Below are 144,179 nucleotides of genomic sequence, written 5' to 3' on the forward strand. Positions count from 1 at the left end.
ACAGGTGAACAAGCGGAAGACAAAGCTGCTATCGCGGTCTGCTTCCCATGTGAATTTCTTCATTGGACTTCCTGTTTTATTTTGAAAACAAATGTTCCCACATGTTTCCTTCCTGTCCAACTTCCTGTTTTTGAGAGTTTTCCCTCCTTTTTTCTCTTGCACCTGTGTCTCATTAGTGTCAATTAGTCCTCAGTGTATTAAAACCCTTGAGCTTCCTCCTTTCAGTGTAATGTTTGATTGTGTGCAGCAGCGTGTTGGCGTCTTGTGTTTTGCCCTTTGGACCTTTGGACCTTTGGACCTGCTTTTTTTTTTTTTTTTTTACCTTGGTTTGGATTTTTTTTACTCATACTTTTTGGACTCTGAACTTCTGCCTGCCCTGGTTTGCACTACCCTTCCTGGTTTTGGACTTGGGCCTCGCCTGTCCCACCTACCTGTAAGCCTACTCCTTTGTTATTTGAAGAAGCTACTAAACTGTACTCTGGTCTTCTGCTATTGGTTTCTTCCCTTGTGTCTGTTAGCACACGGGTTGTGTTACATGTGCATCATTTACAAGAATACTATTTGATGATAAAGGAATCTTTGTGAAATGTTTCTCAAGTCAGTGGGTGGTGGTTAGTCACTTGCTGATAGAGCCCCACCGATTCATTGTTTGACCGATAGTATAGGCCAATCTGAGCCTTTCACAGACATATTAGTATATGTGTTTATGTTTTCAGATATTTACTTTTATTTTACAGAATAAACAATGCAGAAAAGATGCATTTTATGTAAAGTATTTTCAAGTTCTGTATATTTGGTTGTGTTTAGATTTCTTCTTTTTTATAGTTTTATAATAAAGTTTATGGTTAAACTCTAAAATACCAATTACATTTCTAAGTCATATAGGTTTAATAAAGACATCTTAGGAATCATTGTCATTTAAAAAAAAATTGTATACCAGTATTTGACATATTCTTTACTCCATAATATTGGTAACATTGGCCCCCAAAAATCCATAGCGATCGGGCTCTACTTGCTAATATGCTAACATGTTGCGCATCTGTTAAACAAGTGTTCATGTAGTATATTGACACATTAAAAAAAAAAAAAAAAAACCCGGCTGACATTAAAACATTTTTCAGATGTTTAAATGTGTTTCATATGCTTGAGTAGTTTTGATTTGTTACAGCAGGTTGCAGCCTTTCAGGAATGAACCTTTTAGGATGCCATGTTGTTTCATAAATATTCATACACATAAAAACTGCCCTTGAGTTTCACTGGCTCCATTTTATTCTTTCACAGTCCCATTAGATCAGCTGCAGCATCTTATTACAAAACCTATTTCCGCCCATCACAAGCCAACTGATACCTTTTGAACTGGAGAGTAAAGCTTTGATGCCGCAGTGTTACACTGTACTGGGTAGATATACAGGTTTAACTATTTAGTTCAAAATAGAGAACTTATAGCAACAAATAAACTCTGTGGAGTTATCCCCTAAAAGTTCAAAATAGTGCAGCATTTCAGGCTAACAGAGGCCTCTTCAAACTTGAGGTTGACAGGGATGGAGGGAGATGGTTTAAAAACGAAATTTGGAAACTAGACTTCAAGTGACTCACCGCATCACAGCTGAGCCCACTGATAGGGTTTATCATCACAGGCCACATGTGAGTGTTGGACAGGTGTCTAAGACGGGTCAAGCTTCATAATTATCTCAAGGACCACTATGATCCACTGAGGCCCACTGTGTGAATAACGTTGGCCCATCGTCCTCTCAAGTGAAATCGACTTTCTCCCACACAGTCTGAGGCCCAGCTGTATCCGTGATCATGGGCCCATCAGCAACAATTTGGTTCGATGGAAAATGTGCAAATGCAAATGTGTTTGCAATATGATTTCATAGTATCACCTGAATTCCAATGGAGAAAAAAAAGCCAAAAAGTAAATATCAATTTTGTCTGTCAAATGAATAGGAAACTAGTTGATGTTTGTTGTTTATGCAGTCATCATAAACACAATAATTTTAAACATATCACAGTTTAAACTCAAACAGTAAATAGTGACTGAAAAGGCTAAGGCTGAAGCATGAGCTTATATATCGCTATTCTATTTTCTTATCGATTAAATCCACCCACCTCAAAGAAAAAAATTTTTTTTCGGATATCCCTGAGGGAAATTGGGATGCCATATTTAAAAGTGGTTGAACCAGATTTTTGTTCTGTTTTTTTTAGCATGCAAAACTTACTGGGAAGAGAACCTTAGAGGGTGGATGCAAATCACCACACTACACATTATACAATGGACTACTTTTATGTAAGATGGCCACCAGGCTGAACCTTTGCCAGCTTTTGCTCTCAGCAACCACAGCTGTGACAGCAGTCATTGATAATGCCCCCCACTTACTGTATAGACTGAATGCAGAGAGGGGTGGGGCTAATCTTTAATTCAAATCTTTTCCAGAAGTATCATTGTTGACCAAGAAAAATTGTGCATTGAAAAAAGAGCTCCAGAGTCACGTTGAATATAGTGGACATTAAGAAAATCAGGGCTATATTTCAGCTTTCAGCAATTTAGCTTTCATCTAACAATGTTAGAATAAGCCTTTCTTCAATTTTATGCTCAACCCTTGAACTCTAAATCACATTTGTCGTGGGCCAACACATGAAAAGGTTGTCTCGGCCACAATTTTACTTTAGTTCATTATAGAGAGTCACAACAACAATGTGCATTAGGTCAATACATCTTCACATGGAAGTCCCATTTATTAACTAGTGTTTCATTAGTCTTTCATGAAGACTGTGGATACAGATGAATCACACTATTAGCTATTTGCAAGACTTCATGAATATTTATTTCCATGGCAACAAATCAAACGATGGATTTTTCCATGTTGTATAATAACTGTCTCACTAAGACTGTGCATTAGTTTATCATTAATATGTCACAACATTAGACAACACATTCCGGTGTTCCTTTCTTCCTATCATAAAAACGGGGAGGCCAAAGGCTTTTATCTTTACTATGCATGTGGTTATTCAACACATCACCTCTGTGTGGTGCCTCATCTATTCATGGTGTACGTGCTTCTAGGTTGTTGTTGTTTTGTTTTTTTCGTTGAGTGTGTGTGTATTCTGAACTCTGTATTCACCGTTGGACAGTAATGCCTTGCAAATGTGATTAGATCCGAGTAGAACTCGCTCATCAATCTGTGAAGATAAGACAGTTGCCCTGGAGTGGTAGATTAAAGCCAAATGAGTCAGTCTGTGGTGGAGAACAGGACCAAGTTACTCTACCCACTACCCCACTACCACTTTGTTCATGGCTCCACTGCCAGCTGACAGTGAGTCGTCTAGTATTGATGCTGGTGTGCCCCCAGCTGCGGCTCTGGACGGCCACTGGACTGAGATCCCCACACGAGTCAGTCACAGTTGTAAGCATCTATATTTGAAACAGCGTCGCCATCATCTATATTTGTTTGTTGGTAAACCAGCTCAGTTTCCCAAGGATTTATGTCGAAATAGGCCCTTTTTTTTCCACAGCAGACAAGTCAAAGTTGGAAGAGCACAGGTGTTACTCATAATGGTAACAATGACTGTTCATTTCAAGTGTCTCAGTATGACATGACCATGTCACAGTGAGCCAGCATGCAAAGCACCAGGATCTTGAAGCTAAATCAGCTAAATGGAATTCAGGCATAACTTATTTTATTTACTCGTGTTTTTCCGACCTTTGACTTGTCAAAATGTCTGTCATGAAAAAGACCCATTGACCTTTAATGGGCAGTAAGCAAAAAATAAATCGTTGAATATTTCCTCACCGTCCGTTAGCTGTCAGTTCTGTGTGCGCCCCAAAATAATCCGAGTTTTCGGATCAACCCTGACTCTATGAATCGAAAACTAAAAAATGGTGCGGGCAGCACCACACTACACTGCGAGCGCATTTTGTAAACATCACTTGTCAAAACGTTAAAATACATGCTGGCGGATGGCACCGAAACTCTGCAGTTTTGGCCTAGTGGTTTGCGCGTTGGTCTTCCATACCGAAGTCCTGAGTTCGCGGCCCGGCCAGAGCAGGAAAATCCCAACAACAACAACAAGACAAGACACGAGACAAGCTTTCTCCCAAATCGCTTACTGCCCCTTTAAGACACGTTTTGCAATCGTTCCCTGTTTTGTTCGATCTCTTACAGAAGCGTGAGCACACTGGTGAGGCAATATGCTTTCCTGCTAATGGTTTCGCACATTCCCACTTCATGAGGAGGTCAATGCATTCAGAGCATTTGTGACTCCTCAAAGAAACACAGAATGTGATTTGGTCAGTCACACTGAGCATAAAGAAAACGCCTTATTTGTTTACAAGGAAACTCCACAGGGCACCTTTAATTAGTTGCCATTTAGATATTGTACAAAACATGCTTGGCAATGGATATAATCCAGGATTTTGCAGAACCATGCAAAACTGATGGTCTTTTCTGCTGATTGGGTTGTGTAAACAGCACAGTCAGATTTAATAGGCACTGTTACCTGGATAATTACCTCCGCCAGGGAGATTATATTTTCACCCCTGTCCGTTTGTTTGTTTGTCAGCAGGATTATGCAAAAACCATTAAACACAATCCCACAAAACTTGCAAGGATGCGGGACCTGGACCAAGACAGAATGTTTAGGGGACGGATATCTATGAGTGTGTGCAATTTGGTGCAGCTCGATTGAAGTTAAGGGGACAGTTGCGACCTGGAAGAGGTGTATGCATGAGGAGGTGACATCCGCATTGTATAAGTCTCCAATATCTGCTTTTGTTTTGGTTGTTTCATGTGTTGTTGGGTTTTTTTTACCCCCCAACATGCCATGTAGCAGGAAGCACAAAACTATAAATGTGATTGTTACTCTCCCACCTGGAATTGAACAATTGAGCGAGGAGTAACATGTAATTTTAATCATGATTTCTTGACCAGACCAGGTCTTTATGTTTTAGGCACATTGTGGGCTATAGCAATTTCTTGCATCAAATGATGCTGGCTTTAGTTTAGATTCAGCACCATACCTTTGGAAGAAAACAGAGCACTGCAGGGAACCCTAGGGATCTACAGAGCGTGGATTGATTGCTTTTAACATAGTCTTGCTTTACCCTATCCACAGTGTCGGGGAAAGTCGAGGGCTTTCCGCATGTCCAGTATTATCGGCTATAGAGTTGAAATTTACAGACGGAATTTTGTGCTGGAATGTTTTTCACACTTTCTCTGGATGGTTTAACTTCTTTGGAAATGGTGAATTGTAAGTTTGTTGTTACATCGCTTTATCAGAGTTAGTTAATTTCAGCGATATAATGAAATATATGTTATTCTTTTCCTACTTCTGTAATCTACTAATTTAAGTATTTCAAAAGAAAACATTAATGCAGCTTGTTTGTAAAAGAGAAAGTAACTAAATTGGAAAATATTTTACTTACTTTACTCAGGGTACGATTTGCCGGGGGGATGCGTTGGATTCCCCCCTTCATACTACTTTTTAATCTTGTTTCAGAACTAAGTATATTTGACAGCTGCACTTGCGATCTATATTTTACAAAAATGTGTGTGTGTATATATGTGTGTGTATGTATATATATATATATACATACACACATACACATTTAGCTAGAAATGCTTTTTACAAATTAATGCATCAATAACTAGAATGTATACATCTGTCAAGGCCCAATAGTCAATAGATCCTATCAAGCTGCACCAAATTGCGCACACACAGATATCAGTCCCTTATAAATCCCAATTTCAAAGGAAGTGGTAAAAAAAGGATTTGATGGGTTCTTTTTAGACCCGTGCAGCACCCTTCCAAGTTTTGCGGAAATCGGTTCTGTAGTTTTTGCGTAATCCTGCTGACATCATACAAAGAAATACTATTTTAACTATTTTGATTGCCCTGCTCGTCATTGTTGGTCAAATAAGCCCGTCTGACTCCCTCAGCCCCTGCATTTATATAAAACTTTCCAGCCAGTAGTTAAACCTGCCTGTTCCACCATCAAGCTGTGGACTTGTGTGCTGCCTGCCTTTTTTACTTAAAAAAATCACTGAACCATTCTTTCTTGCCCGATCTGTCTCTGCATTAGGTTCCTCCTCCCTGCGCACCAATTGTGACACCTTCACTGAAAGGTAATCATTTCATTCCCTTACAGTCCTTCCTCCACCGGGTGTGGGGGTCTTGGACTATGGCTCAATCACAATGCATCAGCTGTATATCTCCCATTGTTCATCATCTGTTCTCATCCATCCATCCTGATTACACCTCTAATGGTTCCTCTTCACAGCAGCCACCAACTGTAATGGAATTATGCTTGAATGAACAGCCGTGCCTCTGCACGTCTCCCCTTTTCTCTCCTGTCTTTTTTTCTCATTACTCCCCATTTCCATGTACAGAAAAATGGCCGCGCATCAAACACACCAAAGCGTTCAACACTATTGGGGTAAACGTAGTTGGAAATAAAAATAAGAAAGCAGCATCACTGTCAAAGGATAGGATTTTGTCAGAGGATAGAAGAGAACAAACACTGCAGAGGCTCCTCGCATTTATCCAGTGTGCGCAACTCTCCATTTAAAAGGAAAGGTATTTCATCCTCTCTTCCTTTCTCCACAGTTTCCGCAAGAAAATGCTTTTATAATCGCTCAATATTTAGCTTTATTCCACAATTTCACCCCCCACGGCCCTTGCGTCTGTCTCTGCCTCTCCAAGTCTGTGTTGTGACACTGTGGTGTAGTCCCTCGCTCTCCTCAGGGAAAATCATCCTTCCATCGTCCAGCCCCGCCGGCCTTATCAGTGACAGGGGAGAGATGAATAAGGGATCAAAAGAGTCTTTTCTCTCCCCTTTTTTTTCACACTGTCAGGTTATATTTACTCCAGGTCCCAGTGGCCCAGCACAATGCCGCACACACCAATTACACATGACAGGCGTTTTGATTTCTGGGACCTGGGGTGGTGCAGTTGTGTCGCCATTGAAACCTTTTTACCGAACATGTACAAGGACAAACCGGTGGAGGTAAGGGTAAATATCCTCCTCCTGAAGTCTAAAAGTTGTTCCTTTTTTCTTCTTCAATAACTTGATTACATTGGACTTTGAAGTTGAGCCTTAGTTTCTGGGCAGCTATGTATGATCTGTTTCTCTGTCTCTCAGAGTATATTTTATGGCACACTGAGGCCAAAATGTGTCAGCATGACACAATATAATTGACAGAAAAGTATCACTAAATTACTGTCGCCCCATATGAGACCAATTATCATCTTAACCACAAACAGACAGCTTGTGTGGTAGTGTGATTCATCCATGGATTCTCTGCTGCTTCAAACAAAACCGGCTGCAGAGAAAGGGGGGGAAAAAATCCCCAAATCCCACAAATCATTTAAAAGGAAACAATAGCTAACAGCAACAGGGAACCCAGTGTAATGACCCATGTCTCGTTCTTTTCAACGGATGCCTCTTTTCATTCTTGTGTAAAAATCCATACCTTCACCGCAGCATCAGCACATAGCACAGCACATCTGATGAAGTACCCTCTGCTGTTAGAACAGGATCAGAGTGAAAAAACTAATCCCTGATAAAACGGGGAATTTAGTTTTGCAAAACTAAACCGAGCCAAGATTCCCAGTGTGTGTGAGTGTTTACCCAGCCCCCATTACATTGTACTAAAACCTTGGCTCTGGTGTTGAGGACTGGCAATAACCCACCACTTAATGAGTAAGGCCTACCGCTGCTCCTGCCAGGCGATAATCTTCTCTTGGCATAACCAAATCAAGCATAGAAATGTTCTTATCAGGAAGGAACAGCAGACATCCCCCCCCAAACACCCAGCGGACCCCTGGCTTAATTGATTTTCACCATCCCAAAGGCAGCTCATTCCGTGCGTCAGACGATTTTATTTACTGGACTGCTTGTTTGGGTGCTAGATTGTTTCTGCCTTTTCTTCCCCATTTGATTTGATGATGCGATAGAGGCCTTTTTTTTTGGTTGCCGTCGTTTCAAACACATCCTCTAAGTTTTCTTCAAATATTTTTTGGTGCAACTAAGCTGGTGGGTAGTCTGCTCACAAAGTCAACCCTCCCGCCTCAAATTGCTGTATAATGAAACTATAATGAAGTTGTTCATATAGACCGAGTTTGTTTTGTCCCTGTAGAAGAGTTAGATTCTACACTGTATGATACATTTTGCAATAATGCAAGTGTACGTAAGTTACACACTACTTTGTGTACATATATTTTAACAAGACTTCTTGAGGATTAATTTGTGGGACACTAATACATCCGGACAATTACAATCACTAAGTCCGTCGTGTTTACTGGCTAATGTGTGTCAATCTATGCTAAGCCTTTCAGAAGAGGGTTATCTTCTAAAACTCTTTGTGTGCTCTTATGGTTCATGCTGCAAGGATCACATTAGAAAAGCTTCCTTCAAGTGTGTTTGGACTTTATACTCCATCAAACGTTTAATTTCAATGCAGCAGCCACGGCAATTCAAAGTCATTAGATCCAGCAGAACAAAGCTCGTCAGATTTGTCCTTCCGATCCTTTTTCCTTTTCTTCCCTAATTACCAGTTCCACTTTTGCCCATCCCTGGGGCGAGCATTAGTCTCATCGTGTTTCGCCATCGCCTTGTCGTCTTCGTAAAGTGTTGCATATTTTCAGTTGGAGGAGGCAGCTGGGAAATGGGTCTGTCCTTTTTGAAACTAATGAAAATGATATTTAGTTGTGTAATAGGTTTCTAATTGTGTACTGACAGAAACACTTACACTGATCGCCCCTTATGCTTCTGCTGTGCAATCAAAAACCCCAACAGAGTGAAAGGATATGGACTATTGGTACAATTCATCACTGATGCTGACTAGTTTGGGAAAAAATGAGGCAGCCATGTCACTATCCTGCGTGGTATCAGTACCAAAAGTACCGCACCCGAAGGACCTCAACAGCTACAGGCCAGTGGCACTGACATCGCACCTGATGAAGACGTTAGAGCGCCTGGTGCTCGTCCATCTCCGCCCCCTGGTGAGACCATCGATGGACCCGCTGCAGTTCGCCTACAAGCCCGGCATTGGGGTAGATGATGCCGTCATCTTCCTCCTCCACAGAGCTCTTTCTCACCTGGAAAAAACCTGGAAGCACTGTGAGAATCATGTTTTTTTGATTTCTCCAGTGCCTTCAACACCATCCAGCCAGTGCTCCTGGGGGACAAGCTGGAGTACTCAGGAGTGGATCACCACCTCACATCCTGGATTATAGACTACCTCACCAACCGCCCACAGTATGTGAGGACAAAAGACTTTGTCTCTGATACAGTGGTGTGCAGCACAGGAGCTCCACAGGGAACAGTCTTGGCTCCTTTCCTGTTCACCCTATACACTGCAGACTTCATGTACAGCACAGCCACCTGCCATCGTCGGCCTCATCACAGATGAGATCAACTCCATTTTCTAGGGAGTGGTCTGCTGGAACAGCAGCATCTCAACAGCTGAGGAGGAGACTAGACAGACTGATCAGGAAGGCCAGCTCTGTCCTAGGATGCCCCTTGGACACAGTGCAGGTGGTGGGAGAGAGGTGGATGATAGCAAAGCTATCATCAGTGATGGACAACGACTCCCACCCCATGCAAGACACTGTCTCTGCAATGAACAGATCCTTCAGCGACTGGCTCCTTCACCCTAAGTGTGTGAAGAGCGGTATCACAGGTCATTCCTTCCTGCTGCTGTGGGACTGTACAACCAGCACTGCTCCCATTAGCGCGCGCGCACACACACACACACACACGCGCACACACGCACACACACATCATTAGTATTTGTGTTGGTATTTGTAGTTGTAGGAATGACTTGTGTTGACTTTTCAGCTGTTATGTAAATGGTACAGTATAGGAAGATTATTTTATGAAAAAGAAAATGCTATGTTTTTGCTTTGAAGTGCTGCTACAAAACCTAGTTTGTCAAAATTTTGTAAAAACAGAGCCCTCTTTCCCACAAGACAAACTCCCTGATCAACTTTTTTTGTAATCTCCCAGCATTCTCTCTCAAATTGTAATGTCTAGTTCCAGTATACTGCACTGCTTGTCGCTGCGAACTCCCGCTCTTGGCAGGGGGACAGTCTCTTCCCCTGAAATAGAGGCCGAAGCGGTTCCTAGAGCCAGTAAAGCTTTCTTGTGTTACAGGAATCTTGAGCTCTCTTCAGGATCACAACAGTGGTAAAAGTTTAAGCGGTACACTATGGCAAGAGATGACTTTGTGTGGTCGGAAAGAAAAAGCTAACAACATCCAAATGACACATTAATGGACTTTGGGGTTTACCACGGTATAAATGCAGCCCTACATCTCACAAAGTGTATTCTTTCTGGTATAAACTGACTCGTGGTTTATTGTGGCTGATGGTATGAATGAATACAGAACGTTAGGTTTTTATGCTTAGACTCTGTTGTGGTGGGGGATTACATTGTTACAGAGCATAACCAGTGTAGAAAGTGCTGACCACCTTTTCAAAATGTGTCTTCCGCAGTTCATTTAGCTGATTAAACTGTAAACGGGAGAGTGTAGGAGTTGTATCTTTAATCCATAGTCAAAGTTTTCTGCCCAGAAGGATTTGGTTCCTGAGAGTTGTTTGTTTATTTACGTTATGTTACATTCTTTAATTCCACTTCCCGGTTTGTCAGCTTGACAGTCCATTATGGTGTTTTGGCTGTGTGAGAGCCTGGTCAGCGGTAGACCATCAGCTCCTGTATTTATTTTATTTTTACTCCTTTACCACTGTGGAATGAGGTGCATACAAAGTGAGAGAGGAGCAGGTTACAGTTTGCACTCTGTCGCTTACTTTGAGTAAATTTGCATACACAGGGATTAACATTTTCAGTCTCCACCATTGATTTTAGGGCAAGGCAGTGTTCGTCATGAGAAGCATCATAAACAAGAGGGTTAGGGCTGTGGTTGTATTTTAATGCCCCAAAATACAGAAAAATGAAAGCTTGATTGAATACATAGTATCATGCTGTATTCTAAATATTGGTGGCAACCAGTATTTTTAACAAAATCATTTTTGATGTGTAATGTGAAAAGTGTTCATAGAGGCAAACCCATAGCGAATCAACTAAATGTAAAGCTCCGTCAAGCATAGAGAAACTGAACAGTGTCACTTCACTGTGTTTTTACATTTTCTGACCAGAAACTTGTTTTGTTCAACAGGGGGTGGATTCAGAAAGTACGTCCAATCACCTTTTCCTTACTACTTTTCCTTAACCTCAATGGAAATCGCCATGAGGTCAAGGAAAGGTGTAAATGAGGATTAATAGGACTGATAAAAAACCAACAGTGGTGCTCAGAGCGTCCGACTCCACTTACACCATGCTACTGCCGTGGTGAAAATACATATTACCAAAGATGAAATACAAAAAGCGCGCCACTTCGCCCCATGCATTCTATTAGCGGGTTGATTCATGCAGGCTTAACATGACAACACGGTGAAAAATATTTATTCGTTACGAAGGTTGGAATTATAATAAAAACAATAATATAGATTACGAAACTGAAAGGAAAAGGTTGTCACATTGAGAATGTTTGCTCCCACTCCTGTCCACTCATATTCATCCACGTGACACCGTATGGCATCAGATGGAAATGCTTCATCGGCAACTTGCATGATGACTTGCATCCCTTCTGTCATATTCATACTCTTCTTCTTCTTCTTCTTCTACTACTACTTCTACTTTGGATTTAATTGTTTAAGTTCGTGCATGGCGCGTTACGTTAAATATCGCTGCCGCAATGAATTGTAGGGCGTCAATTTCTCCTTTCCTTTCACACAGGAAGGTCCAGAACCCTATGCTAAAGGAGATATGAAAGGAAGGATTGAAGCACCTTTCCTAAGCATTTATAGAATTCGAACAGCTCTTATCATGGCTGCTGATATTTAACCTTGACTTGCTGCTCTCTAGCAATGTTACAATGACAGTGCGCTTCTCTGGTACACAGTAGGGAAGGAATGATGAATCAAGCAAAAGCAATTGCTGTGTGGATATATATATATATATATATATATATATGTGTGTGTGTGTGTGTGTGTGTGTGTGTGTGTGTGTGTGTATATGTATGTATATATGTTTTTTATTTTATATAATTGTCATCTGATCTTTTTGGCCTTTGCGAAAAGAGGGATCCCATTTTGTTTTAATTTGCTGTCAAAAAAATATCACAGTATTTACAAGAGAGCAAAATGTAGTTGAGAGAAGACGTCGTGTGCTCATTCTGTCCCTCTAAGGAAGCATTTAACAAGAGGACAGAGCTCGGATAAAACTTTACCTGTGATAAAAAGAGTGCTGCATTGTGACAGTTTATGAGAGTCCCCCCTCCCCTGAAATGCATGTCTTATCTTTCCCGAGCATCTTAATCACCTCTATATTTAGAATACAGAGGCGTTTTTTTTCTTCTACTTTTCTGTTTTCATCAGTCATTTCTCGTCACTGTGCCACTGCTCAAATTTTACCAGTTGACAACATGTTTTCACTCTTGAATTAATTTCTGTATAATCTTTAATTTGCATCAACGTATATAGTTAGTCCCATCAATGATAGATCTCTCTCTATTTGAGAGTTATAGTTTAAGCACTTTGTCGCTCTACAAAGGAAAAATTACAGACTGTATTAGGTGAAACTGTTGTTAAAAGCTGTATCTGACATTCTTACACCTTTAGCAACTTTATAAATATTTCACGTGTATATGGATCAATCATTAATTATGGTAATTGTATTCATTTCAATATACTGTAAATATCAAAATGATCAGCCTATAAAGACATAAAATTAAAGCACAGCCTTTCTTTTGGGTTTACAGTTTGTCGTCCAGTGTGAAAACTTCTGTAGTCACTAACAAACTGCTTCTGTGGGCCCTTTGAATGTGCAATTCATTGAAGTCCAGTAACACAATAATAATACCTGACTGCCTCACAAATCCTGAAACGTGGTGCTGTGTTCCCGAGCAGCTGGCGTGTAGCTCCGGAGCCCCGCAGGGAACAGTGCCGTCTCCTTTCATGTGCGCACTGTACACCGCACACTTCAAATGCAACCAGGAGTCATCGTGTCTTCCGCAGAAAGTCTCAAATGATTCCGCAGCAAAGTCAGAGCTGAGCATGAGTCTTGAGTACAGAGACCTGGTCGACATCTTGGTTGAATGATGCAGTGCGAGCCATATGCAGTTCAGTCTGAGAAAGACATAGTGCGTGTAGTGGAAACGTTTCTTCAAAATAAGTATTTGTATTTATCTCCGCAAGCCATGCCTCTTATTTGGTACAGTTTATTTCCCCAAGAAGTGGGTGTTGCAACGCTGCTAATAAGCTTTGCTTCATCCATTTTGCGCCCACTGTTCCACTCAAAGGTCAAGCCCTGTCCAGCGGGGTTGCAATTCATCAACTCTGCAAATTTGCGGGTCAAAGTTCACCAAAGTTGAAGTCCACAGGAACAATTTGCATGGATTTCCATTGGCCCACAGCAATTAATTGATTTTGCCATTAAATGCTGTGATTGAATGTGTGTTGCGTTGGCCTGCCGTCACAGTCGCCATGGACACTGTGGGACTTAAATATAGCCTATGCGAGGGCCAGTAGTGTATATTTGCAGAAGGTAGTAGGCATGATGTCAATTTCCCCAACCATCCACTCAGTTTGTTTTTCTAATAATGGTATGCCTTCACACTTCAAAACACGGTGAAGTGCGAACGGATATCATTAAAAGGGGTTCACTAAATTAACGTCATTACATCCACGTGGCGTAAAATGAAATCATCTCCAGATAGAGAGCGACACTCTTGTTGTATTGTATGAAGTGATGTTGTGTTTATTGGTTTAGTCACCGCAACAAGAATCCTCAATTGCAGGGCATCAAAGGGGCATGACAAGACATTAACCCAAACTAAGGCGTTAATTGGCGGACTGCCAAGAGCTGGCGCACAGCCAGTATTGAATTCCCGTATCTTCATTGTGCCTTAGCATGAAATTTCTTAGGGAGCAACTGGATGTTTGTTTTTTTCATTCATCATCATTTAATTACATTGCTGCTTTTTGCAAAATGTCTATTGTTATTAATTATAATTCCATTGATTGTTTGTATTTATTTAATGATGCTGTACAGATATCTTGAGAAAGACCGAATGTGATCAGAACAGTATGATAACGTAATTCAGTTGAGCTGTGTATGATCCTACAGAGATGGATCTGAATAGTCCTTTGATTATAAGCATATGGCTAACGCAACTCACTTTTCTTATATGCATTTTTTTTTTGTAGAGATGCACTTGGATTTTCCTGTTGTTTGTATCCATTCTATTTTCATGGATGGGCTGAGACCTTCAGTTTTTATTGGTCAGCCTTACTCATGCCCCTCCCAGTAAAGAGTAGTACATAAATCTGGCATTGATGCAGCAAATAATGTAGATTGATGTTGCAGGACAAGAGATATATCGTCTTTTCTCTTCCACCCATTCTTCTTTCTTTCGAAACCCAGTGCCTACATTACCCACAATGCACCTTAACTGCCGACATGAATTTGGCTAGTAAAGGCTAATGCCTCATACAGAGGTCTGGTGGAACGCCACACCCGCAGATCATTTTCTTATTCTTTTCTTTTCAAATTTAATTCAAATGTAGTGACATCACTTGAGGCATTTTTTTTATCAGACTTTGTGCAGATCCCTCTGGAGCTACAAAAGGCTTTATTCAAGATAAATGGACCATGATGTGTTAAATTGGTGTATTTCCCCTTTAAGTTAGGATGCTTTCTTGCTTCCGTGCGTTTGCAATCATGTGGAAGTCCTTTTTCAATCAACCAGAATGATTCTCGGCTTCAGTTTTAATGCTTGGTCTATGTTGTTTGTCACAAACTTGATGAATGCCCACAGCTGAAACATCGTGTTTTGATGAAAACTTATATTTTCCAATACGCCAAGGTAGAGCACCTGCTTCATTATATTTTCCTAACCAAGTGGTTGGATCCTTGACGTATCAATGCTTCATGCTTCAGTTTTCAGTGGATACTGAGGGAAAATACGCTGAAAGTGGAAATCTTGCAATTGAACCTGTAATATATCTACGATATGTTTAGTAAGACCATATGAACAGACATGTAGATGTGTTTAATATGACCATGTTGAATTGTTGATTTAAAAAAAAATCATATGATACTGTTCTCATGCAAGTGGTCACACCCGACCTTAAATTGAAATTTCATCACTGACTTGCTGATGTCAGGGTTCATTATAAATAAATACCTGATATTCAGTCTGACATTCTTTATCAATTATTCAGACCGTTATTATACATAATATTCTTTGTTGGAATGTGCTGTACATGCATGATAGCAGGCCAAATGTAATGAGAAGACCAGATATGTTTTGGAGAGCAGACCATTTCACCTTTGGCCTGCTCCCCGTCTCAGTAATTTACAGTATTTTTACACGGATTGATCTTTTTATGTTCTCTTTTTTTCCAGACACAAAGATGAAAGAGTTGGAGGCGCTTTCATCCACAGCCACTCAACCCAGATATTCGTCTTCCATCACGGTACCTTGTTGCCTCACACTCTAGCCAGGGATGGATTTTTGTGGGTTGACATCTGTCCTGGCCCATCAGCTGTCAATTCAAATAGCTGCAATATTTCAAGCTGTGAGACTGTGGTATTATGATTATTACATATCATTTTCATTTTTCTCTTTGGTTTCACCTGAAAGTGCACTGACGGGCTGAATAATGTAGTAGAAATTTCATCTCCTGTTTTTGGTATTTTCACACACATTACTGCCGAGCGCCACAGAAGAGAGGCTCCCTCTGTCGCACACTGGGACTGATCCTTTTCCAGAGCGCCGGGGTCTGAAGAATGATCACAAACGTTCAAATGCTGAAATACATGCTCAAGTATCAAATTATGCACACATTACATTCCTCCTCTATGATTCGAAAGCTGATTATGAAAGAGCGGAAGGCGGGAGACATAGTATCAAAAGTGATTTTTCCTGGACAGAAAATGGACAGATCCACAGGCACTTAGAATGTGAAGACAGTATCGCCAGTGGCTGCTGCTGGTTCATACTAGTGGTAAACACCACTGAAGTGCCGGTGACAACATTTGTATGGTACCCATATATAAGATTTGCCAACAAGCCAAAGCACAGAAGTCAATAGTTGAAACAGCAACGCTTTTTTATTAAAAAAAGAAGAAAAATAAGGGTGACAACACATACTTGAACAGTATGTCCGCACAAAAAAACAGGAAGAGAAATACACATCAGAATACAAACGGCGAAACTAATGCACCAAATAGCCACATTGAGCTTTTTGTAAAACAATTTGACAGACCCTTCATCTTTGAAACAAAAATCTGTGTTCTTAAGTATGTTGCACTTTTTGTTTATTTACTATATCTTTCACTTGGTTTCCATCTGAACTCAGTATAGCCCAGATGAAAAGATAGTTAGGTGTTTTCAGAATATTGAGGTGGTGTTGAGGTGTGCAGAAACAGGACCCAGATGCAGAGTGCAGTCTGATACATTTTTTAATGAGTTGAAAAGAAAACAAACTAGCGAAATCCAAACTAAAAACCACATTCCGTGTAGAAACGGAACGGGACAAGATACAAACAGGAGCCAAAAAAACGGGTAACAAACACAGGTTGCGGACAGGTAACAAACAGGTTGGGGGGGAAATCACAGGACGATCTAACGAAGATAAACGGGAAGCTCAGAGAGTAAATAGACACAAGGTGGGCGGGGCCAATTGAACACAGGTGAGACATTGGGAACAGGTGCAGACAATCACAGGGGCAGGAGACAGGCAAAGTAAAGACACCATACACACAGGGGAACAGGAAGTGCAGAGAGACACGAGGAACACGACTTCACTTAAACCATCAGGGAATACAAAGGTAACTTAACTAAAACCAAGACACAAGGACAGCCACAGAACACAATCACAAAAGCAAATAAAGCAAAAATACTCCACAACCAAAATACTTTCATACAAGGGGTGTGGTCGTATTTGTCAAATTGGCATAGGAAGTTTCCTAAATCTTGCAGTCACCCGGAAAGTATCTGATCAGCAGCCATGATAAGAGATGTTCGGATTCTCTGAATGCATAGGAAAGGAGCTTCAACGTTTCCTTTCCTATCTCCTTTAGCATAGGGTACACTGGACCTTCCTATGTTAAAGGAAAGGAGATATAGACGCCCCACAATTCATTGTGGCAGCAATATTTAACTTGATGGCCATGCACGAACATAAACGATTCAATCCGAAGTAGAAGTAGTAGAGGAGTATGAATATGACCCAGAAGTAAGGCACATCATCATGTAAGTTACTGTTGCATATTAATAATTTTTCATCTGAGGTCACACGGTGGTAAAACACACTGAAACATGCTGATGGAGCCTCTGCGTTTTTTGTAGTCCATCTTCAGAAATTTGTAGTTTCACCACGGCAGACGCACGTCAATAACATCTGCTGTCGGCTTTTCCTAAGTCCTATGAGTTCTCCTTTACACCTTGCCTTGCCCTCATGACGTTTTCCACTGAAGTCAAGGAATAGTAGATGGGAATAGTAGATAGGAAGGACATTTCAACCGCACCACTGACTTGTTGGCGGTGTTAGATGAAACATCTTTCCACCTTTTTGTGTGGCGTAAATAAGAGCTGTGATTGCATTTATATGATGTGACACCTTCATCTTGAGATATGATAATAGCAGGACGAATGAGCCACATTTAAAGGGGGAATGAATGAGACTTTCAATGTAAAAAAAAGTCCATGTTGGTTTATAATCCCGTCTAAAGAGGGAAACAGACAATACAATAGGTCATGTGGTTTGGAGCTTCAGAGAGATTTAAAGGAAATCAAGTATGTCACACAAGGGCCAGGCTGCACCACAGGTACAAGGCTGTCCCAGTGGGGGGTAAAGAGTCTTTATGGAATTATAGACATTACAAGAACACGTATTTTTGAGATTACCTTCTGCCTGCTTAATTCCAAATCCCCTAAAGAGGTACAGATTGGATTTAAACCACTGTGGTAGTACAGCCCTACATTGAAAGACCTTAGACTCCTTGAGATCACATGATCTCACATACCTGTGTTATTTGTATGTAAGCCTAAGTACAATGAGCCTGCATGTCGTAAAAGACACTTTTTGTGTCTTCCTTAGCTTTCCGCCGGCTTTTGGAGCTCCGGCAGAAAGGGTTCATGGATGGGTGGAGCAGCGCGCGCTTGCAGAGGTGCCCGGGAGCCTTGCCCAAGGGAGGCCTATGGATAATTACAAACCGTTCAACAAACGGTGACTCACCCAGACATCCTGACTGCGAGCCAATGGGCAGCATGGCTCTAACGTGAGTCATACAACATCAGGTGCATGATTGTTATGGACACGGATGTGGTGATGGTAGCCATTCTATAAAAACTACCAGAGATGAGGGGTACAATCATACTTCATAGCTTTGAGACGTTAATAAAGACACTAAAGAGGAGGGCATGTAAGTCATAAAGTGTCGAAACCCGGCATATTTTCAAGCTCATAATCATTACAATCACTTTTGTAATCATCGTCAGCACCACTGCCACTTATGTAATTCCATCACCTAGATTTAAGTCTAATTACCCTCATTATTAAGTGTCACCTCTGTCTGCAGCCAGACCCGATGTACTCACTGGACCCTCTGTCTGTCTGTCTGTCTGTCTGTCTGTCTGTCTGTCTGTCTGTCTGTCTGTCTGTCTGTCTGTCTGTCTGTCTGTCTGTCTGTCTGTGTGTGTGTGTGTGTGTGTGTGTGTGTGTGTGTGTGTGTGTGTGGCCCGTGGAGTGTTTGATGGAGTAGCTTTGCCCCACAGGGTTGATATTCTAACTGACAAAGGGAGGGGGCTGAGCGAAGAGCTCTGCAAAGAATCTGATGTATCAGTAATCTGAATCATGTCCCACACCTATGGCTAACCCCGGGCTAAGTTGGGGAATTAACAGTGCGGCCGTTGAGAGATGCAACACTGCCTTTGACTTTGCACTTCAGAGGTGTGAGCGCTCTGCCCCTCCTCTGGAGAATCTGGAGAAGGACCATCATTATACATTATTAAAACCAGAGACTGCTCCCTCAGCCTGCACAGCCCGTGTTTGTGTCCCCTATTGATTTTTCACTGGATTCGTTTGATGAAGGTATAGGGACTGACACTTTGATTACGTTAACCGTTACTCGGTGTGCTTCTGCTTGTGTGCACGCGGGCCAATGAAGGCGTAGGCTTACTTGCGCAGTGTGTCTCCTGTGTATTTGCGTGTTTTCCCATACCCATGTCCAAGTCAATGCCATTGTACCGTTTTATATTCAGCCACAATGGAACTCATATTTTTTAAAGCATCCTTCCTTCTTTCACCCACATTATATTCTTTTCTTCTCTCTTCCCCTTTTGCCTTTCCGTCTTTTTTTGTTACACTGTTGTTTTGCAAATTATAAGCTTGGCATTTTAGGAAGGGCAATCCACTCTGTTGGTTCTTCACAGTTCTGTGCATTTGTCCTGCTGCCACTCCATGCGTGAACATTAAAAAATGAGGGAAAAAAAGCCAAGGGGGGGAAAAAAAGAAATATTCTCAGACAGCAACAATGAACCGAGTTCAGAGCTTGACCAAAACAGGACACAAACACAAAAGCTTGTTTGGATATCAGGGCGCATGAAACAGCAGAGCCAATACCGGGCTGCATTGTTTGGGCTAATTGTGCAGATAAACAGCACTTCCTGGGAGACTTCTCCTCTTTCTCTGAACGTCTCTGGCTGATCAGGTTTCAGGGACATTCAAACATAGGGCCAGAACACACACACACACACACACACACACCTGCAAGCAAACACATTAGCAGACAAAGACATGAACCATCAGATGGCGTGACCAACCCTTCTACCTATACAATGGTTTGCAGTGGTGTACATTTGGGAGTCCTCCTTTACACCCTCTACCTTGATATTAAAGTCACGGCTCATTCTTCGCATTATTACAATATTATGTCAAAAGGCTGGAAGGATATGGGCCAAATTGAATATCCCTACAGTTTGTCAGCAAATGTGCAATGTATGCACATTTAGCTTCCCCCCCCATCAAATGGGAACCATGGCCACAGGGTGTACTGTAAGAAGACATTTTGCGCTAACTTGCGTTTGTTCCAGTAAGCACAAGTGAATATGTCTTGTTTTTTACATATGATATATGGTCCATTCAGTGTTTAGAAATTCCCACAACAGAAATCATCACCCATCTTTTGTTCTATTCAAGTTCAACTCGATAAAATTCAGATAAACATGAAAGTAAAATATGTGCATTAAAGTGACTATTAAAATGAGAACATGTAAGAATACACACGTACACCATATACACACACAAAATACTACTGTACAAGCCTCATTTATGTATATGTTTACTAACCTACCTGTGTGGACTCACTCATTCACAAATAGTATGAGTGCACCGAACCATACACATTATAAATGATGTCATTATAAACATGTGCACAAACATCTATGTTACAAGAAACTGAAGCACGAAATAAAACAACTTGCGCCATTTGTTTGCTCTCCAACTTTCTATTATTCAATCCATTTTTGGGGGGGTCTTGGTTCAGGTAAATGATTGTTTACCTCATGATACTTCAGACTATCTTTCTAGTTATTCTGAAGTTCTGTTAACTAAATGTGAAAAAAAAAAACTCGCCTCAGACCAGAGTCTCCTGCTAATGCCAACATGTCCGCCAACTCATACCACAAACTGTCATATGTGTAAAATAAGATCAAATAGAATAGAATAGAATACAGTCTTTATTGTCATTGTACATGTACAACTAAATTGGAGACAGTCCTATCAGTGCAACATCAGAAAAAAAGTGCAAAACAGTTCCTCTAAAATTCATTAGAAAATATATAAATAGAGACATGAAGATTCCAAAAAAACAAAGTAAAAACACGACATACCACACATACAAGACAGTTTCCTAAATTAGTTACTTAACTAGTGACAGGAGTTACTGTACACCACAATTACTGTTCGCCTCAAAGCTTTGTGGGGTTTTATTTGATTAACCAACGCATGGTTGATGAACATGTTAGGGTTACATGGCAGAGAATCAGCACTAGTACTTTACAGAATATGAGAAAATATATTGGAATACACAAACTTGACGGATTACCAGGTGTACGGTTGTCTTCCACTGACTTCTAGCTGCCGTGTACATAACTACCGCTAGAGGTCTGCGGTCTTTAAAATGACCACATAAGCTGGTAATAATAATAAAAATAATAATAATAATAAGCTGCTTGAACAAACGACCTATGTGGTTGTTTTTTGTAGAGGACAGTCTCGTTAACGCACATCTGATCTGAAATCCTATTTGTTCCATCACAATTCCTACAAGAAAACCAGATTATTATATTTTATTTTTATTTTTTTTAAGTTAGAACTCTTAAGGTCATCATTTTGTGCTGATCCCGATGGTTTATAGTGGGCAGAACGTCAATCAGGATTGAACAACATTTGAATCTAAATTTTTCATATCCCTTAGTTCACCAGGCCACTGTTGAATCTGATCAAAACACATCAACACATTCATGACAAGACAGAAAAATTCTGTATTAATGATAATGATGTTTTTAAGAACTTGTAATAAGCTTTCAGTCCTACGAAGCTAGTTCACTTCTTACTGGTGTAAATCACGTTGTAACTTATGCCGTGCCGCTTCACTGCTCCGGAGCAGGTTAAGTTTGAGATAAGAGATCATAACCAATGACCGATCTAAACTACTGACCATTTATAGATGAGTGGGATCATATTGTTCCAGACTTTTCATGTGTTTGCTCTGGTTTTAAAACAGAGCTTCTCATAAACGTAGGGAGAGTTTATCACGCTACAGAAATACACAGGCTAATAAATATTATAGCTTCATTTGAATTCAACAAAGATTATTTGACTCCTGCCAGAATCCCTCACGGGGTTTATTGTTTTATTCAATCAAATCACTTCAGCTCAGAATGACATGAGGAGGCTTTGTGAAATGCCAACTAAATACTCTTTTATTAGAAAAATTATCCACACACTGTTTTCTATTTCCCATTATTATGAAAGAACAATTCAGTCTGATTGACCTTATCAAACATCAACGTTTTCTCTCCTGCTCTAGCAGCAGAAACAGACTGACTTCCCTTCATAATATTAGTATAGATCATATTATTAGATAATGACAACATATCCTGGGTATGTTTACCTTGCTTCATAGTACAGGTCTTTGATCACATAAAGCAGTTGAGGTGGAGGCTGGTTATGGTTATGGTGGTGTTTTCAAAAGTCAACATTTGTCATAAAAGTTAAGCAACATGTATAAAGTCATTAAGAAATACTTAAGACCTGAAACCAAGTTTTGGGGCGTTGAAGCATACTTGCGCTGTATTATTATCAACACTCAGCTCATGCTGCACAATTAAAATCTGGATTGAAATTGTTGTCTGCTGATAATTGATACTTTAACTAAGATTGTTTTGTTCAATAACTTATTTGAATAGAAAGAGAGGGAAACTCTCAACAACTCGATATTCACTTTTAAAACTACACGCTGTGACCTTTAATTTGCTTTTGTCCCAATGGGCTGTCATCCCTGACAAAGTATTCCACCTTAACAATTACTCTTACCTCAATCCTCTGGTGGATGTCAGACAATGCTGACATCACACATTGTGAAGAAGTGACCATATTTTGCATCATCCCCCCCCCCCCCCCCCCCCCCATTGCTGTACTCTCACTCCTCCACATTGTGAGTGCAGATTTGTCACAGCGATGAGTAATCACACACATGCTTTGGTCCGCGCACCAACGATTGCTCCACTGATCACCCGTCTTTAAAACTATCTTAACTGAGCAGAAACATGCGGTCACTCTGGTGGACCACACTATTGACAGTAATGACTATGTTTCCAAAGGGGAAGGAGGGGTCTTCGTTTGCTGCTATGTGCCACCTGTCATTTTGAACTGAGTGCATTGATAACTGTGGAGGTGGCAATTGATTTCTGTTGGAACCCGTTGGTTAATTTATATCTGGAGATCAATAATAGAGGATCATTTGATAGCTGAGCTGAGTCCCTGTGATAATCTCTTTCAATAATCAATAGCTTAATAAATAGAGGGACCATCACATTTTTTTGTTTTGTAAGGAAGAGCCCAACTAAATACTGCATCTGAGACATCAATAATACAAAAATAAACTAAAAAAAAATAAACACATTCTAGTTCCATATTTGTATTATTCCCTTGGTATTATATTCAGTGTTATGTTTTTGCAAAGTGTAGTCATGTGCTGCTTTGCTTAGACTCAGCTGCACATGTTCAGTTATGTATATATATCTTAAATTGTCAGTTTAAAGTCTCCACGTTGTTGATGTTGTTGTTTTTGTTTTCACCTGTCCAGTGATCTCTGAGCACACCTCAGGTAAACTTGAGCAAATCAATTGAATGTTCCCTTACATCTTTTTTTCTTTTTCTTCTGAGGTTCCTCTGTCTGTCACTCCTATTAGAAGTGCAAGGTGATGTCACACCCATTAACAAAATCCGCTCCGGTTTAATATTGTTCATGCTGCGACGTGACAATGTGTATGATGCGCTGCAGCCTTTAGAGGATTCTGCAGGAGGCTTGTACCAAGCGATCCGATCCCGGTGCGTTTGCCACAATCTGCTGCTGTTCGGGTTGCGGTGGAACAGGAGGGTCCGCGGTACCGTGGTGGGGGTGGGGGTGAAGAAGCGGGCGGGGTAGCGGTGGCACAGCAGTCGAGGGCAGGACGGCACAGGGAAGGATCGCTCGCTCGGAGCGCGCCGCGCGTACGGGAGGGACGCACTGATTGACCATCCGGGGCATGGGGCGCCCCGTGCTGCACACCAGCGGAGCACGCTAGTCGCATCCAACCCGTCCTGCCGAAGGCATCTCTGTGAAACACCAGCGAGATCATCCCGGGGCAAATAAGGAAGTCTCTGTCAATCCACCGGGCGCCCGTGTCGGAGTCTTTTCACCGGCGAGGAAAGCGACCCTATCCCCGTCCCGCCTTTACCGGTTTTAAGTGGCAGTGACAGTCTGGGCTGAGCTGCAGGTTTCGAACTCTCTCCTGGACGCGGGATGGACTGAACGGTCGGGTTGCACTTTGCGACCTGAGCCAAGGAAGATTCTGTCCATTTCTTTGCGTGGAATAAAAGGACTGCGCCCGCCCGGTGCTTTCGGGATCATTATTAGGTTGTGTTTGGTCCGTCAAGTTCAGACTCATTTTTGATTCATTTGTGAGTACAGTCACAAACCCTGGAGCATAGAAGCTATACACTCATAGCTTTGATTGTTTTCTTGGAATAATGGCCAGGTAATAAGAAGGAGACTTTCGGGAGGAATTTAAGTTCCATTTTGGTGCGTAATTCGGGCGGTGTGTGTGTGCGGTTGCTGAGCTGCAGAAGAAGTTGTGCCTCCCTTTTTTTTCCCTGCGTTAAATTCCCCCATTTTTTTCCAATGGAGTAGGTAGCCGGTGATCACTGTGAACGACTTTAAACACGCGGGGTTTATTCTTGCTGGCCTGGAACAACCGGGCGGATCGGATGCGCAGATTCTCCGAAGGACGGTAAATGACTGATGGGGAATCATGAACAGCTCTTCTGAACTCGAAGATGGCACTCGGCACAAAAACCAGGTATGTGCACGCAGCGTGCTGTTGCTGTGTGTGTGTGTGTGTGTCAGAGTGTGTGTGTGTGTGTGTGAGAGAGTGGAGTGGTGCATCTGGTGGTGCAGTGTCACCACGCAGAGTTTGGTGATGTGGCTCTCGGGGGTGAATCTCTGCACTGTAGACACAGTATAGCTGCAAATGAGCCCCCCCCCCCGTACTCCCCGGGCTCTGGCACTTCTGCTCCTGTCACAACGTCTAAACCCACCCGCGCATCACCAAATCCCCTCGGATGCGTCCAGCGTCACACAACGCTCGGATGTGTTAGTCAGAATTACTTGGGATGTAAACGGGGGGAAAGTGAACGTTGTGAAGCATAAATCACGGCAGGGGGATTAGTGCGAAGTGTGAATAGGCCGATACATGTTTGCGCATCTTGGCTGCACCCCCCCCCCCCCAAACAGAACCCGTCCCCAGATTCCATCCCCATGTGAAAGCCGCATTGTGCGTTAATTGAATGTGATTTCATGGTAATTGCGTCGTGTCGCTGCGTGTTGAAACATGGCACACACCAGACACCATCCGTGGTGTCGTCCGCTCGGATGGATGGAGACGGGAGCGGACGTGCGCGTTAATGCAGCCTGGCAGGCAGGCAGGCTCACTTTGGGGAATAGTAGAATGTGTTTTCACAAGGTCAGCAGAGGGTTTCTGGGAAGCCCACGGGTCTGGAGGAAAGGGGGCCGCACTGGAACACGAAATCGGATATCGGGGCACCGTCGATGCTCCGCGCTTTCGGGAACGCACACGGCGCGATTTACCTCCGCCCCACGAGACCGAGGATGGAGTCAGTCACTTGTGCGTCGTCACAGGGCAGCGATGTTGGCCGAAGGTGCTGATGTGAACTTCCTCACAGCCTTGGCAGCAACAACAACAACAAACAAGAATCGAATCGAAGTTGAGGATATCAGAGATAGTCATTGTTACAAATGTGGTACTTTTCAATAATTGGTTCTGCCTCAGTTTGCTTTGGCATCCGAACAAAATGAGAAAAGTCACCACAGGGAACATAAATGGGTTATAATGATGACTTCAGTTTCCCAGTTGTCCATCTCTATCACCTCCAAATGTTTCACAACTCGCTTATAAAATGTGTTATCTCTCTGCTGTGCTCTGACTGAGTTCACGTATGTGCATGGTGCCGCTCAGCAGACATTCGTTCCAAGGAAATGCATTTTCAAATGTAATTCACAGAGCTCGGCAGGTGTCAGATGATAGGTGGCTCCCTGTCTTCCGGCCTCGTGCTTTTGTTGATCACTCGGAGTCATTTCCACGGTGGCACTTTGCACCGAGGCCGTGATTCAGTCCCTTTGTATGGTATAATTACATTAGTCATTAGTAACGATTAACACATGGCTGCAGTTAATCTTCCATATGTTACAGTCGGCTGGTGTTCATGTAACCTTTACACGACGGAGGAGGAAAGTGACTCGGAGGATACGACCAACATTTTGCCTACCGCCCCCACAAGCTGCATGGGCTCCTTTATAACTACTTAAAGGTCACATGAACAGCCAATACATCTGCCTTGGGTTTTAATGTGATGTATTTTAATGTCTGTGTGCTGTTACAAGCAAATCTCTATGACCGATCACTGAACAGTTCAGAAAAAAATCTGTGCAAGGAAAATGTTATCCGATGAGATTAATTCAGATGGTTGTTGCTTTTTAAGTCACTGTTCTTGAGGGGAAATATGAGAATGACTAGATAAAGCTCTCGTAAGCTGAGTGGTGAGCAAAGCCGGAAAATGTGTCCCAGAACCCTGTGGATCAAACGGAATCAGGTGATGCTGGATGAGATGAGAGGTTGTGGGAAATGTCTCGTGCTACTATCTGTCCCTCCGCTCCCCCACATCAACCTGTCTCCTTCTTCTGCACTTGGTATTTTGCTGTCACACACACAGACTCACGGAAAATGTTCTCTTGGTTTTTTGTGTGTGTGTCTCTCTCTCTCTCTCTGTAATCTTGAGAGCAGTAACACAGAACGTTTATCTCCAGCCTTGTGCTATTGACACAGACATTTCAGACTCAGTGGGGAGGGATCGGGTAATAGAGATCTCTTGTGGTCTCTGTTTTGTTTTGACATTACAAAACATTCCCAGCTATTCTGTCTGGCAACACTACATGTTTGATTTGTTGCTGTAGGTGTGCCGTCACCCGTGCCATTTTCCAACAGATGGAGACTGGTTGGAGATGAAACGGAGATTCATCTGCAACTTGATTTGGATGTATTAAAATGGGACACTTGAAAGAAACAAAATGGCCACCATGAGTTACAGTATCAAAGTATTAAAGATGGAAAACTGAGATTAGTCATGGTTGCTCTTCACCATTACTGCTGTAGCAATGTGCAGAGTATTAAACTGAAAAAAAAACATGTTCTTAAATTATGAACTTCTCTTGCTGGAGAAAAACAGTGTGTTACACACACAAAGAACAAGGGATATAATTTTGTCCTGTAAAAACACAGATATTGATTTTTTTTGTTGGTGGGGGGGGGGGGTTGCCAGCTAGATTTCATATAGGGCTTTTTGCTGTATCTGTTTCCATGGTATCATTCTCAAATCCGCCATGGACTCAGTTTAAGCCATTTTTTCCCCCTTTTTGTCTCAGTGTAATGATGTGGACGTTTGACACACACGCACACAAACCCCTATACATTATATGTGTACATATGGCCCCTGCATGCACACACATAAACACACGTAGTATAGCAGGAGTCAGTGAGGCCCAGTGTGGTTTCCTGCTCGGGTTGGAGGTAATCAATAACACTCTGAGAACCTCAAACTTTCCAAAGAACTGAGATGACTGTTTGTGTATTAGTTCGAATAACACAGAGGCCAGCCCACGTACAGGATCGCACACACACACACACACACACACACACACACACACACACACACACACACACACACACACACACACACACACACATTAAACAAGCTTCACTTTAATACCGTGGACCGGCACAAACGCATGCAAGTCTTGCAATCAAATCAGTAGCAAATGGTGAGGTTCCCTGTCAGGATTGATCCGTACACCTGGTGGTAACTGAAGTTCAGGCAAAGCCAACAGGGCTCGATCCTCGACACATCCGTCCACATATCTCATAGTTACAGGTGAGCAGTTTGGGAAAAACATCTAATTGCAGTTTTTGTATAAAGCAGCATTTGTTTTTGTAGGACCTCCAAAGTGTTTCTTCTTTCAAACAGTCTGAAGAGTAAACAGGTCCTTTTTTTTATGCCTCTGAACCTGTGATGCAGGCATTGTGTGTTTGGGTCGACCCTCGTTCCATATGATTCATAAGTGTATCGCTGAGGAATTTCTTCAAATTTGGTTCATTTGGACTTAAGGGTGAGCTCCTTGTATTGTAATGCTCAGATCTCAAAGTCCAAGGTCACTGTGACCTCTAGAAACACATTTATTGCCATTGCTCAATAATTAATTTGCCTATTATGACGAAATACCCTTAAGCTCTCTGATAAAAAAAGTCTTCACTCGAATATTATACGAGTCTGGACAGACACCATGTAAACTCTGCCACTTCACTGGTAGGCAGAGGAATAAGGCTGCAAAGTAGCTCTTTAGAAATCTATAGGGAAACATAGTCTAAAGCGAGATATACTTGACATTGCTCAATCGTATTCAGGTGTAGTTGTTTCATTCAAAATGGTTTTAGATGTATCTGTATCAACTGTATAATGCCCACGAATGATAATGATGACAAACTGGTCCATTGGCAGTTATTTTTTTTATAGAATGTGTTTATACATTATATTTAAACAGTAATGTAAAATACACAAGCAATTGGCTATATTTTCATACTTTATAAACCGACACATGGCGAAATATGGTTTTAGACATCAGACACTTGCATGCAGAGGCTGATCATACTGACAGCCATTATTTGTTCTTTGGCGTTTTGTCAATGCAAATAATTGATGTTAATTAATTATAACTGAGTAAATTTGCGGCTGTCACTATAGCCAGTGAAATCAACAGCCACCAGCTTAAACTTTCATTTGCTGCAGTTTGTTTAGACGTTTTGCCGAAAAAGTTCCAACCTTGGAAATCGCAATTAAGATGAATTGTTCAGGACAAATAATATGAATGTATTTTATTAGCTGTAGGCTGGTACATGTTAGATACCTGCTTCTTAGACCTAACAGGTATCTAACACATCGTTGTCTTACATGTGTAGGTGCCGCGGACATGCAAAAGAGCTTTTCTATCACGGCGCAACGGCGTGTCGAGAAGCGAAGACTGAAACTGTGTACTGAATGTGTGAGATGTGGGCTGTCTGCTTTTGTGGACACCCTTGTCAAACTAATGAACCTGCTGAGCTGGCTGGAGGTATAGGAGGCAGTGTGGACTGAAGCAGAGCAGATCAGAGCAGAGAGAGTTCCCTGGTTCACTGGGCCTGTAATTTCCCTGTGGGGGGTCCTGCTATGGCAGCAGAGCAACTCTTAACAACTTCGGAGTCTGTCTCTGCTGCTCCGCTCTGGGTGCCATCAAGGAAACGCCCACCAGCAGAAAGTTCTCAAGCCCCAAAAGAGCTCCGTCCACTCGCCACGTCCGATGCGTGAACACGCAGCTGGCAGATGCGTTGATGAATACAAATTATGTACGAAGTCCAGCGAGTGAGAACCGGACAATTCTCTCTTTGTTCCTCTGTGTGCGGCGTTTTTTTTTTCTTTCTTTCTCTCAGCCCGTGTGGGCGTCTTGCTCTGTACAGATGTAAACTCGCAAGACGACCCGCAGTGTGAGATGTGTTTAACACTCGTAATGCGAGCGTCTTTTTTTTGTGTTTGTCTGTGTTCTACTTGTCCACCCAGCTTTGATCTCACTTTCACAGACAGTATGTGTTATAACAGCTAAGAGGTATATGGAAAGAGAGGTTGATATGTTTGTGTGGGTCTGCACATGCATTCACTTGTGATAATGTGCTTTTACCAATCATGCTTTTCTTTCTTTAACAACAGTATGGGGGTGGTAGTGGAGGTGGTTATCGGTTTATCAAGGAAACAAAAGAAAATATTCATATATATGGTTTAATTGATTTCACTTTGGTTCTGCTCTTCATAACAACATTGCCTTTATATTAACATGTACTATAATGAATTTCAAAGCCCCAAGGTGTCACAGTGTTTTTCATCTTCAGTGGACATGTTCATATCACCCACAACTGCTTTTCTAATCACCTCTTTTCTTCAATGGCATCTTTTAAGCTTTTAGACACATGTTAATACTAAATAAGCTTTGTGTGGTTGAAACACATTGCTCTGATATTGTTGAGTTGTGGGATGTTATCCACAGAAGTGTGGGCCTATTGTTAGAATCAAGGTATGAACGTGTGAGAGGAGAGTGTGTGTTGGTGGATCAAAGCGGTAACGAGCCATTCACTGTCAAGTCGTTATGTAAGTGAAGAGTGCTTTTACATATAAAGCGATTTAGCGGCCTACTGGAGCTGCATGCTATTGTGTTCAGGTTTTCTGCTGCGGACAGATGGATCCATTTTGTGTGGCATGCATGTACAGTGTCCTGGTGAAGCCGGGGCTTTTACTAGAGTGAAGGTTATAAACGACAGCAGCTATCCTGTGTGCCTTTGGCCTTGGTCATCCTCTATCTGCCTTTGTTATCTGACCCTCACTGCCTGCTGTGTCGTTTTTCTCATTTTCTCCCACTCCGTATCTCTTGCTGACATGAAGGGATATTTCAATATCAGATTTCTGGTGGTGCAAGGTGGCCAGGAGGCCTCGAGAGAAATGGGAGGACAAGAAGAAGAATGGAACAACCCGGGTAAAAAAGAAGGAAAGCAATAGAATAAAAATAAGAGCCAGAGTAGAAAGGACACGGGCGTGTCGTATGAATCACAGTAGGTCCCACATCAGTGTTGAGACAGCAGGCTTGCTGGGGGCACATGAACCCTTTTTGCAAGATGACGCAGATATATTCCAGCTGCTCAAAATCCCACATACCTCCGACAGATGATTGTTATCGGGTATACCACTCATTGCTGTCGGAGGAAAGGCGGTCGTCTTCCACAGTCGCCTCTTGCATCAGTTCCAAGCCTCATCACCGAAGCCCCAGAGCATCACCAGGGGCTGACTCGCATCCAAAAAAACCCCAGCTGCAATAGAAAGTAATTGTAACTAATTGATTCGAGATTCTCAGTCATTTTGTTGATTTTGCGCACAACGCATACTTAAGGTTTAGTGCACCGCTGTGTATGAGGAGGTAGTTATGCACACACGTCTACATTTTCAGTATGAGTGGGTGATGTCTATGGTCCTGCTGTTTGATCCCCTTTTCTGTGTCTTTGTGTCTTTAAAGGGATGTGAAGACGGTATAGCTGAGTAGGGAACATTAGGAAGGCACTGCAGGGCAAGGTTATACTCTACCTCCTCGAGCATGTATTGACAGATGTGTCAGCAAGCTGACCTGATGGGCAGGGTTTCACAGTAGAAGAGCTAAAAGTGTGAGAGGGAGGGAGGGAGGGAGGGCGACGGGGCAGGCAAAGGCATTAGATTTCCATCTGCAGGATTCAGTCCCTCGTGCATGTTTGTGTGTGCGTGTGTGCGGTTCAGGGATTACGGGTGTTGTGGGGACCAAGATCTGTTTGCACAGTTACATTATGAGGACCTGCCCCCATGTTGTAAATCATTAAACTAAATGTGAAAACACGTTTTAAGCCAAGGTTAGAGTAACAAAGGTTTCGGGCTGGGTAAGTAGTAGTTAAGGTTGAGGTTGGATTACGTCCCCAGGAAAATAATCTCAATATGATGTTCTCTGAAGTCCTGGAGATAAGACTGTGTGTGGAACAAAACAATATGCAGATGGAAAAAAAAGAAAAACTCTCAAAGGAAAGTTAAATTTGCATATTCCCCTAAAACTTTTGTTTCCAAAGACTTATATAACCATTCTTGCAATTTTTCATTCACCTCCCTGCTAAATCGTTAAAAAGGCATTAAAAATTACCTTTGATAGGCAGATGAGATGTGCAGAGCCGCAGGGGGAATGGGTGGGGTGGAAAGAAGGTAGGGTGGAGGAGTGAGGAATAGGAGAGACATGTGTTACAGACTTCAGTCATCTTGATGGACAATGAGCCGGATCCATTCCACTGACTGATTGGACACTATCTCCATATCTCCGGTGAGAGGTGTCCAATTTTCTCTGGCCGATTTTAATCTCGAAGTCAAAGAGCTCCATTCATCGGACACTAGAGTCTTGCTCAAATAGAGATGTGAGATTGGGGAGCTGCTTTTAAGGGAACATACTCGCCACTAGATAGTACAGTTTTTTTCCCTTTTGTTCCTTGGCGTCTTTATTAATCAATGCTCAAAAAAACTCACACGTGCAAACACACACACACACACACACACACACACAGGCGCAGTTGCTGATGGGTTACGTGCCTGACCACGGATGCAAACTGAGCGTAGACTGTAAATAATAAGGAGATTAATTAGACTCTGAAAATCCAGTGAATAATTTATAATAAATGGAGAAGTTTAATCAAGCAATCAATCCACCCTGGACACTGCATCTGGAGCAGAAGAATGTTACACAACGGGGGGGGGGGGGTGAAGCGGTTGTAACACAACATAAACCATTTTTATGTGTGATCGCACTGAAAACTGCTGTAATACAGATTATGCCTGCAGCCACAGCTGATTTTTGAAATGGGGATGCCAGTTGTTGGCATCTGTTCCGAGTACAGAGGATCCTTTTTTTTACTTATGCATTCAAGTGCCTGTGATGGCGCTGCGCTCTACTCTCATACTTGGTGGTGTCCTCTAAGCCATGAGGAGCAGTTTCAGCTGAAAACAGGCCTCGTATATTTACCTGCTAATGACTTGCTTAAACTAACAGAGGAAACATAATGGCATCATTATGGGCCGGGCAACCTCAGGTGTCTCAAGGTTAATATCCGCATTAATTGAAGGATGACGGCTGAGCAATCCCCGTTGTCCGCATTAAGAGGTTTTTCTGATGTGCGAAGTGGATGCAAATAAATAAACGATGACCTCATGCCAGTTAAATCTGTTCGGAAATTTGTTTGTTTTTACAGACATGTTTTCAGGCTTGGGGACTGGTAATTTACTAATAACAGCCAAACATGAAAGATGAATTGATACTTTTCACCAAAAACCAAGTCTAATCATCTCCATTCCGAATGCAGCTTTGAAGTATATCTTCTGTTCAATTCATGCAAAAAAACAAGGTTCCACTTATGTATGTATACAATATGTTCACTCAACTGGAAAATAAAAATCATTTCTTTGTGAGCTGCAGAATGAGAAGACTACATGATAGAGGTTAGGCGGCCGACAGGATGAGGAGAAAAACATTAGTAGTGAGGAGAGAGACGGAAATCACTGGACAGAGTGGGAGGCATGCAGAGATGTATTTATTGCAGCTATCCTATTAAACCGTTATGACGAACTCATGGCTAATATATTAACAGACTTATCCACTAACATCCATTATTTATTCATCATCAAAAATTCAATCTGGCAGACTGTGTGCCATTATTCAGATGTGCTGGGGGAAAGTGGCACATTTGAATAAATGAGAATTGTAGGGGCCCCACTCCCATGGCTTGTTGTTATTCCAAAACTCTCCCTTTAAATGATTCAAACATTAAATCAATCAAAATATGTAGGGGAAGGACTGGTGTTGGGGAAAAGAAGCCTCCCTTTCTCACATAGCTGGAATTCGTCATATCTTTGGAAAGAAACATTTTATTGTTAATGACCCATTTAAAACAATCCAACTCATCAGAACTGTTGGAAGTGGCTCTGTCATACACCATCTGGTTTGTTTTTTTCATTAGCAGAAACATAAGACGTTATGTTTTCTGCATGTTTCAACTTGCATCTCATTTCCTCATTTCAGGGCCGTTTCTGAGCTAAGCAGTTTACTATATTCGGTTTGTCTTGTTTCCTCTGGTGAAATTTTGCACCTCTCTGCAATACCTGCATCTGAATGAGATTGGATATGGAAATGCAGAGTACTGCGGACCAGTCGTTTCTGCTGATGTTGTGGAACTTGGCAGCGTGGCGAACGGGACATATTCCTCAGAGAAACAAACAGTCGCACATACTGACACATCTGTGCAAGCAAGAGACATAAAGCCAGACACACACACACACACTCTTCAGTTACATTACATGAAAAAGCAGCCACACTTTAAATGAGCAACCAGACATATTTAAAGCATTGGAAATATTACCTAACCCTAAAAAATACAGGCATTTTAACTTGAACCTGTCTTAAACAGATCTTAAATCCTCTGTACTATGATAATGCTTGTGTTTAGCGAGCATGTCCCCTACGTTTACCGACGTAGTAAGGTGTGTTGGCGTGTCAACATTCGCCAATTAGCACTGAAGACAAAGTACACCTGAGACCTACAATTTGTTTTAGTCAAATGCCAGCACGGCTTCCTCCCTAACATTTTGCCTGACTTAGCTCGAAGTTGATGCAGGTGGTAGACAAAATGACAATATCAATCATTCTAATACCACAGCCATACAGTGAACAGATCGAATAGTTGTCAGAATGTAATGAGGGTATTCTGTTATTTTATCCAGTGACTCAGCCGGCACGCTATACCCAAAGACTGCAGTGTTCACTGACTTGTGCTGTAACTGGATCGGTACAATACAGTCAAATACAAATGGTTGAAAACAGAAGCTCAAATCTTCTTGACCTTTAGAGAGACTGACTGATATTTGAAGACGGGGTGACCAGTAACTCGATCCCAAACATTGTGCCACATGCAAAAACATTTTCATATTCCAATTTCTCTTACGAATTTGCACAAACTTGCCATGTCAAATTCCACAAATGCTACTAACCTCAGAAAATCCCACCAGTGCACATTTGACCTAACATTCACGAAGATGGCAAATTAGGATAATTAACGCCTCGAAAAAACATAAACGCTACACTCCCTTCCCCATGTCAGGGACTGTTCATTCATGAGAATGGGTTCAAAGAGAGAGAGGAAGAACTTTTACGAGGTCGGAGATTCAGGTTTCAGCTTTCAGAAATGCCGTTCCTGGCTTGTTGAGAATCTTGCCACGAGTTGTGTCAAGGCAAAATCCACCTGGCCTTCATAAAACCGACTGTGTGTCTTCATCCCTACCCTTTGCATCCTAAGTCTTAAATGGACATTTTCTGGCTAAATTGTCAGATAATTGGGTACGTGTAGTTCCAGACAAAGATAGTGTGGAAATGTAAAAAGCCATTATAGAGTCTGTCAGCACTGTACAGCGTCTCAGCCATTTGTCTGCCACCTTTAGTCAAATCTTCCTCACAGATGCAATGACTAATAGATGAAGTTAGTAAAAGGTGGGGATGGTCTACAGAAAGTGAGAGAACCAATTTAAAAAGCCAACAAAAAAAAAAACTGCGGCTGTCTCATTTTTTTGTTAACAGGATTGAATTTGTGACTAGACGGGAACAATACCTGTCACATAATCACCTACAAATTGTCCTTTAGCTTGTTTTGCTTCATACAGTGTCTTGCTTGTAATCCGCTCCATGCATTAAACCGATGCTCTCTCTCTCAGCCTCTCTCACTTCGGGAAATGGAATCTGGCAGGCTCCTCACAGGCTTTCTATAATGTGCTAACATAAGAAATCAATCAGACTCACACTATTTCTACAGCCCCCCAGCTCACATTGATTTATTGCAAATGTGTTGAAAATGAAGAGAGAAACTCTTTAGCACTGTGGGGCACGGTGGTCAAGGGGAGTAGATGTGAGCAGAGAAGGATGAAGGAACGATGACAGCTTTGGAATGAGAGGCGAGGGGGAGCTAGCAACGAGTCGGCATCTTGGTCTGCGGACCTTTAGTTGTGATAGTTCACCTCTGGGGTCACCTCGGGGCCCGACGTCAGCCAGCCGTGCAGATAAAATGATGATAATGTGGTTTTTAACTGGAGAAGGCTGTGATATGTTTGCAGTCTGCTGTGGTTTTCCAGTATGTACATGCAGGGCATGACTGCCGCTGTCAGCCTGTAGCAGGATGGGTTAGGGGGGTCACAGAGCTGGCGCTGCCTCGGTTTTCCCACCAGAGAGTTGGTAAACAAACCCGACAAAAGGGATGGAAAACTGCAACGCATTATTTTTGTGACTCCCCCTCTTATGTCTCGATAGTGCCAGTATTATTTGTGTTATAAATTCTGCAAATTACCTTTTTGTCATAATCAGCTCAATCAAAACTCCTGACCTGACCATGTCATTTTTCAAATGTTCACGGGTATCTCTGCTAAAATGTCAGTTTTCAAAAAAGAAATTATTACCATATTAAAGTGGCAATTTGTACCTAATGCATTTTATAATGGCTTTTTGATGTTACTTATTTGAGTCACTTGCATTCGCAACATTTTTTTTTCTCAAAACAAATTATCTCGCCGTTGCCATTCAATTATGATTCAGAGCGATTTCATATTTCATGCTCAGTCAGCTCAGGGGGGGATATGTGGAGGGATGGATCACCAGTAATTTTTGTTTCCTATTTCATATATCTCGGGAGTGAAAGGCTTGTTTATCCGTTTTGGAAAAGACGACAGTCGGTGGGGGAAAAGAGCTCAACAGCGGCTGCTGCGCTCATATCGCGGGCATACACTAAGAGACACCAAAGGGAGCTGATGGAGATGGGGATTGAAGTGGATTACAGAGATAGGACAGCACTTCGGAGAGAATGAAGTCTTATTTTTATATTAGGCTCTCATGAAATACTCCAGCAGGAAAACATACGTCCGTCTGTGGCCATATGCAGCTCGGCTCAGCAGCGCGGCCGTGGCCTGCTCTCTGCGGGGGCCAGCGAGGCTGATTGAAGGGGTTAAAGAGGAGATTAAAGTGATAATGTACATCGCTAATCCCTAGCACTTTAAGAGGGCATAGAGGCGAAAACCGCCCTCCAACCACGGGGCTGGACATGCAGCGGGTGCATCGGTGGCCACCGGGGTCAGCCATCGCCATGGCAACAGATTATTCAGAATAATTATCTGCCATATGTGCCTTGTCACAATTACAAGTTGACTGTGAGCTGGGTCATGGGCCAAATGCTGATCAGAGTATTGGGGTGGAGGCGAACGTGACCCCCCCTACACTGTTTATTAGAATAAAGTTCAGCTTGCTTGTCACATCTGTCACATGCGCTACACACACACACACACACACACACACACACACATACACAACCTCACCTTCGCTCCGCTTATTAGCAGATATCATCGGATGCTGCCAGCCACATCACTTCGTTGCAAATGTCTTTGCAAACTGTTCTTTCGAAAGCCTTTTTTCCCCCCAATAATAGACGTTATAAAAATGAAAATCTAGAAATGCATGAGAAGGATTTATGATTTCAATCATTGTACTAAGCTCCTTGAATCGACTTTTTGGCTGAGTAGCAAAGGAAAGGAAGTGACTGTGGGAGGAGAGCGCACGTGCAAAACCTATGCTGACAGAGGGTTGTTGTGGGGAAAAAAACTTTTGCGGTTTGTTCTCATGCCCGAACCTTCCATTAAGAGTCCAGACGTTTTAACTTATCGCTGCAGCTCTCCCGCAGGAGTTTTACACAATATGCTTCATTTCCCATAAAGCTGTGTTCACGCTAGTCCCCTGGGAAAAGCGGCAACAAGGTGCAAAGTGGTTTAGCCATTATAATGGATCGTTTATTCTGCCACTGTGGCTCATGTGAGAAAAGTCGTTTGGAGTGAGATCCCACTCGATGCTATTTACCAGCCTTAAAAGCAGAAGTGCCCGTATCAGCCTTCGAAATCACTGTTAATTAACATAGCAGTTATTAATCTGTGTAATAGCAAGTAAAATAGCTGTGATTTGCGTTTTCTCGTTCTTCGTACTTGCTTACTTTCCTTTTCCAAGTGTGGGCACATGAAACATCCTGAAGTCACCTGTGCACATCTTTATTCCGATCCAGCCTCTACATCTGACTGTGGATCTGGTATGAACCCGTTTGAGGGACCCACAGGGAGTTGTGTGTGAAACGTGTCAGTGTCTTCATTTCTTGGGCTAAATTATTATTTAATTTTTTTTAACACTCACAATACCTCGGGACTTCTCACTGCGAGCTGTCAGACGGTGTAAAATGCACAACAACACCACTTTGGTCTGATCAAATTTGTCACATCCTGCTGGGATGGATCACAGGACGCAGGCACTTCTGACACGTTTGGCGGAAAGGAGCCGGGAAGTGTTCAGACGAGCCACTTACGAGCCAACACCAATTAAGCCGCATGCACTGCTGTGGATATCTGTGGTCTATTAGATTGTCACCCTTCACTATTAGCAGACCCTCAGAGCCTGCTGGCATTCTGGAAAAAAATAATTACATTCCTTCTGCGTTGGTAATTACTGCCTTGAAAGTGTCTCTTTCGAGCACTACCAAAAGCGGGCTCCTATTCTTCGTCCGTCGCCCGATTTCCTCTCTCCCCGAGCTCTGCCTGTCTCATCTCTCGTCTGTTGTCTCTCTAGACATTAATGAAGTGGCTTAATCTCGTAACTCCGGAGGAATTGTCAGCAGAGGGCTGCATTAATTAAGTTCCAGCGCGTCTGTCGCCTGTTTAAAGTTCCCCAAGTTTTCAGAATGTGCGGACCACATGAACACGTTTGCCATCAACTCTTGCAGTCGCTCTGTGACGAACGTAGGCTTTGGCAGATGTAATTGTTTTTACAACGCGTCGATCCGTTTGTGGAAATGTCCTGTGCGCTGAGAAGTTTGATGGCACAATGTTTCCCTTCTGCAAATTCACTTCACACAATCAGAATCTTTTCATGTGTAATCTCACGTTAGATTTGGTTTTGCTGAGTTGCTCTTTAAGTGTTTTGATGCTGGAAAAAACCCCAGAATATATTTAGAGTTTTGCCATCTAATTTATGAACCTACACATTGATATGGAAAGGCTGTCCCCCGTGAACTGAGTTTGAGTAATTATATTGTTCCATTTGGGTAAACATGGTGAATAGCTTGTCTGTTACTTCCAGAGTGTGACAGATATTTAACACCAGCCAACCACACTCAGCAGGTCTATTTATGCACTCGCTCTACTTTGATTTAGTCCCCTCCATCAGAGTGTTCATTGGGATTTCATTTTCTTTGAGTTTGCCTATTGCATTCATGGGGGGTTGAAATGACAGTTATGGCAGTTTCCTTAAAAAAAAAAAAAAGCCAAGGAGCGATTCACTGCTTCTGCTCTCTTACTGTATTTGCCAGATCCTCAGTCCCAGGGATTCAAAGAGTTCAGACTTTAGATCTTAGCTATTCAGACTCATATTCATTCAGATCACTGTATTTCACCTAAAGCTGTCAGTTCTTTTTTTATTTTATTCTTTTGGGGGGAGGGGGGGTAATAGTTTCGCTTTATGCTACGTGACAATTTAGGTAACATTTACTTTGTCACAAAATAAGAGAAAAATCTAAATAAGCAACAGCATCTCTTCCAGTCTTTTATTTTTAAGTATTTAGGTGTATGAAGCATTTACTTTTTGCATAACGTGTGGAAAATGTTGCACATGAGATCAAAATGTCACATTAACAAGCGCGGAGGATACGGGAAGCTGGCATGCGTCTGAACGATCAGGTTCTGCGCAACTTCATAAAGACGGAGAAGAGGGAACATTTTGGGAGGTGGATTAAATATATCTCCCTTCATGGTCTTTAGGAAAAGCTTAGTGAAATTCCTCAAATATTGGGGGGGACATATTATTGAATGGTTAGTTTCCGTGAAGAAAAGACAACCGTACAATACATTCAACATCAAACATGCATCCAGTATTTGTATCTGCGTGGTATTTAATCTCACACTCCTTTTGACATTAATAGGTTCCACTAAGCCACTTAAGGCTTCCCATTGCGTTTCTCTCGAGATGGAAAGCAGTGCAAAGGTGCTTTCAGCTATCTTGATTTATTTATTGCAATGGTAGGAGCAGAGTCTCATGCATGATTCCCTGTCTCTTTCTTTTCTCTTTCTGTCTTTCTTTTTCTGTTTGCTGGGTCAGGACTTCGCAACGTTAAAGAACCCCTCCAGTCACGTTTTAGAGTGTTTAAAAATAACCTGCTATGCCTAATATTTAGTTTTACATCGTTTACACAAAAAAAGGTTAAAAAAAATTGGGATGGTAACCATCCACCCTCTCTCCCTCATTGAGGAATTCTGAGACTGAGATGATTATTCATGATATGCAAATAACACAGGCCCCGCCCACCACAGCTGCTCGCGCAAGGTTGACCTGTGGAAGAATGTGAGCAACAAGGTGGCCAGCGGCGCCATTCAGCCATAAAACTTTTCCGAACTGGTAATGCTAACTCGAACTGTCTGCTGACACACCTGCGTGTGCGTGCGCTGGAAGTTTCCGTTTTCTTTGCCTTCTTCTGCATATTTCTGTATTAGTGACTTGCCAAATCTAGCTTGCCCAGGACTCGTTTGGATTTCAAATTGCAGAGAAGTGCATAGAAGTCTCCTTCTCAGGAGAGGAATGTAAAAAAAACCACCTTTATAGTGACAAAATTGACTATAGTCAATGTCAGACATTTTAGAGGACAGAAACAGAAGTGGAGGGGGACTTGAAGTTATTTCTGGCAGTTTAGGAAGATTTCTCACACCTATTTGTCTGCTCTTTCACGTTTATTCGTCCCTCATTTCAAAACATTTAACCATACTCACAATGACACTGTTTCCCTGTTGCCGATTCGGCCTCTCTGAATAAATCAGTGATCAAAACCCAACTCTCTGCATCAAGAGGCCCCCTTCACAATGCGTATACACATCCACATTTTACAGCATGTACTGCACTCGTTGACAATTGCTTCGGCAGAGGGGTTTTTTTTTTTTTGCACAGAAATGCAAGAATGGTTCCATTATGTGGAAGGTCCTTTCGGGGAAATTGCTTTTGTATTTACGAGTAGTGCCACTGCAGCAGTATTCCTACACTGCTGGCATGCCGGGTACCTAACTAGACTCCAGTCAGAAACAAAACTGTTATTGTCACTTTTAAGGGCAGAGCTGATGGATGAGCGTAAGGAGCATTGACAGGTGAAATATTGCACTTGACAGAGGAGCCGACATGTTTGTTTGGAATTGGGCAACTTGAGTCTATGATAGGAAAGTGGAGTTAGTAAGGAACCCGTGACCTTAGAAGACCGATACCCGCTACAGCAGGACCTCCCCCTGCGGGAGAGATTGAACACGCAGCACTTACCACCCGATAGCATTCAACCGACACATCCTTTGGTCACGCTTTACACACACACACACACAAACCCACGCACACACGCACGTGCACAGGCAGCATTTAACATAGAAGAAGCACTGTGCCTATACACACTTTCTCAACCACAAACGGTGTGAGTAAATGAGAAAACATCACATTTGTCTCATGCCATCCGCATCAAAATCCGATCTCTTTACCAAGGTCAAACTGTCAAGTCGGAGGGCGTCCCCCTGCATGCGGCCGCAGACAAACACAAAGAGGCAGACAGACAGAGGGACGTGATGCTTCCGCGATATGCTACTACCATACGTCATTTTGTGAGGTAGCAATACCATGAAGTGTAGACACCAGTATCCATAACATGCATGTATTATTTATGAGAGCCTGCACAGTGTGCACATAGCGATGTATGCAAATGTATACATTAAGGAGAGGCGGCTCTTCATTTCTCCCTTTTTAAAAGGAGTGTCTGCCCTCTGAAGGCTGCAGGGCGGAGATCCGTCTTGCCTTTTTAATGGCGTGTTTGTCTGTGTGTGCACAAATGTGTTTGTGTTCCCAGATATGTGTGGATCTCGCGCTTGCACGATTGTGCCGTTGCACTTAAGTGTGCTCGCAACTTCAATCAGGACCGTAAGTGCCCTGCTGTTTCAAAGGAGAAAAAGAAGTAGTCGAGTGGAGATGTTTGCCTGTGAAGTTCAGATGCGATGATGAGAATCATTTTGATCAGTCTTGACAAAGGTAAAGCAAATAGCATCATAATTACCTCTTGCTGTTTCATTTAAGGATGACTTAAAGACATCTCTGTCGGTGCGTGTTCGGGCAGCATCCGCAAGATGGCCACTGTTAAGAATCCTTGCAGTGCAATAAAAATGTTTTTACTGTCACAGAAGTGCTGCTTTGGCATTCATAAGCCCCCATTAGATTACATTTCTGCTGGATGTGTGTGCACTGTTGAGTTGTTGGTTTTTTTTGGTTTCTGGCATTTAATGCAGTCATACTCAAATCCTCCTTACTTGGCCTGCATCTAGCACATGAAAGTTTAATTTCCAGTCAAGGCAAATCAGGTTTATTTGTAAATCCCAATATCACATTCAATGTCTCACTGGGGCTTTATACAAGCCCACAGCAGCAACAGTTCCTTATTTAGCGGGCTCTCTGAGAGGGCAAGGGAAAAATTAAGAATACGAGGGATAAGAAAATATGGTTACGAAATCCTCAGGGCAGGGAATTCAAATAGAGACCCTCCATCTTTACATGGTTGGGAATGACAGGCCCAGTAGATGGGGGAAAGGCAATTAAAGAAAAAGAAAGAAAAAGAAGTTTAATTAGGGGAAATATGAAACTGGTGTTTGAGCTTTTTTACATATTTAGATGTTTGATGCCCTGTCATGTTGGACTCTATTAAATTGGCATTTTCAATATACTCGACAACACCCACACGAAACCGAGAGCTCTCTTTTAATCTTACAGTTTCAATTCACAATCGCAAAGCAGCCGTTCTGACCTCGTAGTGATTGTGTGTGTTGCTGCGGTGATAGAATGTTTTTGCATTCCTGTGCGTGCGTGCGTGCGTGCGTGCGTGCGTGCGTGCGTGCGTGCGTGTGTGCGTGTGTGGCGGGCAACTGCAGTGAAACCTCCAAGGACAAGCAGTGGAGGGTAGAGCGGGTGATTTGTCTCTTAGGATTGAACTCATCTCCTCGGTCTCCTGCAGGCCTCTCGTCCCTCCTCCTTCTCCGCGTGCTGTCTTATTTTGAAGGTGAAGTGCATTTCTCTCACTGTTTGCAGGCACACATTTTTTTAGCTGATGCTGCTCGTTGAATTTGGACAGGTTATGCGGTGTGCCTACATGAGGACACAACGACACACGGATGACAATCAAATAAGCATTTAATGTACATCTGCGTAATAAAGTGAGGAAGCTCTATCTGGAAAAAAAATCAGTTTTGGCCAGTGGAGCTGAGGGCATGATACAAGTACGCCTCCAATATATTTATTCTCCTTTTTTAAATTGCTAAACATTCCAGTAAAAAGTAAAAGTATTTACTCACGTGATGCATTCCTCCCCAATTTACAGTAAGTCTTTTAAGTCACTGCCAGTTCTGAGTGTGGCATATTTAGGTGAGTGTTTTTCTTTTGGAAAGACTGCAGGACTGAGAGATATTTGGTTTACACCTCTGAAATAGCTGATTGCTGGGCAGATGCAATCAGTCAGTAGAGGAGAAGAAATCTCCTGAATGTAAAATTGGGGGTTGGGGGGGAGAGCAGCCTCATAAAAACACAGAACAACACTCGGGTAGCTATTAAACTAGTTACTCTCTCTGTTTTACCAAAAAGCAAATGGAAAGTAAGTATGCATAAAATTAAAGCATGACAAATAGACCACTGATAGATATGCAATTATTGGATGTCCCATTATGTCATGTACTTATTATTTTTATGAAATTACAGCCATGTCCTACCTTATACACTGTATAACCACTATTTGTGAGCCAGTGGCCAAGTAATCCCCCCCCCCCCCAAAAAAAAAGATGTCCGGCTTTGTCATCAGCCATTAGCTGCACAGGGACTATTCCCTTTGAAGTCGGTAAAAGCTGCTCTGCTGCCCATTACATCCTCGATGGCAGTGTCCTCTAAAATATCCAGACCCAAACCTCTGTGGTCTGCAGAACAGAATACAGATGCTGGCAAAGTAAACCCCTCTGTCATCATGTTCAGCAGTGCGTGCAAAATTCCTCCGTTTTCCCGTCGCTGTATGAATTCCATTTTGTTTTATGAAGGAGGTGGGTTAAGGTTGAAATATTATTTTGACTAATCTGCATTGTGGTCCTATTGTGGTCTGCGTCAGAAGTTTTCCAATCCTGTATCTACTGCAAATGGAATTTCTATTTCATTCTTAGCATTTTTTTTTTTAAGGGGAAATATTGGGGTCATAGGTTAATTACCATTACCGTAAAGGTGTCCTGTGGTATTAGAGGTGAAAAAGACCTGGAACACCAGCATTGTAAATCAAATTTAAAAAAATGACATTCACCACCTAAAATTGACACTGATAAAAAAAATGGTGGTGATCATACATGAAATACAGAAAGAACTTATTAAATAATTTAGAAATTAATCATCATGGTCTGTATTAGACAATCCTAGGTTACTTGAGAACAGCATGCAATGTCAATGACCCATCAGTTAATGAATTTCTAGATCTACCATTTGCCTGAATAATTTCGCAATTAAATGTAGATTCTCTGTTAAATGGCACATAACGAACAACCGGTGTCAGGCGAGTTACTTGAGAAACACATTTCAGAGGTAATTAGTGATCATCGGCAGCAACTGTAGCTCAACGCTGACGCCAGTGACTGCACGCGTCACTCCGCAGGTTCCATCCATCCATACACACAGGCTTACCAGTGAGAAAGGCATAGAAAGCCAGCTACACACAACCTACTCTGTTCTATAATCCAAAAACGTACCTTCATATACAACTGAACTGAAGCCCATTTTGGAGGAAGCATACACTGTGGTTAGGTGTCAGTTTGTGTTAACAGGAAATGTTGTTCGTTTATGTATTTTTTGTATAAAAACAGCAAACGGCATAACAGATACGACCCAGCCCAAGGTTCTGAGCATGGCATCACTGCCGGGTTTTGTCTATGCGAGTCATGCGGCTCCACCAAAGAAGATGGTTCGTCTGGGCAAGTTGCTTTGACTAAAACCAGCTGCGAGTAGCATCATCACTAATGCCATCTGACATCAGACACTCGGTGCACCCTACCACACACCAACACATACATACATGCACACACACTCTAATTCCAGGCTATAACGTGGATTTTTTTAATGTATTATGAGTCACATCCTGATCGTGTCTATTGGGCCCAAGTCTTTAATTATTGTGCATCTGCCGAAGCCGAGTCCCTTCACATTGTTCATTTATGTTACATAAATTGAGATTAAATAACCCATGTAAATGGACTACGTTAATATCTATATTTTTGGTATTTAATCAGGCAAAGAGAAGAGAAGCCTTAGAACAATTAACATTTACAGCAAAAAAAGACAACACAAATTACAGCTGACAAGATAAAACGACAGACAAACAACACGAGTGGAAAACTAAAAGCAGTTGCAGGATTCAGTGAAGGGTTCTAATAATAACTGTTTGAATTCTCCAAGTGAAATGAGACTGTTCAGTTTGAAGTGGGTTTGTAATTCATTCCATTTAGAAGCTGCATAATAGTTAAAACCAGTTTTTCCGAGATTAGTGTGAATGCCGGGAATGTCCAAAGAGAAATAGTTGGCAGGTCTTGTTCTGTAGTTAAACAGAAATGAGTGATGTAAGATAATGTGGTAGTTTTAACAGTCAAGCTTTATATATAAATTACATGATGTGAATATTTCTACTTGAATCTGGTGATGTCCAGCCAACGCTGTGGTGGAGGGAACACTGGTGGGTGCGGAATTTGTCATTAGTTATGACCTGAGGGCGCTGCGGTAAACGGGATTTAACAGATTCTGAGTAGTCTTTTTTTGTCACATTCACACTGAGTAGTCTTTTTTTGTCACATTCACACACATTCATAAATTGATTCATTAGCTGAGTTGTCTTTTTTTGTCACATTCACACATTAATAAGCTGCTGGGGTCGAACCGCCAACCTTTGGGTTAGTGGACGGCCGACTCTACCTCCTGAGCCACAGCCGCCCGTACGGTATCTGATACATTGACAAAGCACACCTGTAAACTAGTGAATCTCACACATCTGATTTAGATGAGCTTCTTGTTCCAAAATGCTGAAAGATATTCTGTTATTTTCATCCTCGAATGGATTTACTGGCATACCAGACACAATCGTGGTGGTACAGTGGTGTTACAGAGTGGCACTTCTTCTCTCACAAACCATCTTTGACGACCACTGACAGCGGCGCGCTGAGACGCACAAAAAGGACACAAACTTTAATTCAGGCCTGTCATCAAGTTAATTAGCGACAGCAGATTCGAGGACCCACCAGCATCACGTTTGATATTTTAACTCGAGACGGCGACGCTCAGCACCGGGCAAATATGAAAAGTTTTCCTAGATTATTAATGTCTGATCCTATGGTAAAACTGTACTCCCCTCCCCTCCCCCTCGTGGCATTTTCTATCGCAATGTACACATCGTCATACGTCAATTCGATAGAGATTGTCCAACCCCATGAAATAATGTGCTCTACGCCATTATGAAAAAAAAGATTGCTTAAAAAAATTATACAAATCACAACGATAAAAAAAATGAGGATAGAGACACAGAAACTAGTACAAAATATGTGGGCAGTAATTTGGTATGGCCCACGAAGGATGTTATAAAATTAAAATGGCCTCTCGGTAGGAAAAAGGAAATGTTTCCCCACCCCTGCGTTAAATGGTTATTAAAACCACAAGTTAATATGTGCATATGAGCCTCTGCCACCCCATCGGCTTAGTGCCCAGTGGTCGTAAAGTCCGCGGTAAAGTCCTTCCTCGATGAATGCCTACATGCTAACATAGATACACTCATTCAAAAAGAGTGCACGCGTGCATTCAGTCTCACCCAGGATAAGCCTGAGCCCTTCCTGTCTTCTAACACCTGGCTCATCAGATAGGATTCTGCCTATAAGGTCCGACCAACAAGAAGACCAAATATTCTATTAAGTGTAAATCCTCTCTGCTGGTGCAGCTTGTGGAGTCAGATTAGGACTAGACAAACACTGCCAAGCAGTCGTGCCCACACCGGGACCATTGCCAGAAAGAAGCCCCACGGATACCGATGTGTCGCGGTGAGTGCGCGCGCCTGTGTGCACAAGAAACCCAATGTGAGCATTAGCAGGCAGGGGGAGGAACAGACCAAAGCTCTGATACGTGCAGCTCAGTGTAATGGGAAGGCAGCGTGTCAGTGGGATGCAGCTGCAACACACAACCTTTGTCCTGTGCACATGTGCTTACGTGTGTGTATGATTTGTATCTCTGCAACAAAGCAAGCATGTACTGTACCTCTGGCTCCATATCGGTTTCGGTGCACATGTACCCCTGTGATCTTGTGCAACCGGATAAAACACTAGTGCCTATTTGTATGAGTGGATTTTCAACACACGAATATTAATCGCAATTGAGTTCACTGCGCAGTGGACTTGTTAGTTTGTTTAGCCACGTCATAGTGGAGTCTGTGTTTATTTAGTGACGACGGCTCTGTAGCTCCTCTGTGCATCGCAAGCACAGGCAGCTGCAATGTTTTAGGCACAACAGACATAGATTTCTATCAGTGACCCACGGTTGCTCATTGTAATTCAGCACACCTCTCCCAAATCTCTCCCTATCTCCTTCTCCCCCAATCCCAATTTCCACCTTTCCCTCTTTTCCATCTCTTGCCGTCTTACTGCTTTGGAAGAGAAAGACTCCATAAAGAAAAGGGGGCGAACTATTGGTCAGCCGTCATAACGACGACTATGTGATCAGCATACACGGCAACTCACACTCGCAGAAAACTGATAAAACGTACACAAAACAACCACTGCTGTGTCTCACACACACACACACACACACACACACACACACACACACACACATACACAGAGCTATATTGTGCACATGCACACTGGGGGGGAAAATGGAATTCTTAGGATATTAACATTAAATCAAATGATCCAGATGTAAAGAGGTCACTCCTGCTGAATTCAGAGAGAACTATCACCTTACTCTAATTTAAAAAAAAATAAAAGTTTTCTGCCACTAGTGGCTAAAAGAATACGCGTCATTCAACCTGTACAAATATCATCAGTCACGTGCCTTGACATACACTCTGACAGAGGACACATTGGAATACATCAACTGTTTAAAGTTTGCTGCATTCCATTCTTAAGTAGGCAGGTTTGTGTGTGTGATATTTGCACGTGTGTGTGTGTGTGTGTGTGTGTGTGTGTGTGTGTGTGTGTGTGTGTGTGTGTGTGTGTGTGTGTGTGTGTGTGTGTGTGTGTGTGTGTGTGTGTGTGTGTGTGTGTGTGTGTGTGTGTGTGTGTGTGTGTGTGTGTGTGTGTGTGTGTGTGTGTGTGTGTGTGTGTGTGTGTGTGTGTGTGTGTGTGTGTGTGCGCGTACGCGTACGCGTACGCGCGTACGCGCGTGCGTGCGTGCGTGCGTGCGTGCGTGCGTGCGTGCTTGTGTTGGTGTTATTGTCCCAGGCTAATTGAGCAATTCCACAGTGGGAGCAACGGCGTGTAAGGTCACAGAATGATGTGCTCCCCTGGAGCAGTTAGAAAGCCCCCACTTTCATAATTACTCTGCTTTCATCTGTGCAGCTGCTACAACTACCCCGCGACAAATGCACGCACGAGCACAAGGAGACTGGCTCCTGAAGCATGTCACTTTCACATATTGCACATAAGCACCCACCATTTGCCTGCATATGCGAACGCCATCCTCTACACCTTCTGAGCCCCCTCGCATTCAGTGAAATGCTCTTCTTTTGATTCATTTATCTCTTTATTTGGAGTCAGAAGAATCCGTGCTCTGAGGATTTACAAATCTATCTCTGGGAAGAAGCATTGAGCCTGTCATAAACTATTGAATTCAACGATACCTTTGAGATGTGCAGATGCCTTTTCAGATCTGTCCGTGTCATTGTGCAATTATGTGTGGAGGTAGTTGTAGTTTATCAGCGCAATGATAAACAATGATTTTTCTATGGCATAAGGGTTTGGCTTTGAAAATGTGCAGCGCCCAGTCCTTTGATTTTTCAGATCCAAAAACCTGTGTCTCTCTGTGTGAAATGTTTTGCATGCATGCGTGTGTTTGTGCGCATGTGCTTGCATGCTTGATTGCACATGTGACTTGAACAAACGCCAACACTGGTGGCCCTGTCTGTTTGTCCCATGCAGACGTTCTGTGAGTGTGTACCCAGCTCCTCCCAGCTCAAACATCGCTGGTCAGACTCAGAAAGTGCCAGGGAGACCCCGGCCAAGGTAAGGCCCCCGTCACCACAACATGCGCACACACGCAGGCAAGCTTGCGTGTGTGGACACCTCAATGCATGCTTTTGTTTCAGGAGATTTTCTTTTTTTTTTGCCAGTTGCATTTGGGTCTTTATTGCAATTAATGTCATACTGGTAAACAAAAGAAGAGAAAAAAGCTTTTCCTAATTTTAAACAATTTCTTTTCGGATTCAAAATACTTTCTCAGTCGCTATGACAGATTTCTGTCAATCAGATTCTGGAGAAGCCATGTATGAGATCAGATCTTAACTTAAAGAAGACAAAACCCAAGAACCAGATTCCTGGCACGTAATTCATCTCTTTGTCGTGATTTGTTACCTCCGCCAAGGAGGTTATGTTTTCACCGGTGTCTTTATGAGGGTTTATTTGTGAGCAGGACTACCCATAAAACTTCTAAACCAATTTCTACCAAACTTGATGGAGGGATGGGGCCTGTAACAATTTGGTGTGGAGGTGGATGGGGGGGGGCAGATCCAGGATTTTCACATCTTCTTCATGACAAATACATTGTTTAGGTTCCCCCACTACGTTCACCCATTGCTCTTTTAAACTTTTTCCAGGTTAGTAATATTTTAAAACTGAAACAATAAAAAACTCACACAGAAACATTCTACAACTGTACGAAAATGGTTTGATGGTTGCAGTGTTTTGTTAAATGGGTCCATCTATGTACTGGATTTGGTCCTAGCATTGGCTAGTTAGCCAGTAGGTCACTGACAAAATGGTGTTTTCAGTGTTTTTCTTTGTAAATGGAAATACAGTATGTACATCTTGTATGTCTGAAGTAAATGGGGGAGAGTCTAAGGAAAGTGTTTCAGTGAATGATAATTTATTCTGTTGAAGTGCTGTATTCATATACATTTCCATTATCCCAGCATAAGAATGAACTCTTAATCTGCTCATGTCTTCCAGTGTCTCACTCTGGCAAGAGCACATATTTTGCAAAATGTCTGAGGACATTGAGTATTTATCTTGAAACCATTGTCAATGTGTATATTGTAGGTTTTATCCAGCAACATTAAACAGGACAGAAATGATCGGACTGGTTTCATAAAATGCGGTGGTATGTATATTAAATGAACTAATTTAGCCCGGTAAATGTCCTCTTGTCTATATATTCCATCACCTTCCCCTCAGTGAAAACAGGTGCTCACCATGAATGGTGACTTTTTTTTAAACCTGCAGAAGGGGATGAGGCATAACTGGTGATGATTTTCAGCACAATCCACTTCCTCGCCGCTTTGGTGGTGGCAGTGCGAAGGATTATTGCATGTTACGCATTCAATTTTGCCACCGAGCTGCAGCGATGGCACAACCTCAGCTCGAGGACCCAAACACACAAGTATTAGATGGGATAAGGCCCTGCAGAGACTCCGTGCTGTTCGGGGTGATCATGGATGCACCAGGCAAAGGAGCCTGATTACATGCCAGAGTATGGGAAGAAGCTATGCATTGAATTCCGATGTGAAAGTGGGATTCAAGCTTTCAGGTGAATGAAATGGAACTGGGTTTGGTAACAAACTTGAAATTGGCAGTTTACGCTCGCTAACGTGCTAATTCAGTATTTGACGATATCTGTGGCGCTGTTGGTCAGCATCAACTTGAAACTGTGCATACATGAGTTTATAGCCACATATATCTGAGTATATTTGTGTTTAGGAGACAGCGAGAGTGGGAGAGGGCTCTTACAAGACTCCTGCTGGTTTCCTTCTTACCTAATGAGCAGACATAGCCCATCGTCCAAGGCTTGTTTGCCAATGCTCTTACGTGGGAGGACCACATCGTTTCCTTAGAGAAGAATTCTCTCTCATTCTCTGCCTCCCCCGTTTCTATGTCTTGATCAGAATTCCTCTCTTGTGTCTTTTTTTGTTGGTTTTGTCTTTCTTGTTTTTGTTTTTTTCAAATCTCACCGTGTGGCATGAGTTGAGACAGGAGAGCATATGGAAGTCAGACACTAATTACTGAATGGGCTTCTGTTGCAAGATTGAGACACTCATTTAAAAACAACAACAACAACAACAAAACTGCTACTTGCATCCTATTCTCAGTGCCATTACTCTCCTACAACTCTTGAGCCAAATTGAGAGCTTGTACACCACTGGGACGGGAAGCAGGTTGCTTTTGCATTTTATTTTTACTCACTATCAAATAAATAACTAAATGCATGAATAAATAAGATAGCAGCAAAAACTCCACTCGTCGTTATCACTCTGACTTTTTATTCATCCAATTCATTCCCTCTAACTTTGTCAGTCTGACCTCAAAAAGTATAAACATTATGTAGTGCAAAAGAAAAGGCCGTGCCTGTACCTTAATTCAAATACAATATGAGGCCCACCCTTGCAAGTCAATTGTGAGACCAACTGTTGAACAAGTATAATGATGAAAATTTATAATATTACATATAAGGGATGTTCAACCTTAAAAGTTTTACTGTCAAAAAGAGTATTTATGGATTGATACATCAGTTAAAAAGTATTTAGCAGGTCACAGACTGTCACCAGTCGAACCCTAAAGCATGTGGACATGTTGCTGTCCCTGAATAAAAAAACAGGAGACAAGCTGTCCTGAGACCTGAGGTCTGCCTGGTCTGTTTATGAAGGTTAATTATTGTGATTTCCCACTGAGCGTACATACAGCTTAGTCTCATGCACATAGGAAGTACTCCATATCGCCATCGTGAGAATGCACATAGCTAAAGCAAAATGTTATGCAGAATTCTGCCCATTTATCGGAGAGGTAAAAACTGAACCGATATTTTGATGAGCCACCAAGGCAGCAAGATTCCTCATGGTGCTGCTGACGGCCAAGTCCGATTGTGACAGACGGGCTTGTGTGCGAGAGAGCGCAACAGCAGGGCAAAGAGCGCTGCACACAGCTCCATAATGAAGTAACCACTTTAAAAGTTGGGGAACTTTTACATCATTATGAGAAGTGTAAAAAACTGACTAATGAGTCTATAGCATCAACCACAGTCTGTGTAGTTCTTTTGGTCTGTTTTTATTCTGTTTGACTCTGTCCACAGAAGAGCTGCAGGTGTGTGAGGATGTGTTAATCCTCATGTTCTATTGCCACAAGATAAGATAGGACTCGAGACTTTATTAATGGATGGACTTTTGCTGCTATTTTGCACATGTTCAAACACTGTTTGACATCCCCAAACAGTTTAATATTGTTGGTTAATGGTCACTTAACGAGCATCAGCTATGGGTTAGGAAAACAATAAAAAAAATGTCGATCCATTTAATAAATATATTATATGATCATCAGTGGTGTGCTCTTTCTTGTTTGCCACCATAGACTGTGAATGAAGATGGGCAATATGCCATGTACATTTTTTTTGTAAATTTGGTTTGATTTATTTATTTTAAGCTATAAAATGAGGTGAAACGTCATGATTTACAGCTGAGACTCACTGACAATTGGTCGAGCACATGCAGGACCTCGATACCGAGGCTCTCCACCATCACTACTGAGAAGACTCTGGCCCCAATATGAATGAGGGACATTTTTTTTGCTTCAATTTGTGGAGACGCGTCGTCCGTCTTTATTTAGAGTTTCTCGGGCGCCACAATCATATGCTTTACCCTAACGTACTGTAATAGCCCTCTGTCCTGAGTGAATTGGTACACATTTCGACATTTGTACCTTAAACTAGAGCCCGACCGATTTATCGGTTGGCCGGTTTAATCGGCCAATGTGCGCCTATCAGAGAAATATCTGTATCGGCGTACATGTTTACCGATGTAGCAAATTTGAAGGTTTAGCATCAGAGCATCTTTCTGCAGCTCAACAGACGACGGTGCGGGGCGGATTGAGTCTGTTGAATGTTGATTTCATGCTACGTTGTTACCGAGTTAGTGAGATGCAGAGCTGGAAAGTAGTGATGAATAAACTATGTGCCCATCTTTCACTTTCCGTGAAAAACAAACTTATCATTCTCGTTTACTGGCCAACCATGTAGCTACTTTCATACCTTGTTAGCTGAGTGGAAAATTATGTGAGTGCATCTTAGCCCATTCGACGTCTGAGAAGCTTTGCTTCCTGCATTATAACCTGCCCCTCTTAGATTGGCATTATGGAAAGTAAGACTGAGGGGGGCTTTTGAAAAAGAATGTAAGGTTTGTTAAAACATTTTTTAACTTAGTTGAATTGAAGTTACATATATTTTGTTCTATTTGTGTTTTTTTTATATAATTTAAGTTTTACTGTTCAGTGTATGATGACTCATTTGTGATGATAAAGTTTATTGTTGTGGATCATTGCAAAAAATGTGTTAATATAAATATATACAAGAATATCGGCCGGGCTCTACTTTAAACTATCAGAAACAAAAGAGGAATAGAAGTTATGTCTACGGACATAGTTTAAACCGTTAAAGTGCCTGTGTAAAAAGTTTAATGAGAAAAAGGGTGTTGCTCTTGTCTGTGTATTTTTAGTGTGTGCATATGCCTGTCAGCTCTGCGTGTGTCTCGCTGTCAGCATACAGACGGGCATCGTATATGTCCTCCATGTTAAGTATGCTGGCTTTCACTATGCAAGCAATGAATATAGTGCAGTGCCAATGATGGCTTCCACTGATGTCTTGGCCCGCTGGCGACGGAGCTCAGTCAAACTGTTCTAATGTTACACTGCTGCCATAGTGAGGCCATTATACACACTGTGCAAAGCAAAGACACCCTGCCACACACACACACACACACACACACACACACACACGCACACACACATCCCCATGCAAAAATACAGCCAAGCCCAGTCACACAATCACTCAGCTGCACCTGCACTCACATACACCAGGGAAAAAAAGGAACTCACTAAAACACTGTTTGACATGCAAGGAGAGATTTCATAGTGCATTCAGGGTCTACATGTTGAGTAAGAGCAAGGAGACCAAAAAATTGTGATGTGCGGCAATACTTCCCTGCAGCGCTTTTCTCTGATGGTGTATCTGGGTGTGAAAACAGGGAGAAGTGGGAAGGTTCTGACAAAGCAGTGCTCCGTTTTTTGTTTTTTTCATGTGCAATATGTGAATGTTTGGCTGTCTGTTGCAAGAATAGGGCAAAGGGCTATGTTCAAAGTGTGTATGTTATGCGTTGGAAATGTGAGCATCAGAGCTGCGTCTGTGTGTGTGTGAACCACTTCCAACCCATTATGAGAAAAAGGAGCCTGGGGACAGTTTCCAGTGGCATTGCACAACGACGTGCCAGTGGTGTCCAGAAAAACCGCAGCCACACTGAATTTGGCTGTTGTGGAAAAAACAATAACTCATTAATTGAATTATTCGACTGTACCAACCAGTCTTTTGTATTTCAGAATTTAAAATATCACATCAACGGAATATGAAAGTATCAAAGTTGAATCTGTCAAAGTTTTAAAGCTGACATATTATGCAAAAATCACTTTTTTTGTGGTGCCAATCAGAGGAGAACGGGGTTTATCATAACCAGGCGTTTGAGATAGAGGGTGAAAACAGGAGCTGCAGGAATGGGCAGTATGACAACGCTGATGGCTTTTTCTGAACATTAGAGCATGTAAACAAGTGGTAACCCAAATTAAAAATATGAACCTGAATATGAGCATAATATGTCACCTTTAAAATCGAGTCGTCTACCCCAATTCATACATAATCCTATTCACCAAGTGAATGTTGGTGTGCTTGTTAGTCTCATTGGTTACATTTTCAAAATCACAGCAAAACTCACATTTTTTTGTGAACATCGCAAACACCCAAAAAAAGCAGAGGCATGCAGAAGTGACTCACCAGGCTCAGCAAAATTTGCTCACTCGCCCCAGGCGTCACATGTGTCTGACCATGTGGATTATGAATGAAGCCGAGGGGGGTACAGATGGGACTGATGTGGCGGGGGAAAAGGCCTCACACGAACCTCCTTTTTTGCCTTTCTTTTTTGTGCATTTACTCGGGTTCACGAATTGGACCGAGGAGGGGCTACAACCGAGGCCCATGTGAGAAATCATCCTCGGATCTTAGATAAGACGGCACGTTTTCTGTCAACAAAAGAACGACGTGGGCTAAAAATTGGGAGCCCCTGTTGAGTCCCACATGTTGTGTTCCCTTCACTCTCCTTGTCAGATACAGACAGATACCACATTTCAGCCCCCACGTCGTTATTTGGACACTTACAACTTATTTTTATGCATTCCTCCCAAAGACTCTGGGCAAACGCACAGTGGGTCGGAGTGTTTCCTGAACAACAAAATTGATTTTCCTCATATTAAAGCAACCATCAACCCTTTCTCGTAAAGCAGACCATTAGCTGTCTATTAGCGTGCTTCGCTGTGCTTGTACAGCCGATTTACATATTAATGAGCTTGCTCTCACTCACACTTCCGCATACAAACAGATAACAAGCGCAAACTCTCTCTCACACACACACACACACACACACACACACACACCTGCCCACGCATTCTCATAGAACATCTTCCAGTGTGGAAAAAAACATAATCGGAACGAGATTGGTTGCTGATTCATGTGGAGGAGGATAAGGGGGGTGAGACATTGTTAATCATGCATTGGTGGGCCATTTTACTCTCTTCTATCTATTGCTAGTTCTTTTTACCGAAGTGGAAAAATGGCGCCAGCTCATAAAGGGCCATCGTACAGGCCTTTTATAGTCCAGTTAATGGAGACTTTGTTACCGGTAGAGGTCTGCCTTTTTCCTCTAAGACAACTCTACTCTCTGTCCATTCATCCTATTGGCTGTCTGAGTCACTTCTGTTTTACTTTCTCTTCCTGGCAACAATTGTTTTCCTTCCTGTCCATGAATGTAAAGACAGATCATTGGTGCCTGGACTGTATGTTTCCCAGTAGCATCACCACAACTCGAATAACGCGCAGTGTGCTTGGACAGAAATGATCATTCATCATTATTTCTTTTTTCTTTAGTTTTAGAGAATTTCAAGAGGGGCTGGCAGGCAACTACATTCCGCTGCCACATGATAAATCATTCAAAACAAAAATTTTGACAGATGGGGATGTGGTTATATCACTGAACATCTGGCATTCAAAATATCCCCTGTGATGAATGGAAGTCTTTTTTTTAATAAGGCAGGTGTTAACTTTTTTCTGGTCCAGCATTTGTGATCTTACCATCTACCTTTTTTTTTCTTCTCTTCCCTCCCTCCTACCTTCTCACAGAGGATGAGCTGCAGCTACCTGCTCTGTACTATCCTGCTCTTTGTGGCTGTGCTGCTGGCTGTCACTGTAACTGGCACCATCCTTTTCATGAATCACTACCAGGCCCCGCCGCTGTCCGACGGCCTACCGCACATCTCGACCAATCAGGATGAAGCGAATGCCCTGGTCACTGTTGAGAGAGGGGATGGCTCTCGCATCAACATCTTCATCGACCCCAACTGTCCCGATTACAACAGTAACTTTTTGCGCCTGGAGGGCGTGCAGACGTCACTGCTCCACTCTCTTACCGACCACGACTCTGACCTGAAGTCAGTGAAAGGCCAAGATCGGGCCCTGCTTGTCAGTCTGGCCGAGGAGGTGGCCAAGCTGTCAGCCCACGCAGGGCAACTGAAAATGGACTACGAATCCCTACGCAGGGGGCAAGGCAGCCTGGGTCAAGACCTTAACACACTGCAGACTGAGCAGGGACGCCTCATACAGGTGAGACACACACACACACACACACACACACACACACACACACACACACACACACACATACACACATACTCCAAAAAAAGGTGTTTAGAATAGAATTCCAGCATTATTTATCCTTACAGTTTGCTTGAAATTTGCAACAGTCGTACATGTATATGCAGAAACAATAGTGATGGTGAAATTTGTCTTAAGGTAACTAACAAAATCTGGTTTCATGTCATAATGCCAAAAGCAAAAGTGGAAAAAAACTAAATTAAATCTGTGAAAGTTGATCATGAACAAATTCAAAAAATATGCATTTCTAGGATTCAAGTAATTTAAATGCAGGGAATTTACTGCCTTTTTTTTAATCCTTTGTCCTTAAGTCCGATATCTTTGATAGATATTTTGTGTAGTTACAGTATCTAATGTAACAGATCTTTCTGATGGTTCCTTTCTTTTTTTTATGGCTGAATTGAATTGGATGGTGATTGGTTGAGAAGTAAAAAAACAGAAGAACTCAATCTAGTGAGCAAGGCTACTGAAGTCTTGACTCGAAAGACTGTACAGTGCCCGAGGACTGGACTGGATTGTCGAACACCTATCAATACATATTGATTGTGAATCCATCTAAGACGTGCGACAGCTCGTTGGACTTGAGCGTTTCCTCTTGGTTTGTGTAATTTAGTCCGTTCCATTTTCCCGACTGCACAATCAAAACACCATCATTCCCCTAATCCCATGCCGACTCGACCACGTTAATTTTCTCTTTACACTGTATACGCTTAGCAGCGGCTAGATTAAAGTGCAAATAGGGCTTGTGTTCCACTGAGTATAACTCGCTCAGTCTAGTGTTTGAAGATGAGGTCACATGGGGGGAAAGAATGCCCATCATGATTCAAGGAATGGAACAACTTGCGCATTAATGCACTGCGCTAACCTAATGTTTCCCCAGATGAATTAGACAGACTCCGCATGAAATCATTATGAGACCCCCTTTTAGTTTCACACTGTCCACATTGATTTATCGACTATAACATTTCCTAAATGTGCGTGGAAAATCTTTCCTCTACATGCCCTTAATTTTTGCCCGTCAGCCTCGGCCTCTCTGTTCTGCAGTAAATAGATTTCCGAGCTGCCAGCCATACAGCTCAAACAGCCGAATGCCTTCTGCTCCTGCCAGTCCTTTCTTTAAGCCAGACTTCTTTTAGCTCATGGTTCAACATTGTTTTTTTCAAATCGCTCGAATACTCACCGGATTGGTCTGCTGAGTCCCTGTGTGGGCTGAAAAAAACCAAACAAACATGGGTGCTGATTGTTAGAGCAATGGAAGCGGGCCAGTCCCTGTACTGCTGTTAATGGGGCGTAGGTGGCCCCCCGCATTGGGCACTGAGGCTAAGTGAAGGTAGTACAGGCAGCCCGGAAACTCCAGGTGATTGATTTTCTCTTTGGAGGCGAGGCATGTGGCGTGCACATCCGCTGTTTCTGCCCGACACCACGGTGTGACTGTGTGATCTATGGGCCACCTGTGGCCAGGACTTCTGATTTATACACGATGACATAGAGCTGACTGTGCCAGTGTTAGTAATAGCTCTGTGTGAACCACAGCCCCTTGAAGAACAGCGTCACCCTGCCACATAGACAAAAAACCCTTCCACAAGCCCCCGAGGTGGTGAGCAGGAGAATCCGATCGCAGGAGGTTAAGGACCAATCAGTTCCGATTTTTCAAAAACCGACTTATCCATTTTATTTTAGTTTTTTTTTTTATAGCTCAAAGCCTTAAATAGAAAGGTACACCAAAGCCCACCAGATACTTTTAAATAAATCTGACATATAGTGGAATATAACAAAACAATTATCTCCGGTTTCAGACTGACAGTGAAGGTGAGGCATATTGTTAGTGGTAACTCTAAATCTAAAGTCTTCTTTATTCCACCGCCTTCCTTTATTGGAAACCCAAAGTATAGCAGACTTGACGGACCACGCACAATTTTGTTTTTGTCTTCACTCCTTCACTCACGCCGTGCAAAATACGAACCAATTTACTCCGCATGGCTCGATATCCTCAGATTCATGAACGTCAATGGCAGCAACATAGCCCGTGATTTCTAGATGAAAACCAGAGACGGACTTGCTGAAACAGCATTCAGACAAATGTTATTAAGTGCCTCCATTTGTGCAGTCTATGAAAAAGCATTTCTAAAGAAATTCCAATAAAAGAGTCACACACAAAGACACAACACAACGCTTTCACACAGTGATGTACATAAGTTACTGTTTGTTTTGCTGGTACTTTGTTAGCAAAACTGTGTCCCTATATTTACAAAAAGGAGTGTCAGAATGTATATTAATTCAGGAAAGTGTTCCAACACCAAATCAAAATGACCCGAGTCTCAAAGTACTCTTGCCTCACATCCTCATATTACTACAATGTGAATCTTAAAATCTTAAGAAGTGTTCTCTCGAAGGTCTCTTCAATGGCTCTTGGGTTGCCATCTCCAGAATTCTTTCTCTTGTTAGTGGTATGAGTCTCATTAAATAATTGATAATGTTTTAGTTTTTTTCTTTTGTTGTTGCAAACAGCATTGGTGGAGTTGTGCATAGGCAATGTAGGCAAGGTTTAATGCCCAGCAGTTGAGGTGAGCATTGAGGTTCTGTGGCCTGTGCTCATGCATTTGAGGTTAAAAGGAACGCAAGGGGTGTAGATCTAAAGAAGGCAAAAGTCCAACTGACTTGACATTCAGCAAAAAGGTTGAGCTTTCCAGGAAGAGCATGGGGTAATGATTTCCTTGAACCACGGGTGTCACAGTTTAAACTGAATCATGTGCCTGTGGATTATTAATGTTTTGAAGCAAACACACAACTTCTGATAGGGATCTAGAGGCAAAGCTCTGCCACTGTAGAAAAACAAAGGGTATTGCCTCAAGAGGAGCATTCTGGTCAACACAAAGTCCTTTGAGTATTTAAGAAAGTCAAATTCACAGAGTGCTTGTTGCAGCATTTTAGCCATGGATAAGACACAGGTAACTAAAACCTCGATAAAAGAAGGAAACCTATTTCAATTAGGGAAATGGGTATAGCTCAAAGGATTTAACTTGCCAATTTAAAGGGATAAAGGAATCAGTGTGTGGGGGTAAAAAAAAACATTGTCATGATAACAAAAAGACCAATTCCAATGTAATAATAATGAATCCAACCATTTTGAAGGAAAAATTACTACAAAAAAACATGTTATCTTCTATTAACAAAACATAATTACAATTAGCTGTTTGCATCCAGCATGAACAATATCCTTTCATGATTTAAAGCTATATGACTTATACCAAATAATTTTGAATTGTCCCCTAATGGAATGACACTTTCGACAGTATGGAGAAAGCATACTGTATGCATGCCAAAGCATTGTGAATTGAAAATAAAAATGCATATTGATGCATGTGTGCGGGTTCTGTTGCTGAAGTCAAACGAGGCCAGTAAGTGGTTCATTCCACCGCTTTATTTCATTATTAAGGATTTAATCTCACAGCTGGACTCTTTGCCCCCCCACTAAACAACACGTGCACAAAATCAAAAGCCCGATCAAAGATCAGAGACTTTCTGTATCTGATTTGCTATGAGAACATTCCCTTAATGCGCGAAGGTTCTGTCCATCATCAGGGTAATCTTTTATTCATCGTGTCTTCGCTTCAGAGGTCTCTCGTATGTCGAGGAATCTCTGAGACAGTTTAATCAGAGGGAAACAGCAGCCGAGGCAGAGGTTGACTGAACATCCGTGTGCTGTTTTCATACCACAAGTTTGGACGAGTATTTATTGACAGTCAGTTTAAGTGCAGCTGAACTGTAGTAATATAACATGCACATCTTTTAGGATGAAAGGAAAACTGATTATGTTGACAGAGAATTAAAATTTTTTGATCTGTCTCTACCGAAGGGTATTTTTAGTTCTATTTCTGGATTCGAAATGTTATTGGTGTCAGAGAAGAGGCACAAAGGTGGTACAATTAGCCAACGGGACGCTCTCGAAGAGGCGGCGGAGGAGATGAAGATGCGCATCCGCATCACAGCTCCAGAGAGATGAAAAAGACGACGGGCCGCTCTGAAGTTCACGATGAGAAGATATCTTTCATCATGGCTGGCAAAGAGAGCTGGGGAAGGATGGGGTTAACAGTCAATACATTAGCTTTACTGGACCTGTGGGACACATGATGTTGGTATCAGCATCATATTCAAGACTTGTCTAGGTGTCTGGCAGGAAAAAGTTTCCCAGAGCCCAAGCTTACATTTGAATTTGTCTGATCAGTACAAAAAACCCCAAATACAATTAACAATGATATAAAACAGACTAAAAACAGTAATTGCTCACACTGGAGAAGCTTGCGCGACATAATCCTGCTTTAAAAAATGACTGAAACAATTTATCAACTATGTAAATACATGTGAATTAATTTTCTGTGATTACCAAACAATTATTCCACTAATTGTTTGAGCTCTATGCCTCCTAGAAGTATTTTTTTTTTACAATATTTACTAGAAAAAAAAGTTACATTATTATTTAGCGGAAAACATTCATATTATTCCATAGTAGCATATGTCTTCTCGACGCACAGGTTGGTTTAGGTCCAGCAAAGTACAGTAGATTTAAGTTTTTCCCCAATACATTTTAAACCCCAGGGCTACTTGGATTCATAAGTGAGGCCTTGGAATTGTACAAATGTGCTCGAGGGTGTGGGTTACTTTCAACTTGCCCGAAGCCGCACCAGTCAAGAGGAAAGAGGGCTATGACTCGATGGCTCCTCTCACTTCTCCCATTAGCTCCTGCAGGCTGCAGTTGACTGGACAGCATCCGTCAGAGAGGTGAACATGTTCTATTAGGCAGATTGGAGGACTGAATTACTTTTTTTCCTTTTCATTTTTCTTTTACTCGCCAGTTCCTGTCTTGCAAGTCCTCGCTGATCTGTGACTATCAGCCCACAGGGATGAGTCTTTTTATTTCATGGAGCATCTGATTCAGACCAACAACAAAAAAACAAAATAACCCGGTGTGCGCTTCAGCAAAAATAATTCAGCTGTGTGTAATGCAGTTAAGTTTGGCCACAAAACATCAAACCAAGCTGCATTTAAACTAGAGCAACAAAAGAAGAAAAATAGCGCAGGTGCAATGTGTATTCGTGTGAGGATCATGCTGAGGTTTAACAGGGACCTCTTTTTGATAAAAAAAAACGAGTCTGCCACAGATCCGTTAAAAAACACCTTAAGAATCGAGGCCCCTGGTGTAAAGCGCTGCGGTGTAACTGATTTTGTGAGCCAAAGTAAAGACTGCCTAACGAGAGCTAATTACATCTCAAACCTAATTGATGTGTCAGTCAAGGCTTAGCGTTAAGACTGCAGACACTCCCCTGCTTTTGTCTTTCCGTTCGAACACACAAACACGCGCGCGCACGCACACTAACAAACATGCTAATCATTCAGTGTATGCTCACCAAAGAATTTACAACTCTAGAAATACATTTGCACACAAGGGAGTACATAACACTTGGAGGCAAACTCAGCCGTTTAATAACAGTAAAACCTGTAAAAAAAACAGTCTGTAAAAATGTTTGCCTTACCCCACTATGCACACACACACACACACACACACCCACACACACACACACACACACACACACACACACACACAAACACACACACAAGGTGTTTTCCTGAGCCAGTGAACAATGAAACGTGGAGAAAACCCGTTTTTCTCTGGCCGTGTCCCGCTTTGGCGCTGTGCACCATGGGTATATTTCTGTCGCGTACGTGTGCGTGTGGTTATCTCCGTTCACTCATGTGAGCATGGCCTCAGAGGTGTGTCGCATTGTTATTGAGGCCAGGGAAAGGCCACTGGAGTTTCAGTCTAATGCAGCTGTGACACCGGAATATAGCTGCACAGACGCACCTTTTGATACGCGACCCTGAACCCCTTTTTATACGACTTTGAAAACTGCAGGTCGTCGTGTGTTCTGAGTGTGCATTAGGACTTAGTGGAGGACGACTAAAGTAAGGTGGTGAGAGAGTGTGTGTATGAGCATATGGAAGAGCGACATTTCTCATGCCTTCAAGGAAGGTGTGTGTATACATGTGGGGCCCAACACCTGGCTGCGCGTTGGCCATCTAGGGCACCGCGTGAAAAGGACCTTTCCGCAGTGAACAGTGCATACAGTGAAGGGCTGCGGGAAAGAAAGTGACCACAGCAGACCAGAGAGGTCACCGAGCTCTCTGCCAATCCCGGCACACACATTCATCACCAGCCTCCCCCACAGGGCTCTTTGTGTTTCACACAATCCACCAGGGTGCATTAGGGGAGGGGCAGCACCATGTGGTATCTTTGCTACACAGAGCTTTCACACCTGTGTTTGTTAAAGCCCCTAAAGGACTATACTGTACCTGTGGTTATATAGTGTATGCTGCAGCCCATTAACTACAGAATGAGCATACTATACAGCTCATATAGTACATTATCATTTCCCAAAGAGAACCAAAAGTTATTTTATAGAGTTCTACCTTCCAGACAGCCTTTGGTTTCACTTGCAATATATATATATTTTTTTTTTCTGTTTAGTGTGACATCTTGAGTTTACTACTCAAAAGGTACCGCATCCATAAGCTTTCAACACGGAATCAAATCCAGAAGACGTGTGCTGAGAAAATATGGGTATTGTGACATAGATAAAGTGAATTTGGCATTTTCTCACATTGCGCTGTGTTTTCAAAGTGTCAGTTGGCGGAGCATCTTCCTTCATGCATTACTGCTGAAGTGTGACACAACTTTGACAAAAGTAAACTCGTGCGTGGTTGCTGTTGGATTTGCGAAGGACGCTTTAATGACGCGAGTCCCAGTGATCCGTTCAGAATGACATGTTCATCGATCACTGCGAGCTGCAAGTTCGTCAACAACGCGTCAGAAGAAGAAAAACAAGTCATGGGTTTCCTTGGTTCTTCAGCCATGAGGAAAACCTGATGTTTCATTAATATCACTCTTGCTTTACTGTTTTTTACAGAAATATATATATATATATATATATGTATATATATATATATTAATTTTTTTCAAACAGCCTGGGACAGTCTGTTCTGTTCTCCAGAAAAAAAAACTCATTCCTCGTCAAATTACTGTCCTTTGAATCAAATAGCATTTGAAAGCGGCGCAGGAATGGCAGACTCTGCCACTGACAATTTAACAGATTGCCTTTTTTTCATGTAATGAAATAAAGTGAAATGACTGTACCAGCAGGTTTTAAAGATGCTTGGTCAATAATCAGAGGTAATGAAATGTAAAGAGAATGTTATCACTCGGGTAAAACACAACTAAATCCAGGTATAAGCAGCACTGTGTCTTCTTTTCTTCCAATGTGCGTGTGTGTTGCAGCTGCTCTCAGACAGCCAGATCAACATGGTGAAGGTCGTGAACTCCATAAGTGATGCTCTTAACGCCATGCAGAAGGAGAACGTGGGCCTGAAGGCGCGTGTCAAGGCCGACTTGCAGAGGGCACCAGTCCGAGGTTCCCGTTTGAAGGGCTGCTCCAACGGTAAGAGGAGCGACGTGTGGTTCAACTTTATACTCTTGCCTGGAAAGATTGGATTCTTTCTTTTGTGCATTTGTCCGTCTACTATTCTGTCCCTCTGTCTCTCTATATGTAATTCATACATCACTGGGCAACCCACGCGTACGTTTGACCTGCTGCCACTGTATTCTGCTCCGTGTCAGGATCCCTCCCTCTGTTAGCCAGACGCCTCTGTTCTAAAAAAATCATATTCCAGTGTGGTCCGTCTGTCATCCATCTTCCCACGTGTTCATCCAACCCCGGCCTCTCCTGATGATATCACTGTGCTTCCCTGGGCTACATCTCATCTACATTATCCAGTGGCCTTGGTAGGGATTTTTATTTTTTTATTTTTTACTACCGTGCATGAGAAATGACTTGTATGTCCACTGGGCTGTGTTGCTGAGAGACAGGAAAAAGGCCCGGGGCATCATCCCGTTGGAAGGCTTTTAAACCAGGCACGGTTTACCCAATGGCATTCCCCTGTTGGATTTGCCTTACATCGCCAGCCAAGGAGTACACGGCGAAGGCCGTTCATGTACAGCATGCAGTAATAGAGTGACAGAGAAATTCTGTTCACGTTTTTTTCCTTGTGTGCGAGAGGCGAGATCGGAGCGGGCGTGCTTCATACATTTACAAACATGAGGGAACGGTTCATGTTCCAGGGATATGACACGAGAGCAGAAGTGTATTTTCACGATTGCTGTCTCATTTGAACTCGAGGACCCGCAGCTCTTCACATGACGTACGCCGTCTTATTAATAGCCTTCTCCACAAACAGTTTAGTGCGTGTGTGGCCTCATCAGACTAATTGATGCGATTGAGGAATTGTATGGCACACCTGCCACCTATCAGCTGTTGTTTTCCTGACAATGGCTGGAAAAGAGAAACGGATAGCGCGAATCTGCGTCTTCTGCCGTTCTGTTCCTCTTCGGTTCTAAGCATCAGCAGATCTGCTGGCTCCCCGGCAGTGTGACGATGACGATATTTCCCAATTAAAATATTGGTACTCGTCAATTTTGATCAAAATTGATGACATGAAATCAACGAAATCTTTTCACCAATAATTAACACAGTGCTGCCTCCAAGTTATAAAAATCCTGCATTTCCAATTTGGGTGATTTTCAAAATTTCTAATATCTCTGTTCCCTCATATTATATTATTATATTCACTTAATTCAATGAATCATTTAAAAACTCACTGACCTATGTGAAATAGCTGAAAACAGCTGTTTCTCTCAACAATGAAAAAAATGGAGATTTTGGAGACACAGTATGTGGTTTTCACAGGTCAGTGTGGTTCGACTGGCTGAAGCTCTGTGCTTGGTGCTGCATCATTTGCTCTGGTGGGTGAGGCATTAGTTTTTCAGTTTGCTTTTCTTTTCTTTTCTGCATCGCACCACCACCGAGTTTTACTGCCTTAACACAATTACTTGAAACACAAGAGGATTCTGGGTGGCAATAAATAATAAATCAATCAATAGAGAAATTAGATCCAAGCAGGGTCGTTATCTCACAGTAGGTATCAAAGCCCAATCGTGTAATAATATCTTTGAGCTTTCATTTGTTGTTTCCTAGCTCCATAGTAATTATGGCAATGACAGAGACAGAAACGCTATTGGTCCCAATAGTTAAGGAAATCACTAGTGAATTTATGACGACCTTCTCCGTAAGAACTCGCAATAATGATGCAATGAGATGTGAAGTATTTGAGAGAATGAAAAATATAGTTACTGAAGGAGATATTTATTACACGGCTCATGTCCTGCCTTGTATTAGATTGTACATGTTAAGGAAAATATCTTCTAGGAGTGTATGTACGAGTATTGCTCATACTTGGTCCCTGTTCTTATAATTTTTTACCAACCTGGTGGAAACAGGTGTCCATCTGTCTGAAGGGGGGATTACAGCGGATTACTAATATTCTTTTCATTTGGCTCTTTACTGAAAAGGATTTACAAATTAAAGTTCCGATAATTTGTCAGCGGTAAGCACAAATATCGGTATGACGTTCCGCTCAGTTCAGAGCAATGCATTTTAAAACGAGAAATCCAAATCATGAATAAAAGTCCGCTGCAGGACACATCGGTGGTTGGAAATGAGCGTAATGCTTGAGACTAGATATGTGCAGTGTTCGCTGAAGATGGGAGGGCAGGGTGCATTTAAATGAGTTCAGTTCCAACTGTGCAGTAGCTGAGATGTCACAGCGACTTGCGTTAGAGGCTTTATGTAACTGAAGATTTGGTCGCCGTACAGAACAGACGTTCTCCCACGAGGCCCCACTGCTAACCACGTGCACCCGCAGCTAAAAGATATGATCTGTGTATTCAGAGCCTGTTACCCTTTAGCATATTTGTCTGTGCCATTGACCACTATCTGTCTCTGTATCTCTATATTACAGTCGTGCCATCACAATGGGTGACTTATTCCTTTTCAAACACCAGATATGCAGCAGAAAATATCCCCGACAAAATGCTCTGTTGTCGTCCCTTCTGCCGGAAACTGCAGTGTCAACCTGTTTTGGTAAAACTGTCATCCTTTTAGTGAAATCATTTTCAGCTGGAACCAGACAGTCCAGACTGTACTGAGAGACAGACCCAATGTATGATTCTGTGTTTTTTTTAAAGGTTTCAGGATTTGTTACAAAAAAAGAAGAATATTAAGCCTTGTCCTTTAACTGTTAGACTATCAAATGGCAGTTATTTTAAAACTGGGATCTACAGTATGAGCTCTATGGACACACAGCCAGGGGGGACTATTTAATAATAGCACTGTACTTTGTCATCAAGAAGTGCATATCTTCAGCACGGAATGTAGTGGCTCAGGAGGCAGACAGGTTCAGTTAGAACAACGCTTACTGTCTCAGTAAAATGTAGGGTTTGTTAACGGAGATCGGTCCCAAAAAAAAAAAAATACCAAAGCAATTGGGCAAGGCAGGCGGGCAAAGGGTAATATATATGTAATCCACACAAAAATACCAGATTCTTTAGAAGAAGAAGGAAAATGAACAACAACTCTGCAAGTTCCAAAAAGGAAACCCTACTCTCCTCTCCATCGAGCTTAAGTGCAAATAGCAGCTGTAACCGCCAGGTCTCTCCTTGCAGAAAGCTATTTGAAATAAATGACGCCTGTGGCTCAGATGCTATTGTCCAGATGTTCCCAGATGCCAATCACATGTTGATACCAGCTGTAACGGGGCCAAGGAGTCCGAAAATTGTCCATGCAGGCAGAAACGGCCAACAGGTCGATCCGAATTAATATGGCCAAATGCGCACCTGACAGTCTGGCAGGGAACTGGGGGGGAAAGTGGCCGTATGGCGTATTACGCTGGAGAGCTGATTGGGCGATTGGGATCTGGTTGTGTGTGTGTGTGTGTGTGTGTGTGTGTTTGTGTGTGTGTGTGTGTGTGTGTGTGTGTGTGTGTGTGTGTGTGTGTGTGTGTGTGTGTGTGTGTGTGTGTGTGTGTGTGTGTGTGTGTGTGTGTGTGTGTGTGTGTGTGTGTGTGTGTGTGTGTGTGTGTGGGGATATTAAGCGATGGCTGAAGGCGAGAAGCACTGGTGGCTCTGAGAGCTGATAACTGCAGGGCGGGAGGGAATATCAGGATCTGAAACGATGACAGGAATAATTAGTGACCAGTAATGTGAAGACTTGACCGGCAACTATTTTTGACACATCATGTCCATTAGATAGCGAGGTTATATGTTCGGCTCTGAGGACTGCTCAGTGGAACGAGAGCAATGAGGAGAAATTACCAAACAATGGAAGATGAGAATACTCGGCTTGCATCTGCGTACTCAGATATAAGCCGAGCTAAAGTGGGCCTGGAGTAGAAGTGTGATCAATATGGGGGTCCCACGGAAGAATCGTTTATCTCTCGCATAGGATCATTAAACTGAACAAAAGAAACCCATAACATTTGAAAGCCTTAGAAAATAGGGATGATTTGTCTTTTTCTATTGTCCAATGGAATCAAGACAGCTTCGGTTTCCTGTAAAAAAAAGAAAAAAGAAGAGGAATTAGTAAAAAAAAATGATGAATGTCGGAGCTTATTAAGAGGAAGCTCACAGAGAGAAACGGAAAAGCGTCAGCTCCACCAAACATTTCACACCATGTTCGGCACTAATGTAAAAAATAAAAAAATAAAAAATCTTGCCTGGCCTTTTCAAGAACTCACCGAGTTGCTTTAAATTCAGGAGTTTGACCCGGTGAAGGCTGGCATGCATAATCTATGACTCTGTACTCATCAGAGCTCCTCTCTTTCTTCCTGGGGAATAGATTCTGTATCCCCGGTGTGAGATGGGTTTCTCATTCGCAGACGAGGGTGCTGCTGCTCAGCTCTGCTGTAGCGTACAAGCCTCCCGTCTCTGTCACTCCTTCTCAGCACTAACTCGTCATGAATTCTCTTTTTGTCTGTCTGTTCTATACTTTCTCCCCACTCCCTGTCTCTTTGTCTGCGTCGTATCACTCCAATGTACACATCTCCTCACTGAGCCACACTTCTTCCTCTCTGACTTTAGTTTTTTGTCTTTTACCTACAACCTTACTCCAATCTGCGTCTCTGTGCTACATTCTTTCCTCAATTGCATCAACATCCAGTCTATATTTTGACCTACTTGCGTTTTTTTTTCCATCCCTCCGCTACTTTGTCCGTCTCGTCGTCTACCTTTTATTGTTTCCCCTTTCAATACGGAAAATCTCGGCCCACCGCTTTGATCTTTCTATTCTTTAAAGACGCATCGTTTTGTAAAACAGTCCAGAGAAGTGAGTAAGCTTACATTCTCTCATTTTGACGGGATGACTTCTCATGTTCACTGCTCTCGCGCGCCTCGTGTTTTTTCCTTTTTTCCGTGTGTTTCCTCGTCTTCTCTCTTGTACCCATTTCACCTCACTGCTGCGAGCACTCTTTGCCTTTGCGATCCAAATGGGGCCTCATTTGTTTCCTGCCTCCCTATTTTCACCTCTCCCCAGGCTCGCGCCCACGTGACTGCGGCGATCTGTACGCTAGTGGTCAGAGAGAGGATGGCATCTACTCCGTGTTCCCCGTTCACCACCCCGCAGGCTTCCAGGTCTACTGTGACATGACCACAGATGGAGGAGGCTGGACGGTGAGTCAGAGGAAAACACACGCACACCCACACACACACACACTTGTCTCTCTATAATTACGAGGACACTCAATGATATAATGCATTCCCTAGCCCCTAACCCTAACCCTCACCTAAGCCCAATTCTAACCGAAAGCCTACAACTCAGCCCTTTGAATTTGTGAGGGGACGGCCAAAACGGCCTCACAACTAAAGAAACGCACACACAAACACGCACAAAAATCTCTGAAGCTGCATCTGCATCAAACTAAAATCAAAACATTCACTCAGTCCCTGCATTGTCACCATGGGTTGGTTATGCTCACGATTAAAATGACAACAGGGACATGGAGGGGCCTTCTTCTTTTTTTTTTGTTGCTATGTCTGCTCTTACAAATCGTGCCCTTATTCACTAACCCCAAAAATAATGTCTCTGCATCGGGTCCATTGAAGGTTTTAGTTTTTTTCAAATACCATCAATGATTACAGATGTACTATATTAAGAATCCTAAGCATTAATCTGCAAATGTCTCATTAAATTTGTATCAAAAAGAGCGAGGAGATCTTTCAAGAGGACCTGTTTGAAAACAGTCCATTCTTTTTTTTATGCTTTGTTTTAGAAAACGGGATGTTAATTATTCCGACTCGGGAGAATGGCAACAGTGCTGAAATGAAGAAAAAAAAAAAAATGCACAGAGGAAGACAAAAAGAGCCAGCACTGAGAGAGACACCACAAAACTGAAATATATCCCATGAATAATGTGATTTTTTAAATTTTTTTTATTCAGTCGGGTAAGTTAATATAACTGTAAAAGCAGACTGTAGAGATTCAAAAGCTGGTGTAAGCTCTCACTGCGACAGCTGATCCTATAACATAACTTAATTATGTAAATCTAATATATTTACTGATGCTGCGCTATCTCACCTGATATGAAGATGGGATATAAAGATACAGCCAGCTCATGAAAATACAGCTGCCTTGTCATTGTGCTTCAAACTCACGAAGAGAAACTGTTTTCATCACAGTCGACAAAAAGTTTGACCTGGTTACGATTTGGTTTTGTTACTCTTACATTGTCCTTCTTTTATATAATAATAATTTGAGAGGAATTTGTTTTCTGAAAAGACGGAAATGGCAGAGTGCCTGGAAATATTTAGAGTCTCCTAATGCCGGTGCTTCTTCCTTGATCAAACACATGTCACTCGTCTGGCCTTGCTTAAGTAAACACAGTTGTTTGAGTGAGTCTGTATAGTGGAAGCGCTGCGTCTTATGGGAATGAGAGACAGCGAGGTGAACAAACATTGGCGCCGAGCTGTTTAAAGTTATATTTGGAAATGTGGTTTAGATGTGTTTTAGATGTGCACACACACCATCTCACTGGTTAGAGCCATTTATGTCCCTTTGTTCTGAAGTGTACTGTAGCAGCCCTCAGGGAAAGCAGTGCAGTTCTTCATAGAGAACTAAGGCCTGGTAACACTTAGGAGATTGAGATTTCAGCTACATGAATCTTGAAGTCTTTTCTTTTCTTCGTTTACGTACAGGTTGTGTCACGTCTTAGTTAAGAATCCGGGGCCTGATTTTTGGATATGTTCAAAATTTCTCATGGATTGATATGCAAAATTTGCACAATGAACTGTTATGTAAATAGTAAGGGTCTCTGCTGCGGGAAAACAAGTCTGCTAAACTCTTTCTTCTTGCAGGTGTGATGATGTTTTCTTGACCAAGATTTTGATGCATGTTTCAAAAACTTGTTCCGTTGGAGTGTATGAGACATTTTCTGCAGTATGATTTTTCAAACCTGCTGGTAGATTTGCTTGCAATATTTGGCTAAGGTTTACATGCAAATGTATTTGCTGTTAGCACTAGTTCTATGTACTTACAACAGTTCGGCTGGTGGATGCTTGCGGCTATTTCAGGAAGTGATCATACAAACAACTTCAACTGTGCAAAACACCTGCCATGGAGTTAGACAGTCGAGCATTTGGCAGGGGGAAAAACTGGGCTTGTACTTCTATACACGTTTGTAACATTGCAGTGAACTGTCGTAAATGAGCGCCGGCCTGTGCACGCTGCGGGTGAAAGAAGGTTTGACTCTGAGCGGTTTATTCAAAGGTCATTAATATTGAGCGCGTGTCCAAATCACACCAAGTCAACTCTTCACTTTCCTGGGCCCCTAACAACACACACGCCAAGTGAGAAGCAGATAAGCTCTGCAGATACGCGAGCCACAGACGGACCGACAGGGATTCCTTGCATTGTAGTTATACAACAATCGATAAAATGTGAAGAATAATAATAAGAATAGCAAAGCTGAATACAACTAGGAGTACATATCCTAAAAGAGTGTGACTGTGCCGTTTTTTCTTTCACTTCCACTTCAAACACATACAGCGCCCATCAAACCTCAGCCCGAGTCGCTGTTACATTGGCGTGACAGTGATTTGTGCGTGTATGTGTGTGCACTTGTAAATCCGTGACTAACCGCGCGAGATAGGCAAGGTCGTACCCTCCTATCACCCAAATAAAGCGGGACTGTCACAGTGACAGAGTGCTTACAACAGCATGATGGAAGAGAGCTACACACCGGCCTGTCAGTGGGTGAATGCGTATATGCACGTGCATGTCGGCCTGTGCACAAATTCATGTTTGTGCCGAAAGCAATGGCCGCGCGCGTGCGCTTTCGTATCGGCCTCCGCGTGCTTTTTGCACAATGCAGCCGTGTTAAGTAAGCGCTCCTCGCATGTTGTCCCGTAAAAGGATTTGCATAGAAGCCGAGATTGAAGTGATAAAGTAGTCGCCACTGATCCCGCCAGGTGCGTTGAGCTGATTGTGATAACGCTCGAGCCTCATTAAGAGATCAGTGCGCTGTGATCCAGCAGGGCCAGGTAGGGAGACGCGATGCTCGGTGAGTTGAGTGGCTTACTGTCTGTCTGATGGGCTGAGCTTAAATAAGGAATGAGCCATATGCCGCCACCTCGTTAGCATACTTTGACGCTGTTGCAGAGACTGCTGGAGACATACCGAGCAGGGTACTTGGGAGAAGGAGGGAACAGAGGAGGGAGATATGAATCTGATCTAGACAGAGAGAACACAATAGGGGACATTCATTTTTTTCCCATAAACAATAAAATCGATCTGGTCTTCGGTATTTGTAGTATAAAAACAACCTTAGGGAGCCTGTTGGATAAAGCATCTGTCTTAAACAACGGTGACAAATCGGGACTTGCGATGTCAATCAGCGTGTGTAGCCTCAGTCAGCGATGTCCTTCAGGAGGAGGTCTGTTCACGTCTCTTCATACAGAATATCCACATCTCATCATATGCGGTTTCCAAATGCAGCGATCAGCTCGCCGAGGGTTTTTCTTTTTGCCGCGTGTGGTCGCGTTGATGTGCCTGCGTGTTGCAGAAGGCTGTAAATGCTCTGCATGATGAACAAGCCGACTAGACCAAGCCAACACAAGCCACCCACAAGTGCCACAGTTACTAACTTGAGAAATTAGCGTTAAAAAGCGGGTAATCTATGTGTAAAAACCAAATGCCACGGCATCTACGTAAATAATGATGCTGCCTGGTCAATAGTTTTTTTGCTGAATGCTCTAAGTAGCAGGGTAGAGCTGTTTCCCCAGGGCTCAGAGAAAGAAAAAGGAAAAAGATGATGTGTACCACACCTGTCAGGTTCATTCAGCAAGAGAGAGAAGGAGGCAGAAAATGTATGGTTGAAGTATCTCCGGGGTGTAGCAGACAGGAGGGATGAATCTACAGTCATGTGTAGCTCATACCACCCAAATTTCCTGGGCTGTATGGACGCAGGGGTTTGGCAGAAGGAGAGGTGTTTGCACTGAGAGCTGCTGACATCACCGAAATCTCATGAACATATAGGGAAGAACGTCCCCAGGGACATAATGACTCATAGATCATATATAACCGTATGCCTGCTCTTCTCATGTGAAGGAGACCGACAAAAGGGGGTTTCAAAAAAATTATCTCTGGAAAAGCCTTTCTTTTTAATAGCTACCCGACAAGGCAGTGCCGCGTCTCTTTTTGCAGACGATTGGCTGACAGACTGTGGATTACCCGTTTTTTGCCTATTTATAGTGTTTGATTTATGGAACTGAACATTAGATGATCACAGAAACAATGCATACCATAGCATGTAGTCAAATGTGGAGATGGTAAAGGGTTGTATTGTTGTGCAGCTCTTCAGCTTTGGGAGCCAATCCCGCGTAGAGCTGAAGTGGGTCGAATTGAAGCGTAATCATTGCAGCTAAGTTTGATAGACTGACACACCAACACACATCCTTCCCTCTATGGCCATTTATCACCCGATACACTGTGTTGCTCTGCCGCCACACTTCTCGCCCCAGTCCAGCGGCTTATGGCGCGCTAACGTTCGCAAAGTCAAGACAGACGCTACGTAACTGACGTTAATTAGTAAAGCTGCTGATTTTAATTCCTCTTTTTCCAATTGCGAATGTCACCGATTGATCAAAACAATATGTCCTCAAAGCAACACGTTGTGACTTTTGCTGGGCAACAGATGCCTCTGCAGCCACGAGTGGTAATTAATTCTGTCGAGCTCCTAGGCCGAGGCGTATCAAAGCCTATCAATCACTTGACCAGAACTCCCGACTGCCAAGTCCCACTCACTGAACTGACGGCTGTATGGTGGATGTTCTTCATGATCCCTTGCTACCCCGAACCGGACGTACTGTCGCTGCAACAATTTTTTGATTTTGATATTTATTTATATACACTTATATATTGGAGTGACACGATTCTTCCTATTACAAGTCAGTGTAGCGTAAAAAGTGCACACATGCACATGGGTGTACACGATGGCGATGCAACACACAGTCCTGCGAGAGGTTTCAAATTAGTCCACTTATCAACAAATTGTGGTAACATGCTAAGGTAGGCAGCGATGCGCCATAAGGGAGGAATTTGTCAGAGCTCGAGAAAGTAAGTAATTTGTTGAGTAACAGGCTACATCCACACTAATGCATTCTCCATCCAGACATGCATTTTCGGTCAGAGTTAGGGGTGCTGAGAGAAAGTGTATGGCGTCATTGTGTGGCGTCCTGAGGGGCGTGGCTCACAGAACCCGTACTCAAGTTCAGTCATCGCCTTTGTATGTTCAAATTTTTGTTCTGTTATGTTCTTAATGAGTGTGCTTCAAGTGTCTCAGTGTCTAATTCATTGAGCCTAACGCTATATAACAACTAACATAAAATACTAATTAATTATTTTTCATGAAAGCGATTAAAGGAAATAATGACTGTGATGTAACTATTACATTATCCATAATCAGTGATAGAAACTATACTATTAGGCCATCTTCATGCCACGCGGCTGGCTGTGAAGCGCGCGTGTCACACCACTCCTCCTCGTGGCTGCTGCTCTGTCCCTCCGCGCGACTGCATGTTCATCTCCACTGGAAAAGAAAAATGGGAAAAGGCCATATCTTGACCATTCCGTGCGAAGGACAGAACTCCCTCCGTCAGACTTTGCAAAACGCCGTGTGTGCATCTTGTAAGGCAACGGTCATTCATTCATTGAAACCACCGATTGTCACCGGTATAGGCGCTGTTTTAGGAAACGGTCGATATGGTCGTTTACATACAACATAGTTTGTCGTATGAGTTGGAGGACTTGAAAATACGTGAGCATTACTCATACTCCGGGCATGTGCGCACCGGTGTAAACGTGAAACAAATTGTCTGCTCTGCAGTTGGTCGCTTAGTTGTAGAAGATTCTACCAATGATGGACAGCAACAGAGAAAAGCAAGACCAGGGATTTCTCTTTTACACTGACACTGAAGTGGAACTGTCACTGACAGTGAGGGTTAGTGACACTTCTGATTCTCTAACCATGTTGCATTCACTACTTGCAGTGGTACTTTTTATTTTTCTTCAGGAAAAAGGGTCACGTGATATGAGCGTGTGTCTGCGTCATTGTTTCCAAAACTCTCCCCAGAGTTTTCAAACTAAAGTGGGCCAGCTATTTCCAAAAGTGTCTATTTTAGGAGCTCAAAAAGTAGTAGTAGTAGTAGTAGTAGTAGTAGTAGTAGATTGGATGTCAGACATGCGATGCAATGTTAACATAACCGCTGTTTCAAAAAAACTCTTCACAGCATCTTTAAGTGTAATCCAATGTGCTATTGTCCTGTAATTGTTTTTTTTAAATGCTATTTGTTTGCAATAGTAGCATTGTCTTGCTTGAAATCACAATGGGACAACAACAGATCGCCAAGACTCAAATGGATATTGTGATCAAAGCTACTGGGACTTGAACTTAACAATATATCACAGGAGAAGAGACGTTATCACGGGCTGATGGGGATGGTCGTCAGAGGAAATTGGTCGGTCTTCCTCCGATGTCATAACTCACGCCCTGGAGAGTGTCGGACCACAGACGCAGGAGGGATGATAGCAGATAGGACGTAAAAGGAAAGAGCTGTCATTACTAGGCCCAAGGCCTTTAACATACGCAGTGTACACACACACACACACACACACACACACACAGTACACAAACACACACCTGCCACATGTTCGGCCGATATCGCTCCAGAGTCGGATACAACAAAACTATCAAAGAAGCATAGAGCACGTCTCCATCTGTAAACGTGTGTACCTGTGGTGTTTAATGGGTGCTATTAGGCCCACACATATAGTGTAAACACACACACAAGCCCTTCTCTCAGATGAAGTAATCCTTTGGGCATGTGCTCTACCTCTCTCAGCAAAAGGAGATTCGGAATTCCATTTAAATGCAGCCACACAGCTTAGGGTAATGTTTTCTATTATTACTATTTTATTTGTTAAAAGGACAGGACTAAAAGTGAGCACAGCCTGAATAATGAATGAGAGTAGACATACGAGTGCAGTGTGGCCTTGCATTATCAAACGGGGCTTTTATCAGAAGTACAGCAATCACTCTCAAATATTCAATTCAGCTAAGAACTGAAATGTAAAAGTTAGAGATTGAATGTACGATTGTGTGCATGTTGTATCACTCCCTGAGAGGCTCGGAGTGCCTCCTGAGCACTCGGAGTGTACGGTATAGGCTTTTCAGTATCTCTATCTGTCGCAGTGGATCTTCAATATTTCATCTCTGTTAGTTTATTGGCTTGGAAAAAGCAAAAAATACGAATCTGGGATGGATGTTTTTGTACTTTCGCTTATCTGTAAAGGCATTGTAAGGCAGGCGAATTGAAACCTTGGGAGTGCAATCTAACTTTTGTTTGCACACACACACACACAAATCTTAGATTCAGTTTACCCAACTCTAAAGTTTATTCATTTCATTTGTTTGTTTCTGTTTTGCCTCCGCGGAGGAGGACGCTGACATCTATTTTGCCCTCATTAACTGGAACGAGGGGACACTTAATTGTGTCGCTGAACGAGAGTCTGAGCTGTCTGCTGGTGGCATTGTCACAGGTGGTGTCAGACATGTCCTAAGGATATTAGTGTCATTAGCTGGGGCCGGGCGCTGGTGGTGTGAGGAAAGGTTAGACAGGTGTCTGAGGGCTGCTGCAGGAACGTTCACTGATTCCCTCTTCTGTTTGAGCAGTCAAAAAAATAGGCGCAATATCCCTGCAATTAGATATTTCACATGGCGTTTTTTCCCTTACTATAAAGCTTAACCGCCGTGATTCACTGCATTTAAATGGAGCCGAGAAATGTAGACAACGTTACAGTACTGTAAAAGTGCTAGAATAGTCAGATTACCCCTAAACCCCATTAAGGGTGGGAAACAATCTTCGTCTTTCCGAGCATTTTAGCTCCGATTTTGAATTAATCCCCGTGAGTGCAAACATGACCATATCACGTGAGCGCACACACACGCAAGTGCGTGCCGTAAAGTGCCGCATGTAACGGCGCAACGGCTGCCAGCAAAGACGACAAGGTCAGCAGTGCATGTAATTCGTCAATCATGTGGCGTTCGTCACTGGTAATGGGGCTAATGCCTTTTCGTTTTCTTCTGGAAAAGGCTCACATGATAGGACTCTGACGAATAAGGGAAGGTTACGTGGTGACTGACAAGAGCCAGTCGGGAAGTTTCTGCCCGTCTCGACTAATATGCAACTAAAACTGACACCAGGTGTAAACGTTACCAAAGTTTAGCATTTTATTTTAGGATCTTGGTAAAATTCAGTTGCTGTTATTCAGTCGTGATCTTTACTTTCATCCTTATTTCACTCACTGTTCTTTGTCATGCCAATGCACAGATGGGAAAAAAACCCCAACATGTTTTAAAACATGTGTTAACCTTGTTTCCCTTAATCCCGTAACCCAATAATGTAAACCAGGTGTCCTGTCCTGATGTTTTAAAAATCTGGTTACCGCTGGGAGCCAAGAATAATCTTTTTGCTGAAGTGCATGTAAATGCACACATTGCGTTGTGTGAGAGAGTGTGTGTGTGTTTGCGGGTGATTGTGTTTCCCCTGTTCTCGTTTGCCGTTGCCGTGTTCAGAGGCACATCTGTCTTTCTGATAGGATTATAAAAAAACATTCACCGACAGATGTTCGCAGTCCTTTCTGAAGATAGAAATTCTGCGGGCTGCTGTGGATTTACGAGAGCTTTCATCAGACATTGTTGCGTTTGCCACCATATCATCAATATTCGTAACAATGTAATTAAAATTGTTTGCAATTCCTCTGCCAGTCTGTTCTGATCTATTTTGAATCTATGGACGTAGGTGTGAGGCAGCCTTTGGAGCCGATTCTCTTAGCCTCAAAGCTTGTTTCATGTATTTGTTTATTCAGTTATTAATTTTCCCTACTCTGTATTGATGTAATATACAGTATCTGTGTGTGTGCGTGCGCACGTGCGTGTGCGTGTGCGTGCGTGTGTGTGTGTGTGTGTTCCTATTGTTTTTTCTTTAGCCTGTATCCCTGTGCACTTCGGTTTCTTATGGCTGGTCTATTAATCACTCTCTGAAGATGTTACCAATTAACTTCAGTTAGTCAGTATAGAGCGGCTGTACTAAGTGACATCTGCTGCCAAAGCACCAAACATATAAACATAGTGTGCTCACAGTGTGTACATGCCAGGAGCTAACAAGCTATTGGCACACTTCCTATTTTCCACCCAGTCATATGCCAGCCTGTAAATCTGCCCCAATCAGCTTTGGAGTGCTCGCGGTGATTCTTCCCCGCACTCTGGCCGGTGAGTCGGGGTGTCCGTCTGTGCTCGGCCGTGGGCTCCCGGTAGTTGACAGAAAGCCTGCTTGTAGAGCTTAAGGCGGTTTGTTAAGTAGCCTTCATTTACTGCAGAGATTACAGGGGAGCTTAACGTGATCATGCCAATGCAATAGCCCTTTAGCACGTGTCGGCTGAGATGGATGGGAGATTTACTTGTTAATACTATTTGGCCATTTTACGTGACTTAGATGTTTCTTGGTTAAAGTGGTTTTCCGAACACCCAGCAGTTTACCGTTTGCAGGTAGATACTTGTTACTGTGTTACTGACACTTCATCATGAGTCTTTTCACTTGCATGAATTTAATTTACAAACCAGCCTGTTTGGGGTTTATTATTTTCATTGTTTGTCTTTGACAAGTCGCTGTGGGGTCACAGTTCTGGAAGGTGGCCTCCCTTTTTCTGAAGAACTGTCACAGACTTCCCATGATTGGGGAGGAGGAGTACAAGTGATGTTTAACTGTCAATACTTTGTTTGTGGGGCCTTGCTGACACAGACACTCTGACAAAACATGTCAGCGCACCCACTGCCCCCCCACAATGGTACTTTCCGTCAACTGCAGGCCCTGTCTGCCTTTGGCCTGTACTGAATATAGATGTGTGAGAGGACAGAGCGCTAGATGGAGAGTTCTACTCTTCATTGACTTCAGGAACAAGTGGCAACAGTTAGAGGGGAAAAACTTGATTTTCTTTTCTATGGTTGGAGATAATTTGGTGCAGCGAGCATTTGGATATATATTTTGTAATTTGTCATTTGCCAGCGGCTTCATCAGGCAGATTTATTTGTTACTTGACAACACTCTATTGTTTGAGCTTCTACAAATACTCTATACACTACGTTTGTCATCCAGGTCATGGTTATTCAAAAAGTTGATTCGAGTGCAGCTGGACTTGTTAATACCAGACCGAACAGGACCTACAGTGTGACGACCGTACATGGGTCAAAACTAAAGAAGCCTCTTGGATGATCCAGGCCCAGTTTATCCTTTAACATTAAAGTGTAATTGCATTAACATTAGTCTCGGGTGATCCAATCACAAGGGGACAGCTCTAAGTTCATCAGTTCACACCTGACATTAGAATACGTCTCCATGTCTGCAGTGAGCACTTACCGGCTCTGTATGTGAGAGAGAAAGAGAGAGAGAGAGAGAGACGGGGGCTAGGTGGGGCTGAGCGAGTCAATGCTCTGCAGTGCTGTAAAGCTCTACAAGGAAATGTGATTTTACTCATTTGAAATAGTTAAAAGAAAAATGAAAATCAATGTGTTTATTCTGTAATGGAGGCCACAAATAAATCAATGGATAGGAAACACGGAGAAGTGTAAGAATATTTTTGGTTTATTATAGATCTGTAGCAGGCCAGCGGACATCAGCTGAGCAGGACACCTGAATTCCAGGTCTTAACAGGATCCTCGAACCGAGTCCAGTTGCTCTTTATTCAGCTTTTCTTGGACATTACTTTATATGCTGCTGCAGAGATGGTTGAGGTTATTCTGCAAAGAAAAACTGTATAAGAATGTCCCTCCATTATCTATACCGCTTTATTCTTTTAGGATCTGGAGCCAATCTGACATTGGGCAAGAGGCGGGGTACCTGTACAGGTGGCCAGCCTATCGCATGGCCAACATACAGAGACGATTTAGAGTCTGCAATTAATTTAACCCCAATCTGCATATCCCTGTGGGAAGAAGCCGGAGTACCCAGAGAGAATCCAGGCAGGAAGGTCCTGGATGGTCCGAACCTAGATTCGAACCAAGAACCTAATTGCTGTAAGGCGATTAGCACCATGGCGCTGTCCATTATGGATTCTTTTTTTAACTCTAAAAAGAAATATTTTGCGATCCATTACAGTATCAATTGATAAAAATTGCCAAATTTTGCATTTTCCTTCAGAATGTGTCAAGAGTGGCATTGATTCAGTTTTATGATGAATAATAATTAAATTTATAATGAACCACATACACATTATATCTAATATGTTAGATTATATTATAAACTGTCCGTTATTTTGTCCCCATTAGAGCAAAGGACACCTTACATAATGAAGTAGGTCAAGCATGTTTAAAACTACATTTGCGACATGCAGAACATGAAGCATGTGACTGCGCTGGGTTCCATTAGCTCTTATTATTATTATGTTCACGACTGGTATACCAATATGACCATGGGGCTGTAGTCATTATTGATTTTTTGGCTCAATTTCTGGAATGTTCTGTACTTTATGTTCCAAAACGCAGGGGCCTCGCTCAATCCTTTTTATAAAACGGCTGCTGTGTCACAACCGCAGTTCTCTGTGTGTACGGCTAATACATCAAGTCTCTCAGCTTCTGACCTTGACAGGAACGGCTTTGATGTCCTGCTCTACCCGGTAGCTCGAGATTGTGTGTGAGGATTTGTCAGTTGGGATGTTAAGCTGCGTCCCAGTAGAAACTGTGTGTGTGTGTGTGTGGGGGGGGGGGGGGGAGGTGACAAAGCAAGCCATGTGATGATGAAACAAACTCCCTATGAGCACATTCCACTGTAAAAGTGCAAAACATTCATACATACATGCATAAATACATACGTACACATACAACATCCAGGTACACATACTGTATGAAGTGGCACACCAGTAGCATCCAAAATCCCATTCTTACCTCCACTCCTCAGGTTTCACTACCTTTCCCGCTTGAAACCTGCAAGAAAATGATTGGTGTTACTGTGAACTACAGGGGACACACACACACACACACACACACACACACACACACACACATACACACACACACACACACACAGAAAGACCTCAAGGGTCAACATGCAATTACACCTCAGAGGGGCTCTCCAGTCTTAAGGATGCTTGACATAGGACGAGGCATGGCCAGCAAGACCAGAGCGTTAACCCCCTAATCTGAACTGAACTGCCTGCCGTTAACCTGCCGCTGTGGAGTACTGCTTCATGTGACCACTGGCCGCCTTCTCCCTACCGACTACTGCCGCCGTTCAACACGCCTGTTGACCTCAAATACCTGGGCTAAAAATACGCAGCCCCAAACGATATCTACATCGCAAAAACTTTAACAGAACAGTGCCTGTATAAGCGAGCACACTCCCTGTTCTTTCCATTTCCTCCATATCAGACATCTTTGTCATATGTCAAGGGGGCTCTTCAGTGCGTATGCAGCCAGACAGGCTTTGTCTTTTTCAGACCTGTAATAATGTGAGTGATATATTGTTCTGAAAGGCCGCAGACGATTTGAATGAAAGTTAGAGGCTTGAGTTATCGTCGTCTTAAATCTTTTATAAAGACTAACAGTAGTCTGACACACTTTTTTCCTTGGTTCAGGGGGGCACTTAATGCAATTTTCTTGCCTCCTGCTGCTTAATCGGTGAGCGCCAGGGGAGAGAGGAAAAACAATTAAAGATGGAGGAAAAGGGAAACCTCTTCCTCCTTTTTAACATTGAATAATCTCTTGCCGTTTTCTCTGTTTCCGCTAATTTGAATGTGGGGACAAGAAGGGCGAAGACAAACGTGGGAGTAAGATAAGGAGGCGGGAGGGCGATTCTTTGAAGGAGAATATTGAAGCTAGTTGGTTCATAAATTTAAGACAATCACTCTTGACTGCAGTGCCTCGGCCAGAAAGTCGATATCTACCCCAAACTTGACTTTAATCTCACCACATAAGCCCAGGAAGTCAGTGCCAGGGGCGGGCTCCCTCCCGCTGACATTAGTAACATGATGACGGTGCAAGAGTAGCCTTATTAACTGGGTTACTATATGTACTATCATGATACATCACAATGAAAATGTTTAATTGAGTTACTGAATCCACATGTGTTCACATGGAGTAATTTTACCGTGCAACGTGTTTATTGTAAGCAAGTCAAATCAAATTATGTATGAAAATGTAAAAACATTCAGGCACTGAAAACATACAAAGTCGCCATTTCTCCCTCAGAAAGTAAAACATTTACTATGAACTACTAAAACAATGTCTTTCTGATGTTGTAACCACTGAGCTGAGATACTGTACGTCATACCCCAGAGTAATCAAGACTCATGACTTTAGAGGTTTTCCTTTATAGTCGTGTTATTTTTATGCGTATTTGTATTATTGTATTTATTTGAAGTATAGTAAATAGAAAAAAGTTAACACAGCATCTCATTTACACTTGAGAGTTTGCGTAGACGATATTAGAGTAGAGTTCTGTTTTATTTACTGAAGTAAAGTGTAGCTGGCACAGCTGCATCTGTGTGTTGAGCTGCTCTGTAGCTACGCTCCATACCTGTGTATGAATGATTTATACAGTTATATGCACTGCATACCATACATTAATATTGAAATCTTTAGCAGTGATATAGTATCTACTTCCACTCTACAATATATATATAATATATATAAAAAACACCTGACTGCAGTGTCAAATCTCAAATCCCACATAGAGACAGAATATAGAACTGTTTATTTCTATGAATATATAAATATGTACAGTAACTCAGGACTACGGTAAATTATTACTCATGTTAGTAGTGAATAACAGTCAGTCACACATCACACTTATTAGTCTCAGCTCACGTTCAGATTTAATGTAAGGAGTCAAATTCTGTACAACAGACAACTTAGACTTCCATGTCAACTTCAGAAAGTTGAGAAGCATAATCAATGACATCAGTACAGTAACCAGGGACCGGAGGAGAGGCTGGGAGTGTCGTGAAACAGATAACATGAATCCCTTTCTCTCCATACGTATAATTGGGGGCTTCATGCAGCACTCTGCATGTCAGTGTCATAGGGTTGTATAAAAGGGGCTTTCAGGAGCAGATGAAGCAATTGTCAGTTCTGTAGGTTGCACTGCAAAAACAGATTTCAGAGTTTCAAAGATGAACCCGGTCATATTCTATAGTTTTCTTGTTGTTAACAAACTCCATGAAAAGATCGAAATAATGAAATGATCCCACTAACAAGAACTGTCTTCACAGCCACAGCCATGTATAGTGTTTAACGGTCTGTATCATAGACAGAACTATTAAAAATTATTGACGACACACTGCATTTTCCATAATTACAAGAAATACTCACTAGAGCATCAAATGCATGTTCATTTTTGAAAAGATGACTTTTTTTTTTTTTTAAATGTACATCTTTATTTATCTGCCGATATGTGTTGATTGCAGATCAGTTTCAGTGTATACATTGACTGAAACTAGGTTAATGCTAATTAATACACCGTGTCACCGTGACAGTTTGTCAAGAGAGCACTGATATGATAATATCTTTACACTCACTATTCATCTGCCACAATCTACAGGGGAACAAAAGGAAACAACACATATGAAGAAGCCATATTAAGATTCTTTGTTTAATTTAAAATGTTTAGGATTCTGTTGAAAAAGGCTCTGATCATGTAACGAGTGAAAATGTGCATCTTTGGGGTAGTGCTGAAAGAATTCCAAGGCCCTGAATGAGGAAATGCTGAATCAAGCTTCGTTGAGCTTGAGGAGGAAAATCCCTAAAATCATTAGATTGGGTTTGATAAGTGATGATAATGATGCAGCATGATAATTAAGATGATCATGATGAAGACGATTTGGGGGATCAGAATGATGAGGATTTTTCTTCTCTCGCCTGTGCTGATGTTTAAAGCAAATATGGCTGACCGTGCCATCTGGTACCTTATGGTATATTAGGTGATTAGTCACGCTGAGCATAAACCGTCGCGGAGGATTTCCTTTGTCATTTCTGCTTGAACACAGCCTTCCAACTGTCCTCTTCCATATGCACGTTTTTCCTCCTCAGGAGCACATTTCCAGTTTCCCGTCATCCTCAGCCTGGCACTCTGCATGTTTGCACCTTTAATAGGTAGAGTGTTTCATCGGGAAATACAGATTATACAGCTCAGCTAAATTGTTAAATATCTGCTCCTAATATTTCCTTTGTTACTAACACTCACTTTCATGATACATGAGATAGAAGAAGAAAAATATAATCTTCCCGTCTCCACGATTGTTGTTTTATGAATATAATATCTTCTCTGGGATTTCAATCAAGTATGAAGAATCTATGGCCATTTGATTCGAAGACAGTCAAGATTTTAATGGATTCCTTTTATTAGCTTCCAACAAATTGCCTTTTTAGTGGGAAGAGCCTCTGCATTATTCATTTGACAAAGAGCGAGCATTTGTGAGTTCATCTAGTTTAGTTCTACATGAGCTCAGCCACCAACAGTTGGACTTTTGAATGAGTCATCACAGAGGAGGATGAGACTGTAGTGTTAAGAAGAAGTTGGTTCCAAAAGAGGACTCAGAGCAGCGAATTGTAACGGCTCAAAAGCAGTTTTGTTTTCGGAGATTTGGTGCAGGCAAAGGGAGCAGGAACTTTGGCTGGAAAAGCAGACTGACGAGGTCCAGGCCATGGCAGGATGAAGAACGTGAAAACAAGATTGGTGAACTGAACAATCTGGAGAACACTGACTAGAGACCTGGGGTATATATATACTACAGGAGTTGAGTAGTGGAAGGGTCACAGGTCGCAGGGGACGAACAAGAAACACAAAGGGGGGGGGCACAGCCCATACCATGACAGCACACCACCGTGAGGTGAATCTCATCTGACCCCTGACCTCTTGCCTTGCTGTCTTTGTTGTCTAGGTGATCCAGCGCAGGGAGGATGGCTCGGTCAACTTCTTCAGAGCCTGGGAGTCCTATCGTGAGGGATTTGGCAAGATTACCGGTGAACACTGGCTTGGTAAGTGACTCAGGAGTGTCAGCGTGTCTGTGTGTGTGGGTTGGTTTTTTTTTGCCAAAATACTCAGGTACCAAGAGTATGCCAAGCAAAACCTAGCAGAGTAGATTTTCACACAGTTATGTCAACTTTCTAGAGCTCATCACCAACAAATCGACAGCCAGGGTGACATGAAATAAGTGCAGCACTACAAACTCTGACTCAAAAAGTCACTCGCAGAGGCTGAAATTGCGGGTTGCATCGAATGGTGGATCCGGATAGAGAGACGCTCAAAGAGAGGCCAACCGTGAAAAGCCTCAGTTCCTCAAATTCCAATTCAGACCTCATTTGATTAACCAAAATATTTATTTTTTGTGGAGGATCCTCTCCAGCAACATCACACTCATTCTTGTAGCTTGTACAGTAGCTGATGACACCTACAACAGATGTAGGACATGTAAAAGAAGGCGTGAAAGGGTATTGAATACAGGGGGCCCTGCACCAAATCAGATTTGGCTGTTCAATACAAATATTGGACAGCGCGTTCCTTTTTTTTCCCATACAGACTGAAAAGCAACACTTTACTCACATGCCGGATTTTTGAATGGGGTTTGGTGGGATTTTTCGGTTGGCAGCATTGTACACACAATATAGTAAACAAGTAAACTAATGTGTGCTATCTACGATGACAGTTCATAAATGTGCAATTTTTTTTTGCTGCCACTAGATATCAAGCAAAAGCCAGAGACTATATTTCGAGATAACATAATCTTGGAGCCACAATGCTTGACTTTTAAGGGTCTCTGATGATTCACCTCGTCAACTTTAAAGCAGGGGCCACAGCTTGTTCCTTCCGTCATAGAGTGGCCTTGTAGCTTCCATATAATTAGCCTGACCTTTGTTCACTTAGCAGGAGAACACATGCCAAGGTCGGAAGCAGGTTTCTTACATCAGGTGTTATACGGGTTAACTTGAAGCAGCTGCAGCCGTGGGGGAAGGCTCTGTCGGGTGGACTCTGAGGAAACAGGTAATCACTGTTTGCGTCGACAGAATCAGCTCGTCTCTGGGATCTAAGTCTGAAATTGCTACATAACCTCAACTGTTATCCCTTTGTTCAGAAACATCCCCAGTGAGAAAAACCTTGGCTGTATGGTGTTTTTTCTCTTTTTTTCATTCAGCCCATTACAGTATACGTCCCAGTGTTTCCCCTGCCATTGAATTGGGAGGGCGCCCCCCCCTGAAATGTCAAATTGATTTTAAATAAAAATATATATATACTGTATGAATATATATATATATATATTTTTTGCTGTTGTTGTTTTTTTGTGTGTATTTTACATATAATTTTACATATAATGTCTTATACACCTTATTCCTCGTTACTGTATGAAAGATTGTGGATGAAACTTAATGTGATTTGTGAACCCTAAACCTGACCCTAACGAACCCTAACCCCCCACCCCCTAAACCAGTAAACCTAGGGGAAACACTGCGCCCCGACAGATACCTTGCAGCGCCACAAACGCACAACTGAAATCTGAAAGTAGCAAGAATGGCAAAAGGATTTAAATGGTGAGAGACCTTCAGTCCCTTGATACTGTTGTTTAAAACATGACCCTGGGTTTGGCACTTGGATGCGGTATTTCTGAACCATTAGCCACCATTCAAGCACTCACTCTTTTAGTCCTGACCCGAGAACCTTCGGGGTTACTCCCACTTACTGCAGTGAAATTTTGATGGCGACAACAATCTGAAGCTGGCAAGATGCCTCCCAGGTTTAGGACTTACCCATCAAACAGAACTGCAATGAAAACAACCCTAGCTTATGAACTTCATAAAACCTGTCGTTTAACAGGATTGTCCAATGACGATGCAATGATGGGGAGAATGCTATTCTGGCTTGTTCTCTGGCATTGTAGAGAATGTACACAATAGGACCAGTCCCTAACAAAGCTAAGTCTTTGCTGAAATATTGCTTCCTGAGTGAAATATGGCAAGTGTTAATAAGCTCCCACCATGGTGAATCTGTGAATATCTTTAAAACCTCTCGGTGTTTGCTCAACTTCAGACTGGTCGAGTAAGTGGAGCTTGAAGAATTCTATTTCTGTAAAAACACACACTTGATCACGGTCAAGGTCGCGGGCGAGCCGCACCACAGCTGAGATCCCACCGGCACTCTGGATTTAAAGCACTCTTTCACACACAGACTTTAAGAGCAGTACTGACGCCGGCATCTGTGGCCAGCTCAGCTTGCACCCGAGCTTAATATTGTATGATAATGATGGCCCATGGCGACGGATTTTTCCTTAATTTTGTCATCTCTTTTTTTTTTAAATCACTTTCGTTGCAATTAAATTAAAGCACGTTGTTTAATTCAGCCAGGCATCTAAATACAAAATGAAGGAAACTTGAAACTGAATTGTAAGTAAATTATTTTTAGATGGCAATGCACTCAAACTCAGCCCAAACATTTTTTTTTCACAAACTAATCTGAGCCACAAACAGGAGAGGAAAAGAAGAGATGCTGTGGTTTTAAGACAAGCAAAGAGTGGTACAGCTGAAGTTTTTTTTATTTTACGTCGTGCTGCCGTTTCATTACTGTGTCATTAAGGTTTTACACTTGAAACTTCTGTTAGTTTAAATGAAGTGATAAATAAATTTATTAGAATAGATAGCATTGTTAGAGTTTGGTTTTGCTAACCCTAACCCTAACCCACAAGATCACTGATCTTAAAGATTAGAAATAGGAATTCATAATTTATTTATGTTGCAAAACATCTCTGGTATTTTCTGGTTAATAACTTATACTTGGCACCTGGCCATCTGACATAAGCATCAGTGATTCATAATTCACAGTATGCAAATAGGTTGGGCCGCCGGTCCAGAGCAGCAGGTCTTAAACATTTTGGACTGGCACTCTTTAATGGTGTTGGGTGCTTCATCACCTCCACCGCTCTGTGTCCTTGCGACACACGGGACAACTTGTATAGACTGTATAGTGTTTCAGAGTTTAGGTGAATTAATGTAGATCTAGGTCTCTTTGCTGACCTGAGGCCATTACAGAGTGCAGGCCATAATATAAAACGTGGTTAGAGTGCCAGCTCGCCCTCCCTGTGGTACGCTGTACGAACATGGTGGGAATATGGAAAGCCCTGGATTTAGCAGAGTGAATTTGAATGAGCCAGCCGGCTACTTTGAACCAGTCAGAGTACCCTTGCTCATTCAGGGTGTGCTGTTGTCTCGTTACCCCCATCATCGATTACCCTTAGGGCAAAAATGAAAAATGGATTTGTGCTTGCCTGCAGCCTGGAAAGAAATCCATTGCAGCTACCTCCCCCGGACCAACATTGCTCACTAATGCCATCAACCACCTCTGAAGATCTGTGCCTTTCTCATTATCTTAATATACCATTAAATTCTGATTTCATTTTCAGGATTTTAGTTATATCGAGAACATTTGATAATGTGATGATAATGACAGTAATAGTCATGATTAAAGTAATCAGAGAGAAGGACAGCGTTTACAAATCCCGCATTCTGTGATTCTTTTTAAAAGTGGCCATCTTTTCTGAAGTTGAATCTTCCTAAGAGATGCACGTGTTGGATGAGACAATCACAAATGCACATTTGGTCCCACATGCAGGAGGCTAGTCAAAACTTACCGGAAAATGGGCCATTTCTGAGGAAAATAAATACATAAATCCTTTAATTTCGACAGTTTGGAAGCTTAGGTGTTAATTAGTGGAAGAACTCATTGATTTTAATTGGTGTGTCAATTCCATGGAAAGAAATCACAACTATCTTTCACACTCTCACAAGGAATCTGCAGTCCTTATATTCCTAGAATATCTGCAGGTGTCAAGTGTAGGGTAACTGCTTTCTGAAGTCACTGTATAATGATGAAGGTATAGTTGTACCGTTATTGCCGTTTCAGGTCTATAGTGTTGAATGTGTCTACATATGTGTGGTAGGTTGCTGTTAAGCACGAGTGTTTAAGTTAGCACCTATGTTTTTCTTTTCATCGTTAAATTTAAGGCATGATGCATCAAATCACCTGCAGGTTTGTATCGAGCGAGCAAATGGAAAATATAATTGTGGTCCTACGGCACGACAGAAACCTATATTTTTGCATGATGTGTGCATAACTGTAGAGACTAACATATTGCTGAATGATCTCTCCCAGAGGAGCATTTATGAAGAACATAAAACTGGGTCAAGACGGTTCCAATTGTCACCATCAAATCTTTCAGACACCTGGACTCCGAGGCTGATGTAGACTTGTCTACCTGTGATACAGGTCCTGGAAGTGTTTAATGCCGTCCCAGAGAGCCTAACCCAGTTTTCCAGATGGCCTATTACAATAACATAACTTGGTCTGTGGCGGGGAAAGCAGCACTTAAATTCAGCAGAAAGGGGATAGAGAAATTGTCAATAGTCATATTCATGTCCTCTCTGCGGGCTTTGCGTCTATAAACCGCAGCTATAATTTATGCTTGTTTTCAAACAAAATGTAACAATAGCTCAGAGGTGTCACTTAAGCTCCTGTGCGTTGTTGAGCTATGGAATATCAGTCTAAAGCTGACACAACCAATTTGCAGTGACATTTTGTCCTTTCTTTTTGTGAAACCTATCATCAGAGGAGTGACATTCAGAAATGTTTCAAGGTGTCGAAGGCTATTTATCAGAAAGTTTATTTTTCCGTTTGGAAGGTCATTTCAGCTCACACTGTCAGGTGTATGAACGGAGTATAATTGTAGGAAGAACCCTGGAGAAGCATGTTTCCTCTTACACACACACGTAACACTCCAATATCTCAATTGATTCATTTAAATTGAACAAATATGTTCATGTATTCCTAACAATTATATTTATATGTATGCTGAATCCTGATTGAAAGAAGCTAACTATTTGTTTTGTTTTACCTTTTCTGTTGGAAGAAAATCAGACACACTTAACATTCTTGAGCAGTACTCAATTTTATTAATCAGTGGAGCATTAACAGCTTAATCAATACCTTTAAATGGAATTCTAGTTTTGTGGTGGTTCCAAGTAACAGAAATTAATATGCATTTGCTGTCATACCAAATACTGGATTGGATTTCTGTCATCCATTTATTGATTAATAAAAGAAAGAAAGTTTGATATTCATCTCTGTTCATCCCTCTTCATTCAGTATTTAAAAAGAAAAAAAGTTTCATAGTAATTTTGCCATGGACACCTTTTTTACTCTAACGCATTGCAGTGGTTTATTGCTTAATGTGATGTCCTAAATGCTACAAAACTGATCTGAGTAATTAAAAAAAGAAAAGTCCAAGCTTGAAAGACTATTGTCCAACCATGTTTTATACATTTCCAAAATCATTCTTTTGAATTCTGTTACCAAAAAAAAACTAAAAAACCTGACGCGTCTACATCTCCCTCCACTGCACACAAATAAAGCTAATGCCATCTTGTGCTGGTCACTCTATTTGGAGCCAGAATATGTGCAGTAGTGATCAGGGAGGGAAACCATTGTATTAAGTTTCCACCAGTACACACCCATCTTGTCACCAAATAACTAATTTAATACAAACTTACATGTGAACATACATCAGTGTGATGAGAACTACCTACAATGAGGGAAACTATATTTTGGAAACATTTATTTGGTGTTTGACTTTTCAGCGTGGCCGATGTCCCATCTGCTCACATGGACTGGAGTTTAAGGCCAATTGTGCAGACCCAGCCATCAGAGGTTGATCAAGATATTTTGGACCTTTCCTCCGGTTCGGTGTAGCCTGTGCCGTCGGCGTCGAGGCACTGAATCAAATTGCATCAGTAATATGTACTATAACAAACTGATGAACATTAATATGCTCGTTTGGAAACAGATAATGGAGCCACTAGTGATTGAGGAGCTTCGTGAAACGTATCGCTAAGCCGAGGCTGGCAACATGAGAGGGATCCCATTTCAGCTGAAGGCTTGAAGATGAACACGGTGGATGTTGTGTCTGTTGGTGTTTACTGGACAGTTTGTGTTTTTTGGGGTGTTGATTAGAGGAAACATGACAGATTTGAAGAATCATTCTCAACGAAAACGAAAACTGCACCAATTTGATAACATTTTGGATCGTCGTCCTGCTGATTGCCGTGTCGCTTCACTCTGTGCTGCGTCTTCCTCTTATTTCTTGTTTACTGGTGGTTGGCAAATCAATATAGAGGTGCATCATTGACCAAATGGACTCTAGCCGCTACACTGTGTCATGAGTCTTATTATGTTCCACATGAGTCTGCTGTCCAGTGTGACGCCTAAAGGTAAAGTTGAGTCCGGTTCTGCCAGAGATTTCTTCCTGTTCTTCCACAGTCGCCAAGTGCTTGCCCATTGTTGGATTTGTTGACCTGACTATGTGAAGTGCCTTTGGACAATGTATGTTGTGATTTGGCGCTATACTAATAAAATTGAATTGAATTGAATTGAAAGTTAAGTGTACCAGTCTGGCTCAGTGTTAAATTAATATAAGTTGATTTGTTTCACTCCAGCCCAACACTAGCTGTCATCTCATTCATCTTTATATACAGTCATTGGGAACAACAGGCACTACCCTCTGGTGTTTAAAGCATTTCAGGGGAGAAAAATGTTGATGCAGGCAGTTTTATGAATACGCTAGGCTGTGGAGCAGGAGTCCTCGGCATGCGCGGCAGCAGAGATTTAATGCTCGCAAAGCTCCAGCTCTGGGAGTTTCAGAGTCTCCTCGTGAGTATATGCCCGATGAGTCTTTGCTCTCTGGGCAATTACACAGACAAAGGCTTCAACAGAACCTGCGAGAAACTCCTAACTCTGTTACACTTAACTCACATAAACCTGGTGAGGTGAATCCACCAAGGACAATATATTTGCCTAGTGTCTACTGTCAGGAGCGGGCGGCGTATAAGAGCCAGTGTATTGGCAAGATTAGGGGTGTCAGGATCAGCTTTAATATCAGTGAAGGTCGGTGTATTGGTGTCACAGTGTTAAAGAAAATCTGTTGCCCTTCCCTTCAAGCTCTTTTCATAAATAGCAAGCCGTTTTATTCACCACAGGATTTCCCTCCCTTTATTCTGGCCGGTGTTTACATCCCGCCTCAAGCTTGTGGGAGCGAGCTGCGGCAGCGCTTGGTTGACCAGATAACCAGTATGGAGCTAGAACACACTGATTCTCTTTTCATTATTCTGGGGGATTTTTTTAAAAGAGCAAACCTCAGCAATGAAGTGCACAAATACAGACGGTATATTAAGTACCCCACTGGGAACAGAAACACGCCGTCACAGAGGATTAAAAGGATGCTTACTGCTCCGTCTGCGATAAAGCTTTTGAACCTTCTGATCATTCATCTCCCAACTTACAGGGAACAGACACTGAAATCCACAAAGCCTTTGGTGAACTGAAAGATGGGATGATTGAGATTGAAAAGGAATAATTGATGGAGTGGATGCTGATTCAGGGAGACGGAAACCGTGGATGTCTTACGCGGAAGTATTTATTATAGGAGCTCAATATATATCAAGGAGATTTCTGGTTCGTTTACACAGATCAACAAGGTGGTCAGTGTATGGCGCCCAGAGACAACCTGCCTGTTCCCGGTCTCTGTAGTGTATTTAGTTCAGGGGAATGTCGTCATCTCCCCACGACTGCGACACCTCGAGAGAGAGACTTCAGCTGCTCGATGATTGTTGTGGCTTGCCACAGACAGGTTGACCTTGCTTGGTGCCTGAGAAGACTCGTCTTAACAGTTTCTCAGGGGTGGAAAGACAAAATTCCACGACAGCGATGACTGACACTAAGTTTCTGAGGTGTCAGTGCAGATGGATAATATGTGTCCCTCTCAAGGCTTTAGCATACAGCTATAAAAACAGTTCTACAGCCAAAGAAAAAAAAAAAAAAAAACGAGAACAGACATAAGAAGCTACATTGTCTGCTTTTCCTTCACCTGCATGCCGCGTTGTGCAGGGGGATGTCTTGAGACTCTTTCAGAGACAAAAGACCAGGAAAGCCCCAGGCCCAGATGGCATCTCACATTTCTGTCTGAAAGCCTGTGGTGACCAACTGGCTCCTGTCTTCACGCGGATCTTCGACTCATCATTTGAAGTTCCTTTCTGTCTCAGATGCGCCACAATCACACTGTTCCCTCATAAACTTTATATCACAGGAACAATTACTACGAATGCATTGTCCTCACATCTGTGGTCACAAAAAAAAGAGAAAAAATCTTTGTAAAATTAGCATTGGTCGACCAAAAGCACATCACAGGCCCCCCGCCGGATCCCCTGCAGTTTGCCTACTAGGCAAACACATTGGTTAATGAAGCATTTATTATGGAACTGCACTCTTATCCTGCAACATTTCTGCTGCCTACAGAGTTACGGTACGGATGGGTTTGTTCTTGTCCTGAAACCACTCTGCTCAAAACTCGCCCTCCCTACTCGTGCCGTCCTCCATCTCTACTAGTGCATCGCCAACTTCCTGAAAGACAGGAAGCATCAGGCGCGGCAGTGGGGGCTTTCATCCAGTGCTGGTATATACCCCAGGAATGTGTATTCCCCTCACTGCTCTTTCCCTGCTACACAAATGACTGCACCTCTGGGAACACTGGTATTGTCAGAGACTGAAATCCCCACAGTGCTTCTCTCGCCAACTCGGTAGCAGCCACGGAAACTTCAAATTTTTGACCATGCTTTGTGAGGAAGGTGTACTTCCTCTGCCGGCTGTGGAAGTTCAACCTGACTTCTACACACTCATAGTTGGGTGTATTCTCTGCATTTATATGAGTGAGTTCATTTTTTGGCCACAAAACAGGGCAGGAACAGACTACAACCGACAGATCACTGGCACCAACCTGACTACCCTCCGGGACATGTACGCCACCGGAATCAGGAAAAACATGGACGCCGACCCCTTCAACCTTGGCCCGGAATTATTTAACTCCTCCCTTCTGGCAGGTGCTTCGGATTAATAGTCTGCACGGGACTTGTTCATAGGATCTCACAATCACCGTCTCCCGCAGGATTTCCAGTCATTACTGCCCACTCCCATCTATATTCCATTCCGCCACTGCCTCGACTAATGGAAATGCTGATCACTGTCGCCTGCGACACAGCGTTCTGGTGTAAATCTGTGCCCCATCCTGCAGGGGGAAATAAGTCACATGTAGAGCTTATGGATTGTTTTAATCTAAAACAAAATGCTAATACAGTTACTCAACTGTTTAATAAGCCAGCTGTAGAAGATGTGAACTGAAAATAAGCTTTATTAAATTCCTTTTTTTGTTGTTTTTAACTGCTTCAGCCTGAGGCTGTGGGAGAAGTGGGATAAAAATGTTGCGGATCTTGTCCTCGTTTCTTCGACTGTTTGTGTCATTCCTCACAGATGCTGTAACATCCGGCTTCGGAGCAGCACACAAACTTTTACTAATGTTGATTGAACACAATTTTTTGTGTTTTTTGTCCTTCTGTCAGAGCAAGCAAACTTGATGAATAAACTTATTGTCACTTGGACAACAGATTTGATAAAGAAAATGAGTAGCCCAATAGGCAAAACAACTGATATTATGTCTCCATTATCAACTTTCAGCAGCACCAAACGTCATACAACAGAGGGTTTTTTAGTGTTTTAAGTGTTTTGTGATTCTCTTTTCACTGAGAACATGTCCCATCATCATTTTATCTGTGATGGTCCCCAGCACTGTGAGAGGGGACACGGTGTAATAAGACTCATGTTTCTCCACTGCTCTGCCTGGAAGTTATCTGAAAAGTGCCTTGTTGAGATTTAGCATTCTCCGGCTGACTGCCTCATTAAATATACACTTACAGCTGCCACTGAGAAGAAGTGGAAGAGCAAACCTTTATTTCCGTTCTCTGCAGTCTTTTCCCTGGCCTGTCACTAAAATTCCTCGAATTCCCTCAGAAAATGGCAGTGTTAACCACTTTACATACCGCTCAGCTATAACAAGGGGGACGTATGCGAGTGCTATAATTGAGCTCTTAGCCTGCCCCAAGAATTGTAAGCTCATGTGATTACGTGGGGGGGGGGGCAAATGACATTTGCATGTGTTTATGTGAAAGTGAGGGTGCAGATGGGAGCTGGGCAGGGGAATAACTATAATTTAGAGATGGGCAATCCACCAGCTTGGCTGCCTGTGTCAGTCCTTAGTGAGACAGACAGCATATAGTGACACAGAAAAATGTTGAAGCAAAAATGTAACTGCATCTTTTTTGTAAGTAACTTCACTGTTGCTCCCTAACATCACACATGGTAAACCAGTAGGTGTATCAAATGCCAAACATGTCTGTTGTCCATCTTTTGCTACTTTATTCCCTTGTTTTTTTCTTCTACCCCTGGTATCTTCATCTCTTTCGCTTTGTGAAAAGACTTGATTCCATTTTTTTCACAAAGGGAAAATGTACATATAAAGGGGGAAGGGAACATAATAGGATCTCCTCATGATCAGTTAAAGACAAAAACAAATGGCCAAGTGATACAATTAGATCAATAGTCCATCAGAGTCCACAACGAGTGTCTTTTGTTTTGTGTCCAAAGATCTTTGTCTTTTTAGTTCAGTTATTATTTTCTTTAAGACAGCATCACTGGGGATTGTGATCAGGTGAAGTACTGAGCTTCTAACCCTTCATCTCGTTCCTGTCCAACCCAAGTTTCTCTCGCATCAAGATGAAAAGTCGCAGTCTGTTGCAATTAACCAGCCCGTAGAGCCACTCAGAGTTTATAGAAGCCGAGGAGCCACACGCGGGAAGGCCAGCCCATTCATCTTCAGTCTGGAGAGAGCACACGCTGTCCACACTTGCACACAGTCAAGGACACGCACTCAGTGGGACTGAAAGAATAGATGTGACCGGGCCGGAAATGCTTAAAGAGAGCATTTATTTGCTGAAATCAAATGGTGCTCTGTCTGCGGATGTGATGTGCAGAGTTACTCTGATGATTATGATGTAACTCTGTTGAGCAACAAGTGTCCAGAGGTCAAAAAAGACCAGTGCATTTGAAAGGTTGTGTTCTTTAGAATTATACGAACCCCTGCCTGTAAGATCATAATAGTGCAGTGACTTACCTGCCGCCGTCAGAAACACTTTCACGGTTTCGAGGGGGCTGATCCGTGTTGGATTTCTGTCACGCTGCATGGTGCACAGCCGCATCCTCTCTTTTGAGGGACTCTTATGGGCACACACACACCAACCTAAACGGAACAAGGTGTTGACAGATCTGCCAGCCATCTACATCTAAGAACATCAAATCCATTTCTGCATTCATTTAAGACAATGCAGGCACATTGTACCAGGTCATTCTGCACATTTACCTTATGCAACAACTTTTTATCATTTCATTCCTCCCTAATCTTTTAGTTTCCCACGGACCCGTACACAAACACGTCCCTACACACATTTATCCTCCACAACTTGCCTCTACCACAATGCAGCATCCTGAGGCTTGTATTTATATTCTCGTCACGCAGCAGAAAACCTAAAGAGGACTGTAGCTACAAAAGAGAGCACAAATCAAAGAACATCACAATTCCTGTGAGAGTGGCGGCCCATTTTACAATTGGAATAAGCCTGGGAAGGTCAGCATGACCATGAAAAGAAGAGCAAATGCTTTGAATAAACATTTATCATATTCGTGGGGGCTATTCATAAACCTCCCCCCGCTTCCCCACCTTTATTTATATTTTCATACATAACCCTGAAGTCCAATATGAAAGCAGCAGAAACATCCAGGGCAGACAGCAGCATCTGCTCAGAGACACAGAGGGGTGTGAACTTTACTTAAACAATTGCTGTAGATGGTTCAACGGTTCGTCAGTAAAGATCTGCCAAACACCCCTGTCATGTGCTGCTGCTGCTGCTTCTCTCTGCTTGGCACCGATACCACTGACAGCAGCAAGGTCAAGGGTCAGTACCTTTCACCACTCGCAGTTTGGTGAGGAGAAGGGGGATGGAGTGCTGGTCGATTGTGCTTTGAGAGATTTATCGCTCCAGTCTTAAGTAAAAGATGCCCGATGCTTCTGCCTCATCTTAAGAGGCAAGAGACAGGATATTGTCATAGTTTAATAGAGTTAGCAATAAAGGGCATTTCAAAAAATTGGAAAGACGAGTGCAGAAAAATTGGTAAGGTAGATGGAAATGGGAAACAGATGAGCGGCCAGAATTTGTAGAAGATTAAGCCAGTGCACACTGGAGTATGAGAAAGCGAGAGAAGTAGTCAAGGAGGGAGAAAATGCAGTCGGCTGTTAGGAAGGACGAGATGGATAAATGGAAGCGTGGAGTGAACGAAGGGCTAAAGCTGAAAAATTAATGTAAAAAAAAAAAATAGATTTCATATTTTATACCACTGTATGAATGCACTTTCTTCCCAGTAGAATTGTTTTAGATGCACTCGCACATGTAAGTGCAAGCCAAAGTAAGCGCGAGCTCATAAACATGCGCTGCCACAACGAGCATAACAGGCTGATTTGAAACCGGTGTACGGTCAATGACGGCTGCTACCTTGCAGGAAGGTCACAGCTCGGAGAAACTCCCCAGAAAGGCTCTGCACGGTCTCGCCCTGCACCTGCGCTGTTCGCGTTCCAAGGCATAAATAGCCTCATTATTCTGTGTCCCCTCCATTGTTTCTGAAAAAGCTCATGCCACTTTGCCGTGAAAACCCCCTCTACCATATTGTAAGAATTATTGGACTTTAAATTTTAAATTGTTTTGCACCATACAATGTGCCACTTATACAGTGCAGAGCTAGTCCTTATGTTGCCGTCTACTGCCCGAGGAAGTAAATATTAAATTCGAGGCACTGTGCTGCTTTACAGCAGGTGACACGACGTCACCCAGACTCCACTCGAGGAACAAGTTGTCAGTTTACGTCTCCGTCACTATGTCAGTGCCCTTTTAACACAACTAGGAGGTAGTTAGCTGGTCCCCTTGTTTCACGACTGATTAACCACCCACATCATCGTGTCGACACTTGTATTCACCAAGCTTTGACTGAACTGCTCTTGATGTACAGAATATTATCTTATAGAAAATGGCAGATGCAGCTCGTAAGCTTCAAAATTGGATATCAAGGCTCTGCTCAGACACCAATGTTTATTCCACTATGCAACCAATTCATGCGCAAAGTAAGAAGTTGAGTTCTTTATTTTTCATTTTCTTTGTTTTTTGTCTAATTTTTAAAAAAAAAAGCAAAAAAAAAGCCCTGTAAAGTTTAAGCAGTACAGAAACAGTATAAGGTACACATAATAATTCTTGTATCTGAAAATGTGCAGCCACAGTTTGGAAAAATAAAATACATAGGTTTTCTGTATCTTTCACAGTAACGGTATAAAACAACAGTACGGGCATTGCTAAATTGGTGTCATTTTTGCTATAGCTCTGGCAAACGCCTCACAACCAGAAATCACTTCTTGTACGCTCTGAAAGCAGTACTTGCCAGTGGCAGTACAGCAAAACTGCAGTTTTGGAGCGGCAGAGAAGGAGCGATTTGCCGGAAAAGAAATTTGCAGTTTCTTCCGGATGAAACTGCATAAAAGACGCGGCATCAGGTCGGTGAATAGATTTGCGTACTTGCCTTAATCGGAATCATCTCTATCTACTATATATTTATTTAAGCCACTTTATTTCACAGGACAACCCACAGTCACTGAAAATGATATGTGTTTAGCAATACTGTAATTCCATATGTGTAGAACCTTTTCACAACACAGTAACAACACATTGGAATAAAGCAAGAGATTGCTTATTGGGATCCACCAGAGATGACCCCAACATCAGGAAAACAGTTGTTTTGTTTTGCCTTGTGCAGCTCTTTACAGTCGGTGTCTGCCCACACGTTGCGCCCATGTGGCCTGTCGGCTTTGTGTACCCTGCAGATGTCCTTCCTCCAGCCGCACCGCCTAATCGAGAGAAAACATTTCACGGCGTAGTACAATCACAGCGGTTGGCTACCACTGTGTTTAGTCTTTCCACTAGGGCAGTGTTCCACAAGAGCGTTTCATATAATTGCCATCATAATAACTGGCTCCGCATGAAAAGGGCTTTGGGAAGCTTATGCATTGTGCTGCTCCCTGACTTCACTTAATACTTTCAAAATCCTTGAAAAGGTACAATACTATGTCCCTCTCACGGTTGGTGTTTTACTCTGTCACACGCTGACATCTGCCCTCTGTGTGCTCACTGAAATGACGTACTTTAATATCTTTGACACGAGATGCTGCCGATCAGAATCATTTTCTTTTAGTTATTTTCATAGGTTGGCTCTTTTAATTCACAGTATACATACTACCTCTTCTTATATGCCGTCCGCATGTCCTTGTATAGATTAATGTAGCTGGATATTTAATACACTCTTTCAAATACCTATGAGTGTGTGTTACGTGTGACCACAAGTATTCAGTATAAACAATCCCGACTGGCAAAAGCACCAGAAATCTCCCGACAGTATATGGCTGCATATGGCATTACAAGTGTGAGCACGTGCATTAAATGCATTTAAGTGCGTGTATTATGCAGATTCAAGTGCCAGCATGAGCCGGGGGGTGCAAGTCAAAACATACCAGGGGAACTGATAGACGGGCGTGGAACCCAGCTGTCAGGAAACGCAGGAATACGTGATATGATACCATTTGACATCACAAAAAAGAAATATAAACTACAATCCCCTGCTATCTATTATTTAGAGCACGTGTAAGTGTTTTCAGTTAAAGCTCCTCCAATCCTCCATTCATCTCCAATTCATTATTCAGCAGTGTGATTCCTCCTCGGTGAGTTCGACGCGCTGATGTCGACTGTCCAGCGATCCAGTCGGCCGGGCCAGCTGAGGCTTTGCCAATCAGCCCCCGATGCTGACACAATGATGCCTCGGCCTCCAGCTCAGCCTCCGGCTCAGCCTCCGCTTTGTCCAGGAGAGTGTGCCGTCTCTGATTGGTGCGACTGTACCCCGGCAGACACTTCATCTGCACTAGATTGCACAGCTGGAGTGGCGATAGGTGCAATTTGCAGCAATTCTGCCAGTAATTTCGATATGTATGAGGACCAGAGCAATTCGTAGCCCTCGCCACACACGGCCCAGGTGTTTTAGTCGATGCCTCTCATCGCCAGGCCACAGGTGTATTCCTCCACTTCCCTACTGGCGCTGCCACCAAAATGTGGCTTTGCTCATGCTGCAGAAAAGGAGCTTTAAAAAAAAAAAAGGGAAAGGGGTTTTAATGTCCAGCAGATGTAAAAATTAATGAGCATGAGTCTTCTCATACAGGAAAGTTGAATGAGTACAGCTGGGGTGATTGAAAATTTGATTGAGGATTGATTGAACGGATTTACTGACGACAGCGACAGAAACTCTCGAGGCGAAGGAGACGGCTCCTCCCCTTATAATACCCATTCTATTTTGTTTCATGTAATAATTCATCACGTCATTCTACTGGGTTTTCTTAAGGGCTTTCAATTAAAAAATGCATGCCCCTTTTTCATTAACTTCTACATTACAGTGCCACGTCGTTCATGTCTGGTCAGACATTAGACAACAGAACAACACATAGTTTAACTATTCATAATTTCTAATTCTGCCTCAACTCCTCTGAGCTAAGATACGCATGCATTTCCACCACGTGGCTCCTCTGCTGAATGCTGCTTGTGAATAAGACTCTTAAGGGGAAGGCAATGATAATTGTGAAACATATGTCTGACAACCCAGCGCTACTTTACCCTGTTTGTTTGAGTCATTGCCACGTTGGAGAGCTCTCAGTAGACATATTAGGTGCTCATTCAACTCTTAAGCTCAGGCTTGGTAGCATTTATGCACCCATAACACTTTTGTTGGCCATAATTTTACTTATGGAATTATTTTCTGCTGAATTTTAATCTGGCTTTTCTATTTCACCTGAATTCTACTCCTTAAATCGTGGATTTTGTGGATATTTATAGTACACTAAATGGTCAAATGAGAGTGTGGTGAAAAAATAGAAAGAATATAAATATATGTATATATTTATTTACACACACACACTCAATTCTAATGATGTATGTTGCTTGATTAGCTCTGAACTCTTAGCAACCTCTTTCCAACAAAATAGCAGTGGAGGGTTTGGAGATCCGCGGCCCCATTGGACATTCCCTCGTCTCCTCATGCACCTCATTACTTTGACCCTGGAATCAGAGGAGGGGCTTAGGGAGTCCATCACGCTGGCCTTGCCTGGCCTTAATGTTGTCATGTGCCCATGATCAAAGTCCTCATGGCATCTTGGTTTTCTATTCCAGGCTCATCTTGCCTTGCTCCATGTCGACCCCCCCCCCCCTCCCCTGTTTTTCACTCTCTGTCCGTGTCTTTTCCTTCTCATCTTACACATTCTCTCTGCTCAGTAAGATGTGCTGCTCAGCAATCCTTTTAATGCATTTCACATTTTCACCATTTCACCCTCAAAGGACTCAAGTCATCTGTACGGTTTAGGAAGTCCCTGGTAGAGGCCTTTATGGATTCTGTTGATTTCTCCTAGGACCCAGCCCAGTAACAAATTCTGTTCAGTCTACTCAGCTTTGGGCCTGGCGCAGTTCAAATTCAGTGGGGCCTCAGGTGTGTGTGTGTTAAATGTCTGATACCCAATTGGATCCAAGCGGCCTCGCTATCAGCCTGGTCCAAGTGGTGCAACATGGTCCCTGAAAGGGTCGAATCTTCGGCACAACAGTGTTAACTATGAAGTGGAGAACTTATTAGCTGATAAAATCTGGAGCAGATGAGCTATCCGAGACATTTGTTTAACCACAAATTTAAGCTCATGGTGGGACTAGAGGAAAGGGCAAGGGCTCATAAAAGTCAGTATTCGATGTGAAACGTTCATGGGCTGCATGGGAATCCAGTTTGGATATTTTAGTTTGGACTGAAGTTTTAGACTGACCAACCGTCCACAGAGCCAAGCTGCTAAAGAGTCTAGAAATGACGAGTTGCTACCTTTTTCATTAGTGGCTGCGTATTAATTTATGGCACATCGTAATGTGACCTCTGTCGTGTTCTCCAATACTGTATTTATCTATATGTATTTCAGTCAATTTGAGTGGACCGTCGTGTTTTGGATCAGATCTGGTCATTTCTGGTGGGGGTAGGGCTATTTTGGATCATTCATGGCTGTTCTTGTTTCACTTTAACATTGGTCACTTTTTATGCATCCAGGTAGATCAGGTTCAGAATTTTACACCAGTGAAAACCAGTCTTATACTGTAGTGTGCGGCGTACCGTGGCCTCTTGTTGTTAAGTTGATATTTTAATTTATTTACCCTCTAAAATAATTGTGTCATCTACTGCTAAACCTTGAAGTCAGTGCTGCATACTCAGTGGATTTTTATGCCCGGTCTCTTGCCAGTCCTTCCCATCAAGGTGGGGCTGCTCAGCTCATTTTGTTTCACCTGAGAGCACCTCTAAATATTAATATGGTCTTCTCCCTTGAATTATAGCCTTACAGGACAGCCAGCTCTCTCAGCGTTTGTCTACCTGGCTGTCTTTTTTCCTCCTCCACTTTCCCCCCCGCCGTATCTCCCTTCACTGCTTCTGTGTCAGTCTTTCCACCCCAAAGGTTAATTTCTGATGATATCAGATATGATGGCTTGTTGGCTCTCATTCTCCTCCCTCATGATTTTTATGACTCTAATCTTGCCACTTGAGTCAAATCCCCTCCTCTATTTGGCCTGGTGCATGGTACTGTATTCGGAAGCATTTAGTTCCATAGAGGCGTGAAGTTGAAAGCAAACCCGACATACTATAATGATATCTATCCGAGCTATCTAACATCAGACAGATTCATCTTATATGATGCTAACCAAAATTTAAATCCGCGTGACTTCAAAGATTTAAATGTGTTGTGTCACCCCCGTTGTCTTACCTGCCTCTTCTTTTCAACTTAATCTATTTTGGTTAAGATTAAACGAGGTGGCTGGCTCTGCTGTGGCTGGGACTTGAGCAGCAGTTTTGAGGGTTTCTGCTTGTCACGTCGCTGTTCCTAAGGAGCATCTGAAGTAGAACAATAACATAATACACAGCGCACTCACGCACGCACACACACACACACACACACACTGTCATTGAAGTGCACTCAAAAAGACTCTAATTACGAGGTGGGCTTGTGAAGTGCTCTGCGAAAATCAAAGCTAGCAGAAAATGTTTAAGCAGCCTCCGAGACAACACAATTGCCAACAATTGCAGTTCACATTCAACGACCCATTTCAAAATTACCCACTCCCAATGATATCATTAGAAAAGTTCTAACTACATGTTTGCACCTGGAAGATATTGGGGGGGAAACAGATTTTAGTGAAATATAAATTTTTCATCCATGTGCATCCCATTTTTGTTCTCGCCGTACCTTCAAATTGCACACTTACGATACCCAAAACAATTTTCAACATGCGACTCGGTAATCAGTGATCACTGTCAACTGCATAGTGATAGCAGACATTTTGACTTCCTCCTCTGTGCTCAATTATGTCTGCATGAATTATTCTGCGAGCAAAGGCAATGTTTTATGCATAGTTTATTGTAACAGGACCTCAATACATGAGGAATTTCTGTTTGTATTTTACAAGTGAGACAATGAGATGACGGGAAGGAAGTAAACATGGAGGACGTCTGTGATGACATTTCATAATTGTGACATATTCAGTTAAAGTGCAGGTTTATATACACAAATGGAGTATATGTAATGCATGAGGGTGTGTTTTTATGTATTCTTGATAGTCTTGGTAATGGTCTAAAAAGAGAAAAGACTGACAATAATACATCACTGTGACCTGCCGATAAATTTTGCATCTTGCACGTCACGCCAACCCCTGCCTCTCCCTGTCGATGAATTAATAATAGTCGCTATGGAAAAATGCAGATGAGGAGTGTCTGCGTGGAGTCAAGGCCACTAGCAGCCGTTTAACCACACAAACACACACACACACACACACACACACACACACACACAAGCTTGAATTGTTCAAAGTAGATAAAAGTCGATAACACCTCCGTGTCTCACTGTAAGCTCGCGTTGGCACCAGCAACAAGAGACAAAGCGACCGGTACTCATTTATTTCAGATGAGTAGCCACTGAGAGATGCAATACGACGGGGGGGGGGGAGTGACAGCTGGCGGAGAGATTTCAGCGAGTTGGCAACGGGAGAAAGTCGAGCACAGACGCGGTGTAGTCACAGACACCTCACCATTTGGAAAGATCAGTGAAAAAAAACATGAACCCATCTACAATTTGGTCGTACTATAACTGGCTATGGTTCATGTGTGTTCCCAAATAGCGGCAGTGAACAGTGGAAGCAGCTTCTGGAAGATAAACCCACTAAACCGGTGCTGGTTTGAGAGCACGTTACCCACACCCCACAGCAACAACACCGGAATTCTCCAGCTTGGGATCAATCAAGTACCTATCTATCTATCTATCTATCTATCTATCTACATCTATTCCACATGATTGAAGTTTACATTGCCCTGTAGCCGACTGAATAATGTGAAAGAGAAATGGCCCCCAGGACTTGGACATTAAATTGAATATATATTGAACGACACATAGCTGAGCATCTCAGACCTGAAGCCGAGGAAATAGTTTATGCGTGTGCCTTAGAGCGGTGATAGTCAACCAGGAGTGCTCGTACCCCAGGGGCGTTTAATTTATGCTGTTGCCAGAGGCTACTGGCACTTGTAGCACTTGTATTCCACATGTTGTAATTGACACAGAGACGTCCAAAGGGCAACCTAAAAGCAATTTGTAAATGCTTTAAATGGATATGCACACGTGAAAAATTTACAGTTCAAACTGTTTGTTAAATGTGAAGAAGACATGTTGTAAAAAAAAAAAAGTGACACATGAGTAAGAAAAGCCAGCTGATAGGATTGGAGCAAAAGGGTTAAAATACAGTTCTAAAATACACAAATGAAAAGGTTGGAAGGTAATGAAGACATGGTGAAGAAGCCACAAGTAATGGATGATGGATTGATAACAGCTAACTTAAGGTAAAAAAAATAATATATATATATATATATATATATATATATCCAACCCCCCGCGACCCTTAAATGGATAAAGCGGTAGACGATGAATGAATGAATGAATATATATCCAGTTTTATATAGTTCAAAATGTTAGATAACGTTCTGTTTGAAATTAGCTCTAATGAACACGTTTGAACATGTGGAGCTGTGGGGGCCAATCAGATAGGAAAGGCTTGGAACATAAAGGAGAAGAAGGAAAATACATGTGGAATGACATCACCTCTGCAGGGGCTAAATTTAGCCACGTCCGAGTCCTAGTTCATTCATTCATTCATTCATCGTCTACCGCTTTATCCATTTAAGGGTCGCGGGGGGTCGCTGGAGCCAATCCCAGCTAACATTGGGCGAGAGGCGGGGTACACCCTGGACAGGTCGCCAGCCTATCACAGGGCCACACACAGAGATGGACAACCATTCACTCTCACATTCACACCTACGGTCAATTTAGAGTTTCCAATGAACCTAACCCCATTCTGCATGTCTTTGGACTGTGGGAGGAAGCCGGAGAACCCGGAGAGAACCCACGCATACACGGGGAGAACATGCAAACTCCACACAGAAAGGCCCTGGTTGAACCTTCTTGCTGTGAGGCGAAGGTGCTAACCACTACACCACCGTGCAGCCCCGAGTCCTAGTTGTGTGTTGTTAAATACAATGCTCCGACAAATTAATATACAGTGTTGTATCCTGTGTGGATAACAATATTGGGCCATACAGGAGGTTGCACCTGTGTCTAAAAAACGTTTATCAAACCCGATCTGGAGCGGGTGGTTCATGGGTAACTGTGGAAGTGTATCCCCTGTATTAAGACTGAAAAGTCTCTCCGATAATAGTAGAGCAACTTACCACTTACGAACCCCCTTACGAAAAGGCCAAAGTATTGTATTGTCTAGCTTTAAACAGATAAAAACCCACCAAAACACTCCCTTCCCCTTGAAATACTTTTATGGCAGCGAGCGTTGTCCCTGCAGAATTGTAAGAGTACACAAGGATTAACATTTAATCAAACCTTACATTAGAAGACCACCATTATAACGTCGTCTCTTATCCGGCTGTCTCTCTCCATCACTTAATAGCTCAGTTGCACTGCCTCAGACACAGTTGTGCTTTCAAATGCCGTCCGCCTTTTGTGATCCTGTGCAACTTTTGTCGGTATACGCTGTGCACTTAAACGTGACCCTTGACCATGAAATAATAATGAGCCAGAGCCCAAACGTAGACCTTGATTTAGATACATAATGCCACTATAACATTGCAGTAATCTCTGTGTGCGGTGGGGTGGCAAAATTAAAGTGTGTCCCAGATTGGTTGTATAATTCCTTCTCCACGCCGGCACCCTTGCACACTGCTCATCACATCCACAGAGGCGCATCTCCACACCTGCAGTCATGCTCAACCACCTCCGTCTGCTGCGCGGAGACGACTCCGCGAGCTGCTGGATATAATTCTGTAATAAAGCTGGAGATCTGAATTGTGAGGCTCAGTGAGCTTCTGTCTATTCAGAAACCCATAAGGATTCAAAGGGAACAATATGTATTAATAATATATTGCAAAATGTCTCTGTCTTCAAAGATCAAGCAAGTGACTCCTGAGAGCAGTAATGAGGCTGCTGTGGGCAAAGTGAACAAACATCCCCAAGATCATTATTCCCAAGGTAGACTCAGCCGGGGGAACAGCGCCATGTGTTTGCTGCTGAATAAATAGTTCGGCTCAAATGTTCATTCACCTTGAACATATTCTGTTGAAATTCTTCATTTTGAAATACGGTAAAATCAGACGCTTATGCTCTTTTTCTATCCGTCAAACGCAGAGCGTACTTGTGTGTGCGTCAGTGCAACAAAGCTGCAAAGACATGCTGCCCCCACATTCTTTTTTTTCCCGTCGTTTGAAAGAATTGGGACCATGGCAGCATCCGTAACAGGCCATGTCTCATTCGACGCAGCCAGTCAGTGAACAGTCACCATTCATAATGAAAAGTGAGGGGGTATGATTACAGTCCTGTGTATTTATCAAAGTGAGATCAGGAGCTTATGCTTCAAAGAATACAGTATAGCAGCAAAACATGTATCAAAAAATGTATACCCCTGCCTATAGCCAACATAAAAGATAAAATGCTTAATAAAAGATGAAATATATTTTGTAACATACATACTGATCCTAAAAGTCCTGAATAGGAATTTGTGGGAAGAAACTTGCAAACTGGCAAAGACCCGTCAGGGTTGTGACAGTTAATCTTAAAATTCTTTAGCTTTTTGTCCCACGAAATGTCACAGATGGCTCCGGGGGAGCAGCAAGCCACAGAGTTCAGCACACACCTGTCTCTGTTTTTCTCCCCCCGCGTCTATCTTTTGATGACAAGAGGCGAGCCGACGATCGCGGGGGCCTTTTCTATTCCCCAAGAGCAGACGACAGCGAGCTTTTCAGCAGACGCATGTTCACAGGCGCACTCAACCAGCCTAGCACCCGGTGGCAAAGGGCGCAGCATCCGTCCCCGTGGCCACGGAAATAGTGCGTCCCATTCTAATTCCTCCCCATCCACCATCTCTGTTGAGTAAAACCGCTTGACAGGAAGATAAAGCGAGGGGGAGGGGGGTGGGGGAGACAAAACGAGGAAGGGGTTGAGTTATGATTGGAGGAGGCGGGGAGGAGGAGATGGAAGAGTGCTGCTGCTTTTCCCCTTTTCGGCTGGAACAGTCTCAGGAGCTGCCCCCCAGCAACAGAGGGAGAAAAGCATGATGAATAATTAACTTGGAGAAATGTCACAAGCGGCAGAGAGAAGTGTAATCATTTCTCTCCTGGGTTTATAGATCTGTTTTTGTTTTTTTTATTCTTTTCCTTTATGCCCTGCAGAGTTGCACTGAGACTCTTGAGCACAGGACCGGAACCCGTCCCCTAAAAGCATCCAATACATTCCCCTACACACTTTTCAAATAAATCATTAATATTTGGGCCTTTTAGCAGCATCACAGAGACATCTGGCAGAGGCCCTCTACATTTTTAATCAAGTCATTGATGTCAGTCTCATTAGCTGTAAAATCACATTTAAGGAGAAGGGATCTCTGTTGGTAATGGTTTAATCAATGTCAGGAAGGCTCGAGCTTTGTTTGTCTTTAATTCCAGAGAACACAACATGCCCTCTCCGAATGAATAAAAGATAAACATGACAAATTACTGTCTTCATGTTCTAAACAAGTTCAATTTGTCCCCTTTCCTGTAGACCTCAGAACTGTAAAAAATGAGTAACGGATCACCAAGACCTAGTTTAATGAGGCAATTGCAGATATATATCATTGTTGTTGTCCTTTTTCATAGATTCACCACCCCCCACCCCCCCCCCCCCCACCAAAAAAACTATTGTTTGCTCCCACATGCATTAGTGTGTTCTAAATGTGATGTCCCTGTGTTGCCCAGGATACTCTTTGTCTTTTAGAAATTCTAATATACATAAGTGCAGACACAATGAAGACAAGGTATTTGCTATTTTTAACACCATGGGAGGCACTGCACTTGTTTAGCCTCACGGCTCCAATGCTCGCAAACATTGTGAAGGAGACTGTAAGGACACAGATGATTTAATGACAAAGAATGCTTAAAGATTTCCGTCCTATCAGTGTGCTTGTTAATCCAAATAAGGTTCTTCATCAGTAAACATATTGATTGTTCATGATGAGATGCTGATAGGTGTAAATATTATTTATCGTCTCCTGAGATGACATGGGACAATTATCCTTGTATTGTTTTGCTTGCATGAAAAAAACAAACAAGTGTTGAATTACACTATTAGAGACCTTAAAAGTGCTAATCCAACCTCGACTCAGACTCACATTTTACATGTAGGGTAATTTATTTGTGAAAGTTTACTTTAATTATTTCCCCACAATTACTGCAACATGAAAACATCGCACCAGGTCTACGAAGTAGCATTTTTTTCCCATTACATTGTCATATTGTCAATGTGTGACTAGACTCAGCTGTTAAAGCATATATGTGTCGCAAAGCCATTTTTAGCCCAGTTAGCAGCATAGTTCTCTGGATGGCACGTGGTGTTTCTTTCCTATCTTTATTCAAGGGACCTTTGAGAGCGTTATATCTTCATTTCGCATTCAGATTTTGCAACGCTTTTCCCTCTAGACCCTGCCCTCTCTCTCTCTCTCTCGAATAGCCCCGGCTCGCATGCAACTTTGCGCTGCTCCTGCTCAAAACTGTTCTAAACTCTGATATGCTGCAGCTGCACAAATGTCCCGGGCTTCTGTTTTAAGTCCCTCATGCACCGGCTGCTTCTCTGCCCTCGCAAAACTTCTTCTCTCATATGCTTGCTCTCGCTCTTGGATGCTCGGGAAATGACCCTGTCAATATTGCCCAAGCAATTTGACACTGGACCAATGAAATGGTTAGTGCCTCACTGCGGGTGTGTTCCCCCTTTCTCTCCGTTTGACCAGGTTCAGCAGATCAGTCACCAGCATGCATTGCCCAGAAGAAATCTTTATTTGAATATATTTTCTTTTATACCTTAAAATTTCTAGACTTTTTTTCATAATGTTTCATTTATTTATTTATTTATTCGTGTAGAGTTATTTGTACTTATTTTTAAAATATTTTTGTGCCACTTTCTACATCTCGTGAAGTGCCATTTCAGTTTTGTTGTGTTTTCTGCAGCGGCACAATGACAAAGAAAATCAATGTATACCCGCACATTGTATACTGGCTACTATATAAACTTTCCCGCACCACAGTTTCATAATGAAAATGTTTTACACTACATAAAAGATCCCTCCCGTATCGTTCTGTGCCATTCCTTCATTTGAGAGCTGTCTGCAGCGCTCTTTGCCCCTCTGTCGCTCTCTTTCTCTCTCGTGTGCACCCTCTGTCAAAAACACATTGACCGTCTGTCACAGCACAGGGAGAAATCACTCCGGTGTGGGTGTCCCATTAAAGCATCCATCAAGTTTTTACCGTCCTCAGCAGGCAGGCGGGATTCAGCACACAGTAGACTAGGTAGATACCACTCTCGCTGGGCACTTCCACACGACAGGCGACAGGTGTCAGGCGTCAGGCAGACCTCGGCTCAAGCCCATCGCGACCGGTCAGCTCCAAAAGTTAATTATCTGCAGATACCCTCCTAAGTAATATTACCACCAAGTTTGGTTAAAATCTGTTCATGGGTTTTCAAGTTATTTGGCCCACACACATACAGACATGGATGAAAATAATACCCTGCTACCGGCTATGCCGCCGTGCAGGGTAATCGGGAAGCTTGAATCTTTGAGATGTTATTGGTAAATTTATAGCATGTATGTCCATGTATATGTATGTACCAATATTTTTTGACTATGCAAAGTGTCAGGTGACAGTATTTTTACATAGTAAAAAGGATGATATTAATATTGGCCTACAGATTTAAATACAAGACATCAAAACAAGCCATTAGCTTTTGAAAACATTAGGCCTTGATATGGTCATGATATAGACCTAGAATTCGGAATAAAGGGAGGGTGGAAAGCGCACCCTAATTGGCCATCTAACGGGTGTAGGAGGAGAGCAGTTTTTTGGCTCTCTGCTAAACTTCTATTTAATGGCAAATCAGTGAGACGAGGGAAGAGCCTCTCCCCAACGGAGCAATCAGCATGTTAATACTGAAGCAAAACACCTCAAAACCCTCCCTTGTATTAGAACCCATTTTGAATAACCTAACAATAGCATTTAATTAACAGGAAGTTGCACCTGAGCATTTAGATTTGAACCAAAGTAGTCTCTGTTGTTATTCCACTTGTCTTCCTCTTTAATTATTCTGAATTACAGTCTCACTGAGATTCTCTGGGGCTTTAATTAGAGAGTGAATTAAAGTTATGTAAATACAGTCTGAAGCCACAGACTCTTTAAATAGAGTTGTGTTGCATCTGGTATATTTTTCTATCTTTCTTTTTCTGAAATAGAAAACAAGTCTTTCTTTTGAAGTTTGTCAAATCACTCCAGGGTACTTTTCCCTTTGGTGTCTGTGTGGATTGATACTTTTTCTCAAAGGGCTATGACACAAAAAAAAACTATTTCTGCAAGTGAGACATTTCTGTTTCTTTGAATGCACATGGAAATATCATGTTGTTGAATATTTCTATTCTTGTATTGCAACCAACTGCAAACTGGCCCCCAACAAAGTTACCCGCCTATGAATGTATTAAGGACTGAATTTACCGCTCATTCACTGTGAGATTGAAAATAGAGAGATCGGCCTCCCATCGGGCTGGATTAAATCCAAACTAAGTGGCCGGGCCGAGGCGTTTTTTGAATAGCAATGTGTTCTTGTCAGCTATGCTTGTCTTTAAATTAGCCCTAAACTTCAGACAATGTGCTCTCTGACTGCTTCTCTGCACAGCGACGGAATTCATATCAGGCAAAGTAAGTTTAACGTCTGCAAGCTTTAAATAGGATAATGCGTTCCTTTGGTGATGATTGCGGTAGGTGGTAAAATGACAGTGTGCAGGTTCATAAGAACACCGTCTTTCCTGTGGTGCAGCCACTTTCATGCTGATTCTGAGCCATATTAAAGGAGAGCTGAAAAACAAACCTTCAGCCAGCTATTGCAGTCTACAGCTCCCTCTACATGCTGTAAACCCAACCCTCCTTCTTGACCAGGAAGCCTTTGAAGCTTTTCCATCAGTGCCCACTTTCAAATGCCGCTACTTTCTAGTCTCTCAGACAAACACTGCGAATGCATGGAGTGCATTTGCAAGCTGGTTAACGGAGTCTTGCGGCTGAGTTCACTGTTGTTTGTCTTCCTGCCTCGGATTTTGTGTTTAAGGCGCCCAGGTTGAGTTCCTCCTACTCCGCGCTGCCTGACACACTATTCCTCTTTGTACCTTTGATCAACCCAGGAGAGGAAATCTTGCCCTGGGAAGAGCCATCACTCCAACACAGCAGGGGCAAGCATAGAACAGGAGGGGGCAAGGAAGAAGGGATGGAAAGCCCTTTCCCTCTGGCACTTTCTGTCTCATACGCTCACTCTAAAGGTTCGAGAAACAATTAAAAGAGGGGCTCGGGGCATCCAATGAAGTGACGGCAAGCTCCAACCTTTTCAAAGTTCCGACAGGTGGACGGGAACTGCGAGTGTGTCTCATTTATGAAATGGGCCTCAGAAGGAATTTTAGCATAAGAAACACTAAATCAAGGATTAGTAAAAGAAAGCACTTACTTACTGTTTACCTCTAACAAAAAAATGCGTTTAGGATTTAGTCACTACTATGGTGATGATGATTGAAATGAGGTTTAATCAAGGGTGTTCCTTTTATTCATGGCTAACTTTTTAATCATCTGCACAAAATCAAAAGTTAAGAGGGATATTTAAATGCGTGAATGGACACATTTTTTTTCTCTTAAATAAATGAGGTTCTACCTGCAAAACCACAAAACTCATTGTCACGATCATAAGCATCCAACAATAAGAATTGAATTAAACACACACCTGTTTTTTATATCTTTTCTTTTCTGTAATGGAGTAGATTGAATTGGCCTACTGAGTCTTGACCTCCCTGCTTTAGCAAACACCCAACGAGAACACCGCAGGTATTTCTTCTCTCCTCAGTTCGCCCAAAGGGAACTGAAATTCTCACATCAGCACTACTGCAGCAAGAGCGAGAGAGCGAGAGAACTTCTGAATATGTTCATTATCGGGCCACAGATGTTGTGGACCTTGCTGCTAAATTTAAAATTTCTCTCTTCAATATGAAAAATGTTGACGTTTGTAATGAGTCAGTTCACCGTCTTTGATGTTCATAGACAGCTCGGGCAATAATGAAGACATGGATATAAAAACGTTCTCACCTGGATAAGACTGTGGGGCCCTACTTCTCATGCTACAGTCCACAGTTCAGCCTTCCTATTTGATTTGTTTCTCCTTGTAATCTTCATAGTTTTAAACAGTTGCAACAGAACAATAAAGCGGGTAACCTTGATCTTTTATTACTATTTTATTCTCACCACTCATGCATTACATGGTCAGCTTCAATTTTACAGCATCTCCTTTATTGGAAACCCTACCTTGTCATAGAAAATTGAAAAGAAATAACAGACAAATGTACAATTGTTGGAGATGGGCAATGAATTTTTGCTTTTCTGTTTTGTTAAGCAGAATTTGCTCCATTCTGCCAGATATAGTTGACATACATGTTCACAGTTAGAACATACTGAACAGGAGTTGAACACCGTCACTACATATCTATTCGCGGGGGTCAATCAGAATGTGTTTTTCCATTAAAAATTGATTCAGACAAACTCTAGATTCCCGGTTCCAACTGTATGTCACTTTAAACCTTAATTGTTTGTGTCATTCATTCGTTGGAATTCCCTCTATATTGATTGGGTGGATTCTGCTGGTCTCTCCATCCTCGTTTGGGAACTACAGCGCGAGCTGCAGACAGCCCGCACAGTTCTGAAACCCTAATCGTGTTTTGGCAAGAAACCCTACACATGCGAGGGCAGACTCTAAATGGGACAAAAACCATATTACGTCTTATTTTCCAGAACATGTACGGCGTGAGAGGCTGCTGAAATAGCTTTATATTGTTTGCTGAGAGCAATGGTGGTACTTTGCAATGGATCTTTTTTTTTTAGTCTGTGTCTCGCTCTATTTTCCACCCTGTAGGGCTGAAGCAGATCCACGCCCTGTCCATCCAGGGGAACTACGAGCTCCGTATCGACTTGGAGGACTTTGAAAATAGCACCGCATACGCCCAGTATGGTACCTTCGGCGTGGGCCTCTTCTCAGTGGACCCCGATGATGACGGTTACCCTCTGACTGTGGGAGACTATTCTGGCAACGCAGGTATGTGTCCTCGGTGATCTATTTAAACTTTGCTTGCAAGAGCTGTCGTGCTGATTAGTCTATGCTACTTTTCCTTTTTGCGTCAACACATTTATTTTCCATCTAACCCAGTTGCAAACACCCACGTCACAGCAGGGGGATAAACTTCCAGCCAACTTCCAGCACATGCTGCCTTCCATTAAAATAATGGCGTGTTATGTTTACAGTGCTGTAGTTGTGTCAACTAGTGGAACCACGCAGACAGTTGCACAGAGAGAGAGAGCGACTGGTCCCCAACCATCAGATCCAAGCCAGCAACCTGTCACCTTGATTAAATTACTGCCAAATAATTGCACTGCTTGACCTGCAGTGTAACCCCCCCCCCCCCCCCCCCACTAAAAAAAAAAACTGCCGTTGAAATGAAGCAATTTAAGGGACCTTTGGGGAGCTCGGCTACGAGAACCCAGAGAGAATGGGGACAGATATGAGATATGGAGCGAGGGGGAGAAGGGAGGACGCGCGAAGTAACTAGGATGGAGGAATGAAGGGGACAGGTGTGAGGGGGAGAAGAGAGTAACAGAAGCGAGGAAGCGCTAAGTAAATATGAGGAGAGAGGAGTCTCTGGGACAGAGGAGGCAGACAGAGTAAATAAAGGGAACGGGGAAGGGAAAAATGTGTTGCGTGTTAACTTTTCGCCCAGACACAGTGTCTGCTGAAAAGTCCTGTCATGGGTCTCCTATAGTCTGTCCTCAGCGAGGCCTAACCTCACCTTGAACTCCTCTGCTTGCTATGCATTCGGATTCCAGTCTAATAAAGGGCACTCTCTCTGGATGCTGAAGCTCTCTCCTCAGCATCCCTCTGCTACTGTTGTTATTATCATCATCATCATCATCATCATCATTATTATTAGTAGTAGTAGTACTCTGCTGCGGCTGCTTTCCGATCAGCTGACAGGTGCTCATTTGGGTCAGGGGAGCAGCTGCACCTACATGGGCATCAGAGGCGGCTGCCAACCCCCCAACCACAGAGGTGACATCCAGGGCCTTGCAAATGAGCCTTTAAGTGTCGTCGTCCCCCCCATCATTGACGTCTTTGTGCCGTTCCATTGTCTTTGTTCTTTCTCCCCCACCATCTCTGTCCTCCCGATGATCGAGCCGCACGCGATGTGAATATCAGACATGTCTGTCAGACGACTCTTCCCGCTGACTGGTTGCCATGGTAATGCCAAATGGAGAGCAGAGTAGGACAGAGAGAGGGTAAGGAGCTGGCCGGCCACATCCTGGGCAATTAGGGGTTGTTTGATGCCCTGACAAGCTGTTAGCCAGCACCTGATGGCTGGTGAGCTCTCTCTCTCTCTCTCTCATTCTGCTCTCAGCTTTATCGTTCTATCCACTTCTGGTCACAGTGTGAAGCCGGCTTTATAAAGAAAGGAATGGACAGAGGGGGAGTACGGGGAGTTTATTGAACATTATGAGCTCTCTGAATATCCATTTGCGGGAAACTTCACTGCAGTGTGTGTCTACCGCAGTATGGGCACGGATGTTGCCTTCATTATACCTGTACGCCTCTCGGAACAGCGGTTTGCAAATCAGTTATCGATGTGGAGAATTTGCCAGCGAGAAAATCTTTAAGTGAGTGAGTAGATCTTTTCAGCTCTGCTTTTTGATTGTGCAGATCAGTCTCTCCATGAAGGCCACGATTAATGGCACCTGGGTGATGCAACTAACGTGTGCCGCATGCCTGCAGTGGTTTTACATCACTGTCATATTCACAATTACAGATTGAAGACTGGGCCGCTCATTGACTGCTGTGTATGTGTGGATCTGAACCAGTGACAAAAATATATAACAGAAGTTAACACACGTGATCGAGTCCACAAACTGTGTTTTCTCTCCTCTTCTAACATTTCCTTCACTGACAGACATCCTGAAGTAATCATGGGAGATGGGGGTGGGTGTTATCAAAAATGGGAAGATAAAAAGGTCACCACAGAACCTCTGATAAATTGGCCACAAGGCGTTCTGACCTACTGCTTTAGATATTGAGACTCAATACTCTGGAGAACTGTGGAGCTTTCTTTTTTTTTTATTCCATCCTCCCCCTTTCTTTATAGAAATGATTAATTGAAAAGTCCTATGCCATTGTGCAGTTAATCCATTGTGGATATGTCTAATTACTGGTCCCTGGTATCAGATCCAGTGTGTTGGTCAGAGACACGGACAAGATGCAGTAGCTGTTGCTTAAAAAGTTTTTCTTTTCTTTAGTCTCCCATCCGCCTTTTAGATAAACCTGTATTTATATTTTACCTTTTGAATACTCCACGCGCTGCCACATGAAAGTGTTGTTGTGTGTCTTTTCCCGCCGTAGGCGACTCTCTGCTGAAGCACAATGGAATGAAGTTCACCACCAAAGACAGGGACAACGACCACTCGGAGAACAACTGCGCCTCCTTCTACCACGGTGCCTGGTGGTACCGCAACTGCCACACCTCCAACCTCAACGGCCAGTACCTGCGCGGTCAGCACACCTCCTATGCGGATGGCATCGAGTGGTCCTCCTGGACTGGCTGGCAGTATTCACTCAAATTCTCTGAGATGAAGATGCGACCCACCCGCGACACTGAAAAAAAATGAACATGACAAACAAAGAAAGGGAAAAGAAGAGGAAAATTTTTTGAAACGGTACAATCCAGACAGCTAGGCAGAATAATTTCTCTCCATATTGTTTATCCACTAAAACATAACTCTTTGAGTTTAGTTGACTCTTGCTGTTTTCCCCTCGATGTGTCTCATCCTTGTTGCTCCTCTTCCCGCATCACTCAGCTATAGTAGTCATGCTGGCTGCCATAATCCCTCCCCTGGTCCCTTTCTTAAAACAAAAAGAAGAAGAAGAATAATAATGTATTCGTGACGCCCTCATTTTTGATCATTTGGTTCCGCGAAAAACTGCACAGCAGAGCCCCGAGAGCCCACAGCCCACTGCGCAAGCTTTACTCAGTTTGACGTGGTGGTCCAACCGTCTCCCTACAGAATCACACACCAGTGATTTTCCTCCTGGCGTGTAACTCTGACCTCCCGTCTGTGCTGACATGGCACTTAGACTGTCGTTCAGTCTCACTGCCCATCGCAATCTGTGAGTGGAGAGGGCTGCTCCCAACATGACATAGAAAGATGACAACCCTAAACAGGAATATGGGAAGGAAGGAAAGGGGGGGGGGGGGGGCGGCGACAGGCGTGAACACCCATTGTCTTTCGCCTCCGTGTCAGCACGTCAGTCTCCCATGCCCGAGGTTGTGAGATCGAGCCCGACCAGTGCGATCAGTAAAACACAAAGAGGGAAAGCCCACTCCCGTCACACTAGCATTTTTTTTTTCTCGTACGGTTCACTGAAGGCCGCCGCACCCCCTAGTCAAAATACGTTCCCGGGCCACGAAAAGAAGTGTGGCGCTCCACCGTGCAGTGTGGAGCGCCACACCCGGATTTGTGTGAAATAAGATCCGTCAGTGTCTCGGATAATGAGCGGGAGGCGGAGGCAGCGGGAACGAGGAAACAATTGGACGAGGGCTAAATTAGTCGGCGGAGAGGAGGGCAGAGGGAATCAAAGGGGGGAAGTGGAAGACGCAGATGAATCAGAGAGATGAGAAAAAGAACGAGACGACGGAGGATCTCATTCATCTGACTTGGGCCATTAGTGAGCATATTGGGCAATGTCTGATCCGCCTGCCAGCTGAGAACTGGCCAACTGATGCAGCTCCACAGATGGCAACCCAGCACTGTGTGTGTGTGTGTGTCTGTGTGCGTGCGTGTGTGTGTGTGTGTGCAATTTGTTGTGAGACAGACAGAGTTTTCTAACTATCAGTTTCCTGTCGAGAGTTCAGCAGAGCATCTCGAATCCCCACAATGTTTAGCGCGGACACACTAAACACGAGAAACATGATGCATGGCTGGCTTACCTCCGCTCTCTCCATCAAGTGATCAACACGGAACAACAAAGCCTCTAAAGTATGGACATGTACGAGACCGGCGACGGGTGGAAGGAGACCTTTGGGACCACGGAATGAATGTTGAACCTAAAGACTGTCTCATATTTGCCTCGTTGGTCTCATTTCGTTGAACCTGTTTGGGGCCTCTTTTTTTGCCAACAACTCCTATTCCCACCTCTATGGTTTGTTCATTTCTTGGGGGGGGGGGTTCTGTTCTTATTCTCCCTTCCAGGTGATTAGTTTGGGATTTGTTTGTGTGACACGGTTTGTGAAACAGAAAGTACGTTGCTGTAAAATAAGTCACTTTTTTCTTTTATTTTGGAGTGGGAACTCTAGTGAGTGTCGCACAAACAACATTGCCGAAAGCAAACAAAATAAAAAGGAAAAAACATGTTATAAAGAAAAAAATACACTAAGTCAACATGAGGGCGGGAAATTGTGAAATCCCGAATTTTCCGCCTCTCTCCTTTTCTTTTTTTTTAAATCGGTGAATCAACTTTTTGCAGTTTCAGCGGTTTTCTTTGGATGTACTGAAAAGCTTTAAAAAGAAAAAAATATCTGTAGATTTTAATGTACAGTGTGTATGACTTTTAGAGCATGTGAATCTGTTTTCTTACTATGCTACAACACAAAGAGAACTGAAGCACATGGACTTAAACAGAATCCACCGGGTACAGAACAAAAACAGAAAAAAAGTGAAGCCAGATGCATTAACAGAACATTTTTCCTTCCCTCCAGCTGGAATGACAGGTGGGAGGGCCCGCACTGCTCTGAAAGTCAGATGTGAGTGGAAAGGAGGAGTGTGTTCAGGCCTCAAGCACATGCCCGTTCAAATCTGCAGCACAAATATGAATCTTTTTACAGAGGCACAATACGGGAGAGATTTGGACGCTCTCGGCACATAAGCTGCCTCGCTGGATGTTTCGCGACCTTTCTGACACCTTGGCTCCGTGAAGGTCCTCTGGCAGTGACGAGACAGTTTTTGGATGTGTGCTGAAGAATGTCGCGCCCCCCCCCCTCAACTGATGGAGAATTAACGCGTAGCACTGAGCAATGTTTCGCCCAATACCTCTTGACACTGGAACAGCTGTGATGTTTTTCTGTCATTCGCCGGTGCTCGGAACCGTCTCCCGTCGCTCTGTGTGTGTGTGTGTGTGTGTGTGTGTGTGTGTGTGTGTGTCTCTGCAGCACCACGGCTGTCCAACATCAAAGCACAGACACGTTACAAGCGCGTGGTGATGGTATCAAGGCACAGAGTGGGATGCGTGACAATGTCAGGGGATACAGCAAAGTGTGTCAGAAGCCACTTAAGGAGACGGAATTGGACTACGCGTGAGATCGAATCCGTGTGCGTGTGCGTGCGTGCGCGCGCGTGTGTGTGTGTGCGTGCGTGTGTGCGTGTGCGCGTGCGTGTGCTCAACAGAGCGTCTACAGTCGTCTCTGTGTGTACATATATATGCACATGCTTTGGTTTGTCCATGCCGGTGTGCATGAGACAGGCGAGAGAGAGAGAGAGAGAGAGAGCGGGAGGCTGATTGCGTCTCTCTGTGGAACTTTGAAGTCATGTGATGCTTATGTACAACTTGCCTCCCCCATGCTATTTGTGTTGATTAACGGAGAGAAAAAAAATTATAATGAACTATTACTTATTGTGATCGTGAACCCATTAGAGTGGACACCGACTCCTGGTACCGTGTTGACCTGCGCTCCCGCCCTGAAACCCCTTGACAACCCACTCCCAAAAATCTCTGTTCACCTCAACACAACATTGTGCTCCTTGTATTCGTTAATGCCCCCCCCCCCTTGTTATTTAACTGTAGAGACACGTATTATTATTATTATTATTTGCCACGCACCCCCTCCACGTGTTTGTGGAGGGAAAGCCTCCGCTGCAGCTTGCTAAGACTCCAACGGAAGAGATGATAAAAGAGCGAAATCTGAGGCTCTAATCATTCCGAGTTATCCCGCTCATTACAGTGCATCAGCCCCGCCCTGATCGATCCCCGAGGTCCCCTAACCCTCTCACTCTCTTACTCCATACCTTCTTAATTGCCTTAGCCTCCGCTGCCAATTCCCACCCTAAATTCTCCTCTCTTCTCCCTCTAGCTCCAGACTCCCAGCATCTTTATTGCTCTGCTGTTTGCCCCCACATGTGCTCCTCCGGTCCCAGCGCAGAACTAACTGTTTTCCTTTTTCTTTCATCTTTGGTGAAGTACTATAGATTGTTTTTGCTGAATCTTGATAATGTGTTTTAATGTTCTCGTCGACATTTAATAAACATTCACATTTTATAAATGGGGAACACCTGAAGCGTCTTCTCTCCCCCCCCCTCTCAGTGCAGCCATGCATGCGTATGTGACACTGCAGTTGAGGATTTGAGTGTTTTTAATCTGAAAATGCTGATGTGACCAAGCTGAACAAACAATTGCAATTTAAAGGTCGAAGAATCAAAAACCCTTTTTCGGGACATCCACCACCTTAAAGTAACAATAGAAAAGGCCTCATGCCTAGTTCACATGTTTTTTAGCCCAATTTTCCACTCACCGTCAAATTGTGGAACTCGTGGACAAAAGCCCCAGATCGGAGGCAAATGGGCGCTCAAACGAACTCTTCAAATAAGTGGTGGCTGGTCAACAAGTCGCTGCCTCCCACAAGCAGGAAAAACCATCTTGGTGAATCGGCAGCAACCACAGCCAGTCAGAGCTCTTTTTTCCTTTTTAATGCTCCATCTGAGAGCAGGATGACGCTGAGGATCAGAGAGGTGTCTCTGTGTGGACAGTTGTGTAACTGTATTTCAGTCCGTGTGCGCGTTATCAGACTTGCAAATGTGTCAAGGAATCTGCAAATGCGTACTGAGATTTGTGAATGTGCACAAGAGGGCAACATGAGGACACCATGCAGTGCGATCAGAGAGAGCACTTCGTGTAATGTCAACTGCACAGAGATCCGACGCCTTTGAAAGGCGTGTTGTCTGAACTTGGCCTTACCTCACTGAGAATGTAAATCTGCTTTAGGGACGGTGCTGATAGTTTTGGCTCTAGTTGCAGATTTCTTTTTTTAATGTAACTTTTCTGTCCAAGCAACGTTTCTTTGTCTGATTTATGCCAAAATGTTGTTGTTTTTTGCAACGTCTACCTGCGCGGAGCCATTACCACCAAGAACAATATTATACAGCATGATTGCTTTATTAGAAATTGGTAAAATATATGAATAGAGATAAAAACGACAGGCCAAGTGGGAATATGTGATCTAATTAATTCGCTTTTGGGTACGCTGCCAGCGAGTGGCCTTGGTCAAACTTTGCAGGGCTGTCACGGTCATAATGAAAGCAATAAAACATTGGAATTCAAAAGGCAGGTCGCCGTTTCAACATTTCTACTGTATAATGGATGAAATGAAGGATTCCTGGCAGCGATTGGTTCAATGAAGCCGTCTGCATTCATACCCAGTTACTGCGGGACTGGGAAGAATACTTTAAATCCTACTACGCCACAGAGACGGGAATGAAAAAAGAACAGAACAAATATTGATACCATGACAAAATGTTCAAGCTATTTCACATAAGAATTTTTGTCACAGAGGCCTTTGTCAAAAGTCTTCCCTGCAGTAATGCCCCAAATACTTAGCAACATTAACATTCATTTTAAGTCTTGTTACAATGTGGACACTGCTGATATTTTTCAATTAGCTTGTTCTGCAATGTCCATTTCATCCCCACACAAACATTTAGAACATTGGAAATGCTGGCCCTGCACTGCCATTTAAACATTTCTATAATTCCACAGCTACTTAGTTTTACTTGACCGAATCGCATTGCCTCATTGCTTTCTGTTTACTATTACTATTGCTTTTCCATATTTTAGTTGTGCTGTTAGAGCCTGTGTACTTTAACTGACTCTGTTGAAGCCTGTTGCTGCAGCTGAAACATCAACAGTTTCATTTTAGTTCATATAAAATACAGTTCTGTCCGTCTGTCTGTTCCCGATCCAGCGATGAGGTGAATTCTCAGATCATGCTGATGACAAGCTGGGTGACAGTGACTAAGCAGCACCACTTGCGTAACTAGCGGTTGTCGCCTCGCAGCAAGAAGGTTCTGGATTCCTACTCCGGTCCGAACCACCCAGGGCCTTTCTGTGTGGAGTTTGCATGTGGAGGAGTGCTCAGTCAGTCCCACCCCCCACAACTCTATATATGGGGTGAGGTCAATTTGTCAAATTGGCTTAGGAAGTGTCCTAAATCTTGAAGTACCTAAATCTAGTTAAGTTAAGTATTTGATCAGCAGCCATGATAAGAGTTGTTCGGATTCCCTTAATGCATAGGAAAGGAGCTTCAGTGTTTCCTTTCCTATCTCCTTTAGCATAGGGTACTATACGAAAGTAAAGGAGATATAGACGCCCCACAATTCATTGCGGCAGCGATATGTAACGTGACGTGACACGCACGGACGTAAACGATTCAATCCGAAGAAGAAGAAGTAGGAGAGTATGAATATGACCCCGAAGAGACGCACGTCATCATCTCAGTTACTGTTGCATATGAATCATTTACATCTGATGTCACACGGTGGTAAAACACACTGAAACATGCTGATGGAGCCGCTGCGTTTTTTGTAGTTCATCTTCGGGAATGTGTAGTTTCACCACGGCAGACGCACGTCAACAACATCCGCCGTCGCGTGACGACGTAGTATAGTGAAAGTGGAGTCGGATTCTCTGAGCAGCGCTGTCGGCTTTTCCTAAGTCCTATGAGTTCTCCTTTACACCTTTCCTTGACCTCATGACATTTTCCACTGAGGTGAAGGAATAGTAGATAGGAAGGACATTTCAACCTCACCCATGGTTCTGATTTTTTAAAAAGCAAGATGGCGCTGGCCAAAATTCTTAACTTGGGGCCACAAAATGTCTGTAATGTATTATTATGTATATATATATATATATATATGTGTATATATATTATCCTGTATAGTTTCCGTACTTCCTCCAGTAGCAGTCTACATGCTTTCCGTCCCCATTCACTTAATCCTCTTGTCCCATCGAACGTTTGTAAAGTAACAATCGTGATGTCCGTTCCTGTCTTTAATCTTGCTGAAAGATACATCCACAGTCTCAACAGTGCAGTGGTTCTTCCTCATCAGCTTTAACTGTCAATCAGATTTGCACAGAATTGCACTTAACACTGCGTGCCAGTGTGTTAGGTCACTAACTCAATAAAGGAATGCAGCCCAAAGAGATGGTTTGTAAAAAAAAAAGGGGGTCGTTTTGGCCTTGTAGAAACAAGTCCCCAAACCTGTGTTCAGGTTTTTCTTTTTTTTGGGGGGGGGGGGGGGCTATTAACATTCCTCCCCTGCATCTCTGTTCAGCATGCCAGCAGAGTAAGCACACAGATTACTGCAGAGCCATGAAACCCAACTGCACACCTGGCTGAAAAGGAGCTTTGTATTAGTTCAGGCGGAGCACGAATGCCACGCATTGCTAATCTATCCGCTAATTGCTGCACACACCAGTGTCTCTCCATTGTCGTGAGAAATCAGTCCGTACTTGTCGTACACTGATAATTGCGATTACAAAGTGCTCCACCCATTTCATTTTTTAAATTTGATGAAGCTTTACTTCCTCCTCCACAACCCGTCATCTGATACGGTCCGTCCAGTGGCCCTGACACCAATGACATAGTTTTGTTGTTGCTCTGGCTTCGCTCTGTGAACACCCATGGATGGATTTACATTTCCAGCTCGCCTGTGTCTCCAGCATCCTCGCCGGGAAGGCAGGGGGCAGCTTACTGCAGAGACATGAATGTCAAATGGGTCCGTGCTGCTGTAGAAACATTTCAACTTTTCAACTTGTGTTCGTGTGTGTGTGTCTGGCAGAATTAATACACGGCGCTTTGTGTTGTTTTTAGTCACAGTCCGTGTATTATAATTAATGCACTTTGGTTTATTCAGCACCAGAACAGATGATCCTGCAGTTACATAAGGGGCTTTGTGTTTCACACTTGTGTGCGTACAGGGCTGAGACAACGAGTGGCTTCACAATCCTTATAGAAGAAGTGCACAATTCCAATTATGTGGAAATGCGTAAAGATGTCAGGTCGTCGGTACTTAACAATAGGAGGACGGGACAGCAGCCTGCGCCTCAGGTCGCGGCACGGACCGGAATAAAAAAACCTCAGACAGTGAGGCTGGCAGCATTCTCCGAGCCAAATCAAATTTGCCGTGCTCAAATGGGAAAAATGGAGCGCACCAAACAAATCACAAGCTTTGGTTTCGACTGCTGCCGTATGTGAAAGCTGGTCGGCCACGCTTGTCATCATTTTCTCACAGCCTTCATCACTGCCCCCAAACCTTTCTCTGAAACTCGCCATTAACGGCGAATGATTTTTTTTCAGGTTACATATTTTCGGTTTATTTGCAAATAATCATTGTACTCACTGTATTTTTTTTGTCCTTTGTGAATTTCTGGTCTTGAGTCATCACTTCTCATCGCATGATTCGCGGATTCCTTCACGTACCTGACCTGGAGCCATACGGGGGAAGAGGATTCTGGGTGTACACACACACACACACACATTGTTATGAGAAATAAACTGGAAAAGACGAACCGTGCACTCAGCCGCGTTCTCCGCGGTAGGTCTATGCAGATTCGCAGAGTGGAAAGGTTATTTCGTACGCCTGTTTTAGGTTTTGGAATTAGAGAACGTGATCGCTGTCACGCTGTCTGTTGAACTAATGTCCTATTCGTTTCTGCACAGCGTGGTGCAGTTACCGCTTTACTGCACATCACTTTGAACACAGTGTGCAAGCTCCTCTTATTTTTTCTTCATGCGCGATCAGTGACTGCATTGCCAACACAATGAGTAACCACTCACTGGCTGCCGGAGGACTTTCTGAAGACCTTACAATGGCAACATGCGGGTTTTTATTTTAAACACAATTAATATCTTATCGAGCACTTTACATTTCTGTGTGGGGTGTTTTATGTATGGACTATGGGGCAGGTTTCCTGCAGACTGAGCCATTAAGTAATTTTGCGTGACACTCTCAATGAATTTTGTTCTTTAATGTAACGATGAAATTACTTTAATTCAATTAATTGTGCTCTCCCCCGTGCATTAAATAACACATTTCAACCTGCACCATCGTCTGATTCAAGACAGCTCCGCCGGCAGTCATACGGGTGTATTCCAGTAGTTATAAAAGTTGTTATTTGGCATTCATTTTTTTTTATGCAACTACCTAGGCAAGCTACAAATATGAATATAAGTGATTTGCATGATTGGGTGAAAACCAGGAACTACTGAGCATGTGCAAGGCAGCCAAGTTGATTATGCTCCAGGAGTGGTTGAAGAGTTTTCTCACCTGCAGTGAAGCCTCATCACTATTTGAATTTGATTTAGCTTCCACAAATTCTAGCTATAGCCACAAACTAATCTGCTGATTTTGACCTGCCAGTAAGAAAAAATCCACCTGGGCTGTAGCCAACATTTATTTTGTTGATATTGGATAGCAAGAATTTAGCATATTAATCAATAATTTAAACTCAAGTAGGGATGGGACGATACCGCTTTTTGTGTCCGATCCGATACCGATCCTGCAACCTTGAGTATCTGAGTACCTTGAGTACCGATCCAATACTAATCTGATACAATCTTTTCCCCGCTCAAAAAATTTAATTTTAATAATGCATTGTTCAGGATGCACATTGCTTACCCAGGCCATCTAAAACTTCATAGTCAACTGTAAGACAAATAATCAAATCCCCTAAAGGAAGACATACATAGCCAGCAACATGACAGAGTTATGGAATACTGCAGTTTTATTTCTCACAGAACTTTTGGGAGAATTATTTATGGCCAGCAGCATTTAAACAAGCAAAAAATAAAATTGAACTGTAAACTATAATTTAAAATTTACACAAAAATATGATGCCAGAATGCCGTTCAAGGGTTAGTAAACATGTAAATAGGCATTTATTTGGCATGTTCACTGTAATGTTTCGGTTTGGATTTTTATTCTTATTTCATTTGGCCAATATAATCCCGATACCGTGGTGGAATATCGGATCGGGATGTCATTAATCTCAACCTCACAAGCGAAAAAGAATCCCGTTGACGGGGCAAAAGCAAGCGAAGAAGGAGAGTGATAGAAGAAGAGATAAAACAAGAGTGAACCTCGGAGAGATATTCACTCCACGCTGAGAGCTTCGGCAGTTGAGAGGCTTCAAAAACAACATGTAGTTTGTCCATCTTCTTTACTGAGTTAGCCATGATGCTAACCGCAGCTTGTTAAAACAAAGTAGGAGCTTCAGTGAAAACACTGTCTTCTTCTCCTCTGTAATCGCGGAAGTGGCGTTGACAACTTCCTCAGGAGCTCTTAGGAAGAGTACACCTGCGTCCTCACCGGCTTCTCGCAGGTAAGGACCAAACAATAATACCACCTGGAACCACTAGGGGCACGAAACTTGTCTGTTGCCGCTTTCAATGCCTTTCGGTCCTCGAGTTTACCATCACCTTCCGCTGGATGACTGCATACGCAGTATGCATGACTCCTCCATGGTCATTCAGGAACCGACTTCAATGGCTGCATGCATTACAACATGTTTCACTCGTAGCTGTGCACCGCTGTTTCAGTCCTCCTTGATAAGGGGTTTTATCTGGGACTTCATCTCTGATAACATGGGCTCTGCAAATGTACATATTCCTAATCTTCTCTTTCTCTGTCCTAGGTGCACCGAACCATGCACAGCACCTGTAGTGCTTTTGTCTCGTCCTCCTATACACCGTTCTGATTGGAAGAGGGTCTGTTTACTCCGTTCTTCAGAACACCACACAATGCAAGCTCAAGTTTGCACATTTTATCTTAGATCTCTCCTCAGTCACCATGAGTTGTTATCAACCATGTAGTAAAGGGGCTCACACATTTCATATCCCGGGGCACCCAATCGTGCCAGCGAGAAGGCGGTAGGGTTGGTCCGACCACAATCTGTCCTCAGTGCGTATTGGGGGCAATAACACGTGTAATTTCATATAATTAGGCACAATCCGACTGCAATTCGATCACCCAAAGCGCATTCTAATGCCAGGTGTAAATGGGGTGTTAGGGAGGGCTGCGGCAGAGTCGTTTCATCATGCCACAGTTGGGTTCCTTTGAGCTTATTATCTCATGAAACGTTCCAGTGCTAAAACTTCAATGAATTTCGTTCGAAGGGGGAAAAAATAGCTGCTTTCTTCTCGTCTCTGCGGGGGTGTCATATCAAACTGGAAATGTCATGGAGAAACCACACACCTTTTACTGCACCTCGTATTGTGACTGGTGCCAGCTGTTGACATGTCAGCACCTTGATTAGAATAATAATCCGAGGAGAGAATCGGAACTGTTGAGGAAATACTGAGGCAACAGAAAGTCTGGCAGTTTTATCCTGCCTTACTTGGCAGACATCTCTCTTTAAGAAATCAGAATCATGAAAGCATGACCCCTTCCTTTTTTCTTCTGACAGGCTGTATTTCATGTTTTGACAGTGGTGAAGCAGCACTGGAAACTGGACCTTCAAACAATTAAAAGCATCTGGTAATTAATATTGGCAGATGTTCTGTACAAATGTGGACATCAATCAATGGAATGCATGTTTATAATAAGATAAGTTGGCCTTTATTGTCTGCATCGCAGGTATTTAACGTATTTGATGCACATAATTAATTGTCGTGACCCTGTTGCCTTGTCTTGCAAACTGGAAAACAACAAATAATCTATGATAATCTGTATAATCTACAGCTTTATGTTATTTTTAGTTTGATTATGTTAATTACTTGTGTATTTTAAATATACAATTGATAGTGGTGGGGATGGGGGGTTATATAACATGATAAATAAAGGTGAATTAGTTGAATTTCTGTGTTTCTGATTGTCTCTAGCTTCTTCCACTTTCAAACCTGATCACACATTTTAGTATGTTCTGTTTCAAGCCTCACGTTTCATATTAACATTATAAATGGCATCTTAGTATTTATTGTGCAAAAAAGTTTCTTATAAGATAGGGGTCTTTTCTCTGTGAGAGCATTTGCTGAGAACAGCCTATTTTACATGTGACCATTCAATGTCCGTGCTGAAGAAAAATGTCAGCTGTCTCGACCCAGTTGCTAAACATCCAACAGAACCTTCCCAACAACAGTCCGTCCCTGACACTCGCTGCAGACATGAAACATGCAACATCCGGGAACCTTCTTAGAGGGTTCAGCATTGGTTGCAACAGTGACGAGCCCAAAAACCAAACGCGGTGACATTGAGAGACAAACCGAGCGGTGGTCATTCATTTCAAATGAGGCTCAGTCATGAAGAGAGTCAGAGAAGAGAAGAGCAATGCTGGCAGAAAGGCTTGAGCAGGGTTCAATTAGTTGCAGCAAAAGCGAAAGTGGGGAGAAGAAGGGTGCTGCTAGAAAACTCTGTCTGTACCATCACTAGTGCAACCTGTTGCTGTTGACGTACAGTACAGTCATGTGAGTGAATTATTTTTTTTTTTACCAATTACATCTATTAACATCTTATTAATTTCTGTTGACTGTCAGAAATCATGTCATTGATGACATTCATTTGTAGTAAATAGTGCACCCTTAAAGTTCAACGATCATAACAGTGTTCAATGTTTTCCTTGGTGTTAAAGCTCCTGAAAATCCATAAAAGCAAGTGCTTCATCAGGACTGTACAGGTGCCGTCAGATGGTAAACAAACAATCCATCAACTGCCTTGACATTCCACACAGAAATCTCTCATGTGAAAATGTTTATGTTCATGTAGGAAACTGTGATAAATCAAGTTTTCAGGGAGGGGCCTTTAACAGTTCTTGTCTTTACACTTACGGTATCAACTCAATCATAGTTAGAGTTGAAAGAATTGTCCTTTGAAATTACACACACAGAGTTGCAACATCACTGTCAGGATTACATCTTTCATTCTTACAGCTTGATCGTTTTTTGGGTCTCTTTTTTGGAATGGATGTGATTCTCCTGGCACTGTGGGGGAGCGCTCTTTGAATCAGTGTATCAGTATTTTCTACGTGGAAGAATTTTCCCTATGTGCTTGAACCCATCCATCCATGCTCCAGGATACATACACCTCAACCACCCCCTTCCCCTTCTCCTGTTAAGGAGGTATTTGTAATAGTCCAGCTAGTCATGTCCCCAAGCTCCTTCCCAGGAGTTGCCATGCACCCGCGGAATGTGACGTTATTGTGCTTTAGACTAATTGATGGTGCTGGCAGGAGAATGTCCCATTGGGGCCTTGTGGAAGCTGTGGATCCAATTGTCTGCCTGACAGACACAGGCAGGGGCCAACCCGTAACCTGCTTATTACAGGTGACAGCTCACAAATACGCAGCAGCGGCTAATAACTTAGCAGACCCCATGAGAGCCTTTGACGGAAGGATGTTTCCGGGAGGAAAGTGAGGCTTCAGATAACAGACTTTTATTGAAATTACACAAAGGGGTTCTCTCTCATGTTTTGTGATGCTCGTCCTATCCAGGCAAACCTATGTGTCTCTGTTTGGGTACAAGCTGACATGAGTCATACCAAGCATCACAAAAGCATCGCTGGGTGTCTGTGAGTGGTGACACCTTTGAAATGGATGACACTGCAATGGCAATGTTGGTCTGTCAGTCAGTTGTTCCAACCAATTTGGTCAAGACAGAAATATCTCAACAGCTATGTGATGGATTGCCAAGCCATTTGTTACAGACACAGTCCCCAAATAAGAAATCTGCCCACACTGATAATCCCCCGACTTTTCATGTGGTGCCACCATGATTTTTTACCATTCTGTATTTTTTGTGAAATATTTCAATGTAACTATCAGATGGATTTCAAAGAAATCTGGTACGCACCTCCACTGTGTCCGGGGGTTCACGCTTAACACATTTTGGTGGTGCCCTGAATGGCAGCAAGTCAGTATTTTCAGTTATCCAGTGAAATATCTCAACATCTGTCAGATGGATTGGCATAGGGTATTGTACAGGTGTCCCCTGACTTAACCTCCAGCAGCACCATGAGGTAAAAACTTTATTCAGTGCAATACTTGTCATGGTCCCCCAGGTCGGACCAAGACCTCTAGTGGACTTTTGAGAAAAACTCTTGAAACCTTAGTTAAGATATTGATTAAATTTTTGTTTCTTGGTGGACTCAATTGATTATGATTTCTGTGATTGCCCTTCCTTGTGTGTCTCTGTTTATGTAAAGTTACTTTGTTGTGATCCCTTGTTCATCATGAGTTTTGTATTTCCTGTTTTCTTTTGAAATTCATTTCCTGTGCTCCTGTCTGGTTTTCTGTAACTTTACATTTCTTGTGTTTTCTTGGGATTGTCCGCACCTGTTCCCAATGTGTCTCACCTGTGTCGTGTTACCTGTGCCCTCCTGTGTTTCTTGTTTCCTTGGTGGATCGTCTGTTTAGCCTTGTTAAGCCCTGTGTAGCCATGCTTTGTTTTGTAGTCAGCTCTGCGTTTTGTTCCCTAGCGTTTTGTGTCCACGTTTATGAGGTAGAGTTTTGGATTCTGTTTATTTTCCCGTTCTTCCTCTCTCCTTCAGCGGCCATTACAATTACATGCACATGGCCAATTATGCAAATTAGGTGATGCCGTCAATTGGCGACTTCTAGCGGCTTTTAGGACAGCCAATAGCTACTTTCCTTACTGAGGAGGTGGCAACACTGTGACCAAATCTCTGAATGGCATTAGTATCTCTGAAGTACAGCCTCACAGAGCTGTTTGCTTGTCTGTGGGTCCTTTAATATTCTTTTCTGCGTGCAGAGCGTGCCGCTACACAAACCCTCAGTATATGTGCCACTCAATCTATATACTGTAGTGCTAAAAAAATACATAAAGGGAACGTTTGAATCACACGTCAGATCTTGATGAACGAACAAAATGATATACCGCAACAACCGTTGGTCAGAAACATGCACACCCGTAGCCTGCTGCAGGTCATTTGGCTCTGGTAGTGCTCCTCCTGTTTCTCCTCGCAGGAGCAGATACCGGTCCTGTTACTGTGTTGATGCCCTTCTACGGCCCCGGTCCAGCTCTCCTCGTGTAACGCTGGTCTCCTGGTTAATCCTCCATGCTCTTGGGACTGTGCTGGGAGACACTGCAAACCTTCTGGCGACTGTGCCATCCCGGAGCAGCTGGAGTACCTGTGCGACCTGACTTGTCTGCAGGTACCACCTCATGCTTCCAGTGGTGACAAGGACACTAGCAGAACACAAAACGTGAGAAGAATCAGTCTGGAAGGAGAAGCAGAGGGCAATTGTCTGTGGCCACCGAATGTAAAAACCATTCCCTCATTGGTGGTTGCCTTGCTTTTGCCCGTGCATTGCACCTGTCGTCACTCTCATTTGCACCACAGCAGCTGGAATCGATTCAAAATTCACTCGTGCTTCCTAAATGGACAGATTGATATCCCTGTCTAACTGACATGGCGTTACACAGTGACGACTAAGTGTTCCCTTAATTCATTTGAGCAGTTTGCAGTTGTTTTCATTTGCCAGAACTAATGGTGACGCCACAGCAACAATAAACGCTTTGACGTGAACCTGCCAAGATCATCCTAACTCTCAGCTCAGATAGTAGCACCCACTTCGTGCCAGATGTTTCCAACCAATTAATCAGTTCATGATGAAAAAAAACCCCCACATCATCCACCATAATTAGCTTCTATACTCGTCCTACAAGTGCTGCCAACTGTCACACATTGAGCATGAGATTAATGCAATGGACACAAGTATCACACAATCCTATGCCACACATGCCTTTTCTAACACTAGCTTTTTGTCACGGTTTCCTTTGATGTAAAATGTTTCGTTTTTAAGCAAACGAACAGTACTGCCTACAACAAAAGGCTCCATGCCGTGGAGCAGCCAAACATAATTATTTTGCGGTTGAACAACTAATTCGGTGAGCGTGAGTGGAGCAAGGGCCCCTGTCCGTGGCTATAATGTGCCAAATTGTGCCTAAAAATAACTTTTTCTTGTCCCCGATAAATAATTTGAGCTTTCTGCTAAAGGATGTTCATTTCTTGTGATGCAAGGTTGTTTTTTATTTTGATGACCCTGTGGATCCGACCATGCAGCAGACTCCCCTTCTCTGCCGTCCATCTGTACACTCAGCTTGTTCCAAACAGTCCTGTTTTCAACAATACATGGCTGAATTCACATTCAGAGCTGTGGCAATATGTTACGCAGCTTGACGGTAGGCTATACTGACTCAAGCCAGTTTAGATGATATAGCACTTAGTAATAACAAAGGATATCTGTATATTTACAATATTATTAACAGAGACCCAACATTCCAGGAAACACTAAATTTATTTTTTTATCATGTAGCACCTTCAGCAGAACTGGGCACTGCATGGCCGACCATCTGCCTCAACCAGTTGATAATAATAATAATCCTTTTATTTATATAGCACCTTTCAGAAGTAGCTTCACAAAGGGCTTTCACAAAAACATACAAATCACAGACAATTAAAATCACCATTCCAACAATAATACAGTTTTCAGGTCACATATCTGAATAAAGAAATATATAAAAAGACAATATAAAAAGACGAGTTGGGTTGAGAACAAGTGGCAACCCAGTGTGACGTCACTCATTGGTTTTTGAACTGCTGTTTTTGAAGCCAATTTGTTTTTTTTATTATTCAGAAGTAATCCATTTTTGGAGGAGTATTCATCCACTGCACTTCCGCCTACACCTGCCACCATGCACCTATTGGATGGAGCTGTCAATCATTTGGTATCCATGCCCCAATGCATGTCATGCTTTATCGTTTATTTTAATCTGAATTGGACCATAATTTACAACATCCTGCTGTATTGAAGAACAGATGAATCTGGAGATTGAGATAATAAACTCCTCAGGAAAATATGTACTTACTACTACTACTATAAATCAAGTGAGAAGTAGAGTCATTTTCTCATAGACTTCTATAGAAACTGACTATGTTTTGCACCCAGTGGAGTCGCCCTCTGCTGGTCATTCGAGAGAATATTTAGTTTCAGGCACTATGGTTGAGAAAGAGACAGAGGAGGAGGGGAGAGCAGGAGTGAAAAGGACGTAAAGCACAATGCCGGTTCCACATAGAGGTAATGATTGTAGCAGTGGATATCGAGCAGGATCATGAGGTCAGGAGTTGACCCCGGGTCACAGATTTGGAAGCTGCAGCTCTGGACGCAGAGATACCTGCAGAAAGCATCGTCAGGAGATAAACGAGGCTACGTCAGTAACACACACTGATGATGGGAATGTGTAAGGACGGAGAAGGGAGACTTGCAGACATTAAACCTCAACTCATCCTCAACAGGTTTGAGTCACATTCATTAACGCACTCACACCGCCAACAAAAATAGCCAAACTAGCATGATGGCTGTGAACCAAAGGAGTCACACTGCAGCTACCGAGGTTTTTGGGTTTTTTTCAAGTTTTTCTTTTGCGGTGTGATTTTCATGTTGTTTCCTAAATCAGAACAGTAGAATGTGAACCTTTCAGCTATTTCAACAGCTACCATGTGATACACCTCAGCGATGTGACAATTATTTTCCTGTCTTTATTCAAACACCTTCTGGTGTGCTGTTTGTTCCTTACCTACTAAACTAAAGAGTTCTCTCACACATTATTACAAACTATCTGATCATACTCAGCATGAATTCCAACATTTCTACTAAAATGAAGAAAAACCCCCACTAATCTTGCTGACATTTACAACAGTTAGTGACAGATTTAGGGGTTCATTCTTATTCTTCCTGAGACTCTTGTTGAGAGTGAAACTTCAAGTTTTTCCAAACGCGATACTTTGGCAACCCTCCAAAAACTTAAATTGATTCACAGCTTGCAGAGCAAAATGTAAAATGTCTCTCTGCTCAGCATGGTTCATGGCTCACAACGATTATAATAAGTTCAGTTCCTTTTGTAGAACAATGAATTTGAGATCTAGCAGATTAGCCTCATGCCTAATTGATTATGAGTAACATTTAACTGTGTTGGAGCACGTAGCAAATTGGACATTAATGTCATCTCCTTTGTGCAAATGCAAATGTTTACCGTGCCTCAGTTTTTCTGTCTGTACAGAATATATTCATCTGGCTCAGCAATTCTGTCTTTTTCTCTCCCGCTCCCTCTCTGTTCAGGTCACGTTGCTGTTCTGGCTTCACCTTCGGGCCTCGCTTGGAGCCCGAAGGTGAAGCTCGGGATTAACCAGCTGATCTACGCTCCAACTCTCACCTTTAGTCACAAGATTTGAGTCGTGACCAAGAGGATGAAACTGCAGATGCAAGCAGCTGAAATTCGTTTTTTCTTTGCGGGGATAGGCTCGGGAGCTCCGATTCTCTGATACCATATCTAAGCTCCTAACCTATCCTCGCAACAGTTGCTCCTTTGTGTTGAATGGAGGCTGCAGAGGTTTTGGGGGGCATCTGATTAAGATGTCTCACCGAAGCCTCCCTGGTATTCTGGGCACGTCTGACTGGGAGGAAGCCCAGAAGACTCGGGAGGAATTATCTATTCCAACTGGTCTGTGGATGCCTCAGGATCCCATCGAAGAGGCTTGGAGCACATGGCTTGGGAACAGGCTGCCAGATTCGGTTTCATTAGTTTGCTACCAGTGGAGCCAGGACCCCGACAGGGCGATGAGGAGGTGGAGAGATGTATTTTTTATAATATGCTTAATGTTACTAATTAATATTACCACGGATTCCAAAACAAAGGGAACATTTCATTCAGTAATTGTTAGTTAGCAACCCAACACAAAGGTGCACTGTAAAATCCTTTCTTTTTAATGAAACAACATATTTAGAAGATTATAGCTGCATCGGGACCATGATCAAAATAGCAAGAATGATCTATTATAATGCTACTTAGGGATTACCTAAGTCCAGGAAAAAATTAGCATTGCCCAAAGACTGGCTGTTGGCATTTACGTTTGAAATTCCACCAGCATCCGCAGAATTGCTTGTTATAAAGTAGAGGTGAGTTAGTGAAGGCCAGTCGTTTGATGGAAAACCTGACAGCAACATCTCTGACATTTTGTCACAAGAGCTTATTGCACTAAGCTATTACGTCTACTCTCCTGCAGTCGTTGACTTAAACAGAATTAACTGAGGTGATAACTGTAGTGAGAAGTCATAAAACATGTGCGAATATGTTTTTATCGTCTTCAAATTAAGAAGTATTATTATTCTGCAAATTCCATACACATTTGTTAAGTAGGGTTTTCTTTTCTTTTTTTTATGTCCTGCAAACAGACAACCAGACAAACAACCGCCTTGCTAGAAGTAATTATATGGCATTAACTTTTGCAGCTCTTTGTATTGTCAGTGTCAGTCTGTGTGCAAGTAGGTGTTAACAAAGAGACAAGGATAAAACCGGTCATTGCCTTTTGAATAGGAAGCCTCCAATACGCAGCATTATGCGTTGTGACCTTGTCATATTGTTGCTTTTATCCCATTCAGATAATACAAAAAAGGCAACATCAGTCTGCAGATAAGCTGGTAACAGAACATAACATGCTTTCAAAACTGTAAAGTAGGACAAGGTTTTCAACTGTTCGAGGCCCCTTGATCCAATAACCCCTTTGGCCGTCGACTCCTCAGTCAAAGGTCGTCACATGGTGGCAAGGTTTGTGCTTGTCAGAAAATTCTCACAGTCAAGAAGCCTCACATTTCCTGAACCCTGGATATTTTTTTGCACCGGTGTGTTTTCTATCTCGCTGTTGTAACCATTTTGCGGGAGAGGATTTGTGAGGAAAATGAATCATTTTGTAAAAAGTTGAACTGAAAGTACCCTGAGCCGTGGAAAAATGGAACAGAGTCGAATTCCTCCAGCTTGTCTTCTGAGGCGGGGATCTGCATCATTGTGCCGCACAAGTCGTCGCATCCCAACAAAAGCCTTTCATTAGGCAGAGGTTTTGTGTGCAAAGTGTGATTTCTGTCCTGAACAAATGTTCCTGTTGATCCTCTTGCATCGAGATGTATTCTTTGTTCAGAGCAGGGAATTAAATGATGAATTGATAGTTACATTAGAAACCTATAGATTTAACATGTAACCGTGGGGTATTTAATTACACTGTTTGTTCAGAAAGAAGGGAAAACTCTTAACAATGTTTTGGGATCTAGAACCACCCAACTATCTGGCCTCAAAATACAGCTGTTTGAAACTCACTGTAAAGCCGCCTAGCCTTTTTATGTGCAGCAGTTTTTTAAGTGTTTATTATATTCAGACATTTTGGGCAAATCTGTTGCTGTGATCCCCAGATGCTGCCGTCCGGTCCGATGATCCCCCTGAACACGACAAGACATCTCATATACTCGCACACAACCTATCAGAGAGAGATTTTTGTCCTTTGTAGTCGATCCCTTGGCCAACCAATAAATAACATTTAAACAGGCTACTGACTAATTAACGCTGACAGGATATTGAATATTTCCTTTTATTGGTCAGAAATCTGACCAATAACAGGCATTTATTGGCCTTTCCCACTTCAACTCACAATGTACCCATTTTTCAATTGAGTTTATACCTGTGGCTAAGTGTGGCTTATATCTGGATTCAGCACAATCTTTTATGGAATATTGTAAACCTTTAACCTCATAAATGGCAAAAACCTAAAGACACAGGTCCCCTGTGGGTTTCAGAGCATTCACATTGACTGCAGCAGGAACAATAAAGCATGAGCCATAACCATTATTTGAAAATCTTTTTGTTGTTGTTGTTGTTGTTGTAGAAAGTGCTTTTCAATCCTGACACAGAATTCAGTTTCCGAGAAATTTCAGTTGTTGCTGTTGACCACGCAATCAACTGATAGCTTCTTGTGTTCACTCCTTCTGAGCCCTCTTTAGCTTGAGGGCGAAGAACACTATATGAGATTTACTTTCCTGTGAATTGAAGATGTGTTTGATGAGTTATTGATTTCTACTTTCAACCGGCAATATACATTTAAAATATCCTCATATTTTTCGAATCTTATGTCTCGGGGTCATCTTGGTCATCCTCTCCATACCCGACCCCGGATTTGATCAAGTCTTGTCAACATTAAGGACCATTTCAATTTCCTTACTGTTATTAAGAGGAGCAGGGCGGCTTCCAGAGGAGCTTGGTGCAAAAACCTGTTTGATTACAAGTTAAGTGTTTGAAATAAGACCCGGCAACTTCTATGCTACACTGCATGTAGAGGATTTCTGTTTATTGTAATTGAAGACTTGGTGTGGTGCTTTGAGTGACAGTGAGTTGCCCGAAGCGCATGTGATTCTTTTACTTTCAATCAAATTCTTATTTTGAAATCGTTCTAACGGAAATGTGTTCTGTTAAAAAAACGTGAGTAAAGTGAGTTACAGAATACTTAACTAAGGAAACTCATAGCTCCACATTCCAGCATGTGAGACAAGGGTCAATTGAACAATCCCTGGATGTTAAAAAAGATATTATTGCCTTTGCTGATGATGCAGAGAAATTTTGACCAATCTTTCTCATAACATAACTACCATACGACTGATGGGACTCGCACCAAGATGAAGTGCTCATGGACTCTAAATGTAGCAGAGAGAATTAAATTACAAGAGGAATCTCAAGTCATTAGAGCTGACGTTTTCTTCAGGAAAACACCGTCCAGGAATTCAGACTTTAGTGACATCGCCATTTGTCAATTTATGAGCGGGAATTGCTGGTAATAATGGAGCGGGCCAGCTTCAACGGCTTTCCTTCTCTCTGCGTGACCCAGCAATGACTTCACAGTTTCTGCCAAATACCTCTCTCTCTCATTTGAGGGAGCCCTTATCTCTATTTGATTTGCCACAGACACATCTTTCGCACTCCTCCTTTGTTCCCCCAGCTTCTCTGCATATCATGCCACGCGGAGTTCAGGCCGTACCTCACTGTCTAGAGCTGCCGCTGCTGCTACAGCTTGTCGGAGTTTCTCTCTGTTTAAAGAAAAATGCAAATGACAGAACAATCGCGGATTATTATGTAGGACCTCCCTCGTCTACTTTTGAGTTCATCCGGGGACATGTTCAGCACATGGACTTTAAAACACGAAAATTGTATGTGGTGCAGATGGGTCCTTTCTGGAGAATGGCGAGGTGGAGAAAAACTTAAAAGTAAATTCATGGATCAGCTATGTGTAATATGAAAAAGGTGTATGATTTTGCATGAGGAAGATTACCAGGACTCTTGCGCACCAACACAAGCCAAGCCGTGTCGTGTGTGTGTGTATATATATCTATATATATATAGATATATATATGTATATGATGGATGATCAATGTGGCATGTTTTCATGATGTCCTCATTTGTTCCAAAGCTTCAACAATCACCTGCAGAGCCCTGGTTCCCCCTGCAGCATGCTGCTGAATGTCAGGAGTTCATCCGTGCCATTACCTCCGAACCTCGGTTTGCTGAATGAATGCTAATGCGGCGCTGAAGGGTTAGCTGCATTGGAAGTTTGAGTTCATGATGAGCTTGATAATATCCTGCTAACTATGCTCCTGCGAAGAGATGTTTTTCCCTGATTATCTTCACACACATCCGGAGCTCAATTTGTCTTTTATGTATTCATTTTCATCAATCCACAACAGTAATCTATAGTGAGGGCACACGGGTGGTGCAGCGATTTGGGTATGCACGCATGTGTGCGTCTGCGGATTCCATAAATCACTCAAGGTTAGGCAGATAGAGGAGTAGAGAAAAGGACAGATGGAGATAAAGTGGTATTTTAAAGAAAACGTTGCTCTTTCTCTGTATTCACATTGATTTTTTTAACGACTCCCCCCCCTTTTTTCCCCAAACCACCGAGATCTCATCAGTCTCAGTGGCAGATTACAGTTTCCCTCCCTCATTATTTGCATAGCCTTCATCCACACCATGACTGAATAAAAAAGGGTGAGGGAAGCTTCTCCGGCAACACACCCCTCATCATTTATTAACTAAATGAGTACTGATGCGGCTGCTGATGCGGCTCCCTATTAAGATGAATCCTCCCCGTCTCCCAGGGCCCCCTGCCTCTTGAAATTGGATATACCTACATATTTTCAATATGTAGGCCATTGACATGTTCACTGTTAATGCTGTTTGAATTGAATTAACTCGGGGTGAATCTTAAGAGGTTCGCTGGCCGATATTAAAGCCCTGGCCTTGGATCAACAAATCTGGGAGGTTTCCAGCAGATTGCAGTAATGCGCCTCCCCCCCTCCTTATACGGGAAAGTGACCTGAGGCGAGGGAGTTTGGCTGAGGCAATAAGGCAGAAATGTAATATGGTGGCACGGGCCGTCCCACTGGGCTAAGCTATCTCAAACAGTGATGGTATAGGCGTCTCACTCTGCTTGTGTCTCCTCTTTTTTTTCCCCTGCTTCTTTTTTTCCCCATATTCTGCTTTTCCACTCGCTCCTTTCTTTCTTGTTTCTCCCCTCTTATCCTTACATCAGGTTTGCACACTCAACAACACGCACACACACACACACACACACACACACACACACACACACACGTAAAGTGATAAGCTGTGAGTCCTGTCTCGCTATGACCCTAACCTCATTGCGGAGTTTATTGGGCAGCTTTCGCTGAAGGACTAACCTCATTTTGCCTGTAGGAATACAGCGTCAGCTATTTGTTTGGCTGCTTGCACACTTCCAGCACCCATATAGCCTTCTGCCTTTTCCCACTGTCCACTCATTTGTTTTCCAAATATATCACCCCACAGTATACATACTGTACCAAAAAAATACAGATGGCACAGTGGCTCGCTGTGGTCCAATAGCTTTAGGCAAAAGAAAAACACTGTCGACTTCCTGCTGAATTGCAGAGTAATGTCCGCACCCAGCACAGCAGCAGACTGATGGTGAAGAATTGACTGCACTCATGACCAGGTAACGGACGAAATGTCTGAGCATAAAAGAGAGGAAAGAAAAGAAGAATCTATAATTTATAAAGCACTGAATGAAGCAGATAACCATGCGCCATGGTTCCAGTTAATTTTAGATCTCATTCTATCCACTCATTTTTAGTTTTTTACGGGGTTGATTTCCTCCTCCCTCCCTTCCTCCCAGTCAGGCGCAGAGCGTCTGAGTGCGAGGACAGGTCCCAAGACAGATTATTCATGTTGGGTCATGAGCAGACTTTCCCACAGATGGAGAATTACAGGCTTATTTCCATACCTCGGCACTTGACACCACTCCCACCCTCTCCGCTAACAGTCCTCATTGTTGCACAGCTGACTGCACCGTGAACTCCCAGGTCCTCGGAGGGGGGGGGGGGGCACAGGTTCACCACCTCAGCCTGTCCGCGCTGGCACTCTGCCGCCCTGCGCCGGCGGACGGCGGTGCTCACCGCTTTCATATACGTGACGTGGCGAAGGAACACAGATGTTGATTGCGGAGACTTTTCTTGGCCCTTGGCCCTCACATGAAGGAGCCACTACTCGCTGCACATACATTATGCACAAGCTGTTACTTCTTGATCGCTAGTGGTGGGGAATTTTTATTTTTGTTTTCCGTTTGTTTGACTGGTTTCTTCCTCTTCCTCTCAGTCTATCTGTTAGTCTGTAGTTGTTTCTGGTGTTTGTCTTTCCGCCCACATTTGAAAGTTCTCTTGGCGGAGAACCTCTCGTGGCCGTGTGAGTTATGTCACCTCTCCACGAGGCGAAGACAGAAATAGCTTCATGTTGCTGCAGCATTCGAAACCCTCTCAGGGAGGGGATGGGGTATTTGGGACCAGATAACATCGGACTTTGACCTGTCATTCTTTCCAAAGCCACGGCCATTATGTTTGTAGATTCTTACACCCAACCAAACCATCTGGAAAAAAACAATGAATAATTTCTGTAACCATTATAGCTTTGTACGGGTGTTACAGCCATGATCAAAAAAAATCAACGCCGACCTGCAGAAGTGGGAGCAAAATCACGAAACACTCCCATGAATCGTTTCTGTCACATCTTCACTCCCTCTCTTTTCGCCTGCCGTCTTTTCCATGGCCTTAACTGCTCTTGGAAGAATGGCCACTCTATCAAATGGAACCATCAATTCAGGAGTGTCCGTGCTACGCTCTCATTAGCGTCAGCAGTTCAAGCGGGTGATCAAAAAAGAGAAAAAAAGGAAAGGGAAATACACGACCTCATCTCCACTAAATTTTTAATCGTATTATCATTTTGATTTTGGGCAGCGTGGGACAGGGTACGAGAGTGACTTCATAAAGTGCCCATTGAGCCACACAATGGGCCTCATCCATCTTCTTTGCTTTCCTTTCAGCTCTGATTAAATGAGTGTGATGGATCTCGCCATCATTAGTGGGACTGAGGGCTGGCGGATTGGAGCCGTCACAAATCAGCTTTATGTGGGAAGAGCACGGAGTGGCGGTGACAGCTTTACAGCTCCAGTGGTACATCGCATGGCCCCGCAGGCATTTTCACATCAGATGTATGGTAACCAAGGGTCATTATAGATCTCAGGGCGCCAAGTTATGAGTAGTTCCATCGCTATTCTTTACTTTAGTCAGCACATTACTGGTTGTTAGTTGGAGTTACTGTTCTCATCCTGAATTCACTGCGTTAATGCTGACCTAGTGCCTTAAGATGTAAATTATATCTAGAAAAAGTATGTGTATATGCAAATATACCTTCCTCGGGAGCTCAAGTTGTTGCACATGAAATGAGAAAATGCTTTAGTTCACAATTGGTATGAAATCCATGAGTTCATGTTTTCTCGAAAATACATTAAACCTGTGTTATCTTATTACGGGTGGTGTTCCCTCCGTGGGTCTCTTTTCTCCCCAATTTTGTACAATTTGTGCATGTGATAATGCAAATGTAGAGATTGACTCATGCTCAACTCACAGTGGAAAAACAACTTGTTCTAAAGCATAGGAAAGCGGTCAGACAAGTCTCATCTTACATCTCATCCGAGATAATGCTCTTCATCTAAGTTTAATTCAGCAACAGGCAGAGCGGGATGCCGTTGTTGCTGCTGCTGCTAAAGGTGGGTCCTCATCCAGATGAGGAGACGTGTACTTCACACTGTAATGTGGGTTGCTATGGGGGAAATATTTCACTCAATTCATATAAAAAGGGTCAAAAATTATGGTTTTCTAAATGTTTGTTACATTTTCTTAAGCTTTTATCTCGCGGTTTGTCACAACTCCATACTGTTCGATCTATAGCGCAGTAATTTTTCGATTTTGAAGACATTTCTATGTACTCTTCCAACAATTGTTCCCATTATCCAGAAAGTCTTACCATCAATGTAAGAAAGGAAGTTGGATGTGAATCTGCTCGATAAATATGATGTCACATATGTGCACGCGCACACATAACCCATGGCAAATATCCAGCTATTTATATCATTTACACCATTCGGGCTTGAAATATCGCTTTACCCTGCAGAGAGCCATCAACAAGCACGAAGGTGCACAACAAAGTATTGCTGTCATTAGCAGCGGGAACGGAGGTGGCAGGGAAGCAGTGACAGATTCACCACACCTGGGGTGGAGGTCACCTTTCCTGGCGAAAATGGCATTACGGCTGCAGTAAATTCAGGCAGATTGCTCTCGAGCAAGCGAGCCAGGGGGACGGCAATATTAGAGCGGCGGCCAAACAAAAGCAAAAGTAAGCCAATAGGAGGCACAGTGGGGTGGCAGGCTTTTGTGCTGGGAAATAAGTTATATCCAAACCATAGGCAGCCACTGAATACAGAGCAGCAGTCCCATGCCTGCAGTCTGCGCCTTCCAACGATGTGGAGTGTCCCCTAAATCTGTGTTTATTTCCGTGTGTGTGTGTGTGTGTGTGTGTGTGTATTCCTTTGATATGTGTGTCATAAAACAATGACTCTGTGTGAAACCTATCCAGCAGAATATGCCTAGGGTGAAAATCCATCCGCCCGACATGAGCTAACATTTTACTCATTAATGTCTTGAGAGGTTTGCACCAGAAATACCAAACAGTCTGCAGAATGGGTCTTGTGTGTAGATGATAGCATTTGCGGCGTTGGTTGTGTGTGTATTTGTTTGTTTGTTCATGCGGTCGGTTTTGACACGTTTTTTTTTCCTTCTTTTTCTTTTCATCTCTTTGTGTTTTTTGACATCCACATTGCACACACTCGGATGAGGGGCGATCTGTTGTCGGTGAGTCATTCTTTCCAGTGCAGCTATTCATACATATTCAATGGTTTGTCACCAATAGAATAGGGATTAAAAGGAAACTCTAGAAAAGCATGTTAGTGTCTAAGATTTGGATATAATATGTGTGTATAGTGTTAAAACTCTAATAACAATCTAGAGAAATACACTGACGGAACTGTATGTAACTCAGCAGAAGTTAACAATTATTTTGTAAAACAATTGTTCACTTTTTTCAAAAACTGCACATGTACACATGTTGACTTGTAAAGAGGAATTCGATAAGAGTCTACAACCATACAAGTGTCTATTCGAAGGTGTACTTTGCCTGGTGGTGCACGCTGACTTACTCAAAGTGACAACTCCAACATGCTGATGGTTAACTATCCACATTTAACTAAATGTTTAATACAAAGGAAAGCTGATGTTGATATCATTAGTTTACAGGAATTTGGTCATAAACCAAAGAATTGGACAAATTCTAAATGTTGACCTGAATATAGTGCTACATGAAAAGTCATGGGATCTCCAAACTTCAGTTTATTTTGATACGAACATGGATGTTGAGAAATTTCCCTAGATAACTCAAAATGTTGTCTTGCTTGTGGCCCCGTTAGAGGTGTGCACCAAGTTTCATTGCAATCCACTGAACCGTTGTCGAGACATTTCACTAAAAAGTAAAAATATCGGGGTCACGTTGGTGCTACAGGATACATCCCCTGAGGAAAAAGATTGTTTGAACAACATTTCATTGCAAAGTTGTTGGGGTATTCCACTCTGGAAATTGGTTGCCCAACCGTCATTGCCATTCCTCCAATCAGAGGACTGGTGTTATACTATGCACCTTTGCTTGTGATCGCTAAAGGATGGTTGATTGTGTCGCTATTGTTTTGTTTCATTCAAGTTTTCACTCAAACTCACAGAATACTGAGATTTATTGGGCTGCAAATCTTAGTATCTGCATTGAACACAGATATACCATACTCGCCTGCTGTTTACAGTATACTGAAAGACTTAGCTGGATACTGCAATCACTCCTCCTGTCGATACTGGCCTTGTAGCAATCTGTTTCTAGCATCACCTCA

The 144,179-nt window shown here is 42.7% G+C and overlaps 1 protein-coding gene across 2 annotated transcripts; it reads left to right on the forward strand.

Annotated features, from left to right (window-relative positions):
* Positions 1-23,789: 23,789 nt before the first annotated feature.
* Positions 23,790-121,291, forward strand: fibcd1b (fibrinogen C domain containing 1b). Of its 2 annotated transcripts, XM_035608810.2 has the most exons (8): positions 23,790-24,695; positions 48,856-48,939; positions 56,132-56,611; positions 63,993-64,152; positions 69,136-69,272; positions 85,084-85,180; positions 113,830-114,009; positions 116,356-121,290. In XM_035608810.2, the coding sequence occupies exons 1-8, from the start codon at positions 24,648-24,650 to the stop codon at positions 116,619-116,621; spliced, it is 1,452 nt and encodes a 483-aa protein (XP_035464703.1). In that variant the 5' UTR covers positions 23,790-24,647; the 3' UTR covers positions 116,622-121,290. The 2 variants fall into 2 exon arrangements, with proteins under 2 accessions (XP_035464703.1, XP_035464704.1); XM_035608811.2 differs by lacking the exon at positions 48,856-48,939 and having other exon boundaries at positions 116,356-121,291.
* Positions 121,292-144,179: the final 22,888 nt, after the last annotated feature.

Source organism: Scophthalmus maximus, chromosome 20, assembly GCF_022379125.1.
Source record: "Scophthalmus maximus strain ysfricsl-2021 chromosome 20, ASM2237912v1, whole genome shotgun sequence".
NCBI lineage: Eukaryota > Metazoa > Chordata > Actinopteri > Pleuronectiformes > Scophthalmidae > Scophthalmus > Scophthalmus maximus.

What these genes read in the sequence shown, in the direction of transcription:
- fibcd1b (XM_035608810.2), top strand. Translation starts at nt 24,648, where the DNA reads ATGAACAGCTCTTCTGAACTCGAAGATGGCACTCGGCACAAAAACCAG. An exon ending in CCAGGGAGACCCCGGCCAAG is followed by an intron (nt 48,940 to 56,131) that starts GTAAGGCCCCCG and finishes ACCTTCTCACAG; the next exon opens with AGGATGAGCTGCAGCTACCT. An exon ending in AGCAGGGACGCCTCATACAG is followed by an intron (nt 56,612 to 63,992) that starts GTGAGACACACA and finishes TGTGTGTTGCAG; the next exon opens with CTGCTCTCAGACAGCCAGAT.